The 144,179-nt window shown below is 41.9% G+C and overlaps 8 protein-coding genes and 3 long non-coding RNA genes across 18 annotated transcripts in view; 9 read left to right on the top strand and 2 right to left on the bottom strand.

Annotated features, from left to right (window-relative positions):
• Nucleotides 1-3,689: 3,689 nt before the first annotated feature.
• Nucleotides 3,690-23,363, top strand: LOC311359606 (tumor necrosis factor receptor superfamily member 5-like). Its single transcript, XM_084479662.1, has 8 exons — nt 3,690-3,717; nt 3,824-3,949; nt 15,587-15,742; nt 16,156-16,243; nt 16,704-16,818; nt 17,218-17,251; nt 17,483-19,064; nt 23,057-23,363. Exons 2-7 carry the CDS (start codon nt 3,826-3,828, stop codon nt 17,569-17,571), a joined length of 606 nt encoding a protein of 201 aa, XP_084335788.1. The 5' UTR covers nt 3,690-3,717; nt 3,824-3,825; the 3' UTR covers nt 17,572-19,064; nt 23,057-23,363.
• A 216-nt stretch (nt 23,364-23,579) lies between these two features.
• Nucleotides 23,580-25,022, top strand: LOC311359676 (tumor necrosis factor receptor superfamily member 5-like; the record flags this gene model as incomplete). Its single annotated transcript, XM_084479734.1, has 4 exons — nt 23,580-23,719; nt 24,040-24,195; nt 24,382-24,469; nt 24,803-25,022. The coding sequence occupies exons 1-4, from the start codon at nt 23,596-23,598 to the stop codon at nt 25,020-25,022; spliced, it is 588 nt and encodes a 195-aa protein (XP_084335860.1). The 5' UTR covers nt 23,580-23,595.
• A 243-nt stretch (nt 25,023-25,265) lies between these two features.
• On the top strand, nt 25,266-31,408 carry LOC311359613. The gene is made up of 2 exons (XR_014638269.1): nt 25,266-25,320; nt 29,953-31,408. It is a non-coding gene; the product is annotated as an uncharacterized lncRNA (long non-coding RNA).
• A 3,391-nt stretch (nt 31,409-34,799) lies between these two features.
• On the top strand, nt 34,800-52,087 carry LOC311359677 (uncharacterized protein; the record flags this gene model as incomplete). The annotated part of the gene is made up of 15 exons (XM_084479735.1): nt 34,800-35,126; nt 36,832-37,154; nt 37,266-37,391; nt 37,583-37,721; nt 38,532-38,653; nt 38,820-38,842; nt 38,974-39,001; nt 39,629-39,654; nt 47,369-47,399; nt 48,166-48,188; nt 48,318-48,354; nt 48,650-48,672; nt 50,568-50,604; nt 51,404-51,553; nt 52,026-52,087. The coding sequence occupies exons 2-15, from the start codon at nt 37,025-37,027 to the stop codon at nt 52,085-52,087; spliced, it is 957 nt and encodes a 318-aa protein (XP_084335861.1). The 5' UTR covers nt 34,800-35,126; nt 36,832-37,024.
• LOC311359605 (uncharacterized protein) lies at nt 41,640-50,261 on the bottom strand. Its single transcript, XM_084479661.1, has 2 exons — nt 49,675-50,261; nt 41,640-44,625 (listed from the first exon to the last, which is right to left on the bottom strand). Exon 2 carries the CDS (start codon nt 42,961-42,963, stop codon nt 42,322-42,324), a length of 642 nt encoding a protein of 213 aa, XP_084335787.1. The 5' UTR covers nt 42,964-44,625; nt 49,675-50,261; the 3' UTR covers nt 41,640-42,321.
• A 6,372-nt stretch (nt 52,088-58,459) lies between the features above and the next one.
• LOC311359607 (uncharacterized protein) lies at nt 58,460-66,945 on the top strand. Its single transcript, XM_084479663.1, has 11 exons — nt 58,460-58,480; nt 58,588-58,615; nt 59,318-59,337; nt 59,469-59,505; nt 60,231-60,292; nt 63,927-63,987; nt 64,195-64,220; nt 64,356-64,386; nt 65,106-65,131; nt 65,254-65,290; nt 65,960-66,945. Exons 2-11 carry the CDS (start codon nt 58,609-58,611, stop codon nt 66,160-66,162), a joined length of 510 nt encoding a protein of 169 aa, XP_084335789.1. The 5' UTR covers nt 58,460-58,480; nt 58,588-58,608; the 3' UTR covers nt 66,163-66,945.
• A 22,460-nt stretch (nt 66,946-89,405) lies between these two features.
• On the top strand, nt 89,406-94,812 carry LOC311359609. Its single transcript, XR_014638264.1, has 4 exons — nt 89,406-90,724; nt 90,855-90,891; nt 91,156-91,178; nt 94,371-94,812. It is a non-coding gene; the product is annotated as an uncharacterized lncRNA (long non-coding RNA).
• A 365-nt stretch (nt 94,813-95,177) lies between these two features.
• The window catches only part of LOC311359602 (uncharacterized protein), a 174,366-nt gene continuing 125,364 nt past the window's right edge, over nt 95,178-144,179 (top strand). For 4 of the 7 annotated variants that reach the window (XM_084479652.1, XM_084479653.1, XM_084479654.1 and 1 more), the window contains exons 1-12: nt 95,178-95,289; nt 96,017-96,078; nt 96,314-96,374; nt 96,582-96,607; nt 96,739-96,775; nt 97,512-97,573; nt 97,809-97,869; nt 98,077-98,102; nt 98,234-98,270; nt 99,007-99,068; nt 99,304-99,364; nt 99,572-99,597. In XM_084479652.1, the coding sequence (XP_084335778.1) occupies nt 95,277-95,289; nt 96,017-96,078; nt 96,314-96,374; nt 96,582-96,607; nt 96,739-96,775; nt 97,512-97,573; nt 97,809-97,869; nt 98,077-98,102; nt 98,234-98,270; nt 99,007-99,068; nt 99,304-99,364; nt 99,572-99,597 (534 nt within the window). In that variant the 5' untranslated portion in view covers nt 95,178-95,276. Of the gene's footprint in view, nt 95,290-96,016; nt 96,079-96,313; nt 96,375-96,581; nt 96,608-96,738; nt 96,776-97,511; nt 97,574-97,808; nt 97,870-98,076; nt 98,103-98,233; nt 98,271-99,006; nt 99,069-99,303; nt 99,365-99,571; nt 99,598-99,734; nt 99,766-100,466; nt 100,490-100,619; nt 100,657-102,382; nt 102,970-144,179 lie in introns of those variants that run through there. The other 3 variants (XR_014638260.1, XR_014638261.1, XM_084479655.1) reach the window with 2 other exon arrangements.
• LOC311359660 (DENN domain-containing protein 2C-like) lies at nt 103,831-106,386 on the bottom strand (the record flags this gene model as incomplete). Its single annotated transcript, XM_084479723.1, has 4 exons — nt 106,203-106,386; nt 104,791-105,042; nt 104,160-104,240; nt 103,831-103,940 (listed from the first exon to the last, which is right to left on the bottom strand). Exons 1-4 carry the CDS (start codon nt 106,330-106,332, stop codon nt 103,831-103,833), a joined length of 573 nt encoding a protein of 190 aa, XP_084335849.1. The 5' UTR covers nt 106,333-106,386.
• LOC311359661 (tumor necrosis factor receptor superfamily member 14-like) lies at nt 110,031-114,144 on the top strand (the record flags this gene model as incomplete). The annotated part of the gene is made up of 5 exons (XM_084479724.1): nt 110,031-110,343; nt 112,051-112,373; nt 112,486-112,611; nt 113,111-113,249; nt 113,979-114,144. The coding sequence occupies exons 2-5, from the start codon at nt 112,244-112,246 to the stop codon at nt 114,142-114,144; spliced, it is 561 nt and encodes a 186-aa protein (XP_084335850.1). The 5' UTR covers nt 110,031-110,343; nt 112,051-112,243.
• Nucleotides 116,436-138,913, top strand: LOC311359610. Of its 2 annotated transcripts, XR_014638265.1 has the most exons (5): nt 116,436-116,592; nt 116,724-116,760; nt 117,030-117,052; nt 136,223-136,259; nt 137,084-138,913. It is a non-coding gene; the product is annotated as an uncharacterized lncRNA (long non-coding RNA). The 2 variants fall into 2 exon arrangements; XR_014638266.1 differs by lacking the exons at nt 136,223-136,259; nt 137,084-138,913 and adding an exon at nt 119,712-120,246.

Raw genomic sequence — 144,179 nt, forward strand, 5'->3', positions numbered from 1 at the left:
GAAGTTCTTTGTTACATTTCCTCTTGTTTCCGTCATAAGACAGAATATGAAGGGAACATATGGTTCCTTGGTCTGGACAGTAATGATGGAGGAACTTTGTGCGGTCATTGTTTTTTTCATTTTGCTGTCTCGAATCATTTCAAAGGTGTTTTTGTGCGGTACCACAATAAAGAGCCTGCTTTATATAGTCGTCCGAGCATATTTCGAGTGCGTTCACCTATGAATATGGTCGGAACGGAAGACGAGTTGGGTCACGTCTGATTGCGACTCATTTGAATGGAGGAAAAGGTTTCCTAATCCTGGCTGGATGTTTAGTTTGTACAGTTTGCGGATAAAATGTGGTATAGGTGTCCGGGAAACCTAACCCTCACCGGACGAGGAAATTAAAAACACACACACACACACACACACACACACACACACACACACACACACACACACACACACACACACACACACACACACACACACACACACACAGGGTGTTGATCCAGGACAAACGCTGAAATTACCACAAGCATAATTAGAATTACATGAATTAGAGTTCTTAAGTGAATGAGAGCTTCTCTTGGGATTTTGAGGTTTCTCGTTCATTCAGAAAAACGGAGCGGAATTTATATTCCCAGGTGAATGCTTTACTCTTCCGTATGTCCCCACCAATTAACCACTTAGTCTTTCCAGATTTCCCTTTTGAAAATGTCTTTACCTTTTTTGAATCCAATATCTGTCAGGCGGCCATGTGACCGACAGGACAAACCAACTTTAATCTCTTCCATAACATTGCTCAGCAACTCAAAGACAGCCTGGTTCTGCTGTCCGCCGGCTCTTAAAGCCTGTTGGCTGTTGATGATTATGTCCTGTCAGGATGGAGGATTCCTCGCAGTCTCTTCCAATATCATCCCACTGCAGACACAACACGGGCGTTCTCGTGTGTTGGAGGGTTGGGTTCTCGTTTACGCAGGCTGGAACGTATGGGCTTAAATTTGTCTCATTAATATCTGTAAACGCACAGATGGTGATCTACAAATATTTTTGATTTGCACACGTGTTTTGCTATCCACAAATACAAATTTATAATTTGTAACTTGTATTTTGGTTTTTACATACTTGTAAATATATTGTGTCTTTGTAAATACACAATTTTCCATTTGTAAAAACAAAAAGCCATTTGCAAAACTGAAAATTCTGCTCGTGAAGTATGACTCAGCATTTGTGGATCATTACTCACGCACACGCATCTCTTTCCTCACTTACGCATTTTTGAGACATTCTTGTCGAAGATCCGCACAGATCCACAGCTCGTGATTCACAAATGGCCCGCCCTCCTCAACCAGTAGGTGGCAGTGTTGTTCTATGCATTGATGTAGCTATGGTTTGCACTCTGCTTAAGCGGACTTTCGATTTCGCGGTAAAACCATGGCTGAAGATGGAGCAACCCGGTATCACGCCAAAGCGTGAAATAGATACGTTGGTCCACCTCGCAAAGCACGTACGTGTAACGTCTTGCCTGATCAAAGCGTGAAGAGTACACTCTTCCGCCCATCTAAATGAATGGAGGAATAGCACCAACAGGGGGCGAGACATTCTCCCAGCATTTGGTGAAATGTTTACGTAGTCTTTATTATCTGACGGGGAAATGCAATATTTTAGGGAAGATTCACCATTAAACGTGTTTCTAATAACATTTCTAGCGAAAAATATACTTTTAACTTGCAAAATCTTCAGTCAGTGAATGTGTCTGATCTTTAGTTTGATAATTGATTTATTTTTTTCGGTCTCGCTAAGGATGTTTCAACGACGTCAGGTTGCCTCAGTGCAAACCATAGCTACATCAATGCATAGAACAACACTGCCACCTACTGGTTGAGGAGGGCGGGCCATTTGTGAATCACGATCTGTGCGGATCTTCGACAAGAATGTCTCAAAAATGCGTAAGTGAGGAAAGAGATGCGTGTGCGTGAGTAATGATCCACAAATGCTGAGTCATACTTCACGAGCAGAATTTTCAGTTTTGCAAATGGATTTTTGTTTTTACAAATGGAAAATTGTGTATTTACAAAAACACAATATATTTACAAGTATGTAAAAACCAAAATACAAGTTACAAATTATAAATTTGTATTTGTGGATAGCAAAACACGTGTGCAAATCAAAAATATTTGTAGATCACCATCTGTGCGTTTACAGATATTAATGAGACAAATTTAAGCCCATAGGAACGCCCCCTTCTTCTTCTTCGTCGTCGCCTTTCTCGTTGAACTGTAACTTTCACGGCTGTCAACATCAGGGTTAATATAACATTCGCTAGAATAGTTAGATTAAAGTCTCTTTCTAGAGCTTATGAAGATCTGAAAATATTTTATGACCTCTAGAATAACTATGGAAGATTGTGGACTCATTATTACTGGACTTATTTACTTTTATTTATTTTTATTTATTGCTCTTATGTTACTATTATTTATTTTCTACTTTCTATTATTTATGTTAGTTATTATCACCTTATATAATTTAAGTTATTTCTCTTACCTAATGTGCCTTGTATGTTAAGAGGTATTCATTGTTGTCTATTGCCTTGATTTATGTAAATGAATCAGCCTTCAATAAAAATAATAAAAAAAAAAAGAATAGTTCGATTTTCTCAAACAGAAGTTTCAAAACAAGATCTAGTAATACATACGGGTAGCAAAGAACTAACGTTAGCCAGCTAAGCCATCTACAGAACGTTATCTTACATTTATGTGTAGGATCTTTCGAGCGGCTTGATTAGGTTTCATTACTGTATATAATAATAATAATAATAATAATATAACAACACAATCATATGTGTAGGATCTCGGATTATGCAGTTGAAATCCAGTTACCAGACACTTTATAAAGGCTCAAACTGTAGTCTATTTGACTCCAATGTCTTTAGAACATACATGGTAGGCACACAGTATAAAACAAACTAACAAACAAATGTATTGGCATGCAAAAATTGTCATCGGTCAACACTTTGCTTTGTCTGGAAAAAATACCACGAGGTAAAATTGCCATTAAGGAAGGGAAGAATACCCAGTATGCCTTGCGAAACTCGTGATTGGTCAGTGAAAAGCTACCAGGGACACCTAATGGGTGTTCTTGTGTCATGATGGAAACGCCCAAGCCTGCAGCCGGACCCTTCTCGTCTCTACAGCCGTCCTCATGGCTTTTGATGTGAGCGGCCATCTTCTGACGAGGCCTCATAACTACGTTTTGATATTTTGAAACTTTATATTAATTTAGGTGTTGGGTAAGATACAAGCGTGGCTAACACTATAAGTAAACCTTCACCTCTCTCCAGATATTTATTAACTGCTCGTGGTTTTGTCTCTCCCCAGATATTGCAGAACTTCAATCCATTTAGAGGACCTGCCTGGCAGCATGTGGGGCCCATATGTTTTGATTGAAAGCATGTTAAGTCAAAACACCAAATTTTTCTTCAATATAAAATACTTATATTGTTTGAATACTGACACAGAGCCACTCAAGTTGGCTACCATTTAAATATGTTAAACAGTTTGATGGTTGAGGCTTAAACAAATTGGACGGCCATGTCCATTTCCAATGCTCAATTGATGTTAAGTCTATATTTCCTTTTACTTAATTTAAATCTAATTGGCAATGCTATAGCATCAGCAAAGTGTCGCCAGGCAGAATACCAAGTGGAAGGTCAATGTTGTCCACCCTGTCCAGCTGGTAAGAGTCACATATCAGGATTTGCTAGACATCTAGCTTGTTGAAAAATAAATTATTGTTAAATTATATTTAAAAGAAACGTTGATTCTGATTTTCTGTCCAACAGGAATGTATATTGCTAAGAATTGCACAAAATCCTTGAGTACATCATGTAAACTTTGTAGAGAAGATACATTCCAAGATGACATCAATGGTCGTCAATGCCATCCATGTAAAATTATTTGTGATGCAGGTACATTTTCAGATGGTTTTAATTGATAAAACAAATGTCTTTGTTTCACGGTTCATGGCCCTGATGGCTCAGTATTTTGTACACATGTTTATTAAAACCCTCTCCTCCTGAACACGGCCATGAACACTAGGACTGAGTGACAGGGCATGAATGAGAAACATGAGTTTAGATTAATGAGGGTAACAGATGCCTAGATGCCCCTTGAATGCACTGAATGCTCCCCTTCTTTTCCTATCAAGTTATTCTAATCTAAGACTTCCTCAGACGACCTTCTCATTCTCTCAGGTTCCTCTGTAACTGTTGTGATTGACAGGTCTGGGTCTGAAGGTGAAGAGGTCGTGTTCATCAACATCAGATGCTCTGTGTGAGACCCTGGATGGATTCTTCTGTAGTGACTCTAACAGAGGAGGATGTAGGGCTGCTCAGAGACACACGGTTTGCAGTCCTGGTCAATACATCGGTCAAAGAGGTTGGTGTCAAAACTCATCTTCTGAATCAATTAAGCCCAGATCTCCTTTTAGGGCGCACTCACACTAGGCAAAGTTGCCCGGTACCGTACTCAAGTATGATTGCCCTCCCCCCACCGACTGTGCCGCTGGCCTGTGCTCACACAAGGCAATCTCAACTGGGCCTGAGTACGGTTGCCTCTTGTACATATCGGTTGCGTATCCGTACATCTGCGTGTCGGCTCATTAGCGTCTGTACCGTGGCCTGAGCACACCTCTCCGAAGTGTACTGAGGCCACGGAATTTAACTGTACTTGAGTACGGATGGCGTGCTCACACTGGCCAAACGATCTAGACTTTAGGGGGCAAACGTACTCGGGCACGGTACAGATGGCCTAGTGTGAGTGCGCCCTTAATTACAATTCTCTATTTCCTTGTTCCTTCTTGGAGCTTTCATCAAACAACTTTGATTAATTTCAGCTAGATGCTATATTTTTTAAGGCTATAGTAAGTAAGTAAATATCCATATTTTTATATTCATACAGGAACAGCAGATAAAGACACAGAGTGCCTTCACTGTACTGAGGGAACATTCTCAAATGGCACATCAACATCTTGTCAGAACCACACAAAGTAAGTGAATGTTATAGTTTATTTATCAATACAGTTAGAACATTAATGGTACTTTTAGCATTAAGCCTGTACTATGGTTTGAATGTTGTCGTTATTCTATTTTAATTTTATCCAAAGCAGCCTGCGGTGAATTCAGACACAGGTAGATACAGGTCATTAGTATCTACCTGTCTATCTACCTGAAGGCCTACAGGAAGGTTGTGGACATTGGGGATCAAACTGAGTACCGTTTGGCCCAGGAGACAAACACTAAGACAAACACTGGGGACAGTCTACTGTCCTGTCCCCAGGATAATAGATACACTGCACACCCTGAAACTAAGGCCCTGTCCCAATTCTCTCCCTTCCCCTAGATTTGAGCCCTAACCCTAGATTTTGCGCGTTACCACGAAGGGGTAGGGTGTCCCAATACTTAGGGGAGCAAGGGGGAGTGCTGTTTTTCCCTTAAAATCAACCCTTGAACGCTAGCCAGCTCGGGAGCTGACTTGCAGCTAAGGGCACTCAGAGCAAGTGTTCTTGTTAAGGGGAGAGAAATGGGACTGAGCCTAAACCTGTTGTCCTTTCAGATGTGAATCTGTGGGACTGGAACTGATAAAACCAGGAACCGATTCAACAGATTCTGAATGTGGAGAACATGGTCCACACACAGGACTAGTGGCAGCAATAGTAATACCAGTAGTCCTACTGGTAGTGGCTTTAATTATAGCCATTATTCAGAGGGAGAAAATAAGAGGTAAGTGATACATTAAACTAACATGTATCATGTTGATGCTGAATGATATTGACTGCTGTCCTGACATGTTACTGTATTGTTTATCTCTATATAGAATGGATTGATCAACATCTGGAGGTAAGTGTTATTACTGGTTTGATACAGAACACAATAATATGTGTGACCTCTAGCTTATTTACATTTCTATTTTATTGAAAAAGGAAACACAGAAACAGCAGAGGAAGTTAACTGGTAAGTTCTTATTCCACATGTTTCACTTTGTAAATGAGCAACATATAATTTATTAATAACCAGTGATTTGCAAGTGACTGACTCACAACAAGTCAAATGATATCGCTGTGATTCAAAACATTTCATCTAATTGTACCAGAGAGTCAGAGCCTACCTAGCAGAGGGACCAGAGTGGCAGACCTACTGAACAACATCATCTAGATATTAGATTATAGAATGGAGCTATCCATGTATATAAGACACTACTCTCATAGCTGGGGCGATGTGGCCAGCATAACGTCAGCTCAGTGGCGTTTATAACGTAGCTCACTGAGTCGTCATGACAACACAGAGTAGGGACAAAGGGTAGAAAGACTTCTGTCCTTGTTTGACCACGATAATGGCAGCCGTCTCCCTACACGTATTCAGTCTGTCAAGATGTTCTTCTGTGTAGAGGCTAATTCAGAGTGGAAACCAGGAACTGGTTCAACTGATTCTACATGATTAGAATATATGGAGCAGTTCATAATAATAGGATGGATACGTTTCATAATATCAATCATAGTCCTGGAAGGTAAGGGTTACATTAAACTAACATGTATCATGTTACATTAAACTATAACGTATCCTGGTTACATTAAACTAACATGTATCATGTTACATTAAACTAACATGTATCATGGTTACATTAAACTAACATGTATCATGTTACATTAAACTAACATGTATCATGGTTACATTAAACTAACATGTATCATGTTACATTAAACTAACATGTATCATGGTTACATTAAACTAACATGTATCATGTTACATTAAACTAACATGTATCATGGTTACATTAAACTAACATGTATCATGTTACATTAAACTAACATGTATCAGGGTTATGCTGAATGATAGTGACTGCTGTCCTGACATGTTGATGTGCTGTTTCTCTCTATATAGAAAAGGCTAAACTAAGACATGAGAAGGTAAGTGTTATCACTGGTTTGATACAGAACACAATAATATGTGTGACCCTAGCTGGCAGTGGTGGAGTTATTAGATGATGACCTTGTAATGAACCCAATGTTGATATTCTATTTACATTTGTATTTTATTGAAAGAATGAGACAAAGGAACTGAGGAGGATAGAAAAGAAGAGAAGAAAAGGAGAAGCTGAGAAGAAGTCAGCTGGTAAGTTCTTATTCCACATGTTTCACTGTGTTAATGAGTAACAGATCATTTATTAATATCCAGCGATTATTATTGTTTTTTTCCCGGGCATGATTTACAGACAGACAGTTCAATAAATGTTCAATAAACATCCAAGATTTTCTTCTGTTTAGAGGCGTATTCAGAGTGGCAAAATGCAATATAAAATACAACGATTAAACGTGTAATCAGTAACGTGTGTGTGTGTGTGTGTGTGTGTGTGTGTGTGTGTGTGTGTGTGTGTGTGTGTGTGTGTGTGTGTGTGTGTGTGTGTGTGTGTGTGTGTGTGTGTGTGTGTGTGTGTGTGACCTACTGAACAACATCATCTAGATATTAGATTATAGAATGGAGCTATCCATGTATATAAGACACTACTCTCATAGCTGGGGCGATGTGGCCAGCATAACGTCAGCTCAGTGGCGTTTATAACGTAGCTCACTGAGTCGTCATGACAACACAGAGTAGGGACAAAGGGTAGAAAGACTTCTGTCCTTGTTTGACCACGATAATGGCAGCCGTCTCCCTACACGTATTCAGTCTGTCAAGATGTTCTTCTGTGTAGAGGCTAATTCAGAGTGGAAACCAGGAACTGGTTCAACTGATTCTACATGATTAGAATATATGGAGCAGTTCATAATAATAGGATGGATACGTTTCATAATATCAATCATAGTCCTGGGAGGTAAGGGTTACATTAAACTAACATGTATCATGGTTACATTAAACTAACATGTATCATGTTACATTAAACTAACATGTATCATGTTACATTAAACTAACATGTATCATGGTTACATTAAACTAACATGTATCATGTTACATTAAACTAACATGTATCATGTTACATTAAACTAACATGTATCATGTTACATTAAACTAACATGTATCATGGTTACATTAAACTAACATGTATCATGTTACATTAAACTAACATGTATCATGGTTACATTAAACTAACATGTATCATGTTACATTAAACTAACATGTATCATGGTTACATTAAACTAACATGTATCATGTTACATTAAACTAACATGTATCATGTTACATTAAACTAACATGTATCATGGTTACATTAAACTAACACGTATCATGTTACATTAAACTAACATGTATCATGTTACATTAAACTAACATGTATCATGGTTACATTAAACTAACATGTATCATGTTACATTAAACTAACATGTATCATGGTTACATTAAACTAACATGTATCATGTTACATTAAACTAACATGTATCATGGTTACATTAAACTAACATGTATCATGTTACATTAAACTAACATGTATCATGGTTACATTAAACTAACATGTATCATGTTACATTAAACTAACATGTATCATGTTACATTAAACTAACATGTATCATGGTTACATTAAACTAACATGTATCATGTTACATTAAACTAACATGTATCATGGTTACATTAAACTAACATGTATCATGTTACATTAAACTAACATGTATCATGGTTACATTAAACTAACATGTATCATGTTACATTAAACTAACATGTATCATGGTTACATTAAACTAACATGTATCATGTTACATTAAACTAACATGTATCATGTTACATTAAACTAACATGTATCATGGTTACATTAAACTAACATGTATCATGTTACATTAAACTAACATGTATCAGGGTTATGCTGAATGATAGTGACTGCTGTCCTGACATGTTGATGTGCTGTTTCTCTCTATATAGAAAAGGCTAAACTAAGACATGAGAAGGTAAGTGTTATCACTGGTTTGATACAGAACACAATAATATGTGTGACCCTAGCTGGCAGTGGTGGAGTTATTAGATGATGACCTTGTAATGAACCCAATGTTGATATTTTATTTACATTTTTATTTTATTGAAAGAATGAGACAAAGGAGAGGAACGAAAAGGAGAGAAGAAAATGAGAAGCTGAGAAGAAGTCAGCTGGTAAGTTCTTATTCCACATGTTTCACTGTGTTAATGAGTAACAGATCATTTATTAATATCCAGCGATTATTATTGTTTTTTTCCCGGGCATGATTTACAGACAGACAGTTCAATAAATGTTCAATAAACATCCAAGATTTTCTTCTGTTTAGAGGCGTATTCAGAGTGGCAAAATGCAATATAAAATACAACGATTAAACGTGTAATCAGTAACGTGTGTGTGTGTGTGTGTGTGTGTGTGTGTGTGTGTGTGTGTGTGTGTGTGTGTGTGTGTGTGTGTGTGTGTGTGTGTGTGTGTGTGTGTGTGTGTGTGTGTGTGTGTGTGTGTGTGTGTGTGTGTGTGTGTGTGTGTGTGTGTGTGGTCGTGTCCTCATCTCCACCTGAGAGTACCCAGCTGCAGAGCTGCTCCACTGGGCTTCAGTCTTTAGTGAGTGTTGCTGCATGTGGAGGCTGGCTGTGTGTCCTGACTCTCTGCTGCCTTCTCTTCCAGTATCTACTAGTGACCAACCGGGGACCAACAAGAACCTACCACAACTACCCCTGCTGCTACTATAGATGATCCTGATGGTGACCAGAGTCTGGGTCCAGCCCCGCCCTCCAGCCCCAAACCTAATGGATCTGTGTCAGTCACAGTCCATCAGGAGGACGATCCGCCTGTCCCCATCAGGAGACACAATGGAGCCTCCCGGTCCACCCCCCTCAGTCAGGTGCCCCCCTCCCCCTCCCGGTCCACCCCCCTCAGTCTGGTGCCCCCCTCCCCCTCCCCCTCCCAGTCCACCCCCCTCAGTCAGGTGCCCCCCTCCCCCTCCCGGTCCAGCCTCCTCCGTCTGGGTCTCCCCTCCACCTCCCAGTCAGCCAGAAGGTTTCGTGTTCGCTCCAAGTCGGAATCAAGTTGCCTTGAAAATCCCAAGTATCACAGCGACCGTGTGCCTTAAACTCACTAAAACCAGTCCCCATCAGGGGAGACAGTGGAGCCTCCCAGTCCACCCCCCTCGGTCAGGTGCCCCCCTCCCCCTCCCCCTCCCCCTCGGTCTGGGTCTCCCCTCCACCTTCAGGTCAGCCCGAAGGTTTCCTGTTCGCTCCCAGTCGGTATCAAGTCACTTTAAATTCTCAAGTCCCAGGGACGGTGTTTCACTATTGAAGGGGAATGACATTGCAGAAGAAGAAGTATTGCCAAGTGAATCTGATGTCTTAAACTGAGAAACTAGAGGAGGAAATACACCAGTCTGATTCCTTCCTGATGCCAGCTTTCACAGGAGAAGAGGCGTGGTGTGTTTATCATCATTATTAGATTAATCCTCACATTATTCTTCTATATGTGGCTCACAGAGCAAAAAAAAAAAAACAGTGTAACGTTGGGAATGTTTTTATGGAGATGGGCGAGAGGAAGCACTTGTCTTTGAGACCAAATTTTTTGTATGTGTTTTTTCTGATACTTTCAGATGTTTTGACACTATTTTGTAAACGATGACATGTATGTTTTTTTACCCGTGAATAATTTTGTAGAGAATGAAGCTAAATAAGCTATTTCCCTGCTAAACTTTAAGTGCTTTAATTAGATTGAAGGTGCAAGAATTCAGGTGCTAAACAGTGTTTCTCAGCACCACTTTAAGTGAGACATAGCCTGGTACTCCATGGGCCGCTACGAATTCAGTTCTTTGCTTAGGAAATTTCCTTTCCTAACTAAATGAAAAAGATGGTTTGAATTCTAAAAATGCTACGGAAAGGTGCCTCGATGCAACCTTTAACCCACCTTCAGCATAGGTTACTCCTGACCAACCTGTACGAAAGATGAGATGAAGAGATGTTTGTTGCCCATAATACTTTACAGCGGCAATATTAGTAGAAAGTGTGACATTTTAAGATTGTTTCATTATTTCAATGCGTTTCGATGACACTCCTAGAGATACAGTAAATGTGAATTCTATTTTCCTAAACTTCAGCCAGTGAATGTATGTGATGTTCTGTATTGTGGCGATCACGGCCGTGGTCGCCGTGTTCCGGGTGCCGCAAAGGATCCTGGGAGAGTTCGGACTATCGCAGTGGAGCTGTAGCGCCCTCCTGGCTCCTCAATAATCTACAACTGACGGGCGATTACAGCGCGGTGGCGCTGGGGTCGGTCGGAATCGACACCACCACTACCAAGGCGGACATGTTGGTGGGTTGGTTCGTGTGTTGTTTGATTGACACGTGGGTGTTTTAAATAAAGACAACTCTCGTCGTCGTGCGGTGACTGGGGCACGAGAGTTGCGAACTCAAGTTAACCCACGTCTGGTCATTCCCGGGCTGCGCACCACAGTAAATTAGTTAAAGGGTCGATATATTATGCCACCAGGTGTGATTGTGATTAGTCGTTACAAGCTGTTTGATAATCTGACTTTTCCTGTGTTTTAGTGACATCACAACTGGGCGTGTCCTCCTAGACGTGTGCTGGATAGATCAGTCTACCAGCCTACCCAGTGGACTGCAGTAAATGTTGTTTATCTATCCGTCATACATCTAGGTGGACACGCCCACTTGTGGTGTCACTAAGGCCCAGGGAAGGGCAGGTTTTCCAACGGCTAATCACACTCACACCTGATGGCAGGATGTCACCCCTTTAATGCAACGTTTTCTATCGATGCCATGGTGATTCATGTGGACGCTGTGTGTTGTCCATATTGTCCGTTGCTGTCTCTGCGTTGTGCAGTCGTCTGAGCTGTCGTGTTCAGAGCCATTTTATGGGACTGAGTGACAACTGCTGGCGAAATATGTAACTGCACCCTTTTAGGAGAGAGAGAGAGAGAGAGAGAGAGAGAGAGAGAGAGAGAGAGAGAGAGAGAGAGAGAGAGAGAGAGAGAGAGAGAGAGAGAGAGAGAGAGAGAGAGAGAGAGAGAGAGAGAGAGAGAGAGAGAGAGAGAGAGAGAGAGAGAGAGAGAGAGAGAGAGAGAGTTTTCCTTCCTTTTCAATAGGCTCTCTTCTGCAGTACTGAAACGGCTGAAACATTTGCTACTTCTGCAATCTGCTGGTAAACAGAACAACCGGACACGCCTAGGAACGCAAGGAACTCACTGTGCACTCTGCAGCCAAACTGGGAGAATATCGGACAACAACAATATACAAATGACACCTTCTACTCGCCATCGACATAGTTAATGAGGTCAGTAATAATGAAGGCCTTTTGTATTTCTTACTTATTTGTATTCAGTGTGGGCGTCCATTGACCTTTTCTTTGTTTACATCTTTTGGCCCATTTTGTTTTCTAGACGTTTATTTTGAGAGCGGTGAAGTTGAAACTTTGTTAGATGTTAACTTGTTTCAGAGGGGAAGTTGATACTTTGTTGCATTTTCACCTGATTCGTCAGCGCGAACATTAAACTCTACAGGACAGTCAATTTTTTTATTTGACAGAACATATGGGTAGGCCTATATATTTTTTTCAAACAAGAAATAACCCCATAACCACAATTCCAATAATTTCAAACGTGCTTTTGTAAGTTTCCAAAATCAATTGTATTATAATGTTATGTATTTCGATGATTTTCTGACGTTCACCTATAAAAATGGAGGAGGAATTGGGTCACGTTTGATTGCGACTCATTTGAATCCTGGCTGGATGTCTAAAGTTTGTACAGTTTGCGGAAAAAAAGTGTGCGTTCAATCAACAATGCATGCATTTTGGTTGCCTTCTTGTAGTTGGGTCATGGTAGGCCTACGTTAGCCGTTCTATTATTTTCCATCAACATCTCAACTACAATGGAAAGCAACAATTTTGTCAAAGTTATGCTTGCATGTATAACAACGAACATTCAAATTTCAATAGGTCTCAAATATTTCTAGATTCAATAGCTGTCAGACCATGTGACCTGTGTGTGTGTGTGTGTGTGTGTGTGTGTGTGTGTGTGTGTGTGTGTGTGTGTGTGTGTGTGTGTGTGTGTGTGTGTGTGTGTGTGTGTGTGTGTGTGTGTGTGTGTGTGTGTGTGTGTGTGTGTGTGTGTTTTCATGCGTGTTGCGTTGAAATCCGCCAGGATACGGACGAAATTCGTCCGTCCGTACTAAACGTTGTCTCCGGTGCCCTCTACTACGAACCTCGATTAGTGGGTTAGCGAGGTATGTGCGCTCAAAGCCTGGGACACGAAAGTCGATTTCTTTTAGCGTCGCTGTATCACCATGGTGACTTGTGCTGTGTCAACCAAATCTGGTCGGGAGCAGGTTTTCAGCTAAAATAAGCGCAGCTTCCTCGCCCCTCCGTTGACAATGACGTCCCCATTTGTGGGTTTCCCCGTAGACCTCGGAGCCCGTATCGTACAGGGGTCTCTCCGGAGACAGAGGGTCTTTTGGGACAGATCCGATCCCTTGGCATTGCCTGAGAATATTCTTTATGAGAGATACAGGTTCTCATCAGCGGGTATTCGCTACTTTATCGTCCTTGTTGGACCTTATGTAGACAATGGTTGCTGTTGCGCAGGGCGTCTCCGTGAAAGAGTGGTAGGGTGGAGGTAGCGCGTCGGGTTCGTCTCCCAAGTGATGCGCATTTGTGTGAAGCTTAAAAAGTCACAAGTCATATGGAATACTAATTTACTGAAGGTTATGGAATTATATTTTTGTATCTATTTCGAACTTGAATCCATGTTTTCAAGACCGTGCTGGCACCACAAGTAGGCCCTATGGGATTAAAAGGCATGATGATGGACCGGCGAGATTTGATCGCCGGTCGCTTGCGTTCGTGTCTTTTAATAATCCACTACGCCACCGCCGCTACCTCACAGCGGTCGAAAACATATGCAATACATTTCTTACACAGGGTGTATTTAAAGCGAATTACCTAAATTATAGAACAAGGCAGGTTTTACGTTGCTCATGCATTTTGAAATCAGCACCACTCTTTGGGATTAATGGCGAACAATTCATCATTTGGCATAGTTATTTTATAGACTAAATGCAGAATCCTTTCACTTATACGAATTTACACGATCGAATTTACACTATTTTTTGCCAGCACGCCGGACGGACCTACTGATGGACGAAACGACCCCCGGGACCGGACGAAAGCGTCCGTATTTAGGTCCGTAGGGTGTGAATTACGGCCGCCATAACAGGCGCAGGGCGCTCTGCCAAAACCACGAGGCGTCATGAGGCTCAGCAACTCAGACAGCCTGGTTCTCATTTTAACTGCCTCTGTCCGCCCGGCTCTTAAAGGTCCCATGACATGCCACCAGGTGTGAGTGTGATTAGTTACAAGCCGTTTTGGAAATCTGCCCCTTATGACATCACAAGTGGGCGTGTCCACCTAGACGTGTGACGGATAGATGAGCAACGTTTGCTACAGTCCACTGGGTAGGCTGGTAGACTGATCTATCCAGCACACATCTAGGTGGACACGCCCACTTGCGATGTCATAAGGGGCAGATTTCCAAAACGGCTTGTAATCGTGTTAGTATAAGTTTACACATTTGCTTACTTAACACCTTTTCAGGTGTTAAGTAAGCAAATGTGTTAAGTTGTTCAGGTGTTAAGTAAGCAAATGTGTAAACTTATACTAACACGATGGTTGAAACTTCACCTACTTGTCTCCAGATATTTATTAACTGCTTGTGGTTTTTTTCTCTCCCCAGATATTGCAGAACTTCAATCCCACTGCCTGGCAGCATGTGGGGCATATGTTTTGATGAAAGCATGTTAAGTCAAAACCATACACCTTATTTTGCCTCAATATAAAATACTTGGTTTGATTGGTTGAAACTTACAAATTGGACAGCCATGTTAATTTCCAATTCTCATTTCATGTTAATTATGTATTTAGTTTCATTTAATTTCAATTTAATTGGCAATCCTACTGCACCAGTAAAGTGTCGCCAGGCAGAATACCGAGCGGGAGATGAATGCTGTCCTACCTGTCCACCAGGTAAGAGACAGATATCTGAACTTGATGGAGCTAACTAACGGTCTCAATCAGGTTATAATTGTGTTGAATGCAGCCCACAGAATGTCTGATTAAGCTAGCTTGTATAGATAATTTTGGGATTAAATTAAATGAAATTGAAAAAGTCAACATAGTCAATTGTTTTCTGTCCTACAGGTATGCATGTTAAAAAACATTGCACAGAATTCACAAGTACATCATGTGCATCTTGCACAGAAGGTACTTTCCAAGATGGCGCCAATGGGCGTGAACAATGCTTTTCATGTAAACATTGTGATTCAGGTACATTTTCACTTTTCATCTTATTATTTCACAAACCCCTTGATAATATCACAAATATCAGGGTTCAAGACCCTGATGGCTCAGTGATACATTGACATGTCATTTAAAAACCCCTTAAACAAGACCATGAATTCAATGATGGGCAGGAGTTTAGATTAATGAGGGTAACAGATGCCTTGATGCCGCTGGAATGCACTGAATACTCCTTTTCCTATCAAGTTATTCTAATCTAAGACTTCCTCAGACGACCTTCTCATTCTCTCAGGTTCCTCTGTAACTGTTGTGATTGACAGGTCTCGGTCTGAAGGTGAAGAAGTCGTGTACATCAACATCAGATGCTCTGTGTGAGCCCCTGGATGGATTCTTCTGTAGTGACTCTAACAGAGGAGGATGTAGGGCCGCTCAGAGACACACGGTTTGCAGTCCTGGTCAATACATCGGTCAGAGAGGTTGGTGTTCTATATATACTGTACAACAACTTTATATAATTGCATTTTTCATTTAACCTTTAATTTATTCAGGACGTCTTCTTGAGGTGTAGATACTTCTTTAACAAGAGAGACCTGAACTTTAAACATCTTTAAAGCTTTAAACATCTCCCGAATATATTCAGCCCTATAGGTCTGTCAAGCTTCTTAACATTTAATGTATTGGTGTCTAAGTTATTCCATTTTCTACAACAGTCTGACAATGAGTAGATGGCCCGAAACACCTTCTGAATTGCAATTCTCCATGTCCATGAGCTTGCGCCAAACAATTTTGGTGTAGGTTGTTGCATTATTCAACCTTTTTCCCAAATGTAATGTTTACACTAAATCTGAGAATGATCGTGTTCTAATAAAACATCAATATATTTATACAGGAACAGCAGATAAAGACACAAAGTGCCTTCACTGTACTGATGGAGCATTCTCAAATGGCACATCAACGTCTTGTCAGAACCACACAAAGTAAGTGAATGTTATCGTTTATTTATCAAAACAGAGAACATTAACGGTACTTGAGGCCTGGGTAATATACCATATGGGTATTAGTGTGGCTTATTATTAGCAGGCATTATGATTTGTAGTTTACTTCTCTACTACTTTCTAAAGATCAGAAAATCATCAGAAAAATGGCAATAAAATAAACGGCAAAAGTATCATAAAAGCTTGATAATCGATGACATGATTTTCTATGAATTCAGTCACAGGCAGATACAGGTCATTTGGAGCAGGTAGGGGTCAGGCATCTAGCTCAAGAACATGAACGTACCTGAAGGCCTACAGGAAGGTTGTGGACATTGGGGATCGAAACCCAGTACCTTTGGACCAGGAGTCCAACACCCAGTCTACTATCCTGCCCCCAGGATAGTATATACTGTACACACACCCTGAAACTAAACCTGTTGTCTGGTCCTTCTCCTTTCAGATGTGAATCTGTGAAACTGAAACTGATTAAACCAGGAACTAATTCAACTGATTCTGAATGTGGAGAACATGTTTCAGAGAGAAGACATGTGGCAGGAGTAATACCAGTCATACTGGTAATGGCTTTAATAATCATAGCCATTATTCAGAGGATGAAAATGAGAGGTACATGCATAAAGTGATTCATAAAACTCACATGTATCTTGTTGCATTAAATTAACATGTATCAAGGTTACATTAAACTAACATGTATCATGGTTATTATACTGAATGATAGTGCCTCTCTGACATTACGGTATTTTACTGTATTGTTAATCACGATATAGCTTGAAAACCAACCTCATCCTCATCGTCAAACTGCTTATCCGGGTATCCGAGTGTGTGTGTGTGTGTGTGTGCACCTATACTGACAGTGATATTTATTAAATGTTGCACCTTGTTAATAACTCAATATATTTATTTTAAGAAATGAATACATTTAAAAATATAATAAATGTGAATATTGTATTTACAAGGATAAAGATAGGAGATCCGACCATCAGCCAAGCGGTAAGCTCTTCCTCCAACTATTCCAGTTAACAAATGTGTTACTAAAATCGTTGGGGAGCAGCCTCCAATCAATCCAGCTGGACTCCAGAACAGCCATATGTGTAGTTCTATTAAGGGGGTGGGGGTGGGGGGGGGGGGGCAAACCCCCACAAATACATAACGTAACATTAATCATTACATAACCCTGTTTACCACAGTTTAAGACTTCTGTCATTCTGCCTTCTCTTCCAGAACTGAGACTGGTGGGATCCAGATGCACTCGCACACACTCGAGTTGCAAAGTGGGAAATCTCCCAGCTTTCTTGCGGCATTTTCACTGAGGAGCGCCCCCTATTGGTCGGTCCCACTCAGGATTCTGAGAGTAGACCGAGTTCAGTGAAGCTGACGGGAGCCTCTCATGTTCCGACCAATCCAGGGTCTCTGCCACGCCAACCAGTGACCTATGGGAAGAAGCTGGAGAGCAGTGGACAGAAACACTCCAGCAACTACACTCCAAAATGCAAAAAAAGAAAAAGATGTCGTCACAGCCCTGTGCACGGTTCATTCTGCGATATTGTCACGTCTGAAATGTTGATACTCTCTGCACGGAGAGTTCGCGAACTGCTCGGCCACACCAATGTTGGGGCCAAATGCATCACTGCGACTACAGACTAGGGTGGTCTCACGAGGCTTTGACTCCTCGAGATTGACTCTTGACAAATGGCACGGACCAATCAGATGGGTGGCTAAATACATGGACCAATCAGATGGGTGGCTAAATACACGGACCAATCAGATGGGTGGCTAAATACATGGACCGACCACCAGCAGAGTTTGGCACAGAAGGATTTGGTAAGAGCGACGAAAGCAAGTTATTAAAAACAAATCATTTCTGTTTATTAGACTCTGTTGGGATTTAAACACATTACATAGAATAAATGTTCAGAAATGTGCCCTACGTGTTAATATCAAACACTTTTATTTCTATTTTTGTACGATATTATAATTTTGAATTAACCTTTTTTACGACCTGCAATATATGTAGGGGAGAGTGGGGTAAATTGACGTTCAACTCACCCCACCATGATGCAGTGAAGTTAAGTCTCTCAAGTATAAAGTGGGATTTCAATGTAGTATTAGAAAACTGATTTGTTTTTTCATATTTTAAACATTGTAGAAATGCTATCATGTCAAGATCGAGAGAGAAAGGAGATGGAGAGAGCAGCCACTGATGTCAAGGGTGAAAATCCATCAGAGCAGTTGAAACTTGGATCAATTTACCCCCAGATGGCTCAAGTTGCCCCAGCCTAGGGGTAAGTTGAGCTATCTTGGGGTAAATTGACAACGCCACTTTTTTTCTAGAAGTTATATTTTCACAGACCTATGTCATAGATGCATTGTTCTCATTTTTGATTGACAGGGGAGATCCTGAAATAAAGGTAGATGTTTTCATTTTATTTTAGTTTTAGCCTTATTTTTCCTTGCTGAGGACTACATGAGTAGAAATTGGTAAAAATAACTTTTAACCCTATATGTTTTATATCAATATTAAGCTGTTTGTCAACATGTAAAAAATGTATTTCTCAATCTCATTTCCTTCACAGTCAAGTGAAGATTGTGAATACTTAATATGTTCCCTTATATCTAGTTGGACTTATCTAGTTGGACTTGCTTGTACTCCAAGCGACCTTTATGAGGAACCAGGAATCAGGAACCAGGAATCGGGAACCAGCTGATACATCAGACTGGGCTGACCTCAGGTTATGTTCGGGTCAGACATCCCCTCACGAAGGCTGCAGCCTGGGCTTTGGGACGCAACCTCGATGATTTATGAGTGAGTCGTGCAGTGACATCTGCTGTCGAAGTATGTAACTGGTTTCAGTTTAGATGTGACGCACTTTGCATTTGAGTTAGGGAGGTAGCTAGTTTCACATATGGAAAATGCCGTCTCTTTACGTAATTTCTAAACTTCTTCTTTTGCTATTTATTGAAGTGGTTAAACCTATTATATATGGCATATGGGTTTGACAATGTGTTGTAGATTGTTGTATATAGTGCCGCGCACTTATATTGATCAAATGCGGTTACATGGTTCGAGGCGGAAGGGTTGTGATTCGACTCGTATCAGAAAGTGACGTTGTTCTCAATTTATACTATGGAAAAGAAAATGATAACCACAGTCTGGAGGTAGAGGGACAAATGCAAGTTCATCTTGGGTAACCCCTCCCATCCCCTCTATGCTGAGCTGCGGCAGATGGCGAGCACCTTTAGCCACAGATTCATTTCCTTCAAGTGCTCCTTTGAGCCGGCAGCCATTAGGCTGTGTGTGACGTATGTGTATGCGTAGTGTTAGCATATGCATCTATGTGTGTTTTTGTGTGTATATATATATATATATATATACACACACACACACACACACACACACACACACACACACACACACACACACACACACACACACACACACACACACACACACACACACACACACACACACACACACACACACGTGTGTGTGTCTGTGTGTGTACTTGATCACTGGGCCACTTTTTCTCCTTGTTTACATTGCATTTCTGGAACTTAGCCACTTTAAAATTTCCAATTTATACTTTACACTTTTTTATAATTGATACTGTTTATACCGTCTATTTTGTTTGCCCTATTTGTTGTTGTTCTGTTTGTCTTGTCTTCTCCTTACTTTTAGCATTTTCCCTTAGCGTCTACTTTTGTTTGTAGGCCTATTAGTAGTCAAATTTGGTCTAACACAGAACAGAGTTAGGTTATATGTGGCAGGAAGGCTCAGCTCAGACCATGTGTTGGAATGTTTCAAATCCAAACTGTAGATCAGTCTACCCGCCAGAGTGGTCACGTGATAACTATCATCTATTATGGGATAGTGGTCACGTGATAACTATCATCTATTATGGGATATAAACTCGGGCACTACTATCACAGCCGGGGCAATGTGGCCCCTTGAAAGTCTGCGTTTTGGCTCAGCCACTTGGGTTAATCATTACATACATTACAACACCGAGCAGGGCCAAAGTGTCCTCTGTCCTCTGTCCAGACCACGATAATGGCAGTCGTCTCCCTACACTTATTCAGTCTGTCAAGATGTTCTCCTGTGTAGTTGTTTGTTCTAATGTTTCCCTGGTTGTGTGTTTCTGTTTTCTGGTGTGTCTGGTTTTGCATTGGGTTGTGTGAGCTGGTTACGTGCATCTGTCTATCTGGTTGTATGTCTGTTTGTGTCCTCATGCATGTGGAGACTGGCTGCGTGTCCTGACAGATTTTATGCCTTTTTTGATGATGAAACTCATAAACTAGGGCAGGCAGTCTACTGTATATTTTCTGATGCCAGCTTTGTCAGGAGAAGAGGCCACGAAGAGGCCGTGCAGGCCACGCCCACTACGGAACTTCGGGACTTTGATTCCATCTTGACTCCCTCGAGCCAAACTGAAAGAACACGGAAAATGACATCTATTTTTAAATATGGTTTAAAGTATGCAAATGACCACCGCGTTCAATCCGTCTCCTAATCGTCATCGACATGGTTAATAAGGTCAGTCGTACTGAGGGGCTTAAAAGTAAGTCGCTGAGGGGAAGTTCTTTGTTACATTTCCTCTTGTTTCCGTCATAAGACAAAATATGAGCAGAACATATGGTTCCTTGGTCTGGACAGTAATAATGGAGGAACTTTGTGCGGTCATTGTTTTTTTCATTTTGCTGTCTCGAATCATTTCAAAGGTGTTTTTGTGCGGTACCACAATAAAGAGCCTATAATATAGTCGTCCAAGCATATTTCGAGTGCGTTCACCTATGAATATGGTCGGAACGGAAGACGAGTTGGGGCACGTCTGATTGCGACTCATTTGAATGGAGGAAAAGGTTTCCTAATCCTGGCTGGATATTTAGTTTGTACAGTTTGCGGATAAAATGTGGTATAGGTGTCCGGGAAACCTAACCCTCACCGGACGAGGAAATTAAACACGCGCACGCACACACACACACACACACACACACACACACACACACACACACACACACACACACACACACACACACACACACACACACACACACACACACACACACACACACACACACACACACACACACACACACACACACACACACACGCACGCACGGTGTTGATCCAGGACAAACGCTAAAATTACCTCAAGCATAATTAGAATTACATGAATTAGAGTTCTTAAGTGAATGAGAGCTTCTCTTGGGATTTTGAGGTTTCTCGTTCATTCAGAAAAACGGAGCGGAATTTATATTCCCAGGGGAATGCTTTACTCTTCCGTATGTCCCCACCAATTAACCACTTAGTCTTTCCAGATTTCCCTTTTGAAAATGTCTTTACCTTTTTTGAAATCCAATATCTGTCAGGCGGCCATGTGACCGACAGGACAAACCAAATTTAATCTCTTCCATAACATGGCTCAGCAACTCAAAGACAGCCTGGTTCTGCTGTCCGTCGGCTCTTAAAGCCTGTTGGCTGTTGATGATTATGTCCTGTCAGGATGGAGGATTCCTCGCAGTCTCTTCCAATATCATCCCACCGCAGACACAACACGGGCGTTCTCGTGTGTTGGAGGGTTGGGTTCTCGTTTACGCAGGGTGGAACGCCCCCTTCTTCTTCGTCGTCGCCTTTCTCGTTGAACTGTAACTTTCACGGATGGGTTTATATAACATTCGCTAGAATAGTTAGATTAAAGTCTCTTTCTAGAGCTTATGAAGATCTGAAAATATTTGATGACCTCTAGAATAACTATGGAAGATTGTGGACTCATTATTACTGGACTTATTTACTTTTATTTATTTTTATTTATTTCTCTTATGTTACTATTATTTATTTTCTACTTTCTATTATTTATGTTAGTTATTATCACCTTATATAATTTAAGTTATTTCTCTTACCTAATGTGCCTTGTATGTTAAGAGGTATTCATTGTTGTCTATTGCCTTGATTTATGTAAAAGAATCAGCCTTCAATAAAAAATAAAATAAAAAAAAGAATAGTTAGATTTTCTCAAACAGAAGTTTCAAAACAAGATCTAGTAATCCGTACGGGTAGCAAAGAACTAACGTTAGCCAGCTAAGCCATCTACAGAACGTTATCTTACATTTATGTGTAGGATCTTTTGAGCGGCTTGATTAGGTTTCATTACTGTATATAATATAATATAATAATAATAATATAACAACACGATCATATGTGTAGGATCTCGGATTATGCAGTTCAAATCCAGTTACCAGACACTTTATAAAGGCTCAAACTGTAGTCTATTTGACTCCAATGTTCACTTACTTTTCCCACTGAATGTTTTCAATAAAGACAATAATATAATTGCTCTTGAACAATTTACTTTAGAACATACATGGTAGGCACAGTATAAAACAAACTAACAAACAAATGTATTGGCATGCAAAAATTTAAATCGGTCAACACTTTGCTTTCTCTGGAAAAAATACCACGAGGTAAAATTGCCATTAAGGAAGGGAAGAATACCCAGTATGCCTTGCGAAACTCGTGATTGGTCAGTGAAAAGCTACCAGGGACACCTAATGGGTGTTCTTGTGTCATGATGGAAACGCCCAAGCCTGCAGCCAGACCCTTCTTGTCTCTACGGCCGTCCTCATGGCTTTTGATGTGAGCGGCCATCTTCTAACGAGGCCTCACAACTACGTCTTGATATTTTGAAACTTTATATTAATTTGGGTGTTGGGTAAGATACAAGCGTGGCTAACACTATAAGTAAACCTTAACCTGTCTCCAGATATTTATTAACTGCTCGTGGTTTTGTCTCTCCCCAGGTATTGCAGAGCTTCAATCCATTTAGAGGACCTGCCTGGCAGCATGTGGGGCCCATATGTTTTGAATGAAAGCCTGTTAAGTCAAAACCATACGCCTAATTTTTCTTCAATATAAAATACTTATATTGTTTGAATACTGACACAGAGCCACTCAAGTTGGCTGCCATTGAAATATGTTAAACAGTTTGATGGTTGAGGCTCAAACAAATTGGACGGCCATGTCCTTTTCCAATGCTCAATTGATGTTAAGTCTATATTTCCTTTTACTTAATTTAAATGTAATTGGCAATGCTATTGCATCAGCAAAGTGTCGCCAGGCAGAATACCAAGTGGAAGGTCAATGTTGTCCTACCTGTCCACCAGGTAAGAGTCTCTGAATTCGCTAACTAGCTGTAGAAATCAAGTTATAATGTGTTGAATGCAGCCCACAGAAGGTCTGATTAAGCTAGTTTACTAGCTTGTATAATTTATTTTGGTATTCAAATTGAATGAAATTTAAAAAAAAGTCTACATAGTCAATTGTTTTCTGTCCTACAGGTATGCATGTTAAAAAACATTGCACAGAATTCACAAGTACATCATGTGCATCTTGCAAGGAAGGTACTTTCCAAGATGGCGACAATGGGCGTGAACAATGCTTTTTATGTAAACATTGTGATTCAGGTACATTTTCACTTTTCATCTTATTATTTCACGGACCCCTTGATAATATTACAAATATCAGGGTTCAAGTCCCTGATGGCTCAGTGATACGTTGACATGTCATTTAAAACCCTTTCCCCCTTAAACAAGACCATGAATTCAATGATGGGCAGGGCATGAATGAGACACATGAGTTTAGATTAATGAGGGTAACAGATGCCTAGATGCCCCTTAAATGCACTGAATGCTCCTTATTTTCCTATCAAGTTATTCTAATCAAAGACTTCCTCAGATGACCTTCTCATTCTCTCAGGTTCCTCTGTAACTGTTGTGATTGACAGGTCTCGGTCTGAAGGTGAAGAAGTCGTGTACATCAACATCAGATGCTCTGTGTGAGACCCTGGATGGATTCTTCTGTAGTGACTCTAACAGAGGAGGATGTAGGGCCGCTCAGAGACACACGGTTTGCAGTCCTGGTCATTACATCGGTCAAAGAGGTTGGTGTCAAAACTCATCTTCTGAATCAATTAAGCCCAGATCTCCTTTTAATTACAATTCTCTATTCCCTTGTTCCTTCTTGCAGCATTCATCAAACAACTTTGATGAATTTCAGCTTGGTTGCTATATTTTATATTGCAGAAGTAAATATCCATATTTTTGTCACAACATTTGTATTCCTACAGGAACAGCAGATAAAGACACAGAGTGCCTTCACTGTACTGATGGAACATTCTCAAATGGTACATCATCGTCTTGCCAGCCCCACACAAAGTAAGTGAATATTATAGTTTATTTATCAATACAGTTAGTACATTAATGGTACTTTTAGCATTAAGCTAGTGCTTTGGTTTGAATGTTGTTGTTTTTTCTATTTTAATTTTATTGATAGCAGCCTGCAGTGAATTCAGACACAGGTAGATACAGGTCATTAGTATCTACCTGTCTATCTACCTGAAGGCCTACAGGAAGGTTGTGGACATTGGGGATCGAACCCAGTACCTTTGGACCAGGAGTCCAACACCCAGTCTACTATCCTCCCCCCAGGATAAGATATACACCACACACCCTGAAACTAAACCTGTTGTCTGCTCCTTCTCCTTTCAGATGTGAATCTGTGGGGCTGGAACTGATGAAACCAGGAACTGATTCAACTGATTCTGAATGTGGAGAACATGGTTCACACACAGGACTAGTGGCAGGAGTAATATCAGGAGTCATACTGGTAGCTTTGGTGGCTTTAATAATCATAGCTATTATTAAGAGGAAGAAAATAAGAGGTAAGTGTTGCATTAAACTAAAACGTATCATGGTTACATTAAACTAACATGTATCATGGTTACATTAAACTAACATGTATCTTGGTTATGCTGAATGATAGTGACTGCGGTCCTGACATGTTGCTTTGTTTATCTCTATATAGGATTGGCTGATCGAATACGTGAGATGGTAAGTGTTATCACTGGTTTGATACAGAACACAATAATATGTGTGACCCTAGCTGGCAGTGGTGGAGTTATTAGATGATGACTTTGTAATGAACCCAATGTTGGTGTTTTATTTATTAAAAAAGGAAACACAGGAACAGAACAAGAAAGAAGAGGAGGAGGAGAAGAAGTTAACTGGTATGTTCTTATTCAACCTGTTTCACTTTGTTAATAAGAAACAGATCATTTAGTAATATTCATTTATTTTTAAGGGTTACTGACTCACCCCAAGTCAAATGATATCGATGTGATTCAAAACATTTAATCTAATAGTACCAGAGAGTCAGAGCCTACCTAGCAGAGGGACCAGAGTGGAAACACAGGGGATATACAAAAACTGCAGTGCCTGCACACTAACACAAAATCAAGCATTTTTACTGTATTATTATTACTGACTTAACAAATGTAATAATATGGGACTCTAATTTTAAAATTCTCTAAAATGATACAATAAAAACGTATAGTTAGAATCTTAATTTTTCTCATTGTCAGAACTTATAGAGCAATGTGTTTTACAGTCATTTTAATGTAATGTAGGTATGTAATGATTTTCATTCTCTAAAATGATAAACATTTAAAAATGCTTGATTTTGTGTAGGCCCTGCAGTCTTTGTATAAAGGCAAGGCAAGGCAAGGCAAGGCAAGGCAACTTTATTTATATAGCACTTTTCATACACAAGGCAGACTCAAAGTGCTTCACATATAAACATTGTCATACAATAAAATAAAATAATAGATAAGTAAAAAGTAAAATAGATAGAAAGTAAAGGCAAAGTTAAAAAACAACATTTTAGAAAGGCAGAGTTAATAAAAATGCATTTTAGAAAGGCAAAGTTACTAATAAAATAAAAATAAAAATAGAAACATTGTAGATTTAAGATTTAGCAGAAAGCTAAAGCAAACATAAAAGTCTTCAGTCTTGTTTTAAAAGCTGTCAGGGTTGGGGCAAGTCTTAAATCCTCAGGGAGTTTATTCCAGCTATTTGTTGCATAGTAACTAAATCCTGCTTCCCCATGTTTCGTGTTGACTCTGGGGATAATTAACAGATTGGTCTCAGAGGATCTTAGTGGTCTAGAAGACTTATGTAGTGGAAGCATATCAGTTAAATATTTTGGCCCTAAACCATGTAGGGATTTGTAGGTTAGCAACATGATTTTAAAATCAATTCTCTGACATACAGGGAGCCAATGTAATGATTTGAGAATTGGTGTAATATGTTCACATTTTTTGGTCTTTGTTAGAACTCTAGCAGCAGCATTCTGAACAAGCTGTAGTTGCCTTAGAGTTTTTTTTGGGAGACCTGTAAGGAGACCATTGCAGTAATCAAGCTTGCTAGTGATAAAGGCATGTACAAGTGTTTGTAAGTCTTCGGTAGACATGAGCCCTCTAAGTTTTGCTACGTTTTTAAGGTGATAATATGCCGATTTTGTAACTGATTTGATGTGACTGTCGAAATGTAAATCTGAATCCATAATAACCCCTAGATTTCTGGCTTTGATTGAGGTTTTCAAGGACAGAGAGTGAAGGTGTTGGGTAACTTTAAGCCTTTCGGTTTTAGCACCAAATACAATTATCTCGGTTTTGTCCTCATTTAGTTGAAGGAAATTTTGGCACATCCAGCCTTTGACTTGCTCAATGCACTGGCACAACAGATCTATGGGCTGATAGTCATTTGGTGATAGAGATACATAGATTTGCGTGTCATCAGCATAGCAGTGATGGTCAATATTGTTATTTTGCATGATTTGCCCTAGTGGGAGCATGTAGATGTTGAATAGAGAGGGTCCTAAGATCGAACCTTGTGGGACTCCACATGTCACGTTTGTTGATTCTGAAACAAAGTCGCCAATGGAAACAAAGTAGTTCCTATTTTGTAGGTAGGACCTAAACCAATTTAAAACTGTGCCTGAAAGCCCCACCCAGTTTTCTAATCTGTCCAAAAGTATTGTATGGTCTACAGTGTCGAATGCAGCACTGAGGTCTAGTAGCATTAGTATTGAGATTTTGCCAGAGTCTGTGTTAAGACGGATGTCGTTTACAACTTTAATAAGGGCGGTCTCAGTGCTGTGAAGGGGTCGAAATCCGGATTGGAAGGTGTCATAGCAACCAGTTGATGCCAGGAAGTCACTAAGTTGCTGGAGGACAATTTTCTCAATGATTTTACTTATGAAGGGTAGATTTGATATTGGTCTGTAGTTGTTAATAACAGAGGCATCTAGGCTCCGCTTTTTTAAAAGGGGTTTGATAACTGCAGTTTTTAAGCCTTTTGGGAAAGTGCCTGATTGGAGAGAGTTGTTAACTATTTGCAATATGTCTATTGCTAGGCAGTCAAAAACATTCTTAAAGTGGTTGGTAGGTAAAGTATCAAGGCAACAGGTGGATGGCTTCAGTTGTGTCACAGTTTCCACAAGAGTTTTAGAGTCTGTGACATTAAAGCATGTCATTGCCACGTTACTTTTGCCTGAATATGGTGGTAGTCCAGCATTTTTGTTTAAAGTGGAGACATTGATGGCACGTCTGATGCCTTCAATTTTATCAGTATAAAATGCAAGTTTGATGCCAACATTTCTCAGTTTCTTAAATTCATCTGGAAAATCATAAAGGGAGGAGACAGTGGAACTGGAGTTGTTGTTGTGGCTATGGGAGAGATGAGGATGGTGGTCATCATCAATGGGGGAGTGCTGGAGGTCCTCATCGATGGGTGAGAGCTGGAGGTCATCGTCGATGGGGGAGGGCAGAGGAGGGGGGTGGCCGTTCCTCGCCAAGCCAGCATCAGCAAAGGGGGGAGGCATGGTGTCGATGGTGTCGGGCGGGCTGTTGTCTCTCTTCAAGGTCTGTGGTCTGTCTGCTATCTGTGTGTCAGATAGTGGGACAGTAGATGTGTGGGGGAGGCTGTAGTCTCGCTTCTTCTCATGGTGGGAGAGTGAGAAGAGAAGATTGTCCCTTAACAGTTTTGAGCCTAGCCTGTTTGGGTGTAGGCCATCTGCTCTGAAAAGATATTTGCGCCCCCAGAACAAGTTGAAATTGTCAATAAAGCCCCTACCTCTTTCATTGCAGACTCTTGAAAGCCATGTATTCAGTGCAAGTAGACGACTGAATCTGTTTATTCCCCTGTCAACGGCTGGTATGGGTCCACTGATGAATGACCTAACGTGTAATTTGTCCAGTGTGTCCAATAGTTCAGTGAAATCCCTCTTCAGAAGTTCTGACTGTTCTTTTCGAATATCATTAAGTCCTGCATGCACAATAATCTGTGAGATTTTGGGGTTTTCCAGTATAATTGTGGCTAGTTTCTGGTTGACATCACTAACCATCACATCTGGGAAGTAGCATGTTTTGATCTTCTTACCGGTTATATCCTTTATGGTTGAGTCTCCTACAATCAGAGTGTCTGGTTCATCTGCTTTCTGTGAGATGGGCCCTTGTTGGCTTGAAGTGGCGGTCGCAGACGCATGCACAGCTCGACTCCGTGGTGACTGGTTCTTGTTCCGTCTCTGTCCCCACCGTCCGTCCGGACGCATCCTGGGGCTCAGGGGTGCACGGGTGGCAGATGCATGCGCAGCTGGCCTCTCTGGCGACAGGGTCATGGTCGGTCTTTGTCCACACCATCCGTTTGGACGCATCTTGGGGCTTAGGGGTGCATGGGTGGCAGGCGCGTTCGTGGACTCCTGGAGTGGCAGGAACCGGTTCTTCATCGGCATGGTAAACTTCGGCGATTGGCTAATCCGGCTGATTTTAGCTTTGGGAAGCTTAGCATTTGGCGTTGAGTGAACTTGTTGATTCACTTTGGAATGTTGTTTGGGCTTAGCGCCGACTCTGTGCCAATGAGAGGCAGTTGGAATAGTCTCTCTCTTGTCCAGCTTCGGGAAGGATACAGTATAGCTTTGATCATCCTGTTGTGGATTTGTCTGAGCTAGCTCAGCAAACTCACCCATCGGCACTGTATCCTGGAGAAGTCCTTTGCATTTTTTTAATGCTGCTAGCCTCGTTTCAAATAAAGCCACTGTCTGTTGCAGTTTGGTGCAGTCTGTGCATTTCCCAGTCTCTGTGCCTGAGACATCCGAGTACAGAGGCATGTTGGCGATAGGAAAGTCCAAGGCTTTTGCTGCGGTCTGATCCGGTAGTCAAAGTGCCAAAAAGTATTGTTGAATCGAGCAATTGAGGTTGACGGAAACAAACTATATATTCTTAAGTATTATGATCATGAAATAAAGTAAAATAAAGTAGACCTGAACGATGAATTAAGTACTTTTTGCCACTGTCTAGCGGAGCTTCGGGAAACACGACCTCTCTCTCTGCTGTCTCCTCTCTCTTAACACTCCTAAACCCTGTGTTAACCCTTTATTTTGAAAACCGGACATAGTGACATGTGGAAAGTCGCTAACTCTCTCTCTCTGATCGCTCGGTCGTCTCAATGCATTTGCCACAAAGGACAGACTAGACCCCAAGCACCGAGACAGAGCAGCCACTAGTGTACAGAACCGCTTGAGACGCTTCAGAAACCCGCGGCAGAGTGCTTGTGGTGACTAGCTAGCTACTCTGCAGCTTAATTAAAATGTATAATTTAATTAATAAAAATGCAGATTAAACGTGTATTCAGTAGCTTTCTCCTCTGGTTGTGTGTGTGTGTGTGTGTGTGTGTGTGTGTCCTCATCTCCACCTGAGAGTACCCAGCTGCAGAGCTGCTCCACTGGGCTTCAGTCTTCAGTGAGTGTTGCTGCATGTGGAGGCTGGCTGTGTGTCCTGACTCTCTGCTGCCTTCTCTTCCAGAAACTACACCACTAAATAGTGAATCTCCTGCACCAACCAGGGACCAACAAGAACACACTTCAAGAACAACTATCCCTGATGTAACTATGGACGATCATGATGATGACCAACGTCTGGATGCCTACAGGTCTGGTACTGGACAGCTAGACATTGAGATGGGTCCAGTCCAAACGCTGCCCAAAGATGGTAACAGGATTAGTCCCAAGTTTCCCATCAACCGTGTTTCACTATTGAAGGGGAATGACATTACAGGAGACAAAGTAACGCCAGTTCTAGAAATTCTGGATCGACCTGAAAGTGAATCTGATGAATCAAACTCAGACACTAGAGGAGGAAATACACCAGTCTGATTCCTTCCTGATGCCAGCTTTCACAGGAGAAGAGGCGTGGTGTGTTTATCATCATTATTAGATCAATCCTCACATTATTCTTCTATATGTGGCTCACAGAGCAAAGACAAGCGAGGGGTTAATAGATAGTGTGAGGTGTGCTGGGATATTATGGGTAACGTTGGCTTGGGTCCAAGCTCCGCCTCTCTTGGACGACCACCAAGGAAGATGTACAGGGAATGTTTATACGGAGATGGAGATGTTGGGGGAGAGGAACCACTTGTCTTTGAGATAAAATATTTTAGTATGATACATTTTTTTTACAATGTTTTCTTTTTTACTTTGAGATAAAAGTGCAATGTTGACCACTTGCTGAACATGTTTTAATTATTAGATAAAGTCAGGTGACTCTAAATATTTTCAGTTTTTCTTAACGAGGTCAAACTGATGCAAACCCCCCATTCAGGGCGGGGGGAGGGGACGTTTACACCATTTTCTTAATGACACAGTATTTCTCACCCATATGTCATTTTGAAGAGAAGGAAACTGTTTCTATGTTAGACATTTAGCGCCATCACTTTATTGAAGGTGTTGGATTGTAAGAATTCAGGAACAATATGCTAAATGCTAAACAGTGTTTCTCTGCTAAACTTTAAGTGAACCATAGCCTGGTGCTCCATGTTGCCCTGCAGGAGATCTCTCTGGGTGTGTGTGGTGACGGCTGGTTTAACCTGTGATTGCTCAATGTGCAACAGGTGTGCAGCCTCACCCAGCCCCAGAGTCCAGTCAGTCTGACTCGGGCCCAGGTGAGGCTGCTTCAACCAGCCGTCATCCACACACACTCCACTCCAATAGTTCTCTCTGCAAAACCGCTATGAAAGTGTCTGTAAGTGTATTGTTTTTTAAACTTTATTTGAATGGGGATATCTTGCTTAAATGTTCAGTGTTTGTTTTGTTAACAGCATTTGGGGGGTTTGGATTATTATCAAATGGCCTTCTTTCATGTATCTGTCGAACGTGCCTGTCCTCCAACCCAAACCACAGAATAGGTATGGTATAGGTTTGTCGTCCAAAACACCCCCATAAATGATATTAGCATATCAGCATTAAAAGGCGTTTTGATAACATTTCTATAAATGTGTTGTTTTTCGGCATGTTAGGGTAGATTCAACCCTGACATGTATCATGATTAGATTCAACCCTGACGTGTATCACGGGTAGATTCAACCCTGACGTGTATGTATCACGGTTGTTCTAAATGACTGCTAACCTGACATGTTCATATATATCTGTCACACATCTAGGTGGACACCCCCACCTGTGATGTCATAAGGGCGACGTTAACGAGCACATAGACATTAAAGCCGTTTCTCAATTTGCGTTCTCGGTAAACGTCATCAGTGGTAGCCCAAGCACTGTTCCAATTCCAAGTACGCGAGTACTGTCGTAAAACCTGGAAGTGTTCTTGATGCGTTCTCGATGAGGCCGTTCTACCGAGGATGCATCGGAGGTGACTCGTGTGGACTTGGGACCGTTAAATATCCCAGAATGCATCATCGAGTCTGCTGCTGTTCCAAGTGTCGGAAGTGACTGGACTCGTTATGAAGATATACAGACTGGACTCGTTATGAAGATATACAGACTGGATCCACTATGATATACACTGGACCCACCATGATATACAGACTGGATCCACTATGATATACAGACTGGACCCACCATGATATACAGACTAGACCCACTATGACATACAGACTGGACCCACTGTGATATACAGACTAGACCCACTATGATATACAGACTGGACCCACCATGATTTACAGACTGGACCCACTATGACATACAGACTAGACCCACTATGTTATACAAACTGGACCCACTATGATATACAGACTAGACCCACTATGACAATATACAGAGGATCATAGAAAGCAGGTGGGTTCAAATAGAAAGGAATCACTTGTATTGAAAATATCTACAGACAGATAATGATGGCTGATGTATCCAGTGTTGTAATATATGTAATGTCATGTGATATACACGGCTGTAGCCCCGTTTAAGTGGGCTCCAGCCGTGAAAGTGTAGCTTTCATGTTTTGCAGTGGAAACACGACTCAATGAGTGAAAGTAGGTTTCATGGTGTACCATACAGATAAGAAAGACGAAAAGAAAATGAAGAAAAGCCGTCACATAAACTCCCCTCTATGAAGGTGTTTTATAGTCTATGGCACTACAAACATAGCCTGATGCATCAGCCGCTTACTTCATTACATTTCATATAGCGTCTGAACACGAGCCGTAGAGATTCGTTTGCTTCCGGGAGGCGGTTGCTTCCGTTTGCTTCGACTAATCGCTGCTGCTTGGCGGTGACGTATGCTATGCGTTTATTTATTTCAGTTTATTATGTAAATCACTAACGCCAAGCTGGCCTGCTGTTACACCCAGTATCCCTGCCTCCTTAATCTGGTCTTCTATCAGGGCAAGCAGGGGGGACACAACGATGACAATAGGGTTAGCATTAGCGTTTGGCTTGCATAATGTCTTCGCCACTAACGGGGCCAGCTGGTAAATTAAACTTTTCCCAAACCCGGTAGGAAGAAGTCCAAAAACGTCTTTGCCCTCCAAAAAATTCGTCAAACATGCTTCTTGTTCTGGCTTTAAGTCTTCAATATCCGGAATAGTTTCAAGCACAGAGCGTATAGCTTCGCCGACATCCATCTCGTCAACTGTTTACCGCAGCTTGGGAACTACACCGGTATTTCAGTTTGGGCGCTTCAGTTCGACGTCATCGCCCGTCATCGCCCGTCATCGCCACATCTGCTCGCTGATTGGTCCGTCCGCTCTGGCGGACGGAGCAAACCGAAACGCATTGCTAGTTCCCTGACTATATGGTTGAGGCAAATTAAATTTGCCGGAACCAGTAGGCGGCGCTAGCCTGGCTACTACAAACAGCCCATGATGTATAATAGCTCGGCTATCGGACGCGCCGATGAACACACTGCCCTCTAGCGGCCACAACAGGAACATATTCAGAGTCCACAGGAACTCCTGTGTTTTTAGTGAGGATCCCAGCGCACTGTGGCGCTTTCTCGTTTGTGTGTCTGTTCTGAATGATGACCCAAACTTCTGTTAAAAAGAACAGCCCTCTGCCTCGGCATAGACACTCAGGGACTTCTGAATACTTACTGCAAGTAAAACAATATATTTAATTGTGAATGAACAGCCTACATTCAGATGTATTTACATCTTTAGGGTGCCTTGACCCCTGAGCTGTGCGGTCTGTTAGCCAATCGTATACAATCATGTTCAACCAAAACAATATAGCAATACCGTATTTTGCCTTTATACGTTACCACACATCCTTGTTGCCATCAAAATATGTCAAACACTTTGAACGTTGGACGGCCATGTTATTTTTTAATGTTCAAATAATGCTATTTATATATTTAGTTTTATTTAATCTAAATTTCATCGGTAACTTTATTGCATCAGCAAAATGTCAAAAGGCAGAATACAGAGTGAGAGAGGAATGCTGTCCTAGCAGTCCAGATGGTAAGAAGAGTTAAATATCTGAACTAGCTAGAGCTAACTAGTTGACTAATTCAAGCCCACAGAATGTCTGCCATAGCTAGCTAACTAGCTGTCTTAATCAAGTTATAGTTGTGTCTAATGCAGCCAACTGCATGTCTGCATTAACTAGTTAACTTGTTGAAACAATGCTCAAGTTTTATTTGTTAGATCATTTTTCAACAGTCAATTGGCAAAAATGTTCCGTCCAACAGGAATGCATGTTAATAGACATTGTACATAATTCACAAGTACATCATGTGCACCTTGCGCAGAAGAACAACAAGAACAATGCACTCACTATGTTCATGTAATATTTAGTTCGCCAGCAGTGATATCTGCTGGCAAAATATGATAACGCACCTCTGGTTTCAGTTTTGATATGACACGCAAATCGAGTCGTAGGCTACGGAAGCGTAATCAATGCATTCACTAAAGAAAATAAATTCTGCTCTTGTGTTTCTGAATTAACGACATAATTATGTCGTAATTCTAAAAAATGTTGGAAAAGATGATGCTCCTTTTTTATGAATTAAAGAAATGTTCATGTAAAAATATCTGCTCTTATTTTTCTGAAATAATGAGATACCTCACAATCCTCAAAACGACAAACTGTCATTCACTTGAGAGATCTAAATCACAGAGTCCCACCTGTTGAGTCCAGTTTTATTCTGGTTTATGTTTGAGACAGTGGGAGATACAAACGTCCATCAGTAATATTGATGGTATTGTTATTGGTTTGTCAACTTTGCTCAGGACAGAACGCCCATCATGGTCTGCTCGACATTGTGGCGTTTCTCCAGGATCAGTTGAATCGATAGGGCATTAGCCTGGCCATTGCCAGACCAAGTCCAATTGTAGATTGCACCATGTGCAGGGCGAATTCCAATCGCCGGCAGATGGGGGTGGGGCTACCCAGTCTAATAGGGCATGCTCCACAGATATAAGATGATGCATCTGAAATGCATTCTCTTCAGTAATATTTTAATTTAATAACGAGCGTGTGTAGCAGCTATTTCAAGGTTCAATGGTGGCCAAATATCCACCAGCTTACAATAATGGATTGGTCATTGAATGAATAAATGAATTAAACCGGTAGTGATTTGACAGCTTGTAATTACTCGCATTCAAATCCGACCAATGAAAAAGCGTTGCAGCGTCGACACCTCATGAATATTCATGAGTCTCCTCCTGGGTTTTGTTGTTGCTGCTGACAAGGCGTGTGATTCGACCATTCGACGAGTACTTGAAATGTTTCGACGCTCTCAATTAGAGTAAGGTAATATAAACGCTGTCTATGTCAAAACTGATATCCTCGTCATTATATTCAGGTCGTTTACACTTTTTTTAAAGGTTCAGGTCATTTATAAAACTATAACTGCATAAAAAGAGTGATATGTTCATGGTGCCATTCTTAGGCTGGGTTGCACCAATATGGATTAAAAACATCTTAATACATATCCAAAAAAAAATCTTAAACTGATTAAATCAAGGTTTAACTGTTAACCGTGTTGCAGCAAACTTTAAACCTAGTTTAAACTTAGTTTAATATTAATCCTGGTTATATTTAACCCTTTGGTAATCTCAGTTTAAACTCCATTTAAACTGAGATTAAATTTAAGTCTGTTGCGCCAGTAATTTTAAACCTATTCTTAACCTGGTTTAACGGTTATATTTAAACCACCTCTGGAGGAGGTTTATGTTAGGTTTATCACAGTTTTCTTGACAACATGGCTGTATATCTTCGCTGAATGGGGTTAGAGGAAAGAGTTCATCGCAGGAAAATTAGAGATAGGTTAAACCCAATTTAAATTCATGAAAATAGTTTTCACAGCTGCGGGATCATATCAATGATTTTCTTTGACCTGAGGTACCATGTTGGGGCAACCCAGCTAGAGGGTCCGTAATCATTGGTGGTCCTCCGCCAGTTTGAAACATCCGCCTCCTCTCTCCTGCCGCGTCCTTCTTTGCCTTTGCATTGTAGTTCAAGGCCGACCTGGGCTGTGCCACTTGGGCAGGGGCCACTCATTTTCTCCCCTCTGTAAATATAGACTTGGTAAATATAGACTCTGTAAATAAAGACAACAACAAGTTAATAATTTATTCACGAGAGAACTGGTGAATATATTGTGGTCCATCTTTATCAAGCATACATCGTGAATTTGCTCACATTTTGCCAGAATCCATCATCGCAGACACTGAAAACAAACAAATCCTATTTGAATCCTTGTTTAAACTAGTTTAACTAATCCAGGGTTAAAAATAAGATGTGCAACGCGTCTCTGATTAATTATGAACCAGTTTAAACCTAGATTTACTAACCCTAGATTAACCCTAAACCAGGATTAATTTAATCCATGTTGGTGCAACCCAGCCTTACTTTCGCTTTCACTTAGTTCGCTCACAGAGAAACAACGAAGACCTTCAGGGTGGTTTTTATAAAATAGGATGTTTTCAACAAACATTCTGGCTCCTCGGAACATCATAAGAGACCCTGTGTCTCAGCTGATGAACAATCAATAGCGCCATAACTCCAGGTGCAGACCTCCTGTAGGCCTGGTGCCTGCTCATTGTGCAGGCCTACACGCAGGCCTCCAGGCTGGTGATTAGCCCCTAAGATCTTCAGCAGCCAGATGACTGTGTTTGAGGTTTAGTATTGGATGAGTAAGGTGGAGTGTTTCACCCAAAGAAATTCTATATTAAACATAGGATCCAAAGACCAAATCAATCTAAAAAATGATGTAGCCCAATGAACATAAAAGTGGTACATTATATTTGTGACACACTTTTAACAATCACAAATGTATTTGTCACAGAAAAATGATAAGCATTAGATCACGGTTAATGCAGACATACAAGGTTAACAACTCTTTGTTTAACAGCTCTAATGTTTTCAAACTTCATATTATTTTGGTTTAGAGAAAAGTGTTAAAGATACAAGTTATTACATTTATTAACCCTGAATATTTTTTTTATCTCTCCAGATGTTTCTGAACTTCAAGATAAATCTGTAGCTGCATGGCAATGAAGATTTGGCAGCCAAAGTATAGCGTGTGTGGCCCATGTATATAGAATATACAAAGCAGGATAAAACAATCAACCTTATTTGGCCTTGGCTGAAAAACAAGACTTGCACTGACACACAGAAGAAATATCTGCCAAAAACGTTAGACCACCATGTTCTTACAAATCATGTTCCTAATATGTTCAGTTTTTAATACTTATGGCGTTGCTAGTACTGCATCACAATGGTGTCGCGCGGATGAATACAGAGCGGGACAGTCCTGCTGCCTTGCATGTTCTGGTGGTAAGAGTCATTAACCCAGCTGTTGTCAAGCTGTTGTCCAAAATAGTTCTGTATGATTTCTTCAAACAAATCCATTGGAAAACAACATATTTTAAACGTTCTTTCCAACAGGATATAAGGTTCATCGGGATTGCACAGCGACAACCATTACATTGTGCTCAAAGTGCCCCGATGGTACTTTCAAAGAAGGCTTTAGTGGACAGAAGCAATGCTCTGCCTGTACAAAGTGTGGCACAGGTACATCTATATTATAAAATAGAAACGCCCCCCATGCAACCCCCATATGTTGTGTTGATGAGAACGTTGTGTTATTCATGTTTATATCAGAAGTTGTGTTGTTCATGTTTATATCAGAAGTTGTGTTGTTCATGTTTATATCAGAAGTTGTACTCTCAGGTTGTCTCAGGTTCCTCTGTTGTGATTGACAGTTCTCGGTCTGAAGGTGAAGAAGTCGTGTACTCCAACATCAGATGCTGAGTGTGAGGTCCTGGATGGATTCTTCTGTAGTGACTCAGCAGATAAAGACACATTCTCAGATGCCACATCGTCATGCCAACCCCACACGATGTAAGTGGAGTAGGGCTGCAACTAACGATTATTTTAATAATCGATTAATCGGTTTAATATTTTTTCGATGAATCGATGAAGTAACACACACACACACACACACACAAAATTAACCAGCTTATGTCAGTTTAATAAACTTTTCATGCTTGTAAAGCTGGATAACGAATAAATTAAAACGCCAAACGAGAAACAGGAGATACTGTTGTTGCATGTCCTTACTTGAAAACTGAATAAATGTGAGATCTTGTATTGACTTAACCCTGCTGTCGAGCCCCCTTCTTGTCACGGATGACATCACCGCGGTGCTTCCGTGCCACTCCATTTCGCTTTTGCAAAGATTGTAACTAACACACTTTTTAGCTTCATGTATTGTAAATTACTCCCACATTTTGGAAGATTTCGGTCGAACCGTTTTCTCCGCCTCCGCCGTGTTTCATGTCCAAAATACAAGCAGTGGTCGCTCACACTATAGCACTAAAGGCTCGCTGTGGTCACTCACACTATAGAGCTGAAGGCTCGCTGTGGTCACTCACACTATAGAGCAGAAGGCTCGCTGTGGGCGCGCATGAAGCACGGACATGTCGGCGTTGGCTTCTGTAAACAGTTCCGCGCCTACGAGTATTAATAATCGCTCTACTCAACGAATCGATGACTAAATTCGTTGCCAACACTTTTAGTAATAGATTTTATCGATTTGTTGTTGCAGCCCTAAAGTGGAGTTCATTATCAAACCCAGTACCTTTTAAACCTGGAGTACAACACCCAGTCTGCTACTCTGAACTAAACGTGGTTTTGTCCTTCTGGTTTCAGATGTGATTCTGGGGTGCAGATAAAACCAGGAACTGGTTCAACTGATTCTACATGTATTACATATGTGGCAATTGTGTTCATAATAATAGGATGCATACTTTTCATTATATCAATCATAGTAGGTAAGGGTTGCATTACACTTTAATATGTATCATGGTTACATTAAACTAACATGTATAATGTTGCATTAAACTAACATGTATCATGTTACATTCAACTAACATGCATCAGGGTTATGCTGAATGATAGTGACTGCTGTCCTGACATGTGTTGTTTATCACCTTATAGCATTGGTTTATAGACATCTGGAGGTAAGTGTTATTACTGGTTTGATACAGAACACAATAATATGTGTGACCCTAGCTGGCAGTGGTGGAGTTATTAGATGATGACCTTGTAATGAAACCAATGTTGATATTTTATTTACATTTTTATCTTATAGAAAAAGAAACTGGATAGGAAGTTAGATGGTAAGTTCTTATTCCACATGTTTCATGTTTGATTGAGTAACAGATCATTTATTAATATCCAGTGATTATTAATATCCAGTGATTTGCAAGGGTTACTGACTCACACCAAGTCAAATGATATCACTGTGATTCAAAACATTTCATCTAATTGTACCAGAGAGTCAGAGCCTACCTAGCAGAGGGACCAGAGTGGCAGACCTACTGAACAACATCATCTAGATATTAGATTATAGAATGGAGCTATCCATGTATATAAGACACTACTCTCATAGCTGGGGCGATGTGGCCAGCATAACGTCAGCTCAGTGGCGTTTATAACGTAGCTCACTGAGTCGTCATGACAACACAGAGCAACAGAGAGAACAAAGGGTAGAAAGACTTCTGTACTTGTTTGACCACGATAATGGCAGCCGTCTCCCTACACGTATTCAGTCTGTCAAGATGTTCTTCTGTGTAGAGGCTGATTGAGAGTGGAAACCAGCAGCAGTTCATAATGATAGGATGCATTTATCCTGATAACATTAAACTAACATGTATCATGGTTACATTAAACTAACATGTATCAGGGTTATGCTGAATGATAGTGACTGCTGTCCTGACATGTTGCTGTATTGTTTATCTCTATAGATTTGGATAAACTAATACGTGAGGCGGTAAGTGTTATTACTGGTTTGATACAGAACACAATAATATGTGTGGCCCTAGCTGGCAGTGGTGGAGTTATTAGATGATGACCAGAGGTGGATTAACACACAGGCTAGCCTCGGCTGAGCCTAGGGGCCCAGGTGTGCAAGGGGCCCTGGGTTGGCCACACTATTTTCAATTTGACTTGAAATAAAAAAAGACTTGACCCCTATTGGCCCATAACAAGAACCATTAAAAAATAAAGCAGCTGATTGGGTACATGTGTGGGCCATGTCATGTGACCAGGTTCATAAAGTCTGTTTGGTTGTAAAGGAATACGTCACGTCTGCTGGACAGCAAAGAGGCAGAATGTCTGAAAAGAGAAAAAGAGAAAAGCAGTGTTTCCATTGGTGGATATAGCACTCGGACTATTTATGACTTTGCCTGTGACCAATGCCAGCGGGGAACGCTCTTTTTCAAAATTGGCGCCAGTTGAAGATAGACTGAGATCCATGATGGGCCAAAACAGACTGAATCACCCGTCTCTGATCCGTCCATTGAAAGAGATATTCTGTGTAAATTTGATTTCACCAGCCTCATTAAGGAGTTCTCTGTCGGTCGGTCGGTGAACAGAAATACGTGGTCGCAGCAGCTATGGCGAATTCACACTTGTTTCTGTATCATTGGTGTTTTAGTGAAGGCCGTCTCAATGTGTGTGTGTGTGCCGGTGCTCCCCGAGTGTGTGAGGGCCATGTAATATTCCTAGCACGCTTTTACACATGGAACGAAGTTTATTTTTTTCTGCGTGATCAGTAAGGGGGCCTCACACAAATAGTAGCCTAGGGGCCAATGACCACCTTAATCCACCACTGATGATGACCTTGTAATGAACCCAATGTTCATATTGGATTCACTTTTCTTTTTTTTTTCAAAAGGAAACAATGGACCAGTGGACCAAGTGTAACAGTAAGTTCTTATTCCACATGTTTCCCTTTGTAAACGAGTAACAGATAATTTATTCATACCCAGTGATTCGCGAGGGTTACTGACTCACACCAAGTCAAATGATATCTCTGTGATTGAAAAAACATTAAATCTAATTGTACCAGAGAGTCAGAGACTACCTAGCAGAGGGACCAGAGAGGCAGACCTACTGAACAACATCATCCAGATATTAGATTATAGAATGGAGCTATCCATGTATATAAGACACTACTCTCATAGCTGGGGCGATGTGGCCAGCATAACGTCAGATCAGTGGCGTTTATAACGTAGCTCACTGAGTCGTCATGACAACACAGAGCAGAGACAAAGGGTAGAAAGACCTCAGTCCTTGTTTGACCACGATAATGGCAGCCGTCTCCCTACACGTATTCAGTCTGTCAAGATGTTCTTCTGTGTAGAGGCTAATTCAGAGTGGAAACCAGGAACTGGTTCAACTGATTCTACATGATTAGAATATATGGAGCAGTTGATAATAATAGGATGGATACATTTCATAATATCAATCATAGTCCTGGGAGGTAAGGGTTACATTCAACTAACATGTAGCATGTTACATTAAACTAACATGTATCATAGTTACAATAAACTAACATGTATCATGGTTATAACCATGATACATGTTATTTAAATCTATATAATGTAAATGTAAGTATCATGGTGACATTAAACTAACTAATGATATTGACTGCTGTCCTGACATGTTGATATATTGTTTATCTCTATATAGAATCGATTGATCGACTTCTGAAGGTAAGTGTTATAACTGGTTTGATACAGAACACAATAATATGTGTGACCCTAGCTGGCAGTGGTGGAGTTATTAGATGATGACCTTGTAATGAACCCAACGTTGATATTTTATTTACATTTTTATTTTATAGAAAAAGAAAACAACGGAGAGGAAGTTAAAGGGTAAGTTCTTATTCCACATGTTTCACTTTGTAAATGAGTAACAGATAACTTAGATAGAATATATGTAGCAGTTCATAATAATAGGATGCATATCTTTCATAATATCAATCATAGTACTGGGAGGTAAGGGTTACATTAAACTAACATGTGTCATAGTTACATTAAACTAACATGTTTCATGGTTACATTAAACTAACATGTATCAGGGTTATGCTGAATGATAGTGACTGCTGTCCTGACATGTTGCTGTATTGTTTATCTCTATATAGACTTGCGTGCTCTACTTCAGGAGGTAAGTGTTATTACTGGTTTGATACAGAACACAATAACATGTGTGAAGGTTCAAGGAGTTTAATTGTCATTGTAGTACACAACGAAATACAGGTTGGCACTCTCTAGCAACAGTTAGAGTTTAAATGTCTAAATGACACAAAACACAAAAAGACACAATAAGACAATGACACAAAGACAAAGAGCAAATGACAGAAGTGGTTAAAAAAGATATGAATAGTGACATGTAGATTAAAAATGAACCGCAGTTGTAAAGTGCATAAAGATTTCAGTGGAGGCCACAGTAAAGTGCACAATACTCATAGTACACACACACACACACACACACACACACACACACACACACACACACACACACACACATCACCCTGTACATATTGTGCCCATCAAGTCCAGTCTGTTGTGTGTGTGTGTGGAGGGGCGGGGCGGGCGGGGTTGTGGGTGTTGGAAGCTACTGCTCCTGGAGGAGAGTTGTCCTTAGGTCTTTGTTAGGGGGTTGAGGGGGTGATGGAGGCTACAGCTCTTGCGGTGCGGGCCCGCAGTGTGCGGTATCTCTTCCCTGATGGTAGGGGGACAAACAAGGTGTGTCCAGGGTGAGTTTGATCTGTGCTTATTGACCTTGCCTTCCTCTTCAGGCGGTCACCACACACAGAGTCCAGGTCTGGGAGCTCAGCTCCTATGATCCTTTTAGCTGACCTAACCACCCTGGCCAAGTCCCTCCTGCTCTCCGCTGTGCAGCCTGCATACCACACACTGCAGCCCTGGCAGAGGATGCTCTCAAATGTGCTCCTATAAAAGTGAATGAGCAGGTGTGTGGATAAACCAGCCTGTTTGAGCTTCCCTAGAAAGAAGAGCCTCTTCTGGGCCCTCTTCACAAGGTTGGAGATGTTAGTAGCCCATGTTAGGTCCTTGGTGATGTACGTCCCCAGGAACTTAACAGAGTCCACCCTCTCCACTTCTTCCCCATTGGTGGTAAGTGGGGTCTGCGTGGTCCTCTTGGACCTCCTAAAGTCCACAAGGATCTCATTTGTTTTGGTGGTGTTTAGGACCAGGTTGTTATCCACAGGGCAGTTGCTAGGAATTCTGGGCCCCCAGAAAGAATATCGTGTTGGCCCCTCTACCCCATTCATTGCCACCTTAAATGTTCTTGTCTTCAGTGTTCTTGAAGGTGCCTGGTGTAATAATTTGTTTCCTTTTTTACATTTAACGACTTAACAAGTCAGAGTATTATTATGTAAATTATGTATTATTAATTGTCTTATTCTCATTTCCCTGATTTGCAACACGTTATTACACCTCTGATTGCAAATACATTTTCAATTAACCACTCAGCAAATAGGTGTGGGTATTTTATTGTATTTAACAATCAAGCACTGATATGCAAAAAGCAAAGTGTCCTGGCTCAAGATAGTCCACAGGTAAATATGTAGCATTTAACTTAAATGTACAAGTGAAACAAAGAGCACATGGAATACGTTGTTGTAAAACAAATATCAAAAACAACAACAAGCCTCATCTAATCTCAATTAAAGTTTAAATTGGCTTGTTTGTTCGCTGTAAGTCTCATCGCTCACTTCCGATGAGGAAGAACCATGGGAAGAACCAGGCACGTGCACACATAGGGCCCTAGGGGTGCTTGAGCCCCTGCCCTTTTTGCCTTGTATTAGAAAGTGCCCTCTGAGTGTTCTTCAACAATCGCGCCCGCAAAAGTGCTCGTCCGCGATACAACCCCCCGTTAACAATAGCGCTCGTCCGCGATCCAACCCCCCACCCCCCCCCCCCCCCCCCCCCCCGGCACCTGCCCCTCAAAACTCCTGTGCACGTCCCTGGGAAGAACGAACCGCGGTGTGGACCAACCCATTTTTAAAGAAGGGGCCAAGGGGATTATTGAAATTATTAAAATTAGAATATTGTATGATTTGTGGCTTTGTTTTAATTCGGATTCATTCATAGGAATATATATTAGTTCAGTGTATGCATAATCATTTTGTCATAGAGGCTTCTGGGGGCTGTGTGTGGGCCCTAGCGGGCTGTGGGCCCTTATAATTGTCATAACCTTTCCCCCCTATACGACGGCGCTGGTTATCCACACACCACTCTGCCATGTGTTGGACCTCCTGCCTATAATGGCACTCGTTGTTGTCACTAATGAGCCCCACCACAGCAGAGTCATCAGCAAATTTGATTATGGTGTTGATGAATGGATGGGTACGCAGTCATGGGTGAAGAGGGTGTAGAGGGCTGGGCTGAGTACACACCCCTGGGGCGCACCGGTGTTCAAGGTTATAGTTGAGGATGTCAGATCCCCTACTCTGACATTCTGCGGTCTGTTTGAAACAAAGTCCAGGATCCATGAGCAGAGTGAGGTGGGGAGACCAAGATGAATGAGTTTGAGGACCAGTTTATGGGGGATTATGGTGTTGAAGTCAGAGCTGAAGTCCACAAAGAGCATCCTTACATATGTGTTCGGGTACTCCAGGTGGGACAGGGCTGTGTGGATTGCGATGGAGACAGCGTCCTTAGTGGATCTGTTTGCTTTATCGGCAAACTGGTGGCTGTCCAGGTCCATAAGGGATGCGGTCCCTCTGATGTATGTCAGTATCATCCGCTCAAAGCACTTCATGATTACTGGGGTGAGGGCGACTGGGCGCTAGTCATTGAGACAGGTAATGGCAGATTTTTGGGGGATAGGGATGATGGTAGTGGTCTTAAGGCAGGTGGGAACTGCAGCTTGTTGCAGAGAGAGGTTGAAGATGTCTGTAGAAACTCCTGCTAACTGGTCGGTACATGACCTCAGTATACGGCCCGACACCCATCAGGGCCAGTAGACTTGTTGGTGTCTCAAGGGGGACCTCACCTGGTGGTGCTGAAGAGTGAGTGTCTGGTCCTCCTCTGGCCCTGTCACCTGACGCTCCACTGTCACCCCACTGTGCTGCTTGTCAAAGCGGGCGAAAAATAGGTTTAGGGTGTCTGGGAGGTCCCTGTCCTCGCTAACCAGTGTGGTCTTATATTTGTAGTCAGTTAGAGTTTTGATGCCTCTCCACATGCTCCTGGGGTCCTTGTTTTCAAAGTGACCCTCAATGCTCTGTCTGTACTTGCCTTTGGCCTCTTTAATGCCCTTTTTTAGGTCTCGTCGGGCAGTTCTATAGGCCAGCAAGTCACCAGACCTGAAGCCAGTATCTCTCGCCCTGAGCAGCAACCTCGCATTACCGTCAAACCAGGGTTTCCGATTAGGGAACACCTTGATGGTTCTGGTGTGCAGTACTGTCTCTGTGCAATACTGAATGTAGTCTAGGACGTTAGAGGTGTACTCCTCCAAGTTGGCTCCCTGTGAAAATACCTCCCATACTGTGCTCTCAAAGCAGTCCTGTAGTGATGTAACAGCTTCCTCACTCCGTACCTGTACTGTCTTCACAGCTGGTTTGGTTCTACAGACAACTGGTTTATAAGATGGAATCAGTGTCAAGGAGATATGATCTGATAATCCGAGGTGTGGGGATGGTGCAGCTTCATATGCCCTCTGTATATTTGTATATACTTGGTCCAGTGTGTTTTTATCTCTGGTTTGAAAGTTGACATTGTTGTGGAGTTTTGGTAATACTTTCTTGGTAATACTATACTAGTTATTAGATGATGACCTTGTAATGAACCCAATGTTGATATTTTATTTACATTTTTATCTTATAGAAAAAGGAAAAACTGGAACTGGATAGGGAGTTAACTGGTAAGTTCTTATTCCACATGTTTTACTGTGTTAATGAGTAACATATCATTTGCTAATATCCAGTGATTTGTAAGGGTTACTGATTCACACCAAGTCAAATTATATCGCTGTGATTAAAAACATTAAATCTAATTGTACCAGAGAGTCAGAGCCTACCTAGCAGAGGGACCAGAGTGGCAGACCTACTGAACAACATCATGTAGATATTTGATTATAGAATGGAGCTATCCATGTATATAAGACACTACTCTCATAGCTGGGGCGATGTGGCCAGCATAACGTCAGCTCAGTGGCGTTTATAACGTAGCTTACTGAGTTGTCATGACAACACAGAGCAGGGACAAAGGGTAGAAAGACTTCTGTCCTTGTTTGACCACGATAATGGCAGCCGACTCCCTACACGTATTCAGTCTGTCAAGATGTTCTTCTGTGTAGAGGCTAATTCAGAGTAGAAACCAGGAACTGGTTCAACTGATTCTACATGATTAGAATATATGGATCAGTTCATAATAATAGGATGGATATGTTTCATAATATCAATCATAGTCCTGGGAGGTAAGGGTTACATTAAACTAACATGTATCATGGTTACATTAAACTAACATATATAATAGATACAATAAACTAAGATGTATCATGTTATATTAAACTAACGTGTATCATGATAACAATAAACTCTAACATGAATCATGGTTACATTCAACTAACATGTATCATGTTACATTCAACTAACATGTATCATGGTTACATTCAACTAACATGTATCATGTTACATTCAACTAACATGTATCATGGTTACATTCAACTAACATGTATCAGGGTTATGCTGAATGATAGTGACTGCTGTCCTGACATGTTGCTGTATTGTTTATCTCTATAGAATTGGCTAATCTAATACATGAGAAGGTAAGTATTATTACTGGTTTGATACAGAACACAATAATATGTGTGGCCCTAGCTGGCAGTGGTGGAGCTATTAGATGATGACCAGAGGTGGATTAACACACAGGCTAGCCTCGGCAGAGCCTAGGGGCCCAGGTGTGTAAGGGGCCCTGGGTTGGTCAGACTATTTTCAATTTGACTTGAAATAAAAAAAGACTTGGCCCCTATTGGCCCATAACAAGAACCATTAAAAAGTGAAGCAGCTGATAGGGTACATGTGTGGGCCATGTCATGTGACCAGGTTCATAAAGTCAGTGTGGTTGTAAAGGAATACGTCACGTCTGCTGGACAGCAAAGAGGCAGAATGTCTGAAAAGAGAAAAAGAGAAAAGCAGTGTTTCCATTGGTGCATAAAGCACTCTGACTATTCATGACTTTGCCTGTGACCAATGCCAGCGGGGAGCGCTCTTTTTCAAAATCGGCACTAGTTGAAGATAGACTGAGATCCACAATGGGACAAAACAGACTGAATCACCCGTCTCTGATCCATCCATTGAAAGAGATATTCTGCACAAATTGGATTTCACCAGCCTCATTAAGGAGTTCTCTGTCGGTCGGTCGGTCCACAGAAATACGTGGTCGCAGCAGCTATGGGGAATTCACATTTGTATCATTGGTGTTTTAGTGAAGGCCGTCTCAATGTGTGTGTGTGCCAGTGCTCCCCAAGTGTGTGTGTAAGGGCCATGTAATATTCCTAGCACGCTTTTACACATGGCACGAAATTGATTTGTTTTTTCTGTGTGATCAGTAAGGGGGCCTCACACAAATAGTAGCCTAGGGGCCAATGACCACCTTAATCCACCACTGATGATGACCTTGTCATCAACCCAATGTTCATATTTGATTCACATTTTTATTTTATTGAAAAAGGAAACACTGGAACAGGCTATGGAGTGTGATGGTAAGTTCTTATTCCACATGTTTCACTTTGTAAATGAGTAACATATCATTTATTAATATCCAGTGACTTGCAAGGGTTACTGACTCACACCAAGTCAAATGATATCGCTGTGATTGAAAAAACATTTCATCTAATTGTACCAGAGAGTCAGAGCCTACCTAGCAGAGGGACCAGAGTGGCAGACCTACTGAACAACATCATCTAGATATTAAATTATAGAATGGAGCTATCCATGTATATAAGACACTACTCTCATAGCTGGGGCGATGTGGCCAGCATAACGTCAGCTCAGTGGCGTTTATAACGTAGCTCCCTGAGTCGTCATGACAACACAGAGCAGGGACAAAGGGTAGAAAGACTTCAGTCCTTGTTTGACCACGATAATGGCAGCCGTCTCCCTACACGTATTCAGTCTGTCAAGATGTTCTTCTGTGTAGAGGCTAATTCAGAGTGGAAACCAGGAACTGGTTCAACTGATTCTACATGATTAGAATATATGGAGCAGTTCATAATAATAGGATGGATATGTTTCATAATATCAATCATAGTCCTGGGAGGTAAGGGTTACATTCAACTAACATGTATCATGTTACATTAAACTAACATGTATCATAGTTACAATAAACTAACATGTATCAAGGTTATAACCATGATACATGTTATTTAAATCTATATAATGCAAATGTAAGTATCATGGTGACATTAAACTAACTAATGATATTGAATGCTGTTCTGACATGTTACTGTATTGTTTATCTCTATATAGGATTGATTGATCAACTTCTGAAGGTAAGTGTTATAACTGGTTTGATACAGAACACGATAATATGTGTGACCCTAGTTGGCAGTGGTGGTTATTACATGATGACCTTGTAATGAACCCAATGTTCATATTTTATTTACATTTTTATTTTATAGAAAAAGAAAACAACGGAACAGGAGAGGAAGTTAAAGGGTAAGTTCTTATTCCACATGTTTCACTTTGTAAACGAGTAACAGATAACTTAGATAGAATATATGGAGCAGTTCATAATAATAGGATGCATATCTTTCATATTATCAACCATAGTCCTGGGAGGTAAGGGTTACATTAAACTAACATGTGTCATAGTTACATTAAACTAACATGTTTCATGGTTACATTAAACTAACATGTTTCATGGTTACATTAAACTAACATGTATCAGGGTTATACTGAATGATAGTGACTGCTGTCCTGACATGTTACTGTATTGTTTATCTCTATATAGACTTGCGTGCTCTACTTCAGGAGGTAAGTGTTATTACTGGTTCGATACAGAACACAATAACATGTGTGAAGGTTCAAGGAGTTTAATTGTCATTGTAGTACACAACGAAATACAGGTTGGCACTCTCTAGCAACAGTTAGAGTTTAAATGTCTAAATGACACAAAACACAAAAAGACACAATAAGACAATGACACAAAGACAAAGACCAAATGATAGAAGTGGTTAAAAAAGATATGAATAGTGACATGTAGATTAAAAATGAACCGCAGTTGTAAAGTGCATAAAGATTTCAGTGGAGGCCACAGTAAAGTGCACAATACTCATAGTACACACACACACACACACACACACACACACACACACACACACACACACACACACACAAACATCACCCTGTACATATTGTGCCCATCAAGTCCAGTCTGTTGTGTGTGTGTGTGGAGGGGCGGGGCGGCGGGGTTGTGGGTGTTGGAAGCTACTGCTCCTGGAGAAGAGTTGTCCTTAGGTCTTTGTTAGGGGGTTGAGGGGGTGATGGAGGCTACAGCTCTTGTGGTGCGGGCCCGCAGTGTGCGGTATCTCTTCCCTGATGGTAGGGGGACAAACAAGGTGTGTCCAGGGTGAGTTTGATCTGTGCTTATTGACCTTGCCTTCCTCTTCAGGCGGTCACCACACACAGAGTCCAGGTCTGGGAGCTCAGCTCCTATGATCCTTTTAGCTGACCTAACCACCCTGGCCAAGTCCCTCCTGCTCTCCGCTGTGCAGCCTGCATACCACACACTGCAGCCCTGGCAGAGGATGCTCTCAAATGTGCTCCTATAAAAGTTAATGAGCAGGTGTGTGGATAAACCAGCCTGTTTGAGCTTCCCTAGAAAGAAGAGCCTCTTCTGGGCCCTCTTCACAAGGTTGGAGATGTTAGTAGCCCATGTTAGGTCCTTGGTGATGTACGTCCCCAGGAACTTAACAGAGTCCACCCTCTCCACTTCTTCCCCATTGGTGGTAAGTGGGGTCTGCGTGGGCACATGACCTCAGTATACGGCCCGACACCCATCAGGGCCAGTAGCCTTGTTGGTGTCAATCCTTCTCAAGGGGGACCTCACCTGGTGGTGCTGAAGAGTGAGTGTCTGCTCCTCCTCTGGCCCTGTCACCTGACGCTCCACTGTCACCCCACTGTGCTGCTTGTCAAAGCGGGCGAGAAAGTGGTTTAGGGTGTCTGGGAGGTCCCTGTCCTCGCTAACCAGTGTGGTCTTATATTTGTAGTCAGTTAGAGTTTTGATGCCTCTCCACATGCTCCTGGGGTCCTTGTTTTCAAAGTGACCCTCAATGCTCTGTCTGTACTTGCCTTTGGCCTCTTTAATGCCCTTTTTTAGGTCTCGTCGGGCAGTTCTATAGGCCAGCATGTCACCCGACCTGAAGGCAGTATCTCTCGCCCTGAGCAGCAACCTCGCATTACCGTCAAACCAGGGTTTCTGATTAGGGAACAGCTTGATGGTTCTGGTGCGCAGTACTATCTCGGTGCAAAACTGAATGTAGTCCAGGACGTTAGAGGTGTACTCCTCCAAGTTGGCTCCCCGTGAAAATACCTCCCATACTGTGCTCTCGAAACAGTCCTGTAGTGATGTAACAGCTTCCTCACTCCGTACCTGTACTGTCTTCACAGCTGGTTTGGTTCTACAGACAACTGGTTTATAAGATGGAATCAGTGTCAAGGAGATATGATCTGATAATCCGAGGTGCAGCTTCATATGCCCTCTGTATATTTGTATATACTTGGTCCAGTGTGTTTTTATCTCTGGTTTGAAAGTTGACATTGTTGTGGAGTTTTGGTAATACTTTCTTGGGTAATTCTATACTAGTTATTAGATGATGACCTTGTGATGAACCCAATGTTGATATTTTATTTACATTTTTATCTTATAGAAAAAGGAAAAACTGGAACTGGATAGGGAGTTAACTGGTAAGTTCTTATTCCACATGTTTTACTGTGTTAATGAGTAACATATCATTTGTTAATATCCAGTAATTTGCAAGGGTTACTGACTCACACCAAGTCAAATTTTATCACTGTGATTAAAAACATTAAATCTATCAGAGAGTGAGAGCCTACCTAGCAGATGGACCAGAGTGGCAGGCCTACTGAACAACATCATCTAGATATTAGATTATAGAATGGAGCTATCCATGTATATAAGACACTACTCTCATAGCTGGGGCGATGTGGCCAGCATAACGTCAGCTCAGTGGCGTTTATAACGTAGCTCACTGAGTCGTCATGACAACACAGAGCAGGGACAAAGGATAGAAAGACTTCTGTCCTTGTTTGACCACGATAATGGCGGCCGTCTTCCTACATGTATTCAGTCTGTCAAGATGTTCTTCTGTGTAGAGGCTAATTCAGAGTGGAAACCAGGAACTGGTTCAACTGATTCTACGTGATTAGAATATATGGAGCAGTTCATAATAATAGGATGGATACGTTTCATAATATCAATCATAGTCCTGGGAGGTAAGGGTTACATTCAACTCTAACATGTTTCATGATTACATTAAACTAACATGTATAATAGATACAATAAACTAAGATGTATCATGTTACATTAAACTAACGTGTATCATGATAACATTAAACTCTAACATGAATCATGGTTACATTGAACTAACATGTATCATGTTACATTCAACTAACATGTATCAGGGTTATGCTGAATGATAGTGACTGCTGTCCTGACATGTTGCTGTATTGTTTATCTCTATAGAATTGGCTAATCTAATGCGTGAGGCGGTAAGTATTATTACTGGTTTGATACAGAACACAATAATATGTGTGGCCCTAGCTGGCAGTGGTGGAGTTATTACCAGAGGTGGATTAACACACAGGCTAGCCTCGGCTGAGCCTAGGGGCCCAGGTGTGCAAGGGGCCCTGGATTGGCCACACTATTTTCAATTTGACTTGAAATAAAAAAAGACTTGGCCCCTATTGGCCCGTAACAAGAACCATTAAAAAGTGAAGCAGCTGATTGGGTAGATGTGTGGGCCATGTCATGTGACCAGGTTCATAAAGTCAGTGTGGTTGTAAAGGAATACGTCACGTCTGCTGGACAGCAAAGAGGCAGAATGTCTGAAAAGAGAAAAAGAGAAAAGCAGTGTTTCCATTGGTGGATAAAGCACTCTGACTATTCATGATTTTGCCTGTGACCAATGCCAGCGGGGAGCGCTCTTTTTCAAAATCTGTGCTAGTTGAAGATAGACTGAGATCCATGATGGGCCAAAACAGACTGAATCACCCGTCTCTGATCCGTCCATTGAAAGAGATATTCTGCACAAATTAGATTTCACCAGCCTCATTAAGGAGTTCTCTGTCGGTCGGTCGGTCCACAGAAATACGTGGTCGCAGCAGCTATGGGGAATTCACACTTGTTTCTGTATCATTGGTGTTTTAGTGAAGGCCGTCTCAATGTGTGTGTGTGCCGGTGCTCCCCGAGTGTGTGTGTGAGGGCCATGTAATATTCCTAGCACGCTTTTACACATGGCACGAAATAGATTTCTTTCTGCGTGATCAGTAAGGGGGCCTCACACAAATAGTAGCCTAGGGGCCAATGACCACCTTAATCCACCACTGATGATGACCTTGTAATGAACCCAATGTTCATATTTGATTCACATTTTTATTTTATTGTAAAAGGAAACACTGGAACATTGGCAGAGGTGTAACGGTAAGTTCTTATTCCACATGTTTCACTTTGTAAATGAGTAACACATCATTTATTAATATCCAGTGATTTGCAAGGGTTACTGACTCACACCAAGTCAAATGATATCGCTGTGATTCAAAATATTTAATCTAATTGTACCAGAGAGTGAGAGCCTACCTAGCAGAGGGACCAGAGTGGCAGACCTACTGAACAACATCATCTAGATATTAGATTATAGAATGGAGCTATCCATGTATATAAGACACTACTCTCATAGCTGGGGCGATGTGGCCAGCATAACGTCAGCTCAGTGGCGTTTATAACGTAGCTCACTGAGTCGTCATGACAACACAGAGCAGGGACAAAGGGTAGAAAGACTTCTGTCCTTGTTTGACCACGATAATGGCAGCCGTCTCCCTACACGTATTCAGTCTGTCAAGATGTTCTTCTGTGTAGAGGCTAATTCAGAGTGGAAACCAGGAACTGGTTCAACTGATTCTACATGATTAGAATATATGGAGCAGTTCATAATAATAGGATGGATACGTTTAATAATATCAATCATAGTCCTGGGAGGTAAGGGTTACATAATTAAACTTATTCAACTAACATGTATCATGGTTAGATTAAACTAACTATGTAAACTATGTATCATGGTTATAATCATGATACCTGTTATTTAAATCTATAGATTTAAATAACAGGTATCATGGTGACCCAAAACAGACAGGAGGGGAGATCCTTTGTTGCTGCCCTACATGTCAGTAGGCATAAAGGGCAGTACGTAAGTATCATGGTGACATTAAACTAACACTAACACATTAGTGTGACATTAAACTAACACATTAAACTAACATAGTGACTGCTGTCCTGACATGTGACTGTATTGTTTATCTCTATATAGACATGTATCATCGTCTTAAGGAGGTAAGTGTTATAACTGGTTTGATACAGAACACAATAATATGTGTGACCCTAGCTGGCAGTGGTGGAGTGATTAGATGATGACCTTGTAATGAACCCAATGTTGATATTTTATTTACATTTTTATTTCATAGAAAAAGAAAACACCGGAACAGGAGAGGAAGTTAAAGAGTAAGTTCTTATTCCACATGTTTCACTTTGTAAATGAGTAACAGATAACTTAGATAGAATATATGGAGTAGGTCATAATAATAGGATGCATATCTTTACATTAAACTCTATCATGTATCATGATAACATTAAACTACTGACATGTATTGTGGCTAGATTGAACTAACATGTATCATGGTTACATTAGACTAACATGTATCAGGGTTATGCTGAATGATAGTGACTGCTGTCCTGACATGTTACTATATTGTTTATCTCTATATAGGATTGGCTGATCAATATAATGAGGTAAGTGTTATTTCTGTTTGATACAGAACACAATAATATGTGTGAATGTTCAAGGAGTTTGATTGTCATTGTACTACACAATGAAATACAGGTTGGGACTCTGTAGCAGCAGTTAGAGTTGAAATGTCTAAACTAAACAAAATACAAAAAGACACAAGACAATGACACAAAGACAAAGACCAAATGACAGAAGTGTTTAAAAAATATATTAATAGTGATATTTGGATAAAACACACACACACACACCCTGTACATATTGAGCCCATCAAGTCCAGTCTGTTGTGTGTGTGTGTGTGTGTGTGTGTGTGGCGGGGCGGGCGGGGTTGTGGGTGTTGGAAGCTACTGCTCCTGGAGGAGAGTTGTCCTTAGGTCTTTGTTAGGGGGTTGAGGGGGTGATGGAGGCTACAGCTCTTGTGGTGCGGGCCCGCAGTGTGCGGTGCCTCTTCCCTGATGGTAGGGGGACAAACAAGGTGTGTCCAGGGTGAGTCTATCTGTGCTTATTGACCTTGCCTTCCTCTTCAGGCGGTCACTACACATAGAGTCCAGGTCTGGGAGCTCAGCTCCTATGATCCTTTTAGCTGACCTAACCACCCTGGCCAAGTCCCTCCTGCTCTCCGCTGTGCAGCCTGCATACCACACACTGCAGCCCTGGCAGAGGATGCTCTCAAATGTGCTCCTATAAAAGTTAATGAGCAGGTGTGTGGATAAACCAGCCTGTTTGAGCTTCCCTAGAAAGAAGAGCCTCTTCTGGGTTGGAGATGTTAGTAGCCCATGTTATGTCCTTGGTGGTGTACGTCCCCAGGAACGTAACAGAGTCCACCCTCCCCACTTCTTCCCCATTGGTGGTGAGTGGGGTCTGCGTGGTCCTCTTGGACCTCCTAAAGTCCACAAGGATCTCATTTGTTTTGGTGGTGTTTAGGACCAGGTTGTTATCCACACACCACTCTGCCATGTGTTGGACCTCCTGCCTATAATGGCACTTGGTGTTGTCTCTAATGAGCCCCACCACAGCGGATTTGATTATGGTGTTGGATGAATGGATGGGTACGCAGTCATGGGTGAAGAGGGTGTCGAGGGCTGGGCTGAGTACACACCCCTGGGGCGCACCGGTGTTCAAGGTTATAGTTGAGGATGTCAGATCCCCTACTCTGACATTCTGCGGTCTGTTTTGTCGAGTGTTCCAACCTATAATGGGTTTTTATAGTATGAGGGCTATATGAGAACCTTCAGTCGCACTAGGTGGGAAGACCTCTCCTGAGCCGTCGCCTAGGAGGGGGGATACCCGATACTGGTTTCTCTTCGGCCCCGGGGCTTAACCTGTGCTGGCCCTCTTGGTACGTGTTAGAGTTCCTCGGCTAAGCTCAGTGGAGGAAGACTCTGGTCTATGTGTCCAACACAGGTCACTCGTTTAAGCCCCTACGAGGTTAAGCTAAGTTTTAGGCTATACGCGTTTCGATCGAACTCTGTGGTGTCTCTTACCACCCCAGTCCCTATGGGCCACGAAGCGGGCAATGTAAAGGGTCTGAACCTCTTTACATTGCCTCACTCTCCGGACCAGTCACAATCAACCTTGTTTGTGTCATGCACCACTCACCTATCGTGCGGAGGCTGGGAGAGCTGCGAGCTGTCGGTTGGGCCCCTACTGAGGAGCCGGATCAATTACTGAAGAACCGATTCAATCGCCTACTACAAAGTGTAGTTAGGTAGTTTTATTTAGATTCAATAAACTCGTTTTACACTATGACAGAGAAAAGGGATTTTCAAGAGAAAGAGGTTAAATGTTAACGGAGTCTAATATATAATACAGTTTTACAAAAAGTTACAGAAAATTATGATTACATTAAAAAATAGTCTAAAACATTAAATCAACATTAAGGTTTCTATTAAAGAGGTCTACACGCTCCTGTCTTTGCATATCTATTAGAGTCAACAATTGAGTCTAGTAGACTGCACGAGCAGTGTTACAATAAACCATGCATTCAATTATCAATCAACAATACAAATTATCAATAAACAATATAAGTAAGATTAGATATAAGGTTAGTAATCCTAATAAACCTGAAAAAGAATCTAAGGTTAGTAATCCTAACAAACCTGAAAAAGAATCTAAGGTTAGTAATTCTAACAAACCTGAAAAAGAATAAGCTAAAGAGAGGTAATCGCAATACGCAAAAAAGGCCTCCGTAGAGGCTGCCTTACTAAGTAAGTAGAGGGAGAAAGGGAAGGAGGGGAAAAAGCAGTGACCGGGGTCCAATAGAGTCAAGTGACTCCATCAGACCCCGTGGGTTAGTGAGTAAAAGAAGGCAGGAGAAGAAGTGCTGCCGAGAGGGTCCTGGGTGCGGGGTCCTATATCTACCAGTCGACAGCTGACTTGTGCGTGCGAAGGCAGGCGCATGCGTAGTTATGATACAGTTACATTCAGTCTTAATCAGAGGTAGAGAGGCATGGAGGTTCCTGTTTTTCTTCTGGGGCCCTTTGGTACAATTTTTGCTGACGCAGCAGCTCAGCAGTTTAACAATTCAATATCTCAGTATATTCCACGTGATGCTCGCACTAAATTCGGAAGTCCTGTTCATATATGGTAGTGTCACTGAAAGTCCGGTTTTTTTCCAAGAGCAGATGTCCACGATTGTTCCCGTTTTCTTCGGAGGCCACCGATATCCTTAGCATCGAAACTGCATATCAGCAGTTCCAATATTTCAGCATTTCGATGTTTCACATAACGCAGTCTTTTTTATGAACAGATGGTTATGATGGTTCCGCTTTTCTTTGAGGTAGACAGTACACTTATTGTTGAAACAGCAGATCAGTATTATAACTTTTCAGATACAGCAGATCATTAGTTACAACAGTTCAGCAATTCAACAGTGTTCATTTATTGTCCAGATTAATAGCAGATGTCTTACCCAGTGATTGGGCAGTGGGAAGCTTAGGGCTAGGTGCGTCAACGTGTGGCCTCACGGGCACACAACAGTTTGAAATGAAGTCCAGGATCCATGAGCAGAGTGAGGTGGGGAGACCAAGATGAATGAGTTTGAGGACCAGTTTATGGGGGATTATGGTGTTGAAGGCAGAGCTGAAGTCCACAAAGAGCATCCTTACATATGTGTTCGGGTACTCCAGGTGGTACAGGGCTGTGTGGAGTGCGATGGAGACAGCGTCCTCTGTGGATCTGTTTGCTTTTTAGGCAAACTGGTGGCTGTCCAGGTCCACAGGGATGTGGTCTCTGATGTGCGTCAGTATCATCCGCTCAAAGCACTTCGTGATTACTGGGGTGAGGGCGACTGTGCACTAGTCATTGAGGCAGGTAATGGCAGATTTTTTGCGGATAGGGACGATGGTAGTGGTCTTAAGGCAGGTGGGAACTTCAGCTTGTTGCAGAGAGAGGTTGAAGATGTCTGTAGAAACTCCTTCTAACTGGTCGGTACATGACCTCAGTATACGGCCCGACACCCATCAAGGCCAGTAGCCTTGTTGGTGTCAATCCCTCTCAAGGGGGACCTCACTTGGTGGTGCTGAAGAGTGAGTGTCTGATCCTCCTCTGGCCCTGTCACCTGACGCTCCACTGTCACCCCACTGTGCTGCTTGTCAAAGCGGGCGAAAAAGCGATTTAAGGTGTCTGGGAGGTCCCTGTCCTCGCTAACCAGTGTGGTCTTATATTTGTAGTCAGTTAGAGTTTTGATGCCTCTGCACATGCTCCTGGGGTCCTGGTTTTCAAAGTGACCCTCAATGCGTTAGAGGTGTACTCCTCCAAGTTGGCTCCCTGTGAAAATGCCTCCCATACTGTGCTCTCAAAGCAGTCCTGTAGTGATGTAACAGCTTCCTCACTCCATACTATTAATATACCATAATATTAAATCAACGAAAGAAAAGATAACAAAACAGAAAGAAAACCCTAACTAACCCTAACTCTGGGGGACCCAAACTGGCCTACTCCCGACCAGAAATAAAATGGGATGTGAGTCAGCCGGGACCTCTATCTACTCTGCACTAACCTAATCTAAAAACGTGAAAACAACCATCGCCAACCATTAATTTTAAAGTAAAATAGCGGCAATAATGTTCCCACATGGGAAAAAGGTGTTTTAAAGCAAATTGCAATTACAAACTTAGTCACACAACGAACGCTTGGTGCCGACGTGGCACCGCGTGGGACTGGCGACGAGGAAACAGTATGCGTGCGTGCGGGATCAAAATCCAATCCGTCTGAGGTCTGGGCTGGGCGTGCCTTTATAGCCGATGTCACATCGGCCGCGGCGGGAACAACCAGCCTGTAGGGAAACAGATGCAGAGCAGCGCAGTTGCGCAAAATATCACATTTTCCTGTATAGCAACGTAACAGTGGGGATGGTGCAGCCAGGGTGTCCGCGCATCCTTAAAAAGTCTTAAAAAGTCTTAAATTCATGTTTCTAAATTTAAGGCCTTAAAAAGTCTTAAATTCGTTAAATACTGTAACTCAAGGTCTTAAATTTGTCTGGGCAGGACTATTTATTTTTTTATTTTTCTCGCGGGACTTTTCGGGAAGGACACGTAGAGAGGCTTCTTTCTTGCTAGATACTTGGTCAGAAATATGCCGTTAAACTGCACTTTTACAGCTTTTGAACCAGAGAGCACTGAGTATCACTTTATGTTCAATAAACAGACAAAAAGTCAACTTCAATGAGTCTCATTGAGTGACACACATGCTATGCTTGGGTTGTAATAAAAAGTCTTAAATTTGACTTGCCTGCAGATACCCTGGGTGCAGCTGGAGTTTTGGTAATACTTTCTTTGTAATACTCCATCACTGCCTAATTGGCAGTGGTGGAGTTATTAGATGATGACCTTGTAATGATCCCATTGTTGATATTTTATTTATCTTATAGAAATGGAATCCACTGAAATGCATGTTTGGTAAGTTCTTATTCCACATGTTTGACTTTGTAAATGCGTAACAGATCATATATTAATTTCCAGTGATTTGCAAGGGTTACTGACTCACACCAAGTCAAATGATATCGCTGTGATTCAAAACCTTTCATCTAATTGTACCAGAGAGTCAGAGCCTACCTAGCAGAGGGACCAGAGTGGCAGACCTACTGAACAACATCATCTAGATATTAGATTATAGAATGGAGCTATCCATGTATATAAGACACTACTCTCATAGCTGGGGCGATGTGGCCAGCATAACGTCAGCTCAGTGGCGTTTATAACATAGCTCAGCGAGTCGTCATGACAACACAGAGCAGGGACAAAGGGTAGAAAGACTTCTGTCCTTGTTTGACCACGATAATGGCAGCCGTCTCCCTACACGTATTCAGTCTGTCAAGATGTTCTTCTGTGTAGAGGCTAATTCAGAGTGGAAACCAGGAACTGGTTCAACTGATTCTACATGATTAGAATATATGGAGCAGTTCATAATAATAGGATGGATATGTTTCATAATATCAATCATAGTCCTGGAAGGTAAGGGTTACATTCAACTCTAACATGTATCATGGTTACATTAAACTAACATGTATCATGTTACATTAAACTAACATGTATCAGGGTCATGCTGAATGATAGTGACTGCTGTCCTGACATGTTACTGTATTGTTTATCTCTTTATAGAATCGTTTTTTGGACAGAAGGTAAGTGTTATAACTGGTTTGATACAGAACACAATAATATGTGTGACCCTAGCTGGCAGTGGTGGAGTTATTACATGATGACCTTGTAATGAACCTGATGTTGATATTTTATTTACATTTTTATTTTATAGAAAAAGAAAACACAGGAACCGAACATGGAGTTAAATGGTAAGTTTTTATTCCACATGTTTCTCTTTGTAAATTAGTAACTGATCATTTATTAATATCCAGTAGTTTGTAAGGGCTACTGACTCCCTCCCAAGTCAAATGATATCGCTGTGATTCAAATTATGCAGTACAATACTTGATTTTGGCTAGGTGTATAGTCAGAGTTCTCCTGATGTCAAATATATCTGCCACGTTCAGACCAAATAGAGCATATTGTTTGTGTCAGACATAAAGTAATTTCAATGTACAAATGTGGGACTCTAATTTTGAAATTCTCTAAAATGATACAATACAAATCCTGTATAGTGTATAGTTAGAATTTTTCTCATTGTCAGAACTTAAAGAGCAATGTGTCATTTTAATGTAATGTAGGATTTTAATTCTCTAAAATGATAAACATTTAAAAATGCTTGATTTTGTGTAGGCCCTGTAGTCTTTGTATATACCCTGTGTTAACCCTTTATTTTGAAATCCGGACATAGTCACATGTGGAAAGTCGCTAACTCTCTCTCTCTGATCGCTTGGTCGTCTCAATGCATTTGCCACAAAGGATAGACTAGACCCCAAGCACCGAGACAGAGCAGCCACTAGTGTACAGAACCGCTTGAGACGCTTCAGAAACCCGCGGCAGAGCGCTTGTAGTGGCTAGCTAGCTACTCTGCAGCAGCAGCTACAGGTCTTGTTTGTAATGTAAGGCTAACTTTATCTACTCTATAACCGTCCAGGTGGAGCTGCTGGAGAAGAGACCTCTGGTCTCCCATCCACACCTCTCCTCTCTCTGGAGCCCGTACGTTCAGCCCATTATTTGTGGTCTCTGTGTTATTAATAATAAACTGCTATTTCGTCTTTATTAGGGACCGAGCAGAACCTGCAAGGTCCCTATTGTTATTGGTCCGATTATTAGGGACCGAGCCAAACTTGGCAAGGACCCTATTGAAACCCTCGTGATTATTATTATTATTATTTTTAAACACTTCGACTGCATTTTTCCCCCCCTGCACATATTCTAAAACTCTTTTTTTTTTGGTGCAATTGTGGGGACTGGTGAAAAATTTGATATTCTAGCCCCCAAATTCACATTCGCCCCTAGGTGGCGCTATAGCAACTGTTCAAAAGTGCAAACTTTGCACAAGCAGCACGCGTCACCAGTTTGACCTACACTCATGAAACTTTGCACACACATGAAAATCCTCATGATGAACAAAAAAGTCTCTTGAACTGAACACTTCCGGTAGCCATATTTTCCGCCATTTTGAATTTAGTTAAAAACAATAAATTCCCCAAGGATCCCAGGTTTCTCGACTTTGACAAAAATCCTTTGGCACATATCATATATGGCCCATTATCTTCAATCTGACTTAAGGATTAGTCTGTACAATAAAGTTTAGAGCACCAATGAGTTCTAAAAGGGGTGTGGTTGAAACCTCGAAAATAGTTAATTGCTCATATCAACGTCAAGTTGGACGCCTATGATGTTGGCCCCAATACAAAAGTTGTTCAGAATCAAATTCTGAACAAGATAAAGTCAACATATTTTCAAATGGGGCGTGGCATCGAAGTGGGCGTGGCCTGACACTAAAATCGCCACAGTTCATAGACGCAATGTTTGATTTGAGCGGGACCCACTCAGTGGCCGTTAGGTACCCAAGTTCTAACTGCTCACCAAAAATTAAGTCGATTTAAAAAAACAACATGGCCGCCAGAGCCTCAAAATCACTGTGCGGAGACCGTAATAGTTATGAATATGAAATTCACGGCACACGTGTAAACTGGTGCCGATAGCTCACATACCAAAATTCGTGTTTCTATTTTTTGTAGCGCCCCCTACAGGAACTTTAAAAAGCAGCCCCTGCGCCACGTTTCACCAATATGTATGAAACTCAGTATTCACGTACAATGTGCCCATACCTACAGAAAAGCCTCTTGGACCCATGCCCCAAACCCCACAGGAAGTCGGCTATTTGCATTTCTAATTTTCACTTTTGGCGGCCATTTTGAATTTTTTTCACTTTTTGGCCTTGTGAACTCCTCCTAGGCAATTTATCGGATCTGCTTCAAAATTGGTCAGTACAGTCATGAAGTGGTGCTGAACCAAAATCCTGCTATTTGTGACTGTACGTTGAAGGGCGTGTCCGTGGCGTGCCGTCAAACTTGGCCATTTTGAATAATTATGTGGTCTTGAATTTTAACAAACAAACTCCTAGGGAATTTATCGGATCAGCTTCAAAGTTTTTCTGTAAAGTCAGAAAATGGTGCTGAACCAACGCCCTGCTATTTGTGACTGTACGTTGAAGGGCATGGCCGTGGCGGGCTGTCAAAGTTGGCCATTTTGAATGGAATTCTTTCACTTTTTCGCCTTGTATTTCAACTAACTCCTCCTAGGGAATTTATTGGATCATTGATGTAGGGTTAATGAACATGTAATTCAGTTAAATGTGGTCTTACATGTTAATGTCAAAACAATCAGTAGGACACCACAGGGCACCTCTGCTTCTACAGATTACATAAATTCGCGAATTTTTTTTAAAACTGCGCTTTTTTAAAACTGCGCGCAGTGATGAACGGGACCTCGTGCCGGCTTGCGGCTGCGTCACGTGCGGTCCTAACATGTGCACATCTTGCCAGCACACATGTTACGACGGCACGTGACGCGGCCGCAAGCCGGCGCGATTTTTTTTTAAAACTGCGCGCAGTGATGAACGGGACCTCGTAGTGGCGGCTGCAAGCCGGCGCGAGGTCCCGTTCATCACTGCGCGCAGTTTTAATTCTTCTTCTTCTTATTATTTTTCAGGCACTTTGATTGCATTTTCCCCCCCCTGAACATATACGAAAACTCATTTTTATTCGCCACATTTGGTGGAACTGCTGTAAATTAGAGATTCTAGCCGTCTAATTCAGATTGGCCCCAAGGTGGCGCTATACCAACTATGCCAAAATTTCGACATTTGCACAAGCATATCTCGTCACCAGCTTCACCTACACTCATGAAACTTTTGCCACACATGCAAAACCTCATGATGAACACATTTGCAGATACTAACTTAGCACTTCCGGTAGCCACATTTCCCGCCATTTTGAATTTAGTTAAAAACAGTAAATTCCCCAAGGATCCCAGGTTTTTCGACTTTCACAAAAATCCTTTGCCACATATCATCTATGGCCTATTATCTTCAATTTGACATAAGGATTAGTCTGTACTGTCAATTTTAAAGCTCCCATGAGCCATTGAGTTCGAAAAGGGGTGTGGTTTTTACCAAAAAATTGGTAAATTGCACATATCTACATTAATTGGACTCCTATGATCTTGGACCCCTCTACTAAAGTTGTTCAGAATCAAATTCTGAACAAGATAAAGTCAAAAAAATTTCGAATGGGGCGTGGCTTCAAAATGGGCGTGGCCTGTTACTAAAATAGCCACAGTTCATAGACGCTATGTTTGATTTCAGCGGGACCAACTCAGTGGCCTTTGGGGACCAAAGTTCTAACTGCTCAAGTAAAATTAAGTCGATTGGAAAAACAACATGGCCGCCAGAGGCTCAAAATCACTCTGCGGAGACCGTAATAGTTATGAATATGAAATTCAGAGGACACGTGTAGACTGGTGCCTGTAGCTCACATACCAAAAATCCTGGTTGTCATGTTTGTAGCGCCCCCTACAGGAACTTTAAAAACCAGCCCCTGCGCCACGTTTCACCCATATGTATGAAACTCGGTAGGCACGTACAACATGACAATACCTACAGAAAAGCCTCTTGGACCCATGCCCCAAAACCCACCGGAAGTCGGCTGTTTTCTTTTTAAATTTGCACTTTTACCGGCAAATTTCACTTTTTTACCGGCAAATTTCACTTTTTCGCCTTGTATTTGAACGAACTCCTCCTAGGGAATTTATCGGACCTGCTTCACAATTGGTCAGTACAGTCACGAAATGGAGCTGAACCAACGCCGTGTTATTTGTGACTGTACGTTGAAGGGCGTGTCCGTGGCGTGCCGTCAAAGTTGGCCATTTTGAATGGAATTTTTTCACTTTTTCGCCTTGTATTTCAACAAACTCCTCCTAGGGAATGTATCTCATCTGCTTCTACAGATTACATGAATTCGCTAAAAATTTAAATTAAAACTGCGCACAGTGATGAACGGGACCTCGTGGCAGCGCACATGTTACGAGGTCCCGTTCATCACTGCGTGCAGTTTTAAAAAAGCTCACATGTTACGAGGTCCCGTTCATCACTGCGCGCAGTTTTAATTATTATTGTTATTATTATTATTGTTAAATGTTAGTTACACCTTGTTACTAATTAATTGAATGTCTCAGTCAAATTATATAAAGTGTATTTGTACAGTGCTACCTTATATGTAGTAGAATGAAGGACTTAATGCAGTGGTGTAACAGTATGGATGAACTGTATGTTTGAACACAGCCTGCAGGTCTAGAGACATCCGGCCCTCCAGCTCCCTCCAGTGAAACACAGCCTGCTGAAGGTGAATTGTGTTAATTGTGTTACAGCTGCAGTTATGTAACTAATGACAATATGAACTAATCCAGACACATCTTTGCTATAATTCTATCAAATATTCATGATCAGTTATAATCATATGGTTCCATTAAACTCTAAAATGTATCTTGGTTATGCTGAATGATAGTGGCTGCTGTCCTGACATGTGACTGTATTGTTTATCTCTTTATAGAATTGGCTAAACTAAGTCTTGAGAGGGTAAGTGTTATCACTGGTTCGATACAGAACACAATAATATTTGACCCTGGCTGACAGTGGTGGAGTTACTAGATGATGACCTTGTAATGAACCCAATGTTGATATTTTATTTACATTTTTATTTTATTGCAAAAGGAAACACCGAAAAGGTGGTGGGAGTCAGCTGGTAAGTTCTTATTCCACATGCTTCACTTTGTAAATGAGTAACATCATTTATTAATATCCAGTGATTTGCAAGGGTTACTGACTCACACCAAGTCAAATGATATCACTGTGATCAAAAACATTTCATCTAATTGTACCAGAGAGTCAGAGCCTACCTAGCAGAGGGACCAGAGTGGCAGACCTACTGAACAACATCATGTAGATATTTGATTATAGAATGGAGCTATCCATGTATATAAGACACTACTCTCATAGCTGGGGCGATGTGGCCAGCATAACGTCAGCTCAGTGGCATTTATAATGTAGCTCACTGAGTCGTCATGACAACACAGAGCAGGGACAAAGGGTAGAAAGACTTCAGTCCTTGTTTGACCACGATAATGGCAGCCGTCTCCCTACACGTATTCAGTCTGTCAAGATGTTCTTCTGTGTAGAGGCTAATTCAGAGTGGAAACCAGGAACTGGTTCAACTGATTCTACATGATTAGAATATACGGAGCAGTTCATAATAATAGGATGGATACGTTTCATAATATCAATCATAGTCCTGGAGATAAGGGTTACATTAAACTCTAACATGTATTATAATAACATTAAACTAACATGTACCATGGTTACATTAAACTAACATGTATCACGTTACATTCAACTAACATGTATCAGGGTTATGCTGAATGATAGTGACTGCTGTCCTGACATTTTTTGTTTATCACTTCATAGCATTGGTTTGTAGAAGACACCAGAAGGTAAGTGTTATCACTGGTTTGATACAGAACACAATAATATGTGTGACCCTAGCTGGCAGTGGTGGAGTTATTAGATGATGACCTTGTAATGTTGATATTTTATTTACATTTTTATTTTATAGAAAAAGAAAACACAGGAACCGAACATGGAGTTAAATGGTACGTTTTTATTCCACATGTTTCTCTTTGTAAATGAAGAGAAACAGTCATTTATTAATATCCAGTAGTTTGCAAGGGCTACTGACTCCCTCCAGGTCAAATGATATCGCTGTGATTCAAATTATGCAGTAAAATGCTTGATTTTGGCTAGGTGTATAGTCAGAGTTCTCCTGATGTCAAATATATCTGCCACTGTCAGACCATATAGAGCATATTGTAATTTCAATGTAAAAATGTGGGACTCTAATTTTGAAATTTTCTAAAATTATACAATAATTGTCTGTATAGTTCGATGTGTATAGTTCAAATTTTTTTCAAATTTTTATTTTTCTCATTTAGTCCACAAATAGATATGAGGGAATCTATAAGACTGCAACTCATTCCCATCAAAAAAATATTCAAACCAAGATGACCTTTTGACCTTTTTTCACTGTAATTGAACAGTGTGTGTGTGTGTGTGTGTGTGTGTGTGTGTGTGTGTGTGTGTGTGTGTGTGTGTGTGTGTGTGTGTGTGTGTGTGTGTGTGTGTGTGTGTGTCTGGTCGTGTCCTCATCTCCTCCTGAGAGTTCCCAGCTGCAGAGCTGCTCCACTGGGCTTCAGTCTTCAGTGAGTGTTGCTGCATGTGGAGGCTGGCTGTGTGTCCTGACTCTCTGCTGCCTTCTCTTCCAGAAACTACACCACTAAATAGTGAATCTCCTGCACCAACCGGGGACCAACAAGAACACACTTCAAGAACAACTATCCCTGATGTAACTATGGATGGTCATGATGATGACCAACGTCTGGATGCCTACAGGTCTGGTACTGGACAGCTAGACATTGAGATGGGTCCAGTCCAAACGCTGCCCAAAGATGGTAACAGGATTCTTTAATATCGCCGTTAGTCCCAAGTTCCCCATCGACCGTGTTTCACTATTGAAGGGGAATGACATTACAGGAGACACAAGTAACGCCCGTTCTAGAAATTCTGGATCAACCTGAAAGTGAATCAGATTAATCAAACTCAGACACTAGAGGAGGAAATACACCAGTCTGATTCCTTCCTGATGCCAGCTTTCACAGGAGAAGAGGCGTGGTGTGTTTATCATCATTATTAGATCAATCCTCACATTATTCTTCTATATGTGGCTCACAGAGCAAAGACAAGCGAGGGGTTAATAGATAGTGTGAGGTGTGCTCTGTGAGGCGTCCTGGGTTATGATGGGTAACGTTGGCTTGGGTCCAAGCTCCACCTCTCCTGGGCGACCAAGGAAGATGTACAGGGAATGATTATACAGAGATGGAGATGTTGGGGGAACCACTTGTCTTTGAGAGCTTTTTTTTTACATTATTTTTACCACTTGATTAAAATGTTAGGTGGGGAAACCATGACGACTCAATGCATTATGTTTAGTTCTGCATTGCGTGCCCACACTCATTTAAAATGCGTTTGGATTGAGTTTTCACGTTCGGTCGGTCTCCCCAGAGAGACTATTCTCTGTCCCATATGGCCACTAGGTGGCTCCTGGTCACGCTGAAAAAACACAATGAATTCATTCACGTCTCTGCTTATCTTATCATAGTGCTGCCTTCTTGGCCAGGTCATTCTTGGAAAATAGATTTTTAATCTCAATGAATTTTCTTACCTGGTTAAATAAAGGATTGATTGATTAACATCGGATTTCGTTCTTGTAAAATATTGCATTTTCTTTTTCTTTTTTATCTCTTCCCAAATATTCAGAACCTCAACATGCATGACAATGATGATATGGCAGCCAAAATATAACAAGTGTGGACCATATATATTTTGAATGAAAGAATGTCAAAACAATAAACCTTATTTTGCCTTGAATGACACAGCCGCACAACTTTGGTGCCATCAAAATCGGTCAAGCTGTTTTATAGTTAAAGGTCATACAAATTGGAAATTAATTAACAATATTACTTTTATTTCATATTTATTTCATTGACATTGCTATTGCGTCATTCTGTTCAGCGACCATGGTGAGCGTGGACAAACCCATATACACCGGTCACAGGTTGGTAAGATACATAAGCATGAATTAAGTGGTGAATTATTATAAATTCTTGATGTTAAATCTTAAATCTGTAAATGAAGACGTTTTACACTGCAGTACGTGTATGAAACAGTAGATGAAAACTTACTACTACGGCCCTGCTGAACTAATGGCGCTAATGACAAAGAAGATCAATGTAATATTCCATATTAGATTTATACCAATGTTATTGGCAAACTTGTTTATTCTTTTCTTACTGTGGTAAATTTACAATCTAGTCTATCCCTTAGCAAACCAATAGGTTAATATAATACATTAGCAATGCAATTCATGGTAAATGGTCATGATACTCATGTATAGAAAAGGGTTTATGTCCCTGAGAGGTGATACCACTGTTTCACCTTCCGGCCCCCGAGTCATCCTCCAGAGCGGCTCTGCATGTCTGGTGGTCTTTCTAGCGTCCAGCGCCCGGGCCGTCCACCTGGGGTCTCCTGCTCCTTCCTGATCCAGCGCCCGGGATCTCCTGCTCCTTCCCGGGCTGTCCGCCTGGGATCTCCTTCTCCTTCCCGCGCCGTCCGCTTAAGGTTTCCGGCTGGTCTCTCCGGCTATCAGGCTATCTCGGCTGTCTAACCCCTACTCGCCCCTTAATGACCTGTCTCTGTACTGTCTAACGGTTAGACAGTACAGAGACAGGTCATTAAGGGGCGAGTAGGGGTTAGACTCTAACCCCTACCTGCTCCTTAATGACCTGTCTCTGTACTGTCTAACCCCTACCTGCTCCTTAATGACCTGTCTCTGTACTGTCTAACCCCTACCTGCTCCTTAATGACCTGTCTCTGTACTGTCTAACCCCTACCCGGCCCTTAAGGACCTGTCTCTGTACTACAGAGACAGGTCCTTAAGGTGTGAGTGTGATTAGCCGTGACAAGCCGTTTTGAAAATCTGCCTCTTCTGACATCACAAGTGGGCGTGTCCACCTAGATGTGTGCTGGATAGACCAGTCTACCAGCCTACCCAGTGGACTGTAGCAAACGTTGCTCATCTATCCGTCACACATCTAGATGGACATGCCCACCTGTCATAAGGGGCAGATTTCCAAACTGGCTTGTAACAGCTAATCACACCACACCTGGTGGTCACCTGCCAGTATGTGGATTGATTTCAACTCTCCTCACATTAACTGGACTGCTTTCAGTTCACAGAAGCATACAGCACCTAACCTAGCTCAGCAGCTACTAAGAATTGCTTCTGAGTGGGGACTTTCAGACAAAGTTCTGGCATGTGTGAGTGACAAGCCCACAAGCCTTCTATCGAGCAGTTCACTCACCGTGTGCCTATTGCTTTACAACATTTCCACCCTCTCCAGCATTCAACATGTTATTAGGCTTGTGATGTCAGAAGAGGCAGATTCTGGTTGCTAGTTGGCATTGTTATGTTATTTTTAATCCAGGAAAGGCCGCCGAGACAGGATCGCTTTTAACTCACTTTATTTGGTAAAGGTTTTGGTCTATTGTCTATCGTCTATGAAACAAAAGGAGAGGAATGGTATATAACGCGCGGAACGTCTCTAAGCTTTACTGTGTGTTCACACCGCACTTCGCCCCGCGACACATTTCAATGTTAAGTGAACGTGGAGACGTGAATCGGGCGAATTTTTTTTTCGCCGATACGCGCGACAAGATTTGATTGACAGCGTGAAATTTTTCCACGTGAGCGGCGAGCGCGTTCACGTGGATTCGCGCGAATAAAGTTAAAATATTTCAACTTCTTCGCGGCATTCGCGTTGAAACAGCCAATCAGCGTTCACTCCCTGTGGGTAACGTGGGTGAAGTAACGTAAAACAGCCAATCAGCGTTCACTCCCTGGGTGACGTCACGTAACAGCCAATCAGTTCACTCCCTGGGTGAAGTAACGTAAAACAGCCAATCACCGTTCAACCGTTCAGTGAACCGCAGCTTGGAGGAGAAAGTGATTGTTGCCGTTTGCGACTCCCGCTCTATATCTACATATAATATATAAATATCTATATCATATAATATATACGATATATATAATATCACGGCACAAAGCGGTGTGCGCCTCCGGATTATATTATTAACCCATAAACGACGGGCTCTCCCTCTTCCACAACAGGTACAGACACACATCTCGGCCATGGTTGATGAGAATGAATTGGCATGATGTTGCCAGGCAAAAAAAAAATTCGCCCCGCGAATGCACACAAAAATGCACAGCGACAGATTATGATTTGTCGCGCGGCAACATTCGCCTATTCGCGCGAATAGGCGAAATGGGACAAAGTGCGGTGTGAACACACCATTATATCTACGATACGCCGCCCAAGAGATTTTGCCTGGCTACCGCAATGCTGTTGCTTTTATAAACAGGTGAAGGTAGACTTCTTCTACCTCGCTAAAAACGTGCTCACTTCATCTGTGTGTCCGTTGTTGCCCCCTATGTGTAAATGTTGCAACTTTGTTAAATGTGCTTAGTGCTGCCCTCTGTGGTTATGTGAGAGTATTACCTTTTAATTGTTAAATGTACTCAGTGCTGCCCTCTGTGGTTATGTGAGAGTATATTACCTCTCAACTATGTGCTCGGTGCTGCTCCGTGTGGCTATGTGAGAATATTACAGCTAAAATATGTCACAGGTTTTACAGGCTGGATGTCTCGGGGCCATCTGTAGCACAGGCGCTGCTAGAGGCGAACGGACCAGGGTCTGCATAGCACTGCCGGGCTTTAACTTGTTTAGGGCTTCGGGAGACTTATGCAATCCGGGAGTGGTCTATATCTCCCATAGTGAAACACCGAACAAAGTTAGAAAAAGAACGTAGGGTTACTTAACGTAATCCCTGGTTCTTGATAACAGAGTGAGGTGTTTCACCATCACGTCCCTCTTCGCATAGACACGGGAAGAAACCGGTCTAGAATGAGTTGAGAGGGGCCGGTCGGCTGTAGTAAGATGAGGGGGCGGGGCCCCAGCACAGCGTGACCTGTCTGTCTCGTTGTGTCATTGGAGCTTCCATAGTTCCATAGCTGTCACGCCAAGGCGATTCCCATAGTGAAACGCCTCACTCTGTTATCAAAGAACCAGGGATTACGTTAAGTAACCCTACGATATGACACGTGAATCGAGTCGTACGGAAGCATAATCAATGCATTCACTAAAGAAAATAAATTCTGCTCTTGTGTTTCTGAATTAACGACATAATTATGTCGTAATTCTAAAAAATGTTGGAAAAGATGATGCTCCTTTTTTATGAATTAAAGAAATGTTCATGTAAAAATTATCTGCTCTTATTTTTCTGAAATAATGAGATACCTCACAATCCTCAAAACGACAAACTGTCATTCACTTGAGAGATCTAAATCATAGAGTCCCACCTGTTGAGTCCAGTTTTATTCTGGTTTATGTTTGAGACAGTGGGAGATACAAACGTCCATCAGTAATATTGATGGTATTGTTATTGGTTTGTCAACTTTGCTCAGGACAGAACGCCCATCATGGTCTGCTCGACATTGTGGCGTTTCTCCAGGATCAGTTGAATCGATAGGGCATTAGCCTGGCCATTGCCAGACCAAGTCCAATTGTAGATTGCACCATGTGCAGGGCGAATTCCAATCGCCGGCAGATGGGGGTGGGGCTACCCAGTCTAATAGGGCATGCTCCACGGATATAAGATGATGCATCTGAAATGCATTCTCTTAAGTAATATTTTAATTTAATAACGAGCATGTGTAGCAGCTATTTCAAGGTTCAATGGTGGCCAAATATCCACCAGCTTACAATAATGGATTGGTCATTGAATGAATAAATGAATTAAACAGGTAGTGATTTGACAGCTTGTAATTACTCGCATTCAAATCCGACCAATGAAAAAGCGTTGCAGCGTCGACACCTCATGAATATTCATGAGTCTCCTCCTGGGTTTTGTTGTTGCTGCTGACAAGGCGTGTGATTCGACCATTCGACGAGTACTTGAAATGTTTCGACGCTCTCAATTAGAGTAAGGTAATATAAACGCTGTCTATGTCAAAACTGATATCCTCGTCATTGTATTCAGGTCGTTTACACTTTTTAAAGGTTCAGGTCATTTTTAAAACTATAACTGCATAAAAAGAGTGATATGTTCATGGTGCCATTCTTAGGCTGGGTTGCACCAATATGGATTAAAAACATCTTAATCCATATCCAAAAAAAAATCTTAAACTGGATTAAATCAAGGTTTAACTGTTAACCGTGTTGCAGCAAACTTTAAACCTAGTTTAATATTAATCCTGGTTATATTTAACCCTTTGGTAATCTCAGTTTAAACTCCATTTAAACTGAGATTAAATTTAAATCTGTTGCGCCAGTAATTTTAAACCTATTCTTAACCTGGTTTAACGGTTATATTTAAACCACCTCTGGAGGAGGTTTATGTTAGGTTTATCACAGTTTTCTTGACAACATGGCTGTATATCTTCGCTGAATGGGGTTAGAGGAAAGAGTTCATCGCAGGAAAATTAGAGTTTTGATTTTCTTTGACCTGAGCTACCATGTTGGGGCAACCCAGCTAGAGGGTCCGTAATCATTGGTGGTCCTCCACCAGTTTGAAACATCCGCCTCCTCTCTCCTGCCGCGTCCTTCTTTGCCTTTGCATTGTAGTTCAAGGCCGACCTGGGCTGTGCCACTTGGGCAGGGGCCACTCATTTTCTCCCCTCTGTAAATATAGACTTGGTAAATATAGACTCTGTAAATAAAGACAACAACAAGTTAATAATTTATTCACAAGAGAACTGGTGAATAAATTGTGGTCCATCTTTATCAAGCATACATTGTGAATTTGTTCACATTTTGCCAGAATCCATCATCGCAGACACTGAAAACAAACTAATCCTATTTTAATCCTTTTAATCCTTTAATCCTTAAACTAGTTTAACTAATCCAGGGTTAAAAATAAGATGTGCAACGCGTCTCTGATTAATTATGAACCAGTTTAAACCTAGATTTACTAACCCTAGATTAACCCTAAACCAGGATTAGTTTAATCCATGTTGGTGCAACCCAGCCTTACTTTCGCTTTCACTTAGTTCGCTCACAGAGAAACAACGAAGACCTTCAGGGTGGTTTTTATAAAATAGGATGTTTTCAACAAACATTCTGGCTCCTAGGAACATCAGAAGAGACCCTGTGTCTCAGCTGATGAATAATCAATAGTGCCATAACTCCAGGTGAAGACCTCCTGTAGGCCTGGTGCCTGCTCATTGTGTCCAGGCTTACACGCAGGCCTCCAGGCTGGTGATTAGCCCCTTAGATCTTCAGCAGCCAGATGACTGTGTTTGAGGTTTAGTATTGGATGAGTAAGGTGAAGTGTTCCACCCAAAGAAATCCTGTATTAAACATAGGATCCAAAGACCAAATCAGTCTAGAAAATGATGTAGCCCAATGAACATAAAAGTGGTACATTATATTTGTGACACACTTTTAACACTCACAAATGTATTTGTCACAGAAAAATGATAAGCATTAGATCACAGTTAATGCAGACATACAAGGTTAACAACTCTTTGTTTAACAGCTCTAATGTTTTCAAACTTCATATTATTTTGGTTTAGAGAAAAGTGTTAAAGATACAAGTTATTACATGTATTAACCCTGATTATTTTTATTATCTCTCCAGATGTTTCTGAACTTCAAGATAAATCTGTAGCTGCATGGCAATGAAGATTTGGCAGCCAAAGTATAGCGTGTGTGGCCCATGTATATAGAATATACAAAGGAGGACATAACAATCAACCTTATTTGGCCTTGGCTGAAAAACAAGACTTGCACTGACACACAGAAGAAGTATCTGCCAAAAACGTTAGACCACCATGTTCTTACAAATCATGTTCCTAATATGTTCAGTTTTTAATACTTATGGCGTTGCTAGTTCTGCATCACTATGGTGTCGCGCGGATGAATACAGAGCGGGACAGTTCTGCTGCCTTGCATGTCCTGGTGGTAAGAGTCCATTAACCCAGCTGTTGTCAAGCTGTTGTCCAAAATAGTTCTGTATGATTTCTTCAAACAAATCCATTGGAAAACAACATATTTTAAACGTTCTTTCCAACAGGATATAAGGTTCATCGGGATTGCACAGCGACAACCATTACATTGTGCTCAAAGTGCCCCGATGGTACTTTCAAAGAAGGCTTTAGCGGACAGAAGCAATGCTCTGCCTGTACAAAGTGTGGCACAGGTACATCTATATTATTAAATAGAAACGCCCCCCATGCAACCCCCATATGTTGTGTTGATGAGAACGTTGTGTTGTCCACGTTATATCAGAAGTTGTGTTATTCATGTTTATATCAGAAGTTGTGTTGTTCATGTTTATATCAGAAGTTGTGTTGTTCATGTTTATATCAGAAGTTGTGTTGTTCATGTTTATATCAGAAGTTGTGTTGTTCATGTTTATATCAGAAGTTGTGTTGTTCATGTTTATATCAGAAGTTGTGTTATTCATGTTTATATCAGAAGTTGTGTTGTCCACGTTATATCAGAAGTTGTGTTATTCATGTTTATATCAGAAGTTGTGTTGTTCATGTTTATATCAGAAGTTGTGTTGTTCATGTTTATATCAGAAGTTGTGTACTCTCAGGTTGTCTCAGGTTGTAACTCTTGTGATTGACAGTTCTCGGTCTGAAGGTGAAGAAGTTGTGTACTCCAACATCAGATGTTGAGTGTGAGCCCCTGGATGGATTCTTCTGTAGTGACTCAGCAGATAAAGACACATTCTCAGATGCCACATCGTCATGCCAACCCCACACGATGTAAGTGGAGTAGGGCTGTAAATTATCGGTTTTAATAATCGATTAATCCGATTTTTAATAATCGGATTAATCGGTTGAATATTTTTTCGATGAATCGATGAAGTAACACACACACACACACACACACACACACACACACACACACACACACACACACACACACACACACACACACACACACAATTAACCAGCTTACGTCAGTTTAATAAACTTTTCATGCTTGTAAAGCTGGATAACGAATAAATTAAAACACCAAACGAGAAACAGGAGATACTGTTGTTGCATGTCCTTACTTGAAAACTGAATAAATGTGAGATCTTGAATTGACTTAACCCTGCTGTCGAGCCCCCTTCCCGTCACGGATGACATCACCGTGGTGCTTCCGTGCCACTCCATTTCGCTTTTGCAAAGATTGTAACTAACACACTTTTTAACTTCATGTATTGTAAATTGCTCCCACACTTTGGAAGATTTCGGTCGAACCGTTTTCTCCGCCTCCGCCGTGTTTCATGTCCAAAATACAAGCAGTGGTCTAGCGCTGAAGGCTCGCTGTGGTCGCTCACACTATAGAGCTGAAGGCTCACTGTGGTCGCTCACACTATAGAGCAGAAGGCTCGCTGTGGGCGCGCATGAAGCACGGACCTGTCGGCGTCGGCTTCTGTAAACAGTTCTGCGCCTACGAGTATTAATAATTGCTCTACTCAACGAATCAATGACTAAATTCATTGTCGATTTTTATCGATTTTTATCGATTCGTTGTTGCAGCCCTAAAGTGGAGTTCATTATCGAACCCAATACCTTTTAAACCTGGAGTCCAACACCCAGTCTGCTACGCTGAACTAAACGTGGTTTTGTCCTTCTGGTTTCAGATGTGATTCTGGGGTGCAGATAAAACCAGGAACTGGTTCAACTGATTCTACATGTATTACATATATGGCAATTGCGTTCATAATAATAGGATGCATACTTTTCATTATATCAATCATAGTAGGTAAGGGTTGCATTACACTTTAATATGTATCATGGTTACATTAAACTAACATGTATCATGTTACATTAAACTAACATGTATCATGGTTACATTAAACTAACATGCATCATGGTTACATTAAACTAACATGTATCATGGTTACATTAAACTAACATGTATAATGTTACATTAAACTAACATGTATCATGTTACATTCAACTAACATGCATCAGGGTTATGCTGAATGATAGTGACTGCTGTCCTGACATGTGTTGTTTATCACCTTATAGCATTGGTTTATAGAAGACATCTGGAGGTAAGTGTTATTACTGGTTTGATACAGAACACAATAATATGTGTGACCCTAGCTGGCAGTGGTGGAGTTATTAGATGATGACCTTGTAATGAACCCAATGTTGACATTTTGTTTAAATTTTTATCTTATAGAGAAAGGAAAAACTGGAACTGGATAAGGAGTTAACTGGTAAGTTCTTATTCCACATGTTTCACTGTGTTCATGTGTAACAGATAATTTATTATTATCCAGTGATTCGCAAGGGTTACTGACTCACACCAAGTCAAATGATATCGCTGTGATTCAAAACATTTCATCTAATTGTACCAGAGAGTCAGAGCCTACCTAGCAGAGGGACCAGAGTGGCAGACCTACTGAACAACATCATCTAGATATTAGATTATAGAATGGAGCTATCCATGTATATAAGACACTACTCTCATAGCTGGGGTGATGTGGCCAGCATAACGTCAGCTCAGTGGTGTTTATAACGTAGCTCACTGAGTCGTCATGACAACACAGAGCAGGGACAAAGGGTAGAAAGACTTCTGTCCTTGTTTGACCACGATAATGGCGGCAGTCTCCCTACACGTATTCAGTCTGTCAAGATGTTCTTCTGTGTAGAGGCTGATTCAGAGTGGAAACCAGGAACTGGTTCAACTGATTCTACATGATTAGAATGTATGGAGCAGTTCATAATAATAGGATGGATATGTTTCATAATATCAATCATAGTCCTGGGAGGTAAGGGTTACATTAAACTAACATGTATCATGTTACATTAAACTAACATGTATCATGTTACATTAAACTAACATGTATCTTTGTTATGCTGAATGATAGTGACTGCTGTCCTGACATGTTGCTGTATTGTTTATCTCTATAGAATTGGCTAATCTATTACCTGTGATGGTAAGTATTATTACTGGTTTGTAACAGAACACAATAATATGTGTGGCCCTAGTTGGCAGTGGTGGAGTTATTAGATGATGACCAGAGGTGGATTAACACACAGGCTAGCCTCGGCTGAGCCTAGGGGCCCAGGTGTGCAAGGGGCCCTGGGTTGGCCAGACTATTTTCAATTTTACTTGAAATAAAAAAAGACTTGACCCCTATTGGCCCATAACAAGAACCATTAAAAAGTGAAGCAGCTGATTGGGTAGATGTGTGGGCCATGTCATGTGACCAGGTTCATAAAGTCAGTTTGGTTGTAAAGGAATACGTCACGTCTGCTGGACAGCAAAGAGGCAGAATGTCTGAAAGAGAAAAGCAGTGTTTCCATTGGTCGATATAGCACTCTGACTATTTATGACTTTGCCTGTGACCAATGCCAGCGGGGAGCGCTCTTTTTCAAAATTGGCGCTAGTTAAAGATAGACTGAGATCCATGATGGGCCAAAACAGACTGAATCACCCGTCTCTGATCCGTCCCTTGAAAGAGATTGTATTTCACCAGCCTCATTAAGGAGTTCTCTGTCGGTCGGTCGGTCCACAGAAATACGTGGTCGCAGCAGCTATGGGGAATTCACACTTGTTTCTGTATCATTGGTGTTTTAGTGAAGGCCGTCTCAATGTGTGTGTGTGTGCCAGTGCTCCCCGAGTGTGTGTGTGAGGGCCATGTAATATTCCTAGCACGCTTTTACACATGGCACAAATTTTTTTTTTTTCTGCGTGATCAGTAAAGGGGCCTCACACAAATAGTAGCCTAGGGGCCAATGACCACCTTAATCCACCACTGATGATGACCTTGTAATGAACCCAATGTTCATATTGGATTCACTTTTTTTTTTTTTTTCAAAAGGAAACAATGGACCAGTGGACGAAGTGTAACAGTAAGTTCTTATTCCACATGTTTCCCTTTGTAAACGAGTAACAGATAATTTATTAATATCCAGTGATTCTCGAGGGTTACTGACTCACACCAAGTCAAATGATATCTCTGTGATTGAAAAAACATTCAATCTAATTGTACCAGAGAGTCAGAGCCTACCTAGCAGAGGGACCAGAGTGGCAGACCTACTGAACAACATCATCTAGATATTAGATTATAGAATGGAGCTATCCATGTATATAAGACACTACTCTCATAGCTGGGGCGATGTGGCCAGCATAACGTCAGATCAGTGGCGTTTATAATGTAGCTCACTGAGTCGTCATGACAACACAGAGCAGGGACAAAGGGTAGAAAGACTTGTGTCCTTGTTTGACCACGATAATGGCAGCCGTCTCCCTACACGTATTCAGTCTGTCAAGATATTCTTCTGTGTAGAGGCTAATTCAGAGTGGAAACCAGGAACTGGTTCAACTGATTCTACATGATTAGAATATATGGAGCAGTTCATAATAATAGCATGGATATGTTTCATAATATCAATCATAGTCCTGGGAGGTAAGGGTTACATTAAACTAACATGTATCATGGTTACATTCAACTAACATGTATCATGTTACATTAAACTAACATGTATCATAGTTACAATAAACTAACATGTATCATGGTTATAACCATGATACATGTTATTTAAATCTATATAATGTAAATGTAAGTATCATGGTGACATTAAACTAACTAATGATAGTGACTGCTGTTCTGACGTGTTACTGTATTGTTTATCTCTATATAGCATCGATTGATCGACTTCTGAAGGTAAGTGTTATAACTGGTTTGATACAGAACACAATAATATGTGTGACCCTAGCTGGCAGTGGTGGAGTTATTAGATGATGACCTTGTAATGAACCCAATGTTGATATTTTATTTACATTTTTATTTTATAGAAAAAGAAAACACCGGAACAGCAGAGGAGGTTAAAGGGTAAGTTCTTATTCCACATGTTTCACTTTGTAAATGAGTAACAGATAACTTAGATAGAATATATGGAGCAGTTCATAATTATAGGATGCATATCTTTCATAATATCAATCATAGTCCTGGGAGGTAAGGGTTACATTAAACTAACATGTGTCATAGTTACATTAAACTAACATGTATCATGGTTACATTAAACTAACATGTATCAGGGTTATACTGAATGATAGTGACTGCTGTCCTGACATGTTACTGTATTGTTTATGTCTATATAGACTTGGATGATCTACTTCAGGAGGTAAGTGTTATTACTCTTTGATACAGAACACAATAACATGTGTGAAGGTTCAAGGAGTTTAATTGTCATTGTAGTACACAACGAAATACAGGTTAGAACTCTTTAGCAACAGTTAGAGTTTAAATGTCAAAATGACACAAAACACAAAAAGACACAATAAGACAATGACACAAAGACAAAGACCAAATGACAGAAGTGGTTAAAAAAGATATGAATAGTGACATGTAGATTAAAAATGAACCGCAGTTGTAAAGTGCATAAAGATTTCAGTGGAGGCCACAGTAAAGTGCACAATACTCATAGTACACACATACACACACACACACACACACACACACACACACAAACATCACCCTGTACATATTGTGCCCATCAAGTCCAGTCTGTTGTGTGTGTGTGTGGAGGGGCGGGGCGGGCGGGGTTGTGGGTGTTGGAAGCTACTGCTCCTGGAGGAGAGTTGTCCTTAGGTCTTTGTTAGAAGGTTGAGGGGGTGATGGAGGCTACAGCTCTTGTGGTGCGGGCCCGCAGTGTGCAGTACCTCTTCCCTGATGGTAGGGGGACAAACAAGGTGTGTACAGGGTGAGTTTGATCTGTGCTTATTGACCTTGCCTTCCTCTTCAGGCGGTCACCACACACAGAGTCCAGGTCTGGGAGCTCAGCTCCTATGATCCTTTTAGCTGACCTAACCACCCTGGCCAAGTCCCTCCTGCTCTCCGCTGTGCAGCCTGCATACCACACACTGCAGCCCTGGCAGAGGATGCTCTCAAATGTGCTCCTATAAAAGTGAATGAGCAGGTGTGTGGATAAACCAGCCTGTTTCAGCTTCCCTAGAAAGAAGAGCCTCTTCTGGGCCCTCTTCACAAGGTTGGAGATGTTAGTAGCCCATGTTAGGTCCTTGGTGATGTACGTCCCCAGGAACTTAACAGAGTCCACCCTCTCCACTTCTTCCCCATTGGTGGTAAGTGGGGTCTGCGTGGTCCTCTTGGACCTCCTAAAGTCCACAAGGATCTCATTTGTTTTGGTGGTGTTTAGGACCAGGTTGTTATCCACACACCACTCTGCCATGTGTTGGACCTCCTGCCTATAATGGCACTTGGTGTTGTCTCTAATGAGCCCCACCACAGCGGATTTGATTATGGTGTTGGATGAATGGATGGGTACGCAGTCATGGGTGAAGAGGGTGTAGAGGGCTGGGCTGAGTACACACCCCTGGGGCGCACCGGTGTTCAAGGTTATGGTTGAGGATGTCAGATCCCCTACTCTGACATTCTGCAGTCTGTTTGAAACAAAGTCCAGGATCCATGAGCAGAGTGAGGTGGGGAGACCAAGATTAATGAGTTTGAGGACCAGTTTATGGGGGATTATGGTGTTGAAGGCAGAGCTGAAGTCCACAAAGAGCATCCTTACATATGTGTTCAGGTACTCCAGGTGGTACAGGGCTGTGTGGAGTGCGATGGAGACAGCGTCCTCTGTGGATCTGTTTGCTTTTTAGGCAAACTGGTGGCTGTCCAGGTCCAGAGGGATGCGGTCTCTGATGTGCGTCAGTATCATCCGCTCAAAGCACTTCATGATTACTGGGGTGAGGGCGACTGGGCGCTAGTCATTGAGGCAGGTAATGCCAGATCTTTTGCGGATAGGGACGATGGTAGTGGTCTTAAGGCAGGTGGGAACTGCAGCTTGTTGCAGAGAGAGGTTGAAGATGTCTGTAGAAACTCCTGCTAACTGGTCGGCACATGACCTCAGTATACGGCCCGACACCCATCAGGGCCAGTAGCCTTGTTGGTGTCAATCCTTCTCAAGGGGGACCTCACCTGGTGGTGCTGAAGAGTGATGGTCTGCTCCTCCTCTGGCCCTGTCACCTGACGCTCCACTGTCACCCCACTGTGCTGCTTGTCAAAGCGGGCGAGAAAGTGGTTTAGGGTGTCTGGGAGGTCCCTGTCCTCGCAAACCAGTGTGGTCTTATATTTGTAGTCAGTTAGAGTTTTGATGCCTCTCCACATGCTCCTGGGGTCCTGGTTTTCAAAGTGACCCTCAATGCTCTGTCTGTACTTGCCTTTGGCCTCTTTAATGCCCTTTTTTAGGTCTTGTCGGGCGGTTCTATAGGCCAGCATGTCACCCGACCTGAAGGCAGTATCTCTCGCCCTGAGCAGCAACCTCACATTACCGTCAAACCAGGGTTTGTGATTAGGGAACACCTTGATGGTTCTGGTGCGCAGTTCTGTCTCGGTGCAAAACTGAATGTAGTCCAGGACGTTAGAGGTGTACTCCTCCAAGTTGGCTCCCTGTGAAAATACCTCCCATACTGTGCTCTCAAAGCAGTCCTGTAGTGATGTAACAGCTTCCTCACTCCATACCTGTACTGTCTTCACAGCTGGTTTGGTTCTACAGACAACTGGTTTATAAGATGGAATCCGTGTCAAGGAGATATGATCTGATAATCCGAGGTGTGGGGATTGTGCAGCTTCATATGCCCTCTGTATATTTGTATATACTTGGTCCAGTGTGTTTTTATCTCTGGTTTGAAAGTTGACATTGTTGTGGAGTTTTGGTAATACTTTCTTGGGTAATTCTATACTAGTTATTAGATGATGACCTTGTAATGAACCCAATGTTGATATTTTATTTACATTTTTATCTTATAGAAAAAGGAAAAACTGGAACTGGATAGGGAGTTAACTGGTAAGTTCTTATTAGGGTCCGGGCAGCTAAGCTGCCGGGAACCTATTGTATTCCTAGGAATTCTTTCTTCTTCTTCTTCTTCTTCTTCTTCCAAGGAAGTCATACTTCCCATGGGTGAAAACTCACCAAACTTTGCACAAAGGTCCAGTCCCATGCCAGATTCACTCAACTCCAAGGACATGTGCCCCCCCCTCCTAGGGGGGGCACAATAAGCGTTTAAATTAAAAAACTTAAAAAATTCCTACCAAACCAACGGTAGATGCTACAGTGTTGAAACTTCACCACAATGTAGCCTCAATACTGCTGAAACTTTTGTCCACTTAAACTCATTACAAATTATGAAGTCCATCACTCTGTTTTTTTCAATAACTGTAAAACTTTTAAAATGTATCTCCTCCCACAATTTTTGCTCAATTGTCACCAAACTTGGTACAGAGCATCTCCAGACCGTCCTCAACAAAACTTGTTTCTCGGATTTTTGATTAAGCAAAAATTGATCCTACAGTGCATGAAAACGTATGACTGTAAACAGTACTGTAAACGTATACCATCAAATTCTTGATAAATACATTTTCAATCTTCCTGAAAAAAATTGAGAATATTCTGGAGTCATGGTTGATGAAGTTTGGCAAATATCAGAATTTTATCTCAAAAACTGAATTTTTTAGAACATTTTGAATTCTGCTCTCATGGGAACAACTGCAGCCAATGTGAGAGTGGAATCTTTAAACATCATATTTTCTCTTATGAAGCAAAACACTTATCATTTCTGAAATTTTGACCATTTTTTAAATTTGCCTTTACAACAGCTGTCACTCAATTTGTGAAGCCACTGTTGAAATGCCACTTGCCAATTAGCTCAGTGCGATAGACAATGGTCTTTGGTTCCAGAGGTTGTGGGTTCAATCCTCAACTGGTGCAAATTGAACATTTTAAGGTCAACTGTCCTGTCTTCCTATTCTCCTGTTTGTTGCTCAGAATTTGCCAAAATTAGCCCGGACCCGACCCATTGCTGCGCAGCAGCTATAATTCCACAGGTTTTACTGTGTTAATGAGTCACATATCATTCGTTATTATCCAGTGATTTGCAAGGGTTACTGACTCACACCAAGTCAAATTTTGCTGAATGATAGTGACTGCTGTCCTGACATGTTGCTGTATTGTTTATCTCTATAGAATTGGATAAACGAATACGTGAGATGGTAAGTATTATTACTGGTTTGATACAGAACACAATAATATGTGTGGCCCTAGCTGGCAGTGGTGGAGTTATTAGATGATGACCAGAGGTGGATTAACACACAGGCTAGCCTCGGCTGAGCCTAGGGGCCCAGGTGTGTAAGGGGCCCTGGGTTGGCCAGACTATTTTCAATTTGACTTGAAATAAAAAAAGACTTGACCCCTATTGGCCCATAACAAGAACCATTAAAAAGTGAAGCAGCTGATTGGGTAGATGTGTGGACCATGTCATGTGACCAGGTTCATAAAGTCAGTTTGGTTGTAAAGGAATACGTCACGTCTGCTGGACAGCAAAGAGGCAGAATGTCTGAAAAGAGAAATAGCGAAAAGCAGTGTTTCCATTGGTGGATATAGCACTCAGACTATTTATGACTTTGCCTGTGACCAATGCCAGCGGGGAGCGCTCTTTTTCAAAATTGGCACCAGTTGAAGATAGACTGAGATCCACGATGGGCCAAAACAGACAATCACCCGTCTCTGATCCGTCCATTGAAAGAGATATTCTGCGTAAATTAGATTTCACCAGCCTCATTAAGGAGTTCTCTGTCGGTCGGTCCACAGAAATACGTGGTCGCAGCAGCTATGGGGAATTCACACTTGTTTCTGTATCATTGGTGTTTTAGTGAAGGCCGTCTCAATGTGTGTGTGTGTGCCAGTGCTCCACGATTGTGTGTGTAAGGGCCATGTAATATTCCTAGCACGCTTTTATACATTGCACTAAATTGATTTGTTTTTTCTGTGTGATCAGTAAGGGGGCCTCACACAAATAGTAGCCTAGGGGCCAATGACCACCTTAATCCACCACTGATGATGACCTTGTAATGAACCCAATGTTCATATTTGATTCACATTTTTATTTTATTGAAAAAGGAAACAATGGACCAGTGGACCAAGTGTAACAGTAAGTTCTTATTCCACATGTTTCCCTTTGTAAACGAGTAACAGATAATTTATTCATACCCAGTGATTCGCAAGGGTTACTGACTCACACCAAGTCAAATGATATCTCTGTGATTGAAAAAACATTCAATCTAATTGTACCAGAGAGTCAGAGCCTACCTAGCAGAGGGACCAGAGTGGCAGACCTACTGAACAACATCATCCAGATATTAGATTATAGAATGGAGCTATCCATGTATATAAGACACTACTCTCATAGCTGGGGCGATGTGGCCAGCATAACGTCAGCTAAGTGGCGTTTATAACGTAGATCACTGAGTCAACACAGAGCAGGGACAAAGGGTAGAAAGACTTCTGTCCTTGTTTGACCACGATAATGGCAGCCGTCTCCCTACACGTATTCAGTCTGTCAAGATGTTCTTCTGTGTAAAGGCTAATTCAGAGTGGAAACCAGGAACTGGTTCAACTGATTCTACATGATTAGAATATATGGAGCAGTTCATAATAATAGGATGGATACGTTTCATAATATCAATCATAGTCCTGGGAGGTAAGGGTTACATTCAACTAACATGTATCACGTTACATTAAACTAACATGTATCATAGTTACAATAAACTAACATGTATCATGGTTATAACCATGATACATGTTATTTAAATCTATATAATGTAAATGTAAGTATCATGGTGACATTAAACTAACTAATGATAGTGACTGCTGTCCTGACATGTTACTGTATTGTTTATCTCTATATAGCATGGATTGATCGACTTCTGAAGGTAAGTGTTATTACTAGTTTGATACAGAACACAATAATATGTGTGACCCTAGCTGGCAGTGGTGGAGTTATTAGATGATGACCTTGTAATGAACCCAATGTTGATATTTTATTTACATTTTTATTTTATAGAAAAAGAAAACACCGGAACAGGAGAGGAAGTTAAATGGTAAGTTCTTATTTCACATGTTTCACTTTGTAAATGAGTAACAGATAACTTAGATAGAATATATGGAGCAGTTCATAATAATAGGATGCATATCTTTCATAATATCAACCATAGTCCTGGGAGGTAAGGGTTACATTAAATTAACATGTGTCATAGTTACATTAAACTAACATGTTTCATGGTTACATTAAACTAACATGTTTCATGGTTACATTAAACTAACATGTATCAGGGTTATACTGAATGATAGTGACTGCTGTCCTGACATGTTACTGTATTGTTTATCTCTATATAGACTTGCGTGCTCTACTTCAGGAGGTAAGTGTTATTACTGGTTTGATACAGAACACAATAACATGTGTGAAGGTTCAAGGAGTTTAATTGTCATTGTAGTATACAACAAAATAGAGGTTAGAACTCTCTAGCAACAGTTAGAGTTTAAATGTCTAAATGACACAAAACACAAAAAGATACAATAAGACAATGACACAAAGACAAAGAGCAAATGACAGAAGTGGTTAAAAAAGACATGAATAGTGACATGTAGATTAAAAATGAACCGCAGTTGTAAAGTGCATAAAGATTTCAGTGGAGGCCACAGTAAAGTGCACAATACTCATAGTACACACACACACACACACACACACACACACACACACACACACACACACACACACATCACCCTGTACATATTGTGCCCATCAAGTCCAGTCTGTTGTGTGTGTGTGGAGGGGCGGGGCGGGCGGGGTTGTGGGTGTTGGAAGCTCCTGCTCCTGGAGGAGAGTTGTCCTTAGGTCTTTGTCAGAAGGTTGAGGGGGTGATGGAGGCTACAGCTCTTGTGGTGCGGGCCCGCAGTGTGCGGTACCTCTTCCCTGATGGTAGGGGGACAAACAAGGTGTGTCCAGGGTGAGTTTGATCTGTGCTCATTGACCATGCCGGTCACCACACACAGAGTCCAGGTCTGGGAGCTCAGCTCCTATGATCCTTTTAGCTGACCTAACCACCCTGGCCAAGTCCCTCCTGCTCTCCGCTGTGCAGCCTGCATACCACACACTGCAGCCCTGGCAGAGGATGCTCTCAAATGTGCTCCTATTAAAAGTTAATGAGCAGATGTGTGGATAAACCAGCCTGTTTGAGCTTCCCTAGAAAGAAGAGCCTCTTCTGCGCCCTCTTCATAAGGTTGGAGATGTTAGTAGCCCATGTTAGGTCCTTGGTGATGTACGTCCCCAGGAACTTAACAGAGTCCACCCTCTCCACTTCTTCCCTCCCCATTGGTGGTAAGTGGGGTCTGCGTGGTCCTCTTGGACCTCCTAAAGTCCACAAGGATCTCATTTGTTTTGGTGGTGTTTAGGACCAGGTTGTTATCCACAGGGCAGTTGCTAGGAATTCTGGGCCCCCTGAAAGAATATCGTGTGGGCCCCTCTACCCCATTCATTGCCACCTTAAATGTTCTTGTTTTTCAGTGTTCTTGAAGGTGCCTGGTGTAATACACCCAATTTGTTTCCTTTTTTACATTTAACGACTTAACAAGTCAGAGTATTATTATGTAAATTATGTATTATTAATTGTCTTATTCTCATTTCCCTGATTTGCAACACGTTATTACACCTCTGATTGCAAATACATTTTAAATTAACCACTCAACAAATAGGTGTGGGTATTTTATTGTATTTAACAATCAAGCACTGATATGCAAAAAACAAAGTGTCCTGGCTCAAGATAGTCCACAGGTATATATGTAGCATTTAACTTAAATGTACAAGTGAAACAAAGAGCACATGGAATACGTTGTTGTAAAACAAATATCAAAAACAACAACAAGCCTCATCTAATCTCAATTAAAGTTTAAATTGGCTTGTTTGTTCACTGTAAGTCTCATCGCTCACTCACTTCCGATGAGGAAGAACCATGGGAAAAACCAGGCACGTGCACACATAGGGCCCTAGGGGTGCTTGAGCCCCTGCCCTTTTTGCCTTGTATTAGAAAGTGCCCTCTGAGTGTTCTTCAACAATCGCGCCCGCAAAAGTGCTCGTCCGCGATCCAACCCCCCGTTAACAATAGCGCTCGTCCGCGATCCAACCCCCCCCCCCCTCGGCACCTGCCCCTCAAAACTCCTGTGCACGTCCCTGGGAAGAACGAACCGTGGTGTGGACCAACCCATTTTTAAAGAAGGGGCCAAGGGGATTATTGAAATTATTAAAATTAGAATATTGTATGATTTGTGGCTTTGTTTTAATTCGGATTCATTCATAGGAATATATATTAGTTCAGTGTATGCATAATCATTTTGTCATAGAGGCTACTGGGGGCTGTGTGTGGGCCCTAGCGGGCTGTGGGCCCTTATAATTGTCATAACCTTTCCCCCCTATACGACGGCGCTGGTTATCCACACACCACTCTGCCATTTGTTGGACCTCCTGCCTATAATGGCACTCGTTGTTGTCACTAATGAGCCCCACCACAGCAGAGTCATCAGCAAATTTGATTATGGTGTTGATGAATGGATGGGTACGCAGTCATGGGTGAAGAGGGTGTAGAGGGCTGGGCTGAGTACACACCCCTGGGGCACACCGGTGTTCAAGGTTATGGTTGAGGATGTCAGATCCCCTACTCTGACATTCTGCGGTCTGTTTGAAACAAAGTCCAGGATCCATGAGCAGAGTGAGGTGGGGAGACCAAGATGAATGAGCTTGAGGACCAGTTTATGGGGGATTATGATGTTGAAGGCAGAGCTGAAGTCCACAAAGAGCATCCTTACATATGTGTTCGGGTACTCCAAGTGGGACAGGGCTGTGTGGATTGCGATGGAGACAGCGTCCTTAGTGGATCTGTTTGCTTTATCGGCAAACTGGTGGCTGTCCAGGTCCACAGGGATGCAGTCCCTCTGATGTGCGTCAGTATCATCCGCTCAAAGCACTTCATGATTACTGGGGTGAGGGCGACTGGGCGCTAGTCATTGAGGCAGGTAATGCCAGATTTTTTGCGGATAGGGACGATGGTAGTGGTCTTAAGGCAGGTGGGAACTGCAGCTTGTTGCAGGGAGAGGTTGAAGATGTCTGTAGAAACTCCTGCTAACTGGTCGGCACATGGCCTCAGTATACGGCCCGACACCCATCAGGGCCAGTAGCCTTGTTGGTGTCAATCCTTCTCAAGGGGGACCTCACCTGGTGGTGCTGAAGAGTGAGAGTCTGGTCCTCCTCTGGCCCTGTCACCTGACGCTCCACTGTCACCCCACTGTGCTGCTTGTCAAAGCGGGCGAAAAACCTGTTTAGGGTGTCTGGGAGGTCCCTGTCCTCGCTAACCAGTGTGGTCTTATATTTGTAGTCAGTTAGAGTTTTGATGCCTCTCCACATGCTCCTGGGGTCCTTGTTTTCAAAGTGACCCTCAATGCGCTGTCTGTACTTGCCTTTGACCTCTTTAATGCCCTTTTTTAGGTCTTGTCGGGTAGTTCTATAGGCCAGCATGTCACCTGACCTGAAGCCAGTATCTCACGCCCTGAGCAGCAACCTCACATTACCGTCAAACCAGGGTTTCTGATTAGGGAACACCTTGATGGTTCTGGTGCGCAGTACTGTCTCAGTGCAAAACTGAATGTAGTCCAGGACGTTAGAGGTGTACTCCTCCAAGTTGGCTCCCTGTGAAAATACCTCCCATACTGTGCTCTCAAAGCAGTCCTGTAGTGATGTAACAGCTTCCTCACTCCGTACCTGTACTGTCTTCACAGCTGGTTTGGTTCTACAGACAACTGGTTTATAAGATGGAATCAGTGTCAAGGAGATATGATCTGATAATCCGAGGTGTGAGGATGGTGCAGCTTCATATGCCCTCTGTATATTTGTATATACTTGGTCCAGTGTGTTTTTATCTCTGGTTTGAAAGTTGACATTGTTGTGGAGTTTTGGTAATACTTTCTTGGGTAATTCTATACTAGTTATTAGATGATGACCTTGTAATGAACCCAATGTTGATATTTTATTTACATTTTTATCTTATAGAAAAAGGAAAAACTGGAACTGGATAGGGAGTTAACTGGTAAGTTCTTATTCCACATGTTTTACTGTGTTAATGAGTAACATATCATTTGTTAATATCCAGTGATTTTCAAGGGTTACTGACTCACACCAAGTCAAATAATATCGCTGTGATTCAAAATATTTAATCTAATTGTACCAGAGAGTCAGAGACTACCTAGCAGAGGGACCAGAGTGGCAGACCTACTGAACAACATCATCTAGATATTAGATTATAGAATGGAGCTATCCATGTATATAAGACACTACTCTCATAGCTGGGGTGATGTGGCCAGCATAACGTCAGCTCAGTGGCGTTTAACGTAGCTCACTGAGTCGTCATGACAACATAGAGCAGGGTCAAAGGATAGAAAGACTTCTGTCCTTGTTTGACCACGATGATGGCGGCCGTCTCCCTACACGTATTCAGTCTGTCAAGATGTTCTTCTGTGTAGAGGCTAATTCAGAGTGGAAACCAGGAACTGATTCAACTGATTCTACGTGATTAGAATATATGGAGCAGTTCATAATAATAGGATGGATACGTTTCATAATATCAATCATAGTCCTGGGAGGTAAGGGTTACATTCAACTCTAACATGTTTCATGATTACATTAAATTAACATGTATAATAGATACAATAAACTAAGATGTATCATGTTACATTAAACTAACGTGTATCATGATAACATAAAACTCTAACATGAATCATGGTTACATTGAACTAACATGTATCATGGTTACATTCAACTAACATGTATCATGTTACATTCAACTAACATGTATCAGGGTTATGCTGAATGATAGTGACTGCTGTCCTGACATGTTGCTGTATTGTTTATCTCTATAGAATTGGCTAATCTAATACGTGAGGCGGTAAGTATTATTACTGGTTTGATACAGAACACAATAATATATGTGGCCCTAGCTGGCAGTGGTGGAGTTATTAGATGATGACCAGAGGTGGATTAACACACAGGCTAGCCTCGGCTGAGCCTAGGGGCCCAGGTGTGCAAGGGGCCCTGGATTGGCCACACTATTTTCAATTTGACTTGAAATAAAAAAAGACTTGGCCCCTATTGGCCCATAACAAGAACCATTAAAAAGTGAAGCAGCTGATTGGGTAGATGTGTGGGCCATGTCATGTGACCAGGTTCATAAAGTCACAATGGGCCAAAACAGACTGAATCACCCGTTTCTGATCCGTCCATTGAAAGAGATATTCTGCACAAATTGGATTTCACCAGCCTCATTAAGGAGTTCTCTGTCGGTCAGTCGGTGAACAGAAATACGTGGTCGCAGCAGCTATTGGGAATTCACACTTGTTTCTGTATCATTGGTGTTTTAGTGAAGGCCGTCTCAATGTGTGTGTGTGTGCCAGTGCTCCCCGAGTGTGTGTGTGAGGGCCATGTAATATTCCTAGCACGCTTTTACACATGGCACGAAATAGATTTTTTTCTGCGTGATCAGTAAGGGGGCCTCACACAAATAGTAGCCTAGGGGCCAATGACCACCTTAATCCACCACTGATGATGACCTTGTAATGAACCCAATGTTCATATTTGATTCACATTTTTATTTGATTGAAAAAGGAAACACTGGATCAGTGGAAGAAGTGTCGCGGTAAGTTCTTATTCCACATGCTTCACTTTGTAAACAAGTAACAGATCATTTATTAATATCCAGTGATTTGCAAGGGTTACTGACTCACACCAAGTCAAATGATATCGCTGTGATTCAAAATATTTAATCTAATTGTACCAGAGAGTCAGAGCCTACCTAGCAGAGGGACCAGAGTGGCAGACCTACTGAACAACATCATCTAGATATTTGATTATAGAATGGAGCTATCCATGTATATAAGACACTACTCTCATAGCTGGGGCGATGTGGCCAGCATAACGTCAGCTCAGTGGCGTTCATAACGTAGCTCACTGAGTCGTCATGACAACACAGAGCAGGGACAAAGGGTAGAAAGACTTCTGTCCTTGTTTGACCACGATAATGGCAGCCGTCTCCCTACACGTATTCAGTCTGTCAAGATGTTCTTCTGTGTAGAGGCTAATTCAGAGTGGAAACCAGGAACTGGTTCAACTGATTCTACATGATTAGAATATATGGAGCAGTTCATAATAATAGGATAGATACGTTTAATAATATCAATCATAGTCCTGGGAGGTAAGGGTTACATAATTAAACTTATTCAACTAACATGTATCATGGTTAGATTAAACTAACTATGTAAACTATGTATCATGGTTATAATCATGATACCTGTTATTTAAATCTATAGATTTAAATAACATGTATCATGGTGACCCAAAACAGACAGGAGGGGAGATCCTTTGTTGCTGCCCTACATGTCAGTAGGCATAAAGGGCAGTACGTAAGTATCATGGTGACATTAAACTAACTAATGATAGTGACTGCTGTCCTGACATGTGACTGTATTGTTTATCTCTATAGACATGTATTATCGTCTCGAGAAGGTAAGTGTTATTACTGTTTGATACAGAACACAATAATATGTGTGACCCTAGCTGGCAGTGGTGGAGTTATTAGATGATGACCTTGTAATGAACCCAATGTTGATATTTTATTTACATTTTTATTTTATAGAAAAAGAAAACACAGGAACAGGAGAGGAAGTTACATGGTAAGTTCTTATTCCACATGTTTCACTTTGTAAATGAGTAACAGATAACTTAGATAGAATATATGGAGCAGGTCATAATAATAGGATGCATATCTTTACATTAAACTCTATCATGTATCATGATAACATTAAACTACTGACATGTATTGTGGCTAGATTGAACTAACATGAATCATGGTTACATTAGACTAACATGTATCAGGGTTATGCTGAATGATAGTGACTGCTGTCCTGACGGTTACTATATTCTTTATCTCTATATAGGATTGGCTCATCAATATAATGAGGTAAGTGTTATTTCTGTTTGATACAGAACACAATAATATGTGTGAAGGTTCAAGGAGTTTGATTGTCATTGTACTACACAATGAAATACAGGTTGGGACTTGAAATGTCTAAACTACACAAAATACAAAAAGACACAAGACAATGACACAAAGACAAAGACCAAATGACAGAAGTGTTTAAAAAATATATAAATAGTGATATTTGGATAAAACACACACACACACACACACCCTGTACATATTGAGCCCATCAAGTCCAGTCTGTTGTGTGTGTGTGTGGAGGGGCGGGGCGGGCGGGGTTGTGGGTGTTGGAAACTACTGCTCCTGGAGGAGAGTTGTCCTTAGGTCTTTGTTAGAAGGTTGAGGGGGTGATGGAGGCTACAGCTCTTGTGGTGCGGGCCCGCAGTGTGCGGTACCTCTTCCCTGATGGTAGGGGGACAAACAAGGTGTGTCCAGGGTGAGTCTATCTGTGCTTATTGACCTTGCCTTCCTCTTCAGGCGGTCACCACACACAGAGTCCAGGTCTGGGAGCTCAGCTCCTATGATCCTTTTAGCTGACCTAACCACCCTGGCCAAGTCCCTCCTGCTCTCCGCTGTGCAGCCTGCATACCACACACTGCAGCCCTGGCAGAGGATGCTCTCAAATGTGCTCCTATAAAAGGGAATGAGCAGGTGTGTGGATAAACCAGCCTGTTTGAGCTTCCCTAGAAAGAAGAGCCTCTTCTGGGTTGGAGATGTTAGTAGCCCATGTTAGGTCCTTGGTGATGTACGTCCCCAGGAACTTAACAGAGTCCACCCTCTCCACTTCTTCCCCATTGGTGGTAAGTGGGGTCTGCGTGGTCATCAGCAAATTTGATCATGGTGTTGAATGAATGGATGGGTACGCAGTCATGGGTGAAGAGGGTGTAGAGGGCCTGGGCTGAGTACACACCCCTGGGGCGCACCGGTGTTCAAGGTTATAGTTGAGGATGTCAGATCCCCTACTCTGACATTCTGCGGTCTGTTTGAAATGAAGTCCAGGATCCATGAGCAGAGTGAGGTGGGGAGACCAAGATTAATGAGTTTGAGGACCAGTTTATGGGGGATTATGGTGTTGAAGGCAGAGCTGAAGTCCACAAAGAGCATCCTTACATATGTGTTCGGGTATTCCAGGTGGTACAGGGCTGTGTGGAGTGCGATGGAGACAGTGTCCTCTGTGGATCTGTTTGCTTTTTAGGCAAACTGGTGGCTGTCCAGGTCCACAGGGATGTGGTCTCTGATGTGTGTCAGTATCATCCGCTCAAAGCACTTCATGATTACTGGGGTGGGGGCGACTGTGCACTAGTCATTGAGGCAGGTAATGGCAGATTTTTTGCGGATAGGGACGATGGTAGTGGTCTTAAGGCAGGTGGGAACTTCAGCATGTTGCAGAGAGAGGTTGAAGATGTCTGTAGAAACTCCTGCTAACTGGTCGGTACATGACCTCAGTATACGGCCCGACACCCATCAGGGCCAGTAGCCTTGTTGGTGTCAATCCTTCTCAAGGGGGACATCACCTGGTGGTGCTGAAGAGTGAGTGTCTGATCCTCCTCTGGCCCTGTCACCTGACGCTCCACTGTCACCCCACTGTGCTGCTTGTCAAAGCGGGCGAAAAAGCGATTTAAGGTGTCTGGGAGGTCCCTGTCCTCGCTAACCAGTGTGGTCTTATATTTGTAGTCAGTTAGAGTTTTGATGCCTCTGCATATGCTCCTGGGGTCCTTGTTTTCAAAGTGACCCTCAATGCGTTAGAGGTGTACTCCTCCAAGTTGGCTCCCTGTGAAAATACCTCCCATACTGTGCTCTCAAAGCAGTCCTGTAGTGATGTAACAGCTTCCTCACTCCATACCTGTACTGTCTTCACAGCTGGTTTGGTTCTACAGACAACTGGTTTATAAGATGGAATCAGTGTCAAGGAGATATGATCTGATAATCCGGGGTGTGGGTGTTATGAAACAACTTTGGTCACACCCCGGACCGAGTAACACACAGGCTGGATCAGGGCTTGCGTTGGAAAGCAGTTTTACTTTCAAAGACTGCTTAGTACATATGGCGGGACGGTTATTAAATCAACGAAAGAAAAGATAACAAAACAGAAAGAAAACCCTAACTAACCCTAACTCTGGGGGACCCAAACTGGCCTACTCCCGACCAGAAATAAAATGGTATGTGAGTCAGCCGGGACCTCTATCTACTCTGCACTAACCTAATCTAAAAACGTGAAAACAACCATCGCCAACCATTCATTTTAAAGTAAAATAGCGCCAATAATGTTCCCACATGGGAAAAAGGTGTTTTAAAGCAAATTGCAATTACAAACTTAGTCACACAACGAACGCTTGGTGCCGACGTGGCACCGCGTGGGACTGGCGACGAGGAAACAGTATGCGTGCGTGCGGGATCAAAATCCAATCCGTCTGAGGTCTGGGCTGGGCGTGCCTTTACAGCCGATGTCACATCGGCCGCGGCGGGAACAACCAGCCTGTAGGGAAACAGATGCAGAGCAGCGCAGTTGCGCAAAATATCACATTTTCCTGTATAGCAACGTAACAGTGGGGATGGTGCAGCCAGGGTGTCCGCGCATCCTGAAAAAGTCTTAAAAAGTCTTAAATTCATGTTTCTAAATTTAAGGCCTTAAAAAGTCTTAAATTCGTTAAAGATGTCATATGCTGGTCTTAAATACTGTAACTCAAGGTCTTAAATTTGTCGGGGCAGGACTATTTATTTATTTATTTTTCTAGCGGGACTTTTCGGGAAGGACACGTAGAGAGGCTTCTTTCTTGCTAGATACTTGGTCGGAAACATGCCGTTAAACTGCACTTGTACAGCTTTTGAACCAGAGAGCACTGAGTATCACTTTATGTTCAATAAACAGACAAAAAGTCAACTTCAATGAGTCTCATTGAGTGACACACATGCTATGCTTGGGTTGTAATACAGCGGGATCCCCCCCACCATCGCCTGCTTTAGGTCTTAAATTTCATTCAAGGTGGTATTAAAAAAGGTCTTAAAAAGTCTTAAATTTGACTTGCTGAAACCTGCAGATACCCTGGGTGCAGCTGGAGTTTTGGTAATACTTTCTTTGTAATACTCCATCACTGCCTAATTGGCAGTGGTGGAGTTATTAGATGATGACCTTGTAATGATCCCATTGTTGATATTTTATTTATCTTATAGGAATGGAAACCACTGAAATACATGTTTGGTAAGTTCTTATTCCACATGTTTCACTTTGTAAATGCGTAACAGATCATTTATTAATTTCCAGTGATTTGCAAGTGACTGACTCACACCAAGTCAAATGATATCGCTGTGATTCAAAACCTTTCATCTAATTGTACCAGAGAGTCAGAGCCTACCTAGCAGAGGGACCAGAGTGGCAGACCTACTGAACAACGTCATCTAGATATTATATTATAGAATGGAGCTATCCATGTATATAAGACACTACTCTCATAGCTGGGGCGATGTGGCCAGCATAACGTCAGCTCAGTGGCGTTTATAACATAGCTCAGCGAGTCGTCATGACAACACAGAGCAGGGACAAAGGGTAGAAAGACTTCTGTCCTTGTTTGACCACGATAATGGCAGCCGTCTCCCTACATGTATTCAGTCTGTCAAGATGTTCTTCTGTGTAGAGGCTAATTCAGAGTGGAAACCAGGAACTGGTTCAACTGATTCTACATGATTAGAATATATGGAGCAGTTCATAATAATAGGATGGATATGTTTCATAATATCAATCATAGTCCTGGGAGGTAAGGGTTACATTCAACTCTAACATGTATCATGGTTACATTCAACTAACATGTATCATGTTAAATTAAACTAACATGTATCAGGGTCATGCTGAATGATAGTGACTGCTGTCCTGACATGTTACTGTATTGTTTATCTCTTTATAGAATCGATTTCTGGATTTCTGAAGGTAAGTGTTATAACTGGTTTGATACAGAACACAATAATATGTGTGACCCTATCTGGCAGTAGTGGAGTTATTAGATGATGACCTTGTAATGAACCTGATGTTGATATTTTATTTACATTTTTATTTTATAGAAAAAGAAAACACAGGAACCGAACATGGAGTTAAATGGTAAGTTTTTATTCCACATGTTTCTCTTTGTAAATGAGTAACTGATCATTTATTAATATCCAGTAGTTTGTAAGGGCTACTGACTCCATCCCAAGTCAAATGATATCGCTGTGATTCAAATTATGCAGTAAAATACTTGATTTTGGCTAGGTGTATAGTCAGAGTTCTCCTGATGTCAAATATATCTGCCACGTTCAGACCAAATAGAGCATATTGTTTGTGTCAGACATAAAGTAATTTCAATGTACAAATGTGGGACTCTAATTTTGAAATTCTCTAAAATGATACAATACAAATCCTGTATAGTGTATAGTTAGAATTTTCATTTTTCTCATTGTCAGAACTTAAAGAGCAATGTGTCATTTTAATGTAATGTAGGATTTTAATTCTCTAAAATTATAAACATTTAAAAATGCTTGATTTTGTGTAGGCCCTGCAGTCTTTGTATATACCCTGTGTTAACCCTTTATTTTGAAATCCGGACATAGTCACATGTGGAAAGTCGCTAACTCTCTCTGATCGCTTGGTCGTCTCAATGCATTTGCCACAAAGGACAGACTAGACCCCAAGCACCGAGACAGAGCAGCCACTAGTGTACAGAACCGCTTGAGACGCTTCAGAAACCCGCGGCAGAGCGCTTTTGGTGGCTAGCTAGCTACTCTGCAGCAGCAGCTACAGGTCTTGTTTGTAATGTAAGGCTAACTTTAACTACTCTATAACCGTCCAGGTGGAGCTGATGGAGAAGAGACCTCTGGTCCCTCATCCACACCTCACCCCTCTCTGGAGCCTGTACGTTCAGCCCATTATTTGTGGTCTTTGTTTCATTAATAATAAACTGCTATTTCGTCTTTATTATTGTTGTTATTATTATTGTTAAATGTTAGTTACACCTTGTTACTAATTAATTGAATGTCTTACTCAAATTATATAAAGCGTATTTGTACAGTGCTAACTTATATGTAGTAGAATGAAGGACTTAATGCAGTGGTGTAACAGTATGGATGAACTGTATGTTTGAACACAGTCTGCAGGTCTAGAGACATTCAGCCCTCCAGCTCCCTCCAGTGAAACACAGCCTGCTGCAGGTGAGTTGTGTTGATTGTGTTACAGCTGCAGTTATGTAACTAATGACAATATGAACTAATCCAGACACATCGTTGCTATAATTCTATCAAATATTCATGATCAGTTATAATCATATGGTTCCATTAAACTCTAAAATGTATCTTGGTTATGCTGAATGATAGTGGCTGCTGTCCTGACACGTGACCGTATTGTTTATCTCTTTATAGAATTGGCTAAACAAAGTCTTCAGGAGGTTAGTGTTATTACTGGTTTGATACAGAACACAATAATATGTGTGACCCTAGCTGGCAGTGGTGGAGTTATTAGATGATGACCTTGTAATGAACCCAATGTTGATATTTTATTTACATTTTTATTTTATAGAAAAAGAAAACACAGGAACCGAACATGGAGTTAAATGGTAAGTTTTTATTCCACATGTTTCTCTTTGTAAATGAGTAACTGATCATTTATTAATATCCAGTAGTTGGTAAGGGCTACTGACTCCCTCCCAAGTCAAATGATATCGCTGTGATTCAAATTATGCAGTAAAATACTTGATTTTGGCTAGGTGTATAGTCAGAGTTCTCCTGATCAAATGTCAAATATATCTGCCACGTTCAGACCAAATAGAGCATATTGTTTGTGTCAGACATAAAGTAATTTCAATGTACAAATGTGGGACTCTAATTTTGAAATTCTCTAAAATGATACAATACAAATCCTGTATAGTGTATAGTTAGAATTTTCATTTTTCTCATTGTCAGAACTTAAAGAGCAATGTGTCATTTTAATGTAATGTAGGATTTTAATTCTCTAAAATTATAAACATTTAAAAATGCTTGATTTTGTGTAGGCCCTGCAGTCTTTGTATATACCCTGTGTTAACCCTTTATTTTGAAATCCGGACATAGTCACATGTGGAAAGTCGCTAACTCTCTCTCTCTGATCGCTCGGTCGTCTCAATGCGTTTGCCACAAAGGACAGACTAGACCCCAAGCACCGAGACAGAGCAGCCACTAGTGTACAGAACCGCTTGAGACGCTTCAGAAACCCGCGGCAGAGCGCTTGTGGTGGCTAGCTAGCTACTCTGCAGCAGCAGCTACAGGTCTTGTTTGTAATGTAAGGCTAACTTTAACTACTCTATAACCGTCCAGGTGGAGCTGCTGGAGAAGAGACCTCTGGTCCCTCATCCACACCTCATCCCTCTCTGGAGCCTGTACGTTCAGCCCATTATTTGTGGTCTTTGTTTCATTAATAATAAACTGCTATTTTGTCTTTATTATTGTTGTTATTATTATTGTTAAATGTTAGTTACACCTTGTTACTAATTAATTGAATGTCTTACTCAAATTATATAAAGCGTATTTGTACAGTGCTAACTTATATGTAGTAGAATGAAGGACTTAATGCAGTGGTGTAACAGTATGGATGAACTGTATGTTTGAACACAGTCTGCAGGTCTAGAAACATCCAGCCCTCCAGCTCCCTCCAGTGAAACACAGCCTGCTGCAGGTGAGTTGTGTTGATTGTGTTACAGCTGCAGTTATGTAACTAATGACAATATGAACTAATCCAGACACATCGTTGCTATAATTCTATCAAATATTCATGATCAGTTATAATCATATGGTTCCATTAAACTCTAAAATGTATCTTGGTTATGCTGAATGATAGTGGCTGCTGTCCTGACACGTGACCGTATTGTTTATCTCTTTATAGAATTGGCTAAACAAAGTCTTCAGGAGGTTAGTGTTATTACTGGTTTGATACAGAACACAATAATATGTGTGACCCTAGCTGGCAGTGGTGGAGTTATTAGATGATGACCTTGTAATGAACCCAATGTTGATATTTTATTTACATTTTTATTTTATAGAAAAAGAAAACACAGGAACCGAACATGGAGTTAAATGGTAAGTTTTTATTCCACATGTTTCTCTTTGTAAATGAGTAACTGATCATTTATTAATATCCAGTAGTTGGTAAGGGCTACTGACTCCCTCCCAAGTCAAATGATATCGCTGTGATTCAAATTATGCAGTAAAATACTTGATTTTGGCTAGGTGTATAGTCAGAGTTCTCCTGATCAAATGTCAAATATATCTGCCACGTTCAGACCAAATAGAGCATATTGTTTGTGTCAGACATAAAGTAATTTCAATGTACAAATGTGGGACTCTAATTTTGAAATTCTCTAAAATGATACAATACAAATCCTGTATAGTGTATAGTTAGAATTTTCATTTTTCTCATTGTCAGAACTTAAAGAGCAATGTGTCATTTTAATGTAATGTAGGATTTTAATTCTCTAAAATTATAAACATTTAAAAATGCTTGATTTTGTGTAGGCCCTGCAGTCTTTGTATATACCCTGTGTTAACCCTTTATTTTGAAATCCGGACATAGTCACATGTGGAAAGTCGTTAACTCTCTCTCTCTGATCACTTGGTCGTCTCAATGCGTTTGCCACAAAGGACAGACTAGACCCCAAGCACCGAGACAGAGCAGCCACTAGTGTACAGAACCGCTTGAGACGCTTCAGAAACCCGCGGCAGAGCGCTTGTGGTGGCTAGCTAGCTACTCTGCAGCAGCAGCTACAGGTCTTGTTTGTAATGTAAGGCTAACTTTAACTACTCTATAACCGTCCAGGTGGAGCTGCTGGAGAAGAGACCTCTGGTCCCTCATCCACACCTCATCCCTCTCTGGAGCCTGTACGTTCAGCCCATTATTTGTGGTCTTTGTTTCATTAATAATAAACTGCTATTTTGTCTTTATTATTGTTGTTATTATTATTGTTAAATGTTAGTTACACCTTGTTACTAATTAATTGAATGTCTTACTCAAATTATATAAAGCGTATTTGTACAGTGCTAACTTATATGTAGTAGAATGAAGGACTTAATGCAGTGGTGTAACAGTATGGATGAACTGTATGTTTGAACACAGTCTGCAGGTCTAGAGACATTCAGCCCTCCAGCTCCCTCCAGTGAAACACAGCCTGCTGCAGGTGAGTTGTGTTGATTGTGTTACAGCTGCAGTTATGTAACTAATGACAATATGAACTAATCCAGACACATCGTTGCTATAATTCTATCAAATATTCATGATCAGTTATAATCATATGGTTCCATTAAACTCTAAAATGTATCTTGGTTATGCTGAATGATAGTGGCTGCTGTCCTGACACGTGACTGTATTCTTTATCTCTTTATAGAATTGGCTAAACAAAGTCTTCAGGAGGTTAGTGTTATTACTGGTTTGATACAGAACACAATAATATGTGTGACCCTAGCTGGCAGTGGTGGAGTTATTAGATGATGACCTTGTAATGAACCCAATGTTGATATTTTATTTACATTTTTATTTTATTGCAAAAGGAAACACCGAAAAGGTGGTGGGAGCCAGCTGGTAAGTTCTTATTCCACATGCTTCACTTTGTAAATGAGTAACAGATCATTATTAATATCCAGTGATTTGCAAGGGTTACTGACTCACACCAAGTCAAATGATATCGCTGTGATTCAAAACATTTCATCTAATTGTACCAGAGAGTCAGAGCCTACCTAGCAGAGGGACCAGAGTGGCAGACCTACTGAACAACATCATCTAGATATTAGATTATAGAATGGAGCTATCCATGTATATAAGACACTACTCTCATAGCTGGGGCGATGTGGCCAGCATAACGTCAGCTCAGTGGCGTTTATAACATAGCTCAGCGAGTCGTCATGACAACACAGAGCAGGGACAAAGGGTAGAAAGACTTCTGTCCTTGTTTGACCACGATAATGGCAGCCGTCTCCCTACACGTATTCAGTCTGTCAAGATGTTCTTCCGTGTAGAGGCTAATTCAGAGTGGAAACCAGGAACTGGTTCAACTGATTCTACATGATTAGAATATATGGAGCAGTTCATAATAATAGGATGGATATGTTTCATAATATCAATCATAGTCCTGGAAGGTAAGGGTTACATTCAACTCTAACATGTATCATGGTTACATTCAACTAACATGTATCATGTTACATTAAACTAACATGTATCAGGGTCATGCTGAATGATATTGACTGCTGTCCTGACATGTTACTGTATTGTTTATCTCTATATAGCATGGTTTGGTCGACTTCTGCCGGTAAGTGTTATAACTGTTTGATACAGAACACAATAATATGTGTGACCCTAGCTGGCAGTGGTGGAGTTATTTGATGATGACCTTGTAATGAACCTGATGTTGATATTTTATTTACATTTTTATTTTATAGAAAAAGAAAACACAGGAACCGAACATGGAGTTAAATGGTAAGTTTTTATTCCACATGTTTCTCTTTGTAAATGAGTAACTGATCATTTATTAATATCCAGTAGTTTGTAAGGGCTACTGACTCCCTCCCAAGTCAAATGATATCGCTGTGATTCAAATTATGCAGTAAAATACTTGATTTTGGCTAGGTGTATAGTCAGAGTTCTCCTGATGTCAAATATATCTGCCACGTTCAGACCAAATAGAGCATATTGTTTGTGTCAGACAAGTAATTTCAATGTACAAATGTGGGACTCTAATTTTGAAATTCTCTAAAATGATACAATACAAATCCTGTATAGTGTATAGTTAGAATTTTCATTTTTCTCATTGTCAGAACTTAAAGAGCAATGTGTCATTTTAATGTAATGTAGGATTTTAATTCTCTAAAATGATAAACATTTAAAAATGCTTGATTTTGTGTAGGCCCTGCAGTCTTTGTATATACCCTGTGTTAACCCTTTATTTTGAAATCCGGACATAGTCACATGTGGAAAGTCGCTAACTCTCTCTCTCTGATCGCTTGGTCGTCTCAATGCATTTGCCACAAAGGACAGACTAGACCCCAAGCACCGAGACAGAGCAGCCGCTAGTGTACAGAACCGCTTGAGACGCTTCAGAAACCCATGGCAGAGCGCTTGTGTGGGCTAGCTAGCTACTCTGCAGCAGCAGCTACAGGTCTTGTTGGTAATGTAAGGCTTTATCTACTCTATAACCGTCCAGGTGGAGCTGCTGGAGAAGAGACCTCTGGTCTCCCATCCACACCTCTCCTCTCTGGTCCCTCATCCACACCTCTCCTCTCTGGTCCCTCATCTCCACCTCTCCTCTCTACGGAGCCTGTACGTTCAACCCATTATTTGTGGTCTCTGTCATTAAATGAACTGCTATTTTGTCTTTGTTAGAATTATTGTTATAATTGTTTTTGAATGTTACAGTTACACCTTGTTACTAATTAATTGTAGGTCTTAGTCAAATTATATAAAGTCTTTTGCACAGTCCTAACTCATATGCAGTAGAATGAAGGACTTAATGCAGTGGTGTAACAGTATGGATGAACTGTATGTTTGAACACAGCCTGCAGGTCTAGAGATATCCAGCCCTCCAGCTCCCTCCAGTGAAACACAGCCTGGTGCAGGTGACTTGTGTTAATTGTATTATATATCATATGAAGTGCTATACAAATAAAGGTTATTATTATATGTAACTGCTGCAGTTATGCAACTAATGACAATATAAACTAATCCAGATTCTATTAAATATTCACGATCAGTTTCCCCTGTACCTCTGAAATATTTTGTCCACAAATAGATGCGAGGGAATCTATTAGACTGCAACTCATTCCCATCAAAAAAAGATTCAAACCAAGATGACCTTTTGACCTTTTTTCACTTGTGTAATTGAACAGTACTGGTCAACCATTATCTATGCTCCCTCATTGTGTGTGAGTCCCTGGTTGTGTGGGGTGTCGGTACTGTGTATCTGTGTGTGTGTGTGTGTGTGTGTGTGTGTGTGTGTGTGTGTGTGTGTGTGTGTGTGTGTGTGTGTGTGTGTGTGTGTGTGTGTGTGTGTGTGTGTGTGTGTGTGTGTGTGTGTCTGGTTGTGTCCTCATCTCCTCCTGAGAGTACCCAGCTGCAGAGCTGCTCCACTGGGCTTCAGTCTTCAGTGAGTGTTGCTGCATGTGGAGGCTGGCTGTGTGTCCTGACTCTCTGCTGCCTTCTCTTCCAGAAACTACACCACTAATGTCCAGTGACTCTCCTGCACCAACCGGGGACCAACAAGAACACACTTCAAGAACAACTATCCCTGATGTAACTATGGATGGTCATGATGATGACCAACGTCTGGATGCCTACAGGTCTGGTACTGGACAGCTAGACATTGAGATGGGTCCAGTCCAAACGCTGCCCAAAGATGGTAACAGGATTATTTAATATCGCCGTTAGTCCCAAGTTTCCCATCGACCGTGTTTCACTATTGAAGGGGAATGACATTACAGGAGACAAAGTAACGCCAGTTCTAGAAATTCTGGATCAACCTGAAAGTGAATCTGATGAATCAAACTCAGACACTAGAGGAGGAAATACACCAGTCTGATTCCTTCCTGATGCCAGCTTTCACAGGAGAAGAGGCGTGGTGTGTTTATCAGCATTATTAGATCAATCCTCACATTATTCTTCTATATGTGGCTCACAGAGCAAAGACAAGCGAGGGGTTATTAGATAGTGTGAGGTGTGCTCTGTGAGGCGTCCTGGGTTATGATGGGTAACGTTGGCTTGGGTCCAAGCTCCACCTCTCTTGGGCAACCACCAAGAAAGATGACATTTTTTTATGATATACATATTTTTTACAACGTTTACAACTATTTTGTAAACATTGACACGTACATATTCTACCCATACAAGTATCTTTTGTTGTTCTTTGTCTGCTAAACTTTTAGAAACATCACTTTTTTTTAAGGCTTTTGACCGTAATCATTTAGGGAATAATATGTAAAATAACAGATGCAAAACCTTTAATGAAAATATCTGTAAATGTACTGCACTGTATTTCAGTGAGGAGATCTTATTTACATTTAATGGATTTAGTTTTTTTAAGTGTAATTCCTGTACTTTTTTTACTACTGTTCTTGAGTTGATCAGGAAGCATTTGGTGGGCTGGGATTAGCATTAAATGGCCTTCTTTCATGTGTCATTGTTAGTAACATATTATTGTTTGTGATCAAGTGGAGTAAGAGAGGGCTGGTTGTTGGGGTATACTGTAGTGATCGACTAATATATCGGTTGGCCGATATTTGCGTTTTTTATGTATCGTATCAGCCGATTTCTTTCTTTTTTTTGGCCGATTTAAAAAAAAAAAGATTTTATTTTTTTTATATATTTTTTCCTGGCATGATATACAGACAGTTCAATAAATGTTCCTTTTTTAAATTGAGACTTATAACATTTGTTATCATCATTGTTTCATTTTTATGATGTAAATTGAGGGAGCAAAAGCAGGATCAGCTTAGCCTGGAAATCCAGAAAAACAGGAAATCCTGTCTGTCTAAATGTGTGGAGTTAGATTAGCTAGCCAAACCGCTAATGAACTAGATCGATAGCTAGCCAAACCGCTAATGAACTAGATCGATAGCTAGCCAAACCGCTGATGAACTAGATCGATAGCTAGCCAAACCGCTAGGTAGCTAGGTAGGCCCCAGAGTCTGAAGGACACACTTTGCTGCTGCCATCAATACTTGCTTCCACGTCCTTGTCCTTCTCAGAGTGACTTGGTGCTCCTCTTCGTCCTGTCTCGGAGACATGGAGGTGTGATCCACGATCACTTCATCTGGAGGAACTTCATCTTGCTTCCTGGAAGGGGAACCAACCACAAACGTCATCTTTATTTTATATCTGGAATACCTTAGCGGCTCTTGAGTGTTTAACTGCACTTTAACTGACCAGAAAACTTGACTTGATGTTAAACATTGAAATAGGGACAAGGTGAGGAGGGGACCAGCGCTCACCTAGTCCTTTAAGGAACCGGTTCACACCGGTGGGCTCCGGGTACGACTCCAGATACTCTGCTGCCCTCGCCTCAAACAGACCTGAGGGAACAGAGGTGTGATTCACAAAGACTCGACTGTTGACGGCGTGCTTTGACTGATCAGGCGATTCTCATCGGCTTCAACAATTAGTGTTGTTGGATAGGTGTGTAATGGGAGCAGGGAAAAGAGCAGCTTTTGAGTGCATGTTGTATCACAGCATGAAGCAGGACGCTAGACTGGTGCATCATCTTGTCTGGCATCAGGCCTTTCATGGGGAGTGCACTACAAGCAGGGCGCCTCTAGGGGGCGGAACTGAGAGGAGATCAGTCTGTGTCCATTCTAGCCCGTAGCATGTAGGTGGTGCTTTAGTTTTGAAAACGGGGACAGTGGGTGAGGGAGCAGGAAATAAACCCAAAGGTGTTTACAGATAGACGGAGGGCCTCGTGGGGTTAAATACTAATGAATTGATTCAGGGAATAAAGGCGATAAATAAACAAAGAGAGTTGGTGAAAAGCAACCAGAGGCAGGTGTCCATCACGTCCCTTTGCCACGACTCCAACGCCTACAAATCCTGCCTCTCTGCGATGGGTGGACCACTGGCCCCGCCTACCTTTGCCCGCACCGCCCCCGCCCTTGCGCAGCTCCTTGTCCTGGATGAAGCCGGCGAACATCTGGGTCTCCATGAAGAGCTGCAGGAACTGCCGCACGCCGCGGGACGGGTGCGACTTGCGGAAGGCGTCGCGCTGCAGCTCGCGGTTGCCGGCCGACGCCTCGGCCATGTGCAGCGGGTAGTGGCCCACCAGCTCCACGAAGAGACGCACGAAGGCCTCCGACACCAGAGCGCTCAGCTGCTCGCCGCGGTCTAGGGGGGGGGGGGGGGGGGGGGACGGGCGGCAGGGACGCCAGGGTTAGACGGCGGCTGGCGACGGCGCAGTCGGCAAGTTCACACTTCACAAGAGCGAGCTCAAAGTTCGGTTCACACAGTTTAAAATAAACTAGTTCACGGTCATGGTTCACAATTTACAATTTTGAAGTAAGTTCACAGTCCAAGAAAATGAACTGTTCACGTTCATTTTTTAATTTTTTTATGGCTGTTGTCTCAAGTGCTTACCCTTCTTGTGATGATCGTCATTATGTCGCAAATATTTCCGAGACAAGACTGGTCGGATGCGTCAATTCGACGTCTTTTTAAATTCGTCGCCGATGTGGCTGGCGTTCAGACTCTCACCGTTCAAATCTGTACTCGTTTGTTCATAAAACTCAACTTTCAAATATTCACATGCACTTTTGGCTTCAGCGGCAGCTCCGTTGTTATTGTTTTTGGCTTGCACGCCGGTTGCAGTTGATCCACGGGAGCCGGTAAACAGTGCGTGAGCGTCGGGTACGTTCAGTTCACTGCTCACCAAATATATGACATTTACATTTAAGCCATTTTGCAGACGCTTTAAAAACGGTTCATACACTCATTCACACAACGACGATGGGGGGTCAACAACGCAAGTCGACAGCCAGCTCGTCGGGAGCAGTTAGGGTCAGGGGTCTTGCTCACAGACACCTCGACCCTCGACTAGGAGGAGTCGGGGATCGAACTAGCGTCGTTCAGGTTTCCAGTCAAGCTGCTCTACCTCCTGAGCCACTGTCTGTCCCCCACTGTTGAGCGCGTTCATGCACCACACTGGCTGGCAACACGAGGTCTCTGGTGAGGACCTTGCGCGGTTCAGCTGGAGGGGTTAGAGTGGAGGAGGTTTAGGAGGACCCGGGGACTGTAGTCCTCACGTCGGTCTCTAAGCAACGTTGTCGTGTTACATCTGATTATACCTCAGGACAACGACAACGTTAGGCTGTTGATATTATAGTGGACCCCCTCTCAATGGGGGTGCAGGATGACCGTGAAACTCGGTATGTTACACACTAGCATACCATGCATAGCATCACATTCACAGAATGAAAGCAGCAAAGGTTTTCTCCAGAGTCTCTGAATGGACTCATGTGTTCCACATGTGACCCAGGACGGGCACTGACCTCCAGGGCTGGCCCCATCCGGCTCCGCCTCCTGCCCCAGGATCAGCTCTCTCTCCTCCAGCACCTGCTGCAGCGCCGCCTGCAGCTTACTGGGCAGGATGCAGTCCTCGTCCCCCAGCTGATGCATCATGGGAGATGGAGTCAAATGGATATTAGTTGACAAATGGTTTGGAACAGTTGTGGACTTGGAGGGAGGGTGTGGACTGTGTCAGGTGACGTTTACTACATAGGTGTCCATCAGGGCCGGGGAATAACTCAACTAGTGACGTAAACTCATGAAATTAAGACAATTAAAACAAAGAAAACGTTAAAACAATCAAAATATAAGCTCTCTTCTGAGAAAGTAGACATTTTGTTATACTATACTTTATATTATTATTGTGTAACCCCAACCCCCCCCCCCCCCCATTATTGTTGTGACATTTTCCAAGGCAATGATCGAGTATGGAATGAGGAATTTGTCTCTGTCACAGTCGAGTGCACTGTGGGTAAAAAACACAGACAGGTTCAGACAAGGGCTTCATACCGGCCTCCTATTGATTCTAGCTGACGGACCTGTCATTCCCCTTTTATAAGGATACAAACACACACAACACACACACACACACACATACACACCGGAATGACAAACTTGTCCGCACACAGATCTACAATGAGCACCTGGAGAGGAAAGAACAAATACAATTTCAAAATCATACCATACAAAGTATAACTATTTACATAGTTATGTTAATAGTTGGACTTTGTTGCTGTACTTTGAGAAATCACTTTGTACTTTTTGTCTTGCATGCATTTACATGGTAATTGTACTTCAGTACTTTGAAATTAAAAAAAAAAATAACCCTACTAACATCCTACAAAACCTTAACTACTTTTAACAATCGGTCAATAATATAACATCTCAAACTATAAACAAATGTCTTGTTCTTGTTGTCATTTCCCTTGTTAAGCACTTTGTGTTACCGTTATGAACGACAAACGCAGAATTCAAAAGAACACAGAACAAGAACACAGAATTCACAAGTAGGATCATGTGCACCTTGCGCAGAAGAACAACAAGAACAATGCACTCACTATGTTCATGTAATATTTAGTTCGCCAGCAGTGACATCTGCTGGCGAAATATGATAACGCACCCCTGGTTTCAGTTTTGATATGACACGCAAATCGAGTCGTACGGAAGCGTAATCAATGCATTCACTAAAGAAAATAAATTCTGCTCGTGTTTCTGAATTAACAACAGGGCAACATCCCTTAGTCTGTCGTTTTATGAAAGGTGCACGGCGAAAGCTCCCAGTTTCCAGACCCCTGGTTCCCCTGTGGGAGCTATCCGTAGTGCTGGACGCCCTTTCTCTCCACCCATTTGAGCCTATGGAGGTGGCAGAGATGAAGTTTGTTTCACTGAAGACGGCTTTGCTCTTAGCTTTAACGACAGCAAAGCGGGTGAGCGACCTACAGGCTTTATCCATACGGCCTTCCTGTTTACAGTTTGCACCAGGGCGCACCAAGGTCTGTTTGAGGCCCAACCCAGCCTTCGTGCCTAAAGTGGTGGTGTCGGGTTACAGGTGTCCCACAGTGGAGCTGTTGGCATTGTTATGTTATTTTTAATCCAGGAAAGGCCGCCGAGACAGGATCGCTTTTAACTCACTTTATTTGGTAAAGGTTTTGGTCTATTGTCTATCGTCTATCTGTGTGTTCACACCGCACTTCGCCCCGCGACACGTTTCAATGCAAAGTGAACGTGGAGACGCGAATCGGGCGAGCGCGTTCACGTGGATTCGCGCCGCGAAAAATTCGCTGAAGTTGAAATATTTCAACTTCTTCGCGGCATTCGCGTTGAAACAGCCAATCAGCGTTCACTCCCTGTGGGTAACGTGGGTGAAGTAACGTAAAACAGCCAATCAGCGTTCACTCCCTGAGTGACGTCACGTAACAGCCAATCAGTTCACTCCCTGGGTGAAGTAATGTAAAACAGCCAATCACCGTTCAACCGTTCAGTGAACCGCAGCTTGGAGGAGAAAGTGATTGTTGCCGTTTGCGACTCCCGCTCTATATCTACATATAATATATAAATATCTATATCATATAATATATACGATATATATAATATCACGGCCCAAAGCGGTGTGCGCCTCCGGATTATATTATTAACCCATAAACGACGGGCTCACCCTCTTCCACAACAGGTACAGACACACATCTCGGCCATGGTTGATGAGAATGAATTGGCATGAATGACCGTTGGCAGGCAAAAAAAAAAATCGCCCCGCGAATGCACACAAAAATGCACAGCGACAGATTATGATTTGTCGTGCGGCAACATTCGCCTATTCGCGCAAATAGGCGAAATGGGACAAAGTGCGGTGTGAACACACAGTATGAAACAAAAGGAGAGGAATGGTATATAACACGCGCGGAGCGTCTCTAAGCTTTATATCTACGATACGCCGCCCAAGAGATTCTGCCTGGCTACCGCAATGCTGTTGCTTTTATAAACAGGTGAAGGTAGACTTCTACCTCGCTAAAAACTTGCTCACTTCATCTGTGTGTCCGTTGTTGCCCCCTATGTGTAAATGTTGCAACTTTGTTAAATGTGCTCAGTGCTGCCCTCTGTGGTTATGTGAGAGTATTACCTTTTAATTGTTAAATGTGCTCAGTGCTGCCCTCTGTGGTTATGTGAGAGTATTACCTTTTAATTGTTAAATGTACTCAGTGCTGCCCTCTGTGGTTATGTGAGAGTATATTACCTCTCAACTATGTGCTCGGTGCTGCTCCATGTGGCTATGTGAGAATATTACAGCTAAAATATGTCACAGGTTTTACAGGCTGGATGTCTCGGGGCCATCTGTAGCACAGGCGGTGCTTTAACTTGTTTAGGGCTTCGGGAGACTTATGCAATCCGGGAGTGGTCTATATCTCCCATAGTGAAACACCGAACAAAGTTAGAAAAAGAACGTAGGGTTACTTAACGTAATCCCTGGTTCTTTGATAACAGAGTGAGGTGTTTCACCATCACGTCCCTCTTCGCATAGACATGGGAAGAAACCGGTCTAGAATGAGTTGAGAGGGGCCGGTCGGCTGTAGTAGGATGAGGGGGCGGGGCCCCAGCACAGCTCGACCTGTCTGTCTCTGACAGACGTTGTGTCATTGGAGCTTCCATAGTTGGTCACGCCAAGGCGATTCCCATAGTGAAACACCTCACTCTGTTATCAAAGAACCAGGGATTACGTTAAGTAACCCTACGATATGACACATGAATCGAGTCGTATGGAAGCGTAATCAATGCATTCACTAAAGAAAATAAATTCTGCTCTTGTGTTTCTGAATTAACGACATAATTATGTCGTAATTCTAAAAAATGTTGTAATGCTGGAAAAGATGATGCTCCTTTTTTATGAATTAAAGAAATTTTTATTTTTTTTATTTTTATTTTTCTGAAATAATGAGATACCTCACAATCCTCAAAACGACAAACTGTCATTCACTTCAGAGCTCTAAATCATAGAGTCCCACCTGTTGAGTCCAGTTTTATTCTGGTTTATGTTTGAGACAGTGGGAGATACAAACGTCCATCAGTAATATTGACGGTATTGTTATTGGTTTGTCAGCTTTGCTCCGGACAGAACGCCCATCATGGTCTGCTCGACATTGTGGCGTTTCTCCAGGATCAGTTGAATCGATAGGGCATTAGCCTGGCTATTGCCAGACCAAGTCAAATTGTAGATTGCACCATGTGCAGGGCGAATTCCAATCGCCGGCAGATGGGGGTGGGGCTACTCAGTCTAATAGGGCATGCTCCACGGATATAAGATGATGCATCTGAAATGCATTCTCTTCAGTAATATTTTAATTTAATAACGAGCGTATGTAGCAGTTATTTCAAGGTTCAATGGTGGCCAAATATCCACCAGCTTACAATAATGGATTGGTCATTGAATGAATAAATGAATTAAACCGGTAGTGATTTGACGGCTTGTAATTACTCGCATTCAAATCCGACCAATGAAAAAACGTTGCAGCGTCGACACCTCATGAATATTCATGAGTCTCCTCCTGGGTTTTGTTGTTGCTGCTGACAAGGCGTGTGATTCGACCATTCGACGAGTACTTGAAATGTTTCGACGCTCTCAATTAGAGTAAGGTAATATAAACGCTGTCTATGTCAAAACTGATATCCACGTCATTATTTTCAGGTCGTTTACACTTTTTTAAAAGTTCAGGTCATTTATAAAACTATAACTGCATAAAAAGAGTGATATTTTCATGGTGCCATTCTTAGGCTGGGTTGCACCAATATGGATTAACTCTTAGACTGGATTAAATCAAGGTTTAACTGTTAACCGTGTTGCAGCAAACTTTAAACCTAGTTTAAACTTAGTTTAATATTAATCCTGGTTATATTTAACCCTTTGGTAATCTCAGTTTAAACTCCATTTAAACTGAGATTAAATTTAAGTCTGTTGCGCCAGTAATTTTAAACCTATTCTTAACCTGGTTTAACGGTTATATTTAAACCACCTCTGGAGGAGGTTTATGTTAGGTTTATCACAGTTTTCTTGACAACATGGCTGTATATCTTCGCTGAATGGGGTTAGAGGAAAGAGTTCATCGCAGGAAAATTAGAGATAGGTTAAACCCAATTTAAATTTATGAAAATAGTTTTCACAGCTGCGGGATCATATCAATGATTTTCTTTGACCTGAGCTACCATGTTGGGGCAACCCAGCTAGAGGGTCCGTAATCATTGGTGGTCCTCCGCCAGTTTGAAACATTCGCCTCCTCTCTCCTGCCGTGTCCTTTTTTGCCTTTGCATTGTAATTCAAGGCCGACCTGGGCTATGCTACTTGGGCAGGGGCCACTCATTTTCTCCCCTCTGTAAATATAGAGACTTGGTAAATATAGACTCTGTAAATAAAAGCAACAAGTTAATCATTTATTCACAAGAGAACTGGTGAATATATTGTGGTCCATCTTTATCAAGCATACATCGTGAATTTGTTCACATTTTGCCAGAATCCATCATCGCAGACACTGAACACAAACTAATCCTATTTTAATCCTTGTAATCCTTGGGGCAATCCTAGTTGAACTAATCCAGGGTTAAAACTAAGATGTGCAACACGTCTCTGATTAATTATAAACCAGTTTAAACCTAGATTTACTAACCCTAGATTAACCCTAAACCAGGATTAATTTAATCCATGTTGGTGCAACCCAGCCTTACTTTCGCTTTCACTAAGTTCGCTCACAGAGAAACAACGAAGACCTTCACTGTGGTTTTTATAAAATAGGATGTTTTCAACAAACATTGTGGCTCCTAGGAACATCAGAAGAGACCCTGTGTCTCAGCTGATGAACAATCAATAGTGCCATAACTCCAGGTGCAGACCTCCTGTAGGCCTGGTGCCTGCTCTTTGTGTCCAGGCTTACACGCAGGCCTCCAGGCTGGTGATTAGCCCCTTAGATCTTCAGCAGCCAGATGACTGTGTTTGAGGTTTAGTATTGGATGAGTAAGGTGAAGTGTTCCACCCAAAGAAATCCTATATTAAACATAGGATCCAAAGACCAAATCAGTCTAGAAAATGATGTAGCCCAATGAACATAAAAGTGGTACATTATATTTGTGACACACTTTTAACACTCACAAATGTATTTGTCACTGAAAAATGATAAGCATTAGATCACGATTAATGCAGACATACAAGGTTAACAACTCTTTGTTCAACAGCTCTAATGTTTTCAAACTTCATATTATTATTTATTTACTTATTATTTTGGTTTAGAGAAAAGTGTTAAAGATACAAGTTATTACATTTATTAACCCTGAATATTTTTTTTATCTCTCCAGATGTTTCTGAACTTCAAGAAAAATCTGTAGCTGCATGGCAATGAAGATTTGGCAGCCAAAGTATAGCGTGTGTGGCCCATGTATATAGAATATACAAAGGAGGATAAAACAATCAACCTTATTTGGCCTTGGCTGAAAAACAAGACTTGCACTGACACACAGAAGAAATATCTGCCAAAAACGTTAGACCACCATGTTCTTACAAATCATGTTCCTAATATGTTCAGTTTTTAATACTTATGGCGTTGCTAGTACTGCATCACCATCGTGTGCCAGCGATGAATACAGAGCGGGACAGGTCTGCTGCCTTGCATGTCCTGGTGGTAAGAGTCCATTAACCCAGCTGTTGTCAAGCTGTTGTCCAAAATAGTTCTGTATGATTTCTTCAAACAAATCCATTGGAAAACAACATATTTTAAACGTTCTTTCCAACAGGATATAGGGTTCATCAGGATTGCACAGCGACAACCAATACATTGTGCTCAAAGTGCCCTGATGGTACTTTCAAAGAAGGCTTTAGCGGACAGAAGCAATGCTCTGCCTGTACAAAGTGTGGCACAGGTACATCTATATTATTAAATAGGGACAGGTCTGCTGCCTTGCATGTCCTGGTGGTAAGAGTCCATTAACCCAGCTGTTGTCCAAAATAGTTCTGTATGATTTCTTCAAACAAATCCATTGGAAAACAACATATTTTAAACGTTCTTTCCAACAGGATATAGGGTTCATCGGGATTGCACAGCGACAACCAATACATTGTGCTCAAAGTGCCCCGATGGTACTTTCGAAGAAGACTTTAGCGGACAGAAGCAATGCTCTGCCTGTACAAAGTGTGGCACAGGTACATCTATATTATTAAATAGAAACGCCCCCCATGCAACCCCCAAATGTTGTGTTCATGAGAACGTTGTGTTGTCCACGTTATATCAGAAGTTGTGTTATTCATGTTTATATCAGAAGTTGTGTTGTTCATGTTTATATCAGAAGTTGTGTTGTTCATGTTTATATCAGAAGTTGTGTACTCTCAGGTTGTCTCAGGTTCCTCTGTTGTGATTGACAGTTCTCGGTCTGAAGGTGAAGAAGTCGTGTACTCCAACATCAGATGCTGAGTGTGAGATCCTGGATGGATTCTTCTGTAGTGACTCAGCAGATAAAGACACATTCTCAGATGCCACATCGTCATGCCAACCCCACACGATGTAAGTGGAGTAGGGCTGCAACTAACGATTATTTTAATAATCGATTAATCGGTTGAATATTTTTTCGATGAATCGATGAAGTAACACACACACACACACACACACACACACAATTAACCAGCTTACGTCAGTTTAATAAACTTTTCATGCTTGTAAAGCTGGATAACGAATAAATTAAAACACCAAACGAGAAACAGGAGATACTGTTGTTGCATGTCCTTACTTGAAAACTGAATAAATGTGAGATCTTGTATTGACTTAACCCTGCTGTCGAGCCCCCTTCTTGTCACGGATGACATCACCGTGGTGCTTCCGTGCCACTCCATTTCGCTTTTACAAAGATTGTAACTAACACACTTTTTAGCTTCATGTATTGTAAATTGCTCCCACACTTTGGAAGATTTCGGTCGAACCGTTTTCTCCGCCTCCGCCGTGTTTCATGTCCAAAATATAAGCAGTGGTTGCTCACACTATAGCGTTGAAGGCTCACTGTGGGCGCGCATGAAGCACGGACCTGTCGGCATCGGCTTCTGTAAACAGTTCCGCGCCTACGAGTATTAATAATCGCTCTACTCAACGAATCGATGACTAAATTCATTGTAGATTTTTATCGATTTTTATCGATTCGTTAAGTGGAGTTCATCATCGAACCCAGTACCTTTTAAACCTGGAGTCCAACACCCAGTCTGCTACTCTGAACTAAACGTGGTTTTGTCCTTCTGGTTTCAGATGTGATTCTGGGGTGCAGATAAAACCAGGAACTGGTTCAACTGATTCTACATGTATTAAATATGTGGCAATTGTGTTCATAATAATAGGATGCATACTTTTCATTATATTATTAGTCCTGGGAGGTAAGCGTTACATTAAACTAACATGTATAATGTTACATTAAACTAACATGTATCAGGGTTATGCTAAATGATAGTGACTGCTGTCCTGACATGTGTTGTTTATCACTTTATAGCATTGGTTTATAGAAGACATCTGAAGGTAAGTGTTATCACTGGTTTGATACAGAACACAATAATATGTGTGACTGGCAGTGGTGGAGTTATTAGATGATGACCTTGTAATGAACCCAATGTTGATATTTTATTTACATTTTTATCTTATAGAAAAAGAAACTGGATAGGGAGTTAGATGGTAAGTTCTTATTCCACATGTTTCATGTTTGATTGAGTAACAGATCATTTATTAATATCCAGTGATTATTAATATCCAGTGATTTGCAAGGGTTACTGACTCACACCAAGTCAAATGATATCGCTGTGATTGAAAAAACATTTCATCTAATTGTACCAGAGAGTCAGAGCCTACCTAGCAGAGGGACCAGAGTGGCAGACCTACTGAACAACATCATCTAGATATTAGATTATAGAATGGAGCTATCCATGTATATAAGACACTACTCTCATAATGATAGGATGCATTCATCATGATAACATTAATCTAACATGTATCATGGTTACATTAAACTACCATGTATCAGGGTTATGCTGAATGATAGTGACTGCTGTCCTGACATGTTGCTGTATTGCTTATCTCTATAGATTTGGATAAACTAATACGTGAGGCGGTAAGTGTTATTACTGGTTTGATACAGAACACAATAATATGTGTGGCCCTAGCTGGCGGTGGTGTAATTATTAGATGATGACCAGAGGTGGATTAACACACAGGCTAGCCTCGGCTGAGCCTAGGGGCCCAGGTGTGCAAGGGGCCCTGGGTCGGTCAGACTATTTTCAATTTGACTTGAAATAAAAAAAGACTTGACCCCTATTGGCCCATAACAAGAACCATTAAAAAGTGAAGCAGCTGATTGGGTAGATGTGTGGACCATGTCATGTGACCAGGTTCATAAAGTCAGTTTGGTTGTAAAGGAATACGTCACGTCTGCTGGACAGCAAAGAGGCAGAATGTCTGAAAAGAGAAAAAGCGAAAAGCAGTGTTTCCATTTGTCGATATAGCACTCTGACTATTTATGACTTTGCCTGTGACCAATGCCAGCGGGGAGCGCTCTTTTTCAAAATTTGCGCCAGTTAAAGATAGACTGAGATCCACGATGGGCCAAAACAGACTGAATCACCCGTCTCTGATCCGTCCATTGAAAGAGATATTCTGCGTAAATTAGATTTCACCAGCCTCATTAAGGAGTTCTCTGTCGGTCGGCCGGTCCACAGAAATACGTGGTCTCAGCAGCTATGGGGAATTCACGCTTGTTTCTGTATCATTGGTGTTTTAGTGAAGGCCGTCTCAATGTGTGTGTGTGTGCCAGTGCTCCCTGAGTGTGTGTGTGTGAGGGCCATGTAATATTCCTAGCACTCTTTTACACATGGCACGAAATTTATTTTTTTCTGCGTGATCAGTAAGGGGGCCTCACACAAATAGTAGCCTAGGGGCCAATGACCACCTTAATACACCACTGATGATGACCTTGTAATGAACCCAATGTTCATATTGGATTCACTTTTTTTTTTTTTTCAAAAGGAAACACAGGATCAGTGGACGAAGTGTAACAGTAAGTTCTTATTCCACATGTTTCCCTTTGTAAACGAGTAACAGATAATTTATTTATACCCAGTGATTCGCGAGGGTTACTGACTCACACCAAGTCAAATGATATCTCTGTGATTGAAAAAACATTCAATCTAATTGTACCAGAGAGTCAGAGCCTACCTAGCAGAGGGACCAGAGTGGCAGACCTACTGAACAACATCATCTAGATATTAGATTATAGAATGGAGCTATCCATGTATATAAGACACTACTCTCATAGCTGGGGCGATGTGGCCAGCATAACGTCAGCTCAGTGGCGTTTATAACGTAGCTCACTGAGTCGTCATGACAACACAGAGCAGGGACAAAGGGTAGAAAGACTTCTGTCCTTGTTTGACCACGATAATGGCAGCCGTCTCCCTACACGTATTCAGTCTGTCAAGATGTTCTTCTGTGTAGAGGCTAATTCAGAGTGGAAACCAGGAACTGGTTCAACTGATTCTACATGATTAGAATATATGGAGCAGTTCATAATAATAGGATGGATACGTTTCATAATATCAATCATAGTCCTGGGAGGTAAGGGTTACATTCAACTAACATGTATCATGTTACATTAAACTAACATGTATCATAGTTACAATAAACTAACTACTTACATTTACATTATATAGATTTAAATAACATGTATCATGGTTATAACCATGATACATGTTATTTAAATCTATATAATGTAAATGTAAGTATCATGGTGACATTAAACTAACTAATGATAGTGACTGCTGTTCTGACATGTTACTGTATTGTTTATCTATATATAGTATGGATTGATCGTCTTCTGGAGGTAAGTGTTATTACTGGTTTGATACAGGACACAATAATATATGTGACCCTAGCTGGCAGTGGTGGAGTTATTAGATGATGACCTTGTAATGAACCCAATGTTGATATTTTATTTACATTTTTATTTTATAGAAAAAGAAAACAACGGAACAGGAGAGGAAGTTAAATGGTAAGTTCTTATTCCACATGTTTCACTTTGTAAATGAGTAACAGATAACTTAGATAGAATATATGGAGCAGTTCATAATAATAGGATGCATATCTTTCATTATATCAATCATAGTACTGGGAGGTAAGGGTTACATTAAACTAACATGTGTCATAGTTACATTAAACTAACATGTTTCATGGTTACATTAAACTAACATGTATCAGGGTTATGCTGAATGATAGTGACTGCTGTCCTGACATGTTGCTGTATTGCTTATCTCTATATAGACTTGCGTGCTCTACTTCAGGAGGTAAGTGTTATTACTGGTTTGATACAGAACACAATAACATGTGTGAAGGTTCAAGGAGTTTAATTGTCATTGTAGTACACAACGAAATACAGGTTAGAACTCTTTAGCAACAGTTAGAGTTTAAATGTCAAAATGACACAAAACACAAAAAGACACAATAAGACAATGACACAAAGACAAAGACCAAATGACAGAAGTGGTTAAAAAAGATATGAATAGTGACATGTAGATTAAAAATGAACCGCAGTTGTAAAGTGCATAAAGATTTCAGTGGAGGCCACAGTAAAGTGCACAATACTCATAGTACACACACACACACACACAAACACACACACACACACACACACACACACACACACACAAACATCACCCTGTACATATTGTGCCCATCAAGTCCAGTCTGTTGTGTGTGTGTGTGGAGGGGCGGGGCGGGCGGGGTTGTGGATGTTGGAAGCTCCTGCTTCTGGAGGAGAGTTGTCCTTAGGTCTTTGTTAGAAGGTTGAGGGGGTGATGGAGGCTACAGCTCTTGTGGTGCGGGCCCGCAGTGTGCGGTACCTCTTCCCTGATGGTAGGGGGACAAACAAGGTGTGTCCAGGGTGAGTTTGATCTGTGCTTATTGACCTTGCCTTCCTCTTCAGGCGGTCACCACACACAGAGTCCAGGTCTGGGAGCTCAGCTCCTATGATCCTTTTAGCTGACCTAACCACCCTGGCCAAGTCCCTCCTGCTCTCCGCTGTGCAGCCTGCATACCACACACTGCAGCCCTGGCAGAGGATGCTCTCAAATGTGCTCCTATAAAAGTGAATGAGCAGGTGTGTGGATAAACCAGCCTGTTTGAGCTTCCCTAGAAAGAAGAGCCTCTTCTGGGCCCTCTTCACAAGGTTGGAGATGTTAGTAGCCCATGTTAGGTCCTTGGTGATGTACGTCCCCAGGAACTTAACAGAGTCCACCCTCTCCACTTCTTCCCCATTGGTGGTAAGTGGGGTCTGCGTGGTCCTCTTGGACCTCCTAAAGTCCACAAGGATCTCATTTGTTTTGGTGGTGTTTAGGACCAGGTTGTTATCCACACACCACTCTGCCATGTGTTGGACCTCCTGCCTATAATGGCACTTGGTGTTGTCTCTAATGAGCCCCACCACAGCGTATTTGATTATGGTGTTGGATGAATGGATGGGTACGCAGTCATGGGTGAAGAGGGTGTAGAGGGCTGGGCTGAGTACACACCCCTGGGGCGCACCGGTGTTCAAGGTTATGGTTGAGGATGTCAGATCCCCTACTCTGACATTCTGCAGTCTGTTTGAAACAAAGTCCAGGATCCATGAGCAGAGTGAGGTGGGGAGACCAAGATTAATGAGTTTGAGGACCAGTTTATGGGGGATTATGGTGTTGAAGGCAGAGCTGAAGTCCACAAAGAGCATCCTTACATATGTGTTCAGATACTCCAGGTGGGACAGGGCTGTGTGGATTGCGATGGAGACAGCGTCCTCTGTGGATCTGTTTGCTTTTTAGGCAAACTGGTGACTGTCCATGTCCACAGGGATGCGGTCTCTGATGTACGTCAGTATCATCCGCTCAAAGCACTTCATGATTACTGGGGTGAGGGCGACTGGGCGCTAGTCATTGAGGCAGGTAATGCCAGATCTTTTGCGGATAGGGACGATGGTAGTGGTCTTAAGGCAGGTGGGAACTGCAGCTTGTTGCAGAGAGAGGTTGAAGATGTCTGTAGAAACTCCTGCTAACTGGTCGGCACATGACCTCAGTATACGGCCCGACACCCATCAGGGCCAGTAGCCTTGTTGGTGTCAATCCTTCTCAAGGGGGACCTCACCTGGTGGTGCTGAAGAGTGAGTGTCTGCTCCTCCTCTGGCCCTGTCACCTGACGCTCCACTGTCACCCCACTGTGCTGCTTGTCAAAGCGGGCGAAAAAGCGGTTTAGGGTGTCTGGGAGGTCCCTGTCCTCGCTAACCAGTGTGGTCTTATATTTGTAGTCAGTTAGAGTTTTGATGCCTCTCCACGTGCTCCTGGGGTCCTTGTTTTCAAAGTGACCCTCAATGCTCTGTCTGTACTTGCCTTTGGCCTCTTTAATGCCCTTTTTTAGGTCTTGTCGGGCAGTTCTATAGGCCAGCATGTCACCTGACCTGAAGCCAGTATCTCTCGCCCTGAGCAGCAACCTCACATTACCGTCAAACCAGGGTTTCTGATTAGGGAACACCTTGATGGTTCTGGTGCGCAGTACTGTCTCGGTGCAAAACTGAATGTAGTCCAGGACGTTAGAGGTGTACTCCTCCAAGTTGGCTCCCTGTGAAAATGCCTCCCATACTGTGCTCTCAAAGCAGTCCTGTAGTGATGTAACAGCTTCCTCACTCCATACCTGTACTGTCTTCACAGCTGGTTTGGTTCTACAGACAACTGGTTTATAAGATGGAATCAGTGTCAAGGAGATATGATCTGATAATCCGAGGTGTGGAGATGGTGCAGCTTCATATGCCCTCTGTATATTTGTATATACTTGGTCCAGTGTGTTTTTATCTCTGGTTTGAAAGTTGACATTGTTGTGGAGTTTTGGTAATACTTTCTTGGGTAATTCTATACTAGTTATTAGATGATGACCTTGTAATGAACCCAATGTTGATATTTTATTTACATTTTTATCTTATAGAAAAAGGAAAAACTGGAACTGGATAGGGAGTTAACTGGTAAGTTCTTATTCCACATGTTTTACTGTGTTAATGAGTAACATATCATTTGTTAATATCCAGTGATTTGCAAGGGTTACTGACTCACACCAAGTCAAATTTTATCGCTGTGATTAAAAACATTTAATCTATCAGAGAGTGATAGCCTACCTAGCAGAGGGACCAGAGTGGCAGACCTACTGAACAACATCATCTAGATATTAGATTATAGAATGGAGCTATCCATGTATATAAGACACTACTCTCATAGCTGGGGTGATGTGGCCAGCATAACGTCAGCTCAGTGGCGTTTATAACGTAGCTCACTGAGTCATCATGACAACACAGAGCAGGGACAAAGGGTAGAAAGACTTCTGTCCTTGTTTGACCACGATAATGGCGGCCGTCTCCCTACACGTATTCAGTCTGTCAAGATGTTCTTCTGTGTAGAGGCTAATTCAGAGTGGAAACCAGGAACTGATTCAACTGATTCTACATGATTAGAATATATGGAGCAGTTCATAATAATAGGATGGATACGTTTCATAATATCAATCATAGTCCTGGTAGGTAAGGGTTACATTCAACTCTAACATGTTTCATGATTACATTAAACTAACATGTATAATAGATACAATAAACTAAGATGTATCATGTTACATTAAACTAACGTGTATCATGATAACATTAAACTCTAACATGAATCATCAATCATAGTCCTGGTAGGTAAGGGTTACATTCAACTCTAACATGTTTCATGATTACATTGAACTAACATGTATCATGGTTACATTCAACTAACATGTATCATGTTACATTCAACTAACATGTATCAGGGTTATGCCGAATGATAGTGACTGCTGTCCTGACATGTTGCTGTATTGTTTATCTCTATAGATTTGGATAAACTAATACGTGAGGCGGTAAGTATTATTACTGGTTTGATACAGAACACAATAATATGTGTGGCCCTAGCTGGCAGTGGTGGAGTTATTAGATGATGACCAGAGGTGGATTAACACACAGGCTAGCCTCGGCTGAGCCTAGGGGCCCAGGTGTGCAAGGGGCCCTGGATTGGCCACACTATTTTCAATTTGACTTGAAATAAAAAAAGACTTGGCCCCTATTGGCCCATAACAAGAATCATTAAAAAGTGAAGCAGCTGATTGGGTAGATGTGTGGGCCATGTCATGTGACCAGGTTCATAAAGTCAGTGTGGTTGTAAAGGAATACGTCACGTCTGCTGGACAGCAAAGAGGCAGAATGTCTGAAAAGAGAAAAAGAGAAAAGCAGTGTTTCCATTTGTCGATATAGCACTCTGACTATTCATGACTTTGCCTGTGACCAATGCCAGCGGGGAGCGCTCTTTTTCAAAATTTGCGCTAGTTGAAGTTAGACTGAGATCCACGATGGGCCAAAACAGACTTAATCACCTGTCTCTGATCCGTCCATTGAAAGAGATATTCTGCACAAATTGGATTTCACCAGCCTCATTAAGGAGTTCTCTGTCGGTCGGTTGGTCCACAGAAATACGTGATCGCAGCAACTATGGCGAATTCACACTTGTTTCTGTATCATTGGTGTTTTAGTGAAGGCCGTCTCAATGTGTGTGTGTGTGTGTGCCAGTGCTCCCCGACTGTGTGTGTGAGGGCCATGTAATACTCCCAGCACTCTTTTACACATGGCACGAAATAGATTTTTTTCTGCGTGACCAGTAAGGGGGCCTCACACAAATAGTAGCCTAGGGGCCAATGACCACCTTAATCCACCACTGATGATGACCTTGTAATGAACCCAATGTTCATATTGGATTCACTTTTTTATTTGATTGAAAAAGGAAACACTGGATCAGTGGAAGAAGTGTCGCGGTAAGTTCTTATTCCACATGCTTCACTTTGTAAATGAGTAACAGATCATTTATTAATATCCAGTGATTTGCAAGGGTTACTGACTCACACCAAGTCAAATGATATCACTGTGATTAAAAACATTTCATCTAATTGTACCAGAGAGTCAGAGCCTACCTAGCAGAGGGACCAGAGTGGCAGACCTACTGAACAACATCATCTAGATATTAGATTATAGAATGGAGCTATCCATGTATATAAGACACTACTCTCATAGCTGGGGCGATGTGGCCAGCATAACGTCAGCTCAGTGGCGTTCATAACGTAGCTCACTGAGTCGTCATGACAACACAGAGCAGGGACACAGGGTAGAAAGACTTCTGTCCTTGTTTGACCACGATAATGGCAGCCGTCTCCCTACACGTATTCAGTCTGTCAAGATGTTCTTCTGTGTAGATGCTAATTCAGAGTGGAAACCAGGAACTGGTTCAACTGATTCTACATGATTAGAATATATGGAGCAGTTCATAATAATAGGATGGATATGTTTAATAATATCAATCATAGTCCTGGGAGGTAAGGGTTACATTAAACTTATTCAACTCATTCAACTAACATGTGTGATGGTTAGATTAAACTAACTATGTAAACTATGTATCATTGTTATAATCATGATACCTGTTATTTAAATCTATAGATTTAAATAACAGGTATCATGGTGACCCAAAACAGACAGGAGGGGAGATCCTTTGTTGCTGCCCTACATGTCAGTAGGCATAAAGGGCAGTACGTAAGTATCATGGTGACATTAAACTAACTAATGATAGTGAATGCTGTCCTGACATGTGACTGTATTGTTTATCTCTATATAGGATTGTATTATCGTCTTCTGAGGGTAAGTGTTATAACTGGTTTGATACAGAACACAATAACATGTGTGACCCTAGCTGGCAGTGGTGGAGTTAGTAGATGATGACCTTGTAATGAACCCAATGTTGATATTTTATTTACATTTTTATTTTATAGAAAAAGAAAACACCGGAACAGGAGAGGAAGTTAAAGGGTAAGTTCTTATTCCACATGTTTCACTTAGTAAATGAGTAACAGATAACTTTGATAGAATATATGGGCAGTTCATAATAATACGATGCATATCTTTCATTATATCAATCATAGTACTGGGAGGTAAGGGTTACATTAAACTAACGTGTTATAGTTACATAAAAGGTGCCATGACATGCCACCAGGTGTGGTGTGATTAGCCGCTACAAGCCGTTTTGGAAATCTGCCCATTATGACACCACAGGTGGGCGTGTCCACCTAGATGTGTGACGGATAGATGAGCAACGTTTGCTGCAGTCCACTGGGTAGGCTGTTGGACTGATCTATCCAGCACACATCTAGGTGGACACGCCCACTTTCTGTCCCTTATGATGTCATAAGGGGCAGATTTCCAAAACAGCTTGTAACAGCTAATCACACCACACCTGGTGGCATGTCATGGCACCTTTAAACTAACATGTATCATTGTTAAATTAAACTAACATATATCATGTTACATTAAACTAACATGTATCAGGGTTATGCTGAATGATAGTGACTGCTGTCCTGACATGTTACTGTATTGTTTATCTCTTTATAGACTTGGATGAACTTCTTCAGGGGGTAAGTGTTATTACTGTTTGATACAGAACACAATAACATGTGTGAAGGTTCAAGGAGTTTAATTGTCATTGAACTGCACAACGAAATACAGGTTAGAACTCTCTAGCAGCAGTTACAGTTTAAATGTCTAAACTACACAAAACACAAAAAGACACAATAAGACAATGACACAAAGACAAAGACCAAATGACAGAAGTGGTTAAAAAATATCTAAATATTAAAAATGAACCGCAGTTGTAAAGCGCATAAAGATTTCAGTGGAGGCCACAGCTGTAAAGTGCACAATACTCATAGTACACACACACACACACACACACACACAGTTTAATACTTTTATTTGGATTGTAACAAGTGGGGAGGTACAAATGATCCAAACATTAATGGAAGAATTGCAGGACTAAGCAGGCTTGACCAAACAGAGAATGCCTTATGCTAATACAACTATTTTGATCATGGACACTTATTGCATCTTCTTCTCCAGATTGCTAAACTCCCTATTGTGGCAGAGATGGAGCAGTACTTTACTTCTTGCATTTGGTTTGTTCAGTCCACAGTGTTGTAGCCCACGCAATACAAGCTTGTGAACATGTCCTAGACTTCCAAAAATAAGAACAATTAATGTGTAATTAAAACCTAGATTTGTGATACTGTTAGCCAGTGCTTGATATTTTAAAAACAACATGCTAGTTCCACAATAGTCACATTCTTATTGGAGACATCTAGAATGATAATTTCAGTAATATTTGGTATATTACTGAAAGTAGTATTGTTATTTTGTGCACAATTGAACGAGTCCATTTTAACTGCAGAGTGTTTGTATATCTTTGTTTGTACTTCTTTAATCCTGTGTGTTATTAGGTCCACCAGCCTATCATGGTACTTCTTTAATCCTGTGTGTTATTAGGTCCACCAGCCTATCATGCCTTGCAGTGTACAGGCCTTTGTAAAAATTACATCCATTCAGGACGTGTGCGATGGTTTCGTTGGCATGGGTGGTAGGATGGAGAATGCAGTGTGGGTCGTGGCTGGAGGGATACCAAGTGGACAAGTTAGATTTTGTCGGGAGTACTTGGAGGCGGGCTTTGATTGTAAAGATGAGAACATACTCGCCGATCGACACGTTTGAGTAGATGGTGTGAGAGAGGGATTGATCTACGACTGGTAAGCATGCAAGTTTTCCCTGAAGTCTGAGGCTTTTCCAGTGTTGCGCGCTTTGTGTGCGCTTCATGGAGAGGATGACAGCTCTTGCCGTTGTTAACGGTAACTCGCGACGCTCGTCGCTGAGCTCATAAGTTGCACAGGGGTAAATGAGTGGGTCCGCAATGATGTCTGTGAGTGCGATTGTTGCGCTGTCCGGCCTTGCCCACTCAAGTTGTAGTCCATTTCGATGGCATAAGCCGCACAGTTTTGTTATTTAGTTCTTTCAGTGTGGTTTGTGGAATGTGGAGATTAGATACTGTAGGAATTGGGCTTGGGTATGTGCTACTGTTAAGAATTATGTCAATTGCTTTTGATCTCCTTTGCTGCCATAGGTAAGAGAGTTTGTTTCTTCCCACCTGTGTTGGGTGCTGACGTTTTGCGCCTCCGTTGGTGAGCTGCAGTTGGATGACATCCCGAATGAAGCTCTATTGTGTGGCGATCCCATCGCGTAGAGAGTCCGGGATCGGGGAGAGTTTGGTTGAGGCGTGGGAACTTTTTAAATATCCTTTGGGTATACTTTAGTAATGGCACACACACACACACACACACACACACACACACACACACACACACACACGCACACACACATCACCCTGTACATATTGTGCCCATCAAGTCCAGTCTGTTGTGTGTGTGTGGAGGGGCGGGGCGGGCGGGGTTGTGGGTGTTGGAAACTACTGCTCCTGGAGGAGAGTTGTCCTTAGGTCTTTGTTAGGGGGTTGAGGGGGTGATGGAGGCTACAGCTCTTATGGTGTGGGCCCGCAGTGTGCGGTACCTCTTCCCTGATGGTAGGGGGACAAACAAGGTGTGTCCAGGGTGAGTCTATCTGTGCTTATTGACCTTGCCTTCCTCTTCAGGCGGTCACCACACACAGAGTCCAGGTCTGGGAGCTCAGCTCCTATGATCTTTTTAGCTGACCTAACCACCCTGGCCAAGTCCCTCCTGCGGACCTCACCTGGTGGTGAAGAGTGAGAGTCTGCTCCTCCTCTGGCCCTGTCACCTGACGCTCCACTGTCACCCCACTGTGCTGCTTGTCAAAGCGGGCCAAAAACGGTTTAGGGTGTCTGGGAGGTCCCTGTCCTCGCTAACCAGTGTGGTCTTATATGTGTAGTCAGTTAGAGTTTTGATGCCTCTCCACATGCTCCTGGGGTCCTTGTTTTGAAGTGACCCTCAATGCGCTGTCTGTACTTGCCTTTGGCCTCTTTAATGCCCTTTTTTAGGTCTCGTCGGGCAGTTCTATAGGCCAGCATGTCACCTGACCTGAAGGCAGTATCTCTCGCCCTGAGCAGCAACCTCACATTACCCTCAAACCAGGGTTTCTGATTAGGCAACACCTTGATGGTTCTGGTGCGCAGTACTGTCTCAGTGCAAAACTGAATGTAGTCCAGGACGTTAGAGGTGTACTCCTCCAAGTTGGCTCCCTGTGAAAATACCTCCCATACTGTGCTCTCAAAGCAGTCCTGTAGTGATGTAACAGCTTCCTCACTCCATACCTGTACTGTCTTCACAGCTGGTTTGGTTCTACAGACAACTGGTTTATAAGATGGAATCAGTGTCAAGGAGATATGATCTGATAATCCGAGGTGTGGGGATGGTGCAGCTTCATATGCCCTCTGTATATTTGTACTTGGTCCAGTGTGTTTTTATCTCTGGTTGGAAAGTTGACATTGTTGTGGAGTTTTGGTAATACTTTCTTGGTAATTCTATACTAGTTATTAGATGATGACCTTGTAATGAACCCAATGTTGATATTTTATTTACATTTTTATCTTATAGAAAACGGGAGAACTGGAAATGGAGTTCGGTGGTAAGTTCTTATTCCACATGTTTTACTGTGTTAATGAGTAACATATCATTTATTAATATCCAGTGATTTGCAAGGGTTACTGACTCACACCAAGTCAAATGATATCGCTGTGATTCAAAACATTTAATCTAATTGTACCAGAGAGTCAGAGCCTACCTAGCTGAGGGACCAGAGTGGCAGACCTACTGAACAACATCATCTAGATATTAGATTATAGAATGGAGCTATCCATGTATATAAGACACTACTTTCATAGCTGGGGTGATGTGTCCAGCATAACGTCAGCTCAGTGGCGTTTATAACGTAGCTCACTGAGTCGTCATGACAACACAGAGCAGGGACAAAGGGTAGAAAGGGCGCTTTCACTCCTTCAGTCCGTAGACTCGGTCCGATTCAGGGTGAAGTTGAGGGTTTGATTAATTTTCACTTGGTTGGGTCAGCGTTCACACTGGACTCTGATAGGCCGACCGTATTGTAAACCAACGCCTCGCGGGCGGGCGGGTCGCTCATCTATTGGACAGAACCTCAGAGGGAAACTCACAACGCTTCCTAGTTGAGGACAACATCAATGGAGCAACTTGGGACTGTCTTGGGTTTTTCATTCTGCCATGGTGTTCCTACAAATTGTAAATCATTTGGAGGAACTGCCACCATTCCTTAACTGAGTAATTAAAACAAGTAATCGATGACACACAATTCTATGAGCCGCAACATTTCTTTACATATTCTTCAGGCCATATCTCGATAACTGCTTTCACCTCCTGATTGCTCCTGACTCACTTTCATCTCCATAAGTTCACGTATACCTGGCTGAAGAGGCTTTTTATTATTTCCTGTGTGTGGAAAAAGTGTACATTCCACCCACAAGGCAGTGTGTGTCGGTTCACTTCCTATAGTCGACTGCGGTCAAGCCAGCCGCCCCTACATTTGGAGTGCACCCATATTCTATCCTTTAGGGCAAATTAGTTGAAACGGCCGAGCTGACACGGAGAGTAAGCTACTTTTCACATCTGACTACGTCCTGTTTTCAAAACAAGCTGTTAACACAGTTCATACAGAAACCGCAGTGCCTACACACTAACACAACATCAAACATGTTATAGACGGGTCTGATTGCGTTAAAAACCTAAAGCAAACTTAACCAGAGTTCACTTGGAAGCGGACATAGAACCCTGTTTTCAAGCAGACCACCGTTTATTTGTTCGGACCCAACTAGAGTAGAGAATAGAATAAAGAAAGAATGAAGTAATACACTTTGCTGCCCTCACTAGTTTATCTTGCAGCCTACTTTGCTCACTGAAAGGGGGGGGGTGCTATATCCACATTTGAGTTTCCACATTCTGTTCATACCACGTTCTGTTTAATGTAGAATCACAAGACGTTTTTACACTGCCAAATATGCCGTCTTATGCACTTTTTTTTTTCGCTGCACGGCCCGTGTGTTTACACTGCCCGAGGTAAATTGCTTGAGCTAGCACCCCAATATACCCTCCTGACCCTACACGCATTGGTGGTTTATTTTCATGTAAATGCTATTAGACGCTCCACGGTTCCGGGGGGGGGGGGCTTGGGTAGAGGTGTCTCTGCGCTGCCTCTACAACAGAGACAACTCAGTGATATCACCATGAGTAGTTTTAAGAGCCGCTCAGAGAGAGCCTCTGAGAGAGCCGCTCAGAGAGCCGCTCAGAGAGCCGCTCAGAGAGCCGCTCAGAGAGAGCCGCTCAGAGAGCGCCGCTCAGAGAGCCGCTCAGAGAGAGCCGCTCAGAGAGAGCCGCTCAGAGAGCGCCGCTCAGAGAGCCGCTCAGAGAGAGCCGCTCAGAGAGCGCCGCTCAGAGAGCCGCTCAGAGAGAGCCGCTCAGAGAGCCGCTCAGAGAGCGCCGCTCAGAGAGCCGCTCAGAGAGAGCCGCTCAGAGAGCCGCTCAGAGAGAGCCGCTCAGAGAACCGCTCAGAGAGAGCCGCTCAGAGAGCGCCGCTCAGAGAGCCGCTCAGAGAGCGCCGCTCAGAGAGCCGCTCAGAGAGAGCCGCTCAGAGAGAGCCGCTCAGAGAGAGACACTCAGAGAGAGCCGCTTCAAGAGCCGCTCAGAGAGAGCCTGTTATGGCTAAAATTTTCGCCATCAGGTTTGAGGCAGAGGGTTACCGACACACATTCCAGGTAAGTACGCACGGAGAGTGGAATTCCTGTTTGAGTATTTATTCCAACAATCTGGTTGACTTTCAGGAAGTGCAATTGAAGGATGATAGGATGCAAAAAGAAATGATAGACAAGTGTTTCAGGAATACGTAAAGCTTATGCGGTCGAAAAACTATTCCTTCTCTGCCATTTAACCTGCCCTACTCTCAGTCAATGGACTAATAAATAAGTCTAGACAGCCGCGCCACCGAGGCACGTCAGGATTAGAGGGCGTGGCTACGTTACTACGTTTACAGGTAGATATAAGGTAAGCGAGTACAAACGTCCTAATGTCAGATACTATCAAATCACATTAAATAATTTACAAATAATAAAGACTTAGAAAGTAACTAAAGTTTTCTAAGACAAAATGCAAAATGCCAAATTATGGCTTCTACAGAGCCGCTTCAAGAGCCGCTCAGAGAGAGCCGCTCAGAGCCGCTCAGAGAGAGCCGCTCAGAGAGAGCCGCTCAGAGAGCCGCTCAGAGAGCAGCTCAGAGAGCCGCTCTGAGCGCTGGTGGTCTTGTTGGTGGTCAGTTGTGCCATTTAACCTTCAAACTGTAAAAAAGGACCTTTGAAGCTTTCTCAACAATGTTGGGCATTCTGTTACGTCTATTCTTTTGTTGATGAGCGGTGCTTAATATAACACGTTACATTAGGTACGGGTTACATTAAAGACTAACATGTTTCATGGTTAGATTCAACTAACATGTATCATGTTTATGCTGATTGATAGTGACTGCTGTCCTGACATTTTGATATGTTTTTTCTCTATTTAGAATGGTATTATAGAAATCGTCTGGAGGTAAGTGTTATTACTGGTTTGATACAGAACACAATAATATGTGTGACCCTAGCTGGCAGTGGTGGACTTATTAGATAATGACCTTGTAATTAACCTAATGTTGATATTTTATTTCCATTTTTATTTTATTGAAAAGTCAACAAAGAGAGAGGAGATGTGCTTAAACGGTAAGCTAATATTCCACATGTTTCAAGCGCCATCAATCCTGTCCTGAAACCTGTTCCACACATATAACGACCAGAGTATTTACAGGACAATAGTGGCATGAGGACTTTAGCCTGAGAGAGAAGTGGGGTTGGGATTGATTGGTGTGACGGCCTCTCATTTGAATTTTGTGGAAGTCATTTTATTTTATATTTTTATATATATATATTTTTTATTCTTTCTAAATCTCTGCGGCCCGTTGGCTAATGCCCCGGGTCGCGACCCGGTGGTTGAGAACCCCTGTGTGGTGGGAACTTCTGGACCACGTCAATCGTTTCTGTATAAACTGAGTAGGAATAAAGAGTCATCCAAACTTTTATTAGGGTAGTATATTTAAGTAATAAACGTACAATAACATACAACAAACAAACAACAAACAAACAACAATCATCCGAGGCCTCAGATGGGAGTTCGCCCTGCGTCTCTCTAACGCCTCATACCCACTGTACACGTCCGTCGACGGAAGAGAGTGGGCGTGTCCGACGCATGGGGTAAAACACGATCTGCGTATAACGTGCATATAACGCGATCTGATTGGCCAACGGATCCGTCGCTGCCTGAAAAGTTAAACTTCTCAACTTTTGGACGCAAGAGACGGAGCCGATTTGACGGACGGACCCACAATGCATTTCGGGAGCGTCCCATGTAAAGTCAATGAGATCCGTCGACGGACGTGTACAGTGGGTACGAGGCGTAAGAGCTCCGCATGGAGAGGTTGAATGCATTGGCAAAAGCAAGGACTTCTTCTACAGTGGCAGATGTTCTTCTGTGTAGAGGCTAATTCAGAGTGGAAACCAGGAACTGGTTCAACTGATTCTACATGATTAGAATATATGGAGCAGTTCATAATAATAGGATGGATACGTTTCATAATATTTATCATAGTCCTGGGAGGTAAGGGTTACATTAACCTAACATATCATGTTACATTAAACTAACATGTATCATGTTACATTAAACTAACATGTATCTTGTATCTACATGTAACATGTATCTACATTAAACTAACATTATGCTGAATGATAGTGACTGCTGTCCTGACATGTTACTGTATTGTTTATCTCTATATAGTATGGATTGATCGATTTCTGATGGTAAGTGTTATAACTGGTTTGATACAGAACACAATAATGATGCACAAAGATACACAAAGATGATGACCTTGTAATGAACCCAATGTTGATATTTTATTCACATTTTTATTTTATTGAAAAAGGAAAAATCGGAACAGGAGGAGTTAAATGGTAAGTTCTTATTCCACATGTTTCACTTTGTTAATGAGTAACAGATCATTTATTAATATCCAGTGATTTGCAAGGGTTACTGACTCACACCAAGTCAAATGATATCGCTGTGATTCAAAACATTTCATCTAATTGTACCAGAGAGTCAGAGCCTACCTAGCAGAGGGACCAGAGTGGCAGACCTACTGAACAACATCATCTAGATATTAGATTATAGAATGGAGCTATCCATGTATATAAGACACTACTCTCATAGCTGGGGCGATGTGGCCAGCATAACGTCAGCTCAGTGGCGTTTATAACGTAGCTCACTGAGTCGTCATGACAACACAGAGCAGGGACAAAGGGTAGAAAGACTTCTGTCCTTGTTTGACCACGATAATGGCAGCCGTCTCCCTACACGTATTCAGTCTGTCAAGATGTTCTTCTGTGTAGAGGCTAATTCAGAGTGGAAACCAGGAACTGGTTCAACTGATTCTACATGATTAGAATATATGGAGCAGTTCATAATAATAGGATGGATACGTTTCATAATATCAATCATAGTCCTGGGAGGTAAGAGTTACATTAAACTAACATGTATCATGTTACATTAAACTAACATGTATCATGGCTATATTAAACTGACACGTATCATGGTTACATTAAAGGTGACATATTATAATGTTTTTCCAACAAGTAAACATAGTACATGAGTTCCAGAGAACATGTTTTTGCCTACCGCTATTCCCCTCTGTTTCAGTCCCTTCAGAATGTGCTGTTTCTGGTGTCTGTAGCTTTAATACAAATGAGCTGCTGCCCATTGACCAATGAGCTGTCAGAGTGAACCACAGCATGGAGGAGAAGTGATTGTTGCCTTTGCATACTCCCGGAGAATTATATCTATATAATATAATATAATATAACATATAATATTATTATATGATGATAATATATAATATATAGGTATCTATATAATGTAATATCTAATATAACGGCCAAGCTATGTGCGCCTCCGGATGATCTCGACCATGGTTGAGAAGAATTGGGGGAAAGGAACTTTGGCTTTGACTCTCTGAAGTCCAGATTGAACCACGACCTGGAGGAGAAAGGGATTGTACTCCCAGAGCTGAGCTGCCGGACTGCCGACGGAGTCAGTCGGAGCTCCGGCGGCAGTCCGGCAGCTCTGCTCCGGGAGTCCAGCGCAGTCCAGCAAGTCTTGTTTTCATAATATGTCCCCTTGAACTCTAACATGTATCATGTTACATTAAACTAACATGTACCATGGTTACATTACATTACATTAAACTAACATGTATCATGGTTACATTAAACTAACATGTATCAGGGTTATGCTGAATGATAATGACTGCTGTCCTGACATGTTGATGTATTGTTTATCTCTATATAGAATTGGCTGATGAAATTCGTGAGAAGGTAAGTGATATCACTGGTTTGATACAGAACACAATAATATGTGTGACCCTAGCTGGCAGTGGTGGAGTTATTAGATGATGACCTTGTGATGAACCAAATGTTGATATTTTATTTACATTTTTATTTTATAGAGAATTGAAAAACAGAAACGGGATGACGAGTTTTACAGTAAGTTTTTATTCCACATGTTTCACTTTGTGAATGAATAATCAGTCTTGTATAGCGCATTTCTAGGACCTAATGCGCTTTACAGTGAAGGGGGGACCTCATTAACCGTGAATGAATATCATATATGTGTGTGTGTGTGTGTGTGTGTGTGTATCAAACAAGTAGCCCTTCGTACGACTCAGTACCCTTGAAGTAGCTCTCGAGTTCAAAAAGGTTGGTGACCCCTGATCTAGATATTAGATTATAGAATGGAGCTATCCATGTATATAAGACACTACTCTCATAGCTGGGGTGATGTGGCCAGCATAACGTCAGCTCAGTGGCGTTTATAACGTAGTTCACTGAGTCGTCATGACAACACAGAGCAGGGACAAAGGGTAGAAAGACTTCTGTCCTTGTTTGACCACGATAATGGCAGCCGTCTCCCTACACGTATTCAGTCTGTCAAGATGTTCTTCTGTGTAGAGGCAAATTCAGAGTGGAAACCAGGAACTGGTTCAACTGATTCTACATGATTAGAATATATGGAGCAGTTCATAATAATAGGATGGATATGTTTCATAATATCAATCATAGTCCTGGGAGGTAAGGGTTACATTCAACTAACATGTATCATGTTACATTAAACTAACATGTATCATAGTTACAATAAACTAACATGTATCATGGTTCTAACCATGATACATGTTATTTAAATCTATATAATGTAAATGTAAGTATCATGGTGACATTAAACTAACTAATGATAGTGACTGCTGTTCTGACATGTGACTGTATTGTTTATCTCTATATAGACATGTTTGATCAACTTCTGAAGGTAAGTGTTATTACTGTTTGATACAGAACACAATAATATGTGTGACCCTAGCTGGCAGTGGTGGAGTTATTAGATGATGACCTTGTAACGAACCCAATGTTGATATTTTATTTACATTTTTATTTTATAGAAAAAGAAAACAACGGAACAGGAGAGGAAGTTAAAGGGTAAGTTCTTATTCCACATGTTTCACTTTGTAAATGAGTAACAAATAACTTAGATAGAATATATGGAGCAGTTCATAATAATAGGATGCATATCTTTCATAATATCAATCATAGTACTGGGAGGTAAGGGTTACATAAACTAACATGTGTCATAGTTACATTAAACAAACATGTTTCATGGTTACATTAAACTAACATGTATCATGGTTACATTAAACTTACATGTATCAGGGTTATGCTGAATGATAGTGACTGCTGTCCTGACATGTTACTGTATTGTTTATGTCTATATAGAGTTGGATGATCTACGTCAGGAGGTAAGTGTTATTACTGTTTGATACAGAACACAATAACATGTGTGAAGGTTCAAGGAGTTTAATTGTCTTTGTAGTACACAACAAAATACAGGTTAGAACTCTCTAGCAACAGTTAGAGTTTAAATGTCTAAATGACACAAAACACAAAAAGACACAATAAGACAATGACACAAAGACAAAGAGCAAATGACAGAAGTGGTTAAAAAAGATATGAATAGTGACATGTAGATTAAAAATGAACCGCAGTTGTAAAGTGCATAAAGATTTCAGTGGAGGCCACAGTAAAGTGCACAATACTCATAGTACACACACACACACACACACACACACACACACACACACACACACACACACACACACACACACACACACACACATATCACCCTGTACATATTGTGCCCATCAAGTCCAGTCTGTTGTGTGTGTGGAGGGGCGGGGCGGGCGGGGTTGTGGGTGTTGGAAGCTCCTGCTCCTGGAGGAGAGTTGTCCTTAGGTCTTTGTTAGGGGGTTGAGGGGGTGATGGAGGCTACAGCTCTTGTGGTGCGGGCCCGCAGTGTGCGGTACCTCTTCCCTGATGGTAGGGGGACAAACAAGGTGTGTCCAGGGTGAGTTTGATCTGTGCTTATTGACCATGCCTTCCTCTTCAGGCGGTCACCACACACAGAGTCCAGGTCTGGGAGCTCAGCTCCTATGATCCTTTTAGCTGACCTAACCACCCTGGCCAAGTCCCTCCTGCTCTCCGCTGTGCAGCCTGCATACCACACACTGCAGCCCTGGCAGAGGATGCTCTCAAATGTGCTCCTATAAAAGTTAATGAGCAGGTGTGTGGATAAACCAGCCTGTTTGAGCTTCCCTAGAAAGAAGAGCCTCTTCTGGGCCCTCTTCACAAGGTTGGAGATGTTAGTAGCCCATGTTAGGTCCTTGGTGATGTACGTCCCCAGGAACTTAACAGAGTCCACCCTCTCCACTTCTTCCCCATTGGTGGTAAGTGGGGTCTGCGTGGTCCTCTTGGACCTCCTAAAGTCCACAAGGATCTCATTTGTTTTGGTGGTGTTTAGGACCAGGTTGTTATCCACACACCACTCTGCCATGTGTTGGACCTCCTGCCTATAATGGCACTTGGTGTTGTCTCTAATGAGCCCCACCACAGCGGATTTGATTATGGTGTTGGATGAATGGATGGGTACGCAGTCATGGGTGAAGAGGGTGTAGAGAGCTGGGCTGAGTACACACCCCTGGGGCGCACCAGTGTTCAAGGTTATGGTTGAGGATGTCAGATCCCCTACTCTGACATTCTGCGGTCTGTTTGAAACAAAGTCCAGGATCCATGAGCAGAGTGAGGTGGGGAGACCAAGATTAATGAGTTTGAGGACCAGTTTATGGGGGATTATGGTGTTGAAGGCAGAGCTGAAGTCCACAAAGAGCATCCTTACATATGTGTTCAGGTACTCCAGGTGGGACAGGGCTGTGTGGATTGCGATGGAGACAGCGTCCTCTGTGGATCTGTTTGCTTTTTAGGCAAACTGGTGACTGTCCATGTCCACAGGGATGCGGTCTCTGATGTACGTCAGTATCGTCCGCTCAAAGCACTTCATGATTACTGGGGTGAGGGCGACTGGGCGCTAGTCATTGAGGCAGGTAATGCCAGATCTTTTGCGGATAGGGACGATGGTAGTGGTCTTAAGGCAGGTGGGAACTGCAGCTTGTTGCAGGGAGAGGTTGAAGATGTCTGTAGAAACTCCTGCTAACTGGTCGGCACATGACCTCAGTATATGGCCCGACACCCATCAGGACCAGTAGCCTTGTTGGTGTCAATCCTTCTCAAGGGGGACCTCACTTGGTGGTGCTGAAGAGTGAGTGTCTGCTCCTCCTCTGGCCCTGTCACCTGACTCTCCACTGTCACCCCACTGTGCTGCTTGTCAAAGCGGGCAAGAAAGTGGTTTAGGGTGTCTGGGAGGTCCCTGTCCTCGCTAACCAGTGTGGTCTTATATTTGTAGTCAGTTAGAGTTTTGATGCCTCTCCACGTGCTCCTGGGGTCCTTGTTTTCAAAGTGACCCTCAATGCGCTGTCTGTACTTGCCTTTGGCCTCTTTAATGCCCTTTTTTAGGTCTCGTCGGGCAGTTCTATAGGCCAGCATGTCACCCGACCTGAAGGCAGTATCTCTGACCCTGAGCAGCAACCTCACATTACCGTCAAACCAGGGTTTCTGATTAGGGAACAGCTTGATGGTTCTGGTGCGCAGTACTGTCTCGGTGCAAAACTGAATGTAGTCCAGGACGTTAGAGGTGTACTCCTCCAAGTTGGCTCCCTGTGAAAATACCTCCCATACTGTGCTCTCAAAACAGTCCTGTAGTGATGTAACAGCTTCCTCACTCCATACATGTACTGTCTTCACAGCTGGTTTGGTTCTACAGACAACTGGTTTATAAGATGGAATCAGTGTCAAGGAGATATGATCTGATAATCCGAGGTGTGAGGATGGTGCAGCTTCATATGCCCTCTGTATATTTGTATATACTTGGTCCAGTGTGTTTTTATCTCTGGTTTGAAAGTTGACATTGTTGTGGAGTTTTGGTAATACTTTCTTGGGTAATTCTATACTAGTTATTAGATGATGACCTTGTAATGAACCCAATGTTGATATTTTATTTACATTTTTATCTTATAGAAAAAGGAAAAACTGGAACTGGATAGGGAGTTAACTGGTAAGTTCTTATTCCACATGTTTTACTGTGTTAATGAGTAACATATCATTTGTTAATATCCAGTGATTTGCAAGGGTTACTGACTCACACCAAGTCAAATTTTATCGCTGTGATTAAAAACATTAAATCTATCAGAGAGTGAGAGCCTACCTAGCAGAGGGACCAGAGTGGCAGACCTACTGAACAACATCATCTAGATATTAGATTATAGAATGGAGCTATCCATGTATATAAGACACTACTCTCATAGCTGGGGCGATGTGGCCAGCATAACGTCAGCTCAGTGGCGTTTATAACGTAGCTCACTGAGTCGTCATGACAACACAGAGCAGGGACAAAGGATAGAAAGACTTCTGTCCTTGTTTGACCAAGATAATGGCGGCCGTCTTCCTACACGTATTCAGTCTGTCAAGATGTTCTTCTGTGTAGAGGCTAATTCAGAGTGGAAACCAGGAACTGATTCAACTGATTCTACATGATTAGAATATATGGAGCAGTTCATAATAATGGGATGGATACGTTTCATAATATCAATCATAGTCCTGGGAGGTAAGGGTTACATTCAACTCTAACATGTTTCATGATTACATTAAACTAACATGTATAATAGATACAATAAACTAAGATGTATCATGTTACATTAAACTAACGTGTATCATGATAACATTAAACTCTAACATGAATCATGGTTACATTGAACTAACATGTATCATGTTACATTCAACTAACATGTATCATGTTACATTCAACTAACATGTATCAGGGTTATGCTGAATGATAGTGACTGCTGTCCTGACATGTTGCTGTATTGTTTCTCTCTATAGAATTGGCTAATCTAATACGTGAGGCGGTAAGTATTATTACTGGTTTGATACAGAACACAATAATATGTGTGGCCCTAGCTGGCGGTGGTGGAGTTATTAGATGATGACCAGAGGCAGATTAACACACAGGCTAGCCTCGGCTGAGCCTAGGGGCCCAGGTGTGCAAGGGGCCCTGGATTGGCCACACTATTTTCAATTTGACTTGAAATAAAAAAAGACTTGGCCCCTATTGGCCCATAACAAGAACCATTAAAAAGTGATGCAGCTGATTGGGTACATGTGTGGGCCATGTCATGTGACCAGGTTCATAAAGTCAGTTTGGTTGTAAAGGAATACGTCACGTCTGCTGGACAGCAAAGAGGCAGAATGTCTGAAAAGAGAAAAAGAGAAAATCAGTGTTTCCATTGTCGATATAGCACTCAGACTATTTATGACTTTGCCTGTGACCAATGCCAGCGGGGAGCGCTCTTTTTCAAAATCAGCGCTAGTTGAAGATAGACTGAGATCCATGATGGGCCAAAACAGACTGAATCACCCGTCTCTGATCCGTCCATTGAAAGAGATATTCTGCACAAATTGGATTTCACCAGCCTCATTAAGGAGTTCTCTGTCGGTCGGTCGGTCCACAGAAATACGTGGTCACAGCAGCTATGGGGAATTCACATTTGTTTCTGTATCATTGGTGTTTTAGTGAAGGCCGTCTCAATGTGTGTGTGTGCCGGTGCTCCCCGAGTGTGTGTGTGAGGGCCATGTAATATTCCTAGCACGCTTTTACACATGGCACAAAATTGATTTTTTTCTGCGTGATCAGTAAGGGGGCCTCACACAAATAGTAGCCTAGGGGCCAATGACCACCTTAATCCACCACTGATGATGACCTTGTAATGAACCCAATGTTCATATTTGATTCACATTTTTATTTGATTGAAAAAGGAAACAGTGGATCAGTGGATGAAGGGTCGCGGTAAGTTCTTATTCCACATGCTTCACTTTGTAAACAAGTAACAGATCATTTATTAATATCCAGTGATTTGCAAGGGTTACTGACTCACACCAAGTCAAATGATATCGCTGTGATTCAAAATATTTAATCTAATTGTACCAGAGAGTCAGAGCCTACCTAGTAGAGGGACCAGAGTGGCAGACCTACTGAACAACATCATCTAGATATTAGATTATAGAATGGAGCTATCCATGTATATAAGACACTACTCTCATAGCTGGGGCGATGTGGCCAGCATAACGTCAGCTCAGTGGCGTTTATAACGTAGCTCACTGAGTCGTCATGACAACACAGAGCAGGGACAAAGGGTAGAAAGACTTCTGTCCTTGTTTGACCACGATAATGGCAGCCGACTCCCTACACGTATTCAGTCTGTCAAGATGTTCTTCTGTGTAGAGGCTAATTCAGAGTGGAAACCAGGAACTGGTTCAACTGATTCTACATGATTAGAATATATGGAGCAGTTCATAATAATAAGATAGATACGTTTAATAATATCAATCATAGTCCTGGGAGGTAAGGGTTACATAATTAAACTTATTCAACTAACACGTATCATGGTTAGATTAAACTAACTATGTAAACTATGTATCATGGTTATAATCATGATACCTGTTATTTAAATCTATAGATTTAAATAACATGTATCATGGTGACCCAAAACAGACAGGAGGGGAGATCCTTTGTTGCTGCCCTACATGTCAGTAGGCATAAAGGGCAGTATGTAAGTATCATGGTGACATTAAACTAACTAATGATAGTGACTGCTGTCCTGACATGTGACTGTATTGTTTATCTCTATAGACATGTATTATCGTCTCGAGATGGTAAGTGTTATTACTGTTTGATACAGAACACAATAATATGTGTGACTCTAGCTGGCAGTGGTGGAGTTATTAGATGATGACCTTGTAATGAACCCAATGTTGATATTTTATTTTATAGAAAAAGAAAACACCGGAACAGGAGGAGAAGTTAAAGGGTAAGTTCTTATTCCACATGTTTCACTTTGTAAATGAGTAACAGATAACTTAGAATATATGGAGCAGGTCATGATAATAGGACGCATATCTTTACATTAAACTCTATCATGTATCATGATAACATTAAACTACTGACATGCATTGTAGCTAGATTGAACTAACATGTATCATGGTTACATTAGACTAACATGTATCAGGGTTATGCTGAATGATAGTAACTGCTGTCCTGACATGTTACTATATTGTTTATCTCTATATAGGATTGGCTGATCAATATAATAAGGTAAGTGTTATTTCTGTTTGATACAGAACACAATAACATGTGTGAAGGTTCAAGGAGTTTGATTGTCATTGTACTACACAATGAAATACAGGTTGGGACTCTGTAGCAGCAGTTAGAGTTGAAATGTCTAAACTACACAAAATACAAAAAGACACAAGACAATGACACAAAGACAAAGACCAAATGACAGAAGTGTTTAAAAAATATATAAATAGTGATATTTGGATAAAAAACACACACACACACACACACACACACACACACACACCCTGTACATATTGAGCCCATCAAGTCCAGTCTGTTGTGTGTGTGTGGAGGGGCGGGGCAGGCTGGGTTGTGGGTGTTGGAAGCTCCTGCTCCTGGAGGAGAGTTGTCCTTAGGTCTTTGTTAGGGGCTTGAGGGGGTGATGGAGGCTACAGCTCTTGCGGTGCGGGCCCGCAGTGTGCGGTATCTCTTCCCTGATGGTAGGGGGACAAACAAGGTGTGTCCAGGGTGAGTTTGATCTGTGCTTATTGACCTTGCCTTCCTCTTCAGGCGGTCACCACACACGAGTCACCACACACGAGTCCAGGTCTGGGAGCTCAGCTCCTATGATCCTTTTAGCTGACCTAACCACCCTGGCCAAGTCCCCCCTGCTCTCCGCTGTGCAGCCTGCATACCACACACTGCAGCCCTGGCAGAGGATGCTCTCAAATGTGCTCCTATAAAAGTTAATGAGCAGGTGTGTGGATAAATCAGCCTGTTTGAGCTTCCCTAGAAAGAAGAGCCTCTTCTGGGTTGGAGATGTTAGTAGCCCATGTTAGGTCCTTGGTGATGTACGTCCCCAGAAACGTAACAGAGTCCACCCTCTCCACTTCTTCCCCATTGGTGGTAAGTGGGGTCTGCGTGGTGCTCTTGGACCTCCTTAAGTCCACAAGGATCTCATTTGTTTTGGTGGTGTTTAGGACCAGGTTGTTATCCACACACCACTCTGCCATGTGTTGGACCTCCTGCCTATAATGGCACTCATTGTTGTCTCTAATGAGCCCCACCACAGCAGAGTCATCAGCAAATTTGATTATGGTGTTGGATGAATGGATGGGTACGCAGTCATGGGTGAAGAGGGTGTAGAGGGCTGGGCTGAGTACACACCCCTGGGGCGCACCGGTGTTCAAGGTTATAGTTGAGGATGTCAGATCCCCTACTCTGACATTCTGCAGTCTGTTTGAAATGAAGTCCAGGATCCATGAGCAGAGTGAGGTGGGGAGACCAAGATGAATGAGTTTGAGGACCGTTTATGGGGGATTATGGTTTTGAAGGCAGAGCTGAAGTCCACAAAGAGCATCCTTACATATGTGTTCAGGTACTCCAGGTGGGACAGGGCTGTGTGGATTGCGATGGAGACAGCGTCCTCTGTGGATCTATTTGCTTTTTAGGCAAACTGGTGACTGTCCAGGTCCACAGGGATGCGGTCTCTGATGTACGTCAGTATCATCCGCTCAAAGCACTTCATGATTACTGGGGTGAGGGCGACTGGGCGCTAGTCATTGAGGCAGGTAATGCCAGATTTTTGGGGGATAGGGACGATGGTAGTGGTCTTAAGGCAGGTGGGAACTTCAGCTTGTTGCAGAGAGAGGTTGAAGATGTCTGTAGAAACTCCTGCTAACTGGTCGGCACATGACCTCAGTATACGGCCCGACACCCATCAGGGCCAGTAGCCTTGTTGGTGTCAATCCTTCTCAAGGGGGACCTCACCTGGTGGTGCTGAAGAGTGAGTGTCTGCTCCTCCTCTGGCCCTGTCACCTGACGCTCCACTGTCACCCCACTATGCTGCTTGTCAAAGCGGGTGAGAAAGTGGTTTAGGGTGTCTGGGAGGTCCCTGTCCTCGCTAACCAGTGTGGTCTTATATTTGTAGTCATTTAGAGTTTTGATGCCTCTCCACATGCTCCTGGGGTCCTTGTTTTCAAAGTGACCCTCAATGCACTGTCTGTAAGTAGTAGTAGTAGTAGTAGTTTTTTTAATTTAAACTTGGTGTCATGCACCATAGGTGCCCAGCCCTCATGGGCTTATAAGACACACTAAAAACAAAACAAAACACAGAACACCGGCACACACAAGAGAACAAGGAATACATGCTCGTGTACTACATATTTTTCTTCCGTACAGTACATACCCACACATGCGCACACATACACACATGCCCACACATCCACAAGTTTTTATACAATACATGTCCGCACATGCGCACACATACACATTCACACGCGCATGCATGCATGCATGCTCGCACGCATGCATGCATGCATGCCCACATCCATTCATATCATCACACAGAGCAAAAAGAAAACAAAAACAAAACAATTGCCGGGACGGAAAGACTTCAGACATACAACACATCTCTGCGCTGCTTAAAGGACTCCAAAATAAATTTCGCCAGCGGGAACACCTTTTTTTCAAATAAATAAGCAAGTATACATTCATCAGTCATTAAGAACAAATCTGGGCAATCTTCAAACGAAATCTTACAAAAAAGCCTTTGCCTGTACTCATGATATAAAGGACAATAAAATAAGAAATGACATTCACTTTCAATCACATCAAGATCACACATACAACATTTTCGTTCCTCCTCTGGGATCGAGTGGAAGCGCCCAGTTTCTAGAGCCAGAGGCAGGATACCACACCTCAATTGAGCACAAATTGACCGCTGAGCTCTAGGTAGGTTGAGCGTGACATAGTTCTCCGGGCCATAATTGTCCTTAATAAACCTATATGTTCTTAATTTTGGTTTGTGTTGAACTTCTTCTAGCCATTTTTTTTTGTAGTTTTCAAATAATAATTCTTTAATTTGGTTAACAGAACACGGTAATTTATTTCTATATACATATTGAAGGTCAACCATACTAAATATTTTTTCAAGCTGCCTTGCCCAAGAATAATTGTTTAAAAGATCCCATAGAAAAATTTGTTTAGTAAGCCTGTTGTCGAACATATTAATCAATCTATTCCACAGACGTACCATGTCACCTCCATGCCGTACCTCACAAGGCTCCCAGCCCATGTCACCACATATTGCAAGTCGTGGGGCCAATTTGTGTACACCCAAAAAACAACGCATAGCTCTATTCTGTACTGCTTCACATTTAGTATGTTTACCATAGCCCCAGACCCCTGCTCCATAGTCCAAAATGGGACAAACACAAGATTTAAACAACTGGGTATACGTTTTATAACCAAGATCCCTGCAGAATTTTACTTTGTTGAGAACCGCTCCCAAAGCTCTACCTGCAGAGTCTGACAGAACATTCACCCCTTCAATAAATGTAAGATGATCATCTAGGGTAAACCCCAGATATTTATATGACTTAGTATAAGATAAAGATACTGAGCCACAGGAGAAAACAAAATCAGTTTGCGACTGTCCCTTCTTCCTAAAGTGCATGACCTGGGTTTTGTCTTCGTTTATCCTCAACCTCCATCTTCCAGACCAGTTATGCACAATCTCTAATAACATTTGAAGTTCATTTTCAGACTCTGCAAGGAGAGCTAAATCATCTGCGTACAGAAGAGAGCCAACTATAAGGTCGCCCAATCTAACCCCAATGGCTGTGTGCTTGATTTCTAGTACAAGATCGTTTATATAGACAGAGAAAAGGGTGGGAGAAAGTACATCCCCCTGTTTGACACCAGATGGAGTTGGGAACCAGCCCGTTCTATACTGATTTACCTGCACACAAGCCACTGGGGCCAGATATAGGGCTTTTAGTGCCTTGTAGAATTTACCATCTATTCCAACATTCAATAGTTTGAAACTAAGAAGTCCATGATGAATACAATCAAAAGCTTTACGAAAATCAATAAAACAACAAAAAACAGGTCTCCCTTCCTGCATTTTGGCATGTATTATAGTAGATAAAGAATATATGTGATCAATACATGATCTTTTCTTACGAAAGCCGTTTTGTTCGTCAACTAATAAAGCAGAATTTTCCAGAAAAAACATCAGTCGCTCATTTAAGACGCTGGAATAGATTTTATAAACACAACTTAAAAGACTTATCCCCCTATAATTCATAGGAATTCTGGGATCATTATTTTTTGACTTGGGGATTGGTTTTATAATAGATTTCTGCCAGGCTGAGGGGAGAAAACCATACTCAAAACAAATAAAGAAAAGATTGTACAGAATACGAGATAAACAGGGTAATTTCAGAAACTCATTCGGTAGATTGTCGACCCCCACAGCCTTCTTTTCTCTAAGCCCATTGATTGCATTCTTGACTTCAGATTCTGTGATGCTAGCATTTAAGTATTGGTTTTCATTGTAGGATTCCTGTTGCATATGAACTTCCATAGTATTTTTTTGAGTGATTTTCTCTGCAAGGAAAAGATTATCCCACTCAACTGGACAATCACTTCCTGAAAATAAAGAACCAAAATCAGTTTCCCATTTTTTCAGAATAAACTCAATAGCAGAAACAGAGGATCCATCTTCTGACAAAACTTCCATTGGGATATTTCGAGTTTTTTGGGGGCCCAACTTATTTATTAAACTCCAAAACATTTGAGGGTTACTTGTTTGCATACACTCTATTTTCAACGCTTGGCCCCTCTCATAATTTCTTTTGCAGGCCCGCAATTTTTTATCAAAGGTTTGCTGTCTCATTTTAAATTCATTTTTAAACTGTTGTTTTACTCTCATATCCAGACAGTCACACCTTAGAGAACTTTTTTCAGCCGCCCTCATCTCCTTCCATAGTATTTTCAACTGTTCATTCCAATAGGGTTTGGATTTCCTTGTACATCTACTTTCCCTCCCAGAGATCGGCCTAGTACAAACTCCAGGCA

The sequence above is a fragment of the Micromesistius poutassou genome (genome assembly GCF_964030765.1).
Source record: "Micromesistius poutassou genome assembly, chromosome: 15".
Classification (NCBI taxonomy): domain Eukaryota; kingdom Metazoa; phylum Chordata; class Actinopteri; order Gadiformes; family Gadidae; genus Micromesistius; species Micromesistius poutassou.

Bases quoted from the DNA above. Each gene is read 5' to 3' on its own strand.
- LOC311359605 (XM_084479661.1), bottom strand. From the start codon at position 42,963: ATGAATGGGGTAGAGGGGCCAACACGATATTCTTTCTGGGGGCCCAGA.
- LOC311359606 (XM_084479662.1), top strand. From the start codon at position 3,826: ATGTATATTGCTAAGAATTGCACAAAATCCTTGAGTACATCATGTAAA. The intron at 3,950-15,586 runs GTACATTTTCAG...TGTGATTGACAG, and splicing joins TAAAATTATTTGTGATGCAG to GTCTCGGTCTGAAGGTGAAG. The intron at 17,252-17,482 runs GTAAGCTCTTCC...CTTCTCTTCCAG, and splicing joins ATCCGACCATCAGCCAAGCG to AACTGAGACTGGTGGGATCC.
- LOC311359607 (XM_084479663.1), top strand. The intron at 60,293-63,926 runs GTACGTTCAGCC...GTTTGAACACAG, and splicing joins CTCTCCTCTCTCTGGAGCCC to CCTGCAGGTCTAGAGACATC. The intron at 65,132-65,253 runs GTAAGTGTTATC...TTTATTTTATAG, and splicing joins TTTGTAGAAGACACCAGAAG to AAAAAGAAAACACAGGAACC.